The 144179-nt window shown below is 44.9% G+C and overlaps 1 long non-coding RNA gene across 1 annotated transcript; it reads left to right on the forward strand.

Annotated features, from left to right (window-relative positions):
- Nucleotides 1–36643: 36643 nt before the first annotated feature.
- Nucleotides 36644–37288, forward strand: LOC123075992 (uncharacterized). Its single transcript, XR_006436248.1, has 2 exons — nucleotides 36644–37010; nucleotides 37111–37288. It is a non-coding gene; the product is annotated as an uncharacterized lncRNA (long non-coding RNA).
- The last annotated feature ends 106891 nt before the right edge of the window (nucleotides 37289–144179 follow it).

The raw sequence follows: 144179 nt of genomic DNA on the forward strand, positions 1-144179 counted from the left end.
TTGGCTTTTCGCAAAACTGTAACCATAGAGCCTTCTACCAGCCATATATGCATGTAGTATAGCATTATTATGTTCATTACTCTCTATGTGTTACATTGCCAGCATATTCCATGTGCTGACCCGTTTTCGGGCTGCAACGTTTTATGTTGCAGACTTTTTAGACGACGAGTAAGGTGCCTTAGGTCGTGGTCTTATACTCAGTGATGCCGTTGGAGTTGATGGACTCACTGATCTTCCAAGTCTTCCATCGTTATCGTATTAGATGGCCTTAAGCCATATTTATCATACTTATTTCTCTTTTGAGATGCTCGATGTAATAAGTGTGTGATTGCTACTCTGTTATAAATCCTCCATTTGTACTGTGCGTGTCAGCATTACTGATCCAGGGATGGCACTAAAGCACAGAGCACAGACTGTTTGAGGTCTGGTCGCTACAGAGCCGGCGACGAGACAGTGTGGGAGCGGTGGCCAGCCCGCGGATCCAACAGAGGAGGAGAGCAGACGGGGGCAGCCGCGGCCGGACGAGGGCTGGAGGCAGCTGGTGTCATCGCGGAGGAGGGGCAGCGGCCGGGCGACGGATCCAGACGAGGAGGCTGAGGCGGATGGGGCCGAGTGTCGGGCGGGTCTTGGCAGGGCTATCAGTAGCACGAGTAGCCGCGCTACTACTACGGCACTACATCTAACTAGTAGTAATAGTGCGGTCTAAACCAGCGCTACTGCTAGTCACCTTATCAGTAGCGCTCTTTTTGTCACGTGCTACTACTATTAAGATGTAGCGCTTGTCATGTCCCCGCGTTGCTGCTGTATCATTCTACTTTTTTTCTGCTTTCTATACAGTAGAACAGTACTCATTTCAATAAACTGCAATTTCACAAATACTAGGTACTCATATAACAGTATCAGATTTAATACCAGATTTAATATATCCACAATCTCACAAACATTATAGGTACTCATATATAGTCAACATGCATGGATAGATCTAATATGGCGACTAATAGTTGATAAGCAGTCTACTAGGTAGTCATAGTAGCATATGTGGTTCAGCAGTCACACACATATATAGTTCTAGATGATATCGATGACGATCATCATCCTCAAGCCTTGGCGGTGGGTGTTCCTGATAGTAATTAGGATGGCCTGTCCAACATGAAGATTCTTGCCAACGAGGAAGCTCTTCCACCCAACTGAGTTTAAGTGTGTGCGACCGTCCGTGTCCACGTAGTACACACAGGTGGTGACGGAGCCCCTTGTGGTAAGGCGTATTCCAGCAGAGCCTTCTTCATCAGGCTCGATACCAAAACTCACAGATAGTTGCCCCAATGGGGATCCATCGCTAGTTCGCTACCCTCACTGACTACATTGTACCACATGTCATATTTATCTTCTATCTCAAATCACTTCCTCGTCTAATTAGAGATAATTTATATTACAAAGGGAAAGTAAAATGAGGAATTTTAGAGCAACAAGAGAAGAAAGTTTGCATGGTGATGCTCAACCATAGTCTAACCACGTCTAATGTGCGAATACACAAATGATATGCTGTTGGATACTGGATTCCATAATATCACATTTAATGGCGAACAACTTAGAAATCTCCAAAATTAATATTGGCATAACTATGGTAGAATATAATCAATTATATGGATACTGTCTTAAAGATTGAACCATATAGAGAGTGATACGGTCAGATCTTTTTAAAATTAATTGAGGGTTATGCGAGTAAATGCTCTCTACCTACAATCTATATATAAAGATATAATCACGTACGCTTGTGGATGGCAAACAGAGTGGGAATAAGAAGTTTGTGTCTGATCTTATTGCGGGGAAAACTATTCTTCTTTTCCTTATGGTGCTTGTGCATCTAGGAAACTCCACTGATTTTGGTATGTAATCAATCTCCATATCCCTATATATGTTTCCTTTCGCCTGTCAACCAGAGTAGAATCAAAATGTTTTCAGCCGAACTGCATGAATTTCATGGGAATTATCTCAATTTTGACATCTTTTCTTTTAACGATGTTCGTTCTTGCAACTGACCATTGTGAGATGCGAACTATTATTTCAAGCCATAAGTGCACATAATCCACTTGCTAGACGACCTGCCAAAATTTTGGGGACCTGGCGTCAAGAGAGCGGAGTGTAGGGTTATCAACCATCGCAGTTGCACTATACCATCATGTCAACAATGGAAAGTGTTGTGATCCAGTGATCAAATCTTCTTGTGACATGGCTGATAGAATGTATATTGGTCACCAATTTTTGGTGTTATGTTCAAAACTCGAGGATTATGAAAGAGGGTTGTCGCTATGCATATTAACAGGATGGTAAGTAATTCAGATTGGATGAAGAATCCATGTGTTGTGGCTCACCATCAGTCATGTGTCCTGGTGGAACTGTTTGGCAGAAGCTGTCTGTCATATGTACATAAAAGTGAAAAGTCGAACATGCATGTTGAATAAGAAAATGGTGGTTGCATGCACTTAACGTCCGGTATTACACACAGTACACTCATTGCACACACAAATATGGCGTCGCGCCGGGTGCCCGTCATTGTGTGGCAATCACGGGGGCGGAGGTGGAAGGGTGCTTTTCATTATGCACCAAAGCAAATCTCCTGCACTACTAGAAAAAGGGCTATAAATAATATGGACACTAATGGCGCACCACACACTACTATATATTAATAGCGCATCATGTGTTGGTACGTCATTAGTGTCCAAATACTAATGCCGCACCACATCCACGGTGCGCCACTACTAATTTTTTTTTCAAAACTAGTAAATGCGCACCAGGTAACTAGTAATGGCCCACCACACCCTCGGTGCGCCACTACTAACAATTTTTAAATATTTTTTTTCAAAATTAGTAATGGCGCACCATGGGTGTGGTGCACCATGACAAACTAGTAATGGCGCACCACAGGTGCGCCATTACTAACTTTGCCCAAAAATTTCACCGAATGCACCCCCGACCGCCTTTTCAGTTTTTAAAAAAAAATAGAAAATGATGGAAATGTCAAAAGAAAATATGTTTCCCATGTGATATGTGGTCTAGTTGTTGGGAAAAAATTACAAATATGAATTTCGACTTTATTTGCAAAATCTCTCTGGAATTTGTAAAATGGGCATAACTTTTGCATACGAACTCGGATTAAAAAGTTTTATATATGAAAAATCATCTACTCAAAAAGTTACATACGAATTGAACGGGGAACCCCGTTCAACATCTTCAAAATCCCCAAAAACCTAACAGAACGAAAGATACGGGGCTTTTAAGATCTAGAGGGGGGAAAATGAAAAAAAATTCAAACTTACTAGTGGCGCACCATTTGCTAGGTGCGCCACTAGTAACAGAAAAAAATTGGTTTAAAAAACAAATTTTGGAATTTTTTTCAAAATATGATACGTAATATGACCGGGAAGTTTGAAATATTTTTTCAAAATTTCATCACTCATGAACATGAACATGAACAAAGTCCTAGACATCAACAAGGTTTAATAGGATTGATATGATAGATATATCAACAAGTGCCTGTGAAGTGAGCTGGTGCTCGGGTTGGATAGAACTCCGAAGTTAAGCATGCTTGGGCTGGAGTAGTGTGAGGATGGGTGACCTTTTGGGAAGTTTGACCAGGAAGTGTGATTTGACTTGAGATTAAGCATATTGACCCGAGATTAAGCCATAGTGACCTAAGATTAAGAAAAAACCGAAAAAATTTGAAAAAAATATTTCTAATTTTTTTTGAAAAAAGTCAGATAGTAATGGCGCACCGTGTGATGTACTAATGGCGCACTGCCTGGTGCTCCATTAGTATACCAGATACTAATGGCGAAAAGTCAAATAGTAATGGAGCACCGTGTGATGTACTAATGGCGCACTGCCTGGTGCTCCATTAGTAACTGCCTGGTGCTCCATTAGTATACCAGATACTAATGGCGCACCACACAGGTGCGCCATTAGTAAAAAATTCTAATGGTGTGATGCTAGTGGCGCACCTGTAGTGCGCCATTAGTAGGCAAAACAAGTGCGCCACTAGCAGGCCTTTTCCTAGTAGTGTTGGTATGGAAGATAGGTGCCGGATGCAAGTGTTTGGGAGTGAAGAAGTGGAAACAATGAATGTAGGTGACAGCGGTGAGGGCGAAGAGGACGGGTAGGTGAAAACCGCTGGGTTGTGGGCAGGGTACTGGCATGTGTATCATTGACATGCGGAACAGGAGAGGAAAACACGGGAGCCTCGAGCGTGTCCGCCGGGACGCAAATCCAGCCCAATCTTGGATGGAATTAGGTCTGTATATCCTGGTTTTTGTCCGTGCGGACAGAAATGGATGAACTTGTCAGTCAGTTGTAGTTTCCCTAATAAGGCTTCCGTAATTAGTGTTAGATCTAAGGACGGCCACATAATTTTCTCTTTCTTCTATGCATGGGCTCGTGAAGTACTGAAGCGTGCTAGCAATATAATTGTTCTTTCAATAAACAGTTAAAACAGAACCAAATAAGTCGGTTAACCAATTTTTGGTTGGCTATTTTTGATTATCATTGTCGGTTTTTGTTTTCTTTACCAAATTTATTCTTTTCTTTTCTTTTTGAACATCCAGAATAACACATGGTGTTACAGAAGGTACATCCAAGCTTGGTGGTCAATATACATTCTCACATGCATGTTACAAGAAAATTTTATTATTGGGCCACTTCATTATCCATTGTTTGACAACTCTAGTCACATATGATGCAATTACAATTCCAAACGGAGGAAACGTTGACAGACATACAATTAGATTTCTTGGCGTGACTTCCTTAGGAACTTTGGCTGACATAATGGCAAATCAATTCGGTGCATGAAGGGCATGAAAAACCAATATGCAGTTCACTGTTCTCTGTAGACAAGGATGTATATCATTAAAAGAAGTCCAAATTGGGAAAGTTCCATGAAAATTCATGTAGCTCAGCCGAAAATATTATCCTACTCTCGTTGGCATGAGAAAGGAAACATATATAGGGAAAGGGATAACGATTTTATACCAGCACGAGTGGAATTTCCTAGCAGCAGCAGCACCATAAGGCAAACAATAATATTTCCCCCCTCCATAAGATTGGACACAAACTTATTCTTCCAGCTTTTGTTCTGGCTTACAGAAAAATACATAGTGTTATCTTTATATATAGACTTGTAGCTAGAGAACATTTACTCACAGCTCACTCAAATAAAAATGCGTGACTGTATTTACTTTTGGTTCACTCAAATAAGATCAAATAGATCTAGCCTTATGCCAACTCTTTAATTAAGATTTTATTCATCTAATGATATAATATATATGTTCGTATCTACGATGACATAAGGCTAGTCATAGTGGGAGTAACTTAGGTAATAACATAACACACCCAAGACAAATTTGCTGATGTGGCATGAAATTAATGAGGAGAGAGATGCTTGTGGTAACATAATATGTTACTATAACATAACACACCCCGAGGTAAAATCAGTCCATATCTCAACTACTGAAGGCTTGCACGTTACTATCCATATGTTACTACCCATTATGAAGGTACTAACATAGACTAGTAACGTATGCGATCTTATATTTACTGATTGGAAGCACCATACGAGACATCACGTTAATCCTTAGAAGTAAGAAATTTTGGCCATCCGATTAATATATCAGTCATCTATAGTCGTAGGATGAAACAGGAGACCAGCTAATTGTTCAAAAACAAAAAAAGAGGAGACCAGCTCTCCTATCCCACGTACAGGAGTCCTCCTCCACATGGTTTCTCTTTATTTCCCTCAAAAGTCCTCCTCTCCATGTCTCTCTCCGTTTTCCATCAAATAAAAAAAGCTGAGCGTCATCCCTAAAGAAAACATACGCGGGTCCTTCTCCCCATGGTCTCTCTTTGTTTCCCTTGAAGAAAAACTGTGCGTCATCACTAAAGAAAACATACGTGAGAACAAAAAAACAGGAGACCAGCTCTCCTATCCCACGTACAGGAGTTCTCCTCCCCGTGGTCTCTCTTTATTTCCCTCAAAAGTCCTCCTCCCCAGGTCTCTCTCCGTTTTCCATCAAATTAAAAAAACTGAGCGTCATCCCTAAAGAAAACATACGTCAGTCCTTCTCCCCATGGTCTCTCTTTGTTTCCCTTTAGAAAAACTGTGCGTCATCACAAAAGAAAACATACGTGAGCCCTCCTCCCCATGGCCTCTCTTTGTTTCCTTCAAAATAAAAAAGCTGAGCGTTATCCCTTGAAAAAAAAGCATGAGCATCATCTAACTTTTCTCTCTTTTGTTTACTACATTTGTGGGATGCATGCGTGAGCAGTGAATTATATTTTTAGAGTATGTGTTCCGTATCTTCTCTAGAAGCATGCAACTACTGATATTAATGTCCACATATGTACCATTCAGTTATTCTATAGAATGCGCTGTCACCAGGAAAAGGAAAAGGTGTAAAATATTTCTCATAATATTTGGGAGTAGATCTCAATTTCTTTTCCAAAATTGTTCGCGACTTCTAAAGAGTGATGTTGATAGGGGAAACTCCATTTTGACCTAAAATACTTCAAACGTCCGTTTTGATATTCATATAAAATTTTATCTAAGTTATAAAATATACTAAAAATGAAACAATACTACGTGCTTTAATATCCATCCTACGTGCTTTGATTTGACAATAAAATATGACATTGCGAACTTTCTGTTCAGTGTATAGAATATTACTTTGACATTTTATAAAATGTTGTTCGCTACATGGTTGAACATGAAACTAAATGATATCATCGACATAATGCACTTCTGCATGGATGTCGTAAAGACTATCCGAAGATGAAATTTAGACTTCCATTTATTCTTTTTCTAGAACTTCTACAAATTCATGGGATATTTATAAATGAATTGAACAAACATGATTTTTTTTTCATTCACACCTATGCATGTTGACCACGTATGCACAAGCCGAACAAAGTTGCACCCTCATATTAACTACTACCTCTGTTCCTATATGTAAGACGTCTTATATTTACAAATAGAGGGTGTAACATCTATGATTCTGAGGTCAAGTTCGCCATGGCACAATAGGTATATAGAAGGATTATAACTCATTCAACATCCAAATCTGACCATGAAAAACAGTAACATGCATTTCGCTAATAATATTTCAAACGACTGTGTTCTAATTTTGCCCTGACATTTCTAATTTGCACAATTTTAGGCATACAATGTATAACCAAAATGCTAGCCCGTGCAGGTGCACGGGTTGCTGACTAGTTCTACTAGTTTAAGTTACTCCCCACTATGACCAGCCTAAATGTGGGAGATACTCTAGATGCACCATTGAATGTAATCGGAGAAACTAAACATAAAATTAAATAGCTTATCATTCAAGTTCAATTAGTAATAGACGCCCGCCAACTACTAACTAGTGGAGAACCTTTGTTTGCTTTAAAGAAGAGTTTAACACTGAGTTCTATAAGTGTACAAGTAGTGGAGGGAGCGATAGTTTCACCATCGCTTAGTTTGTGGTGTGGTAGCATAGCCTTGGAAGGACTATTTTGTTTGATCATGCTTATCATACATACTCCCTCTGTCCATAAAAGAGTGTACTTCCAACTTTGTTGAAAAGTTAAACTTTTTTAAGTTAGACTATATTTATACAATAATAGACCAACATTTATGCCATCAAATTAGTAGCATTCACTAGTAGAAAAAAGCCCTTTAGTCCCGGTTCGCAACAGACTTTAGTCCCGGCTGTGCAACCGGGACTAAATATGCGCGACTAAAGACCCCCCCCCCCCTTTAGTCGCGCCTCTTACGGACCGCGACTAAAGGCTTTAGTCCCGGTTCTTGTGGCTGACCGGGACTAAAGGCCCGTCCACGCTGGGCGCCCGTGGCCCGTCGGGGCGGAGGACCTTTAGTCCCGGTTCTCGTGGCCAACCGGGACTAAAGGCCTCCTCCGCAGGTTTAGGGTTTTAGCCCCCCTAAACCTGGTTTCTTTTTAGTTTGGAGTGTTTTATTTCTTTTGTATTATATTTTGTGTTTTATTTTAATTTTGATAAAGTTTCAGTACACATATTCTACGCTACTATATACATGCATATGAAATTTCAAATAAGAAGAATTCAAGAGGAATATATAATATATATTCAATTTCGGGTGACCATATACAACTTCGAACAAGTTTCCATACACAATTAGGATGGATGACCATATACAACTTCGTACATGTTTCAATCTCGGGTATGCATATAAATTTCTTCGTCCTCGGTATAGTGTTCTCCTTTAGGATTGATGACTTCCCTCATGAAAAATCCTGCTAATTCTTCTTGAATTGGTCGGAAGCGAGCTTCTGGACTAAGCCTCCTCCGCAAGTTATCCGTCGCGTTCCGCACGCTATCCGATGCCTTCCGCTCAGAGGTGTGTCTCCGGATGTTCTCACAAACATAGTATCCACATAGATTGGTCCCCGGTGGCTGCTTATCCACATTAACTAACCTTCTGAAATCTAGCTCATGTTTGAATTCACCGACAATTTCTTCTGAGAACCGTCTCCAAACCCTATAGGGCAAAGAAAATTAAATGAACAAGGGAGTTATTAGTTACTTGATATTAGGAAATGAACGAAAGAGACCGATCGATATAGAGCTCAAATGATTGAAAATAATTACTTTTGCAGCATTTTTCTCATGTCGGCCCAACACTTTGGATCCGAATCCATAGAGTCCATGATTAGAACTCTGGAGGTGTGAAGTTCAATATTTAGCAGAATCCAGTGGAACCTGCGGACACGTTACATGCACAGTCATGCATAACTCATCGATTAGACATACCATGCATGGAGTAAACAAAAGAGAATGGGCACAAGAGAGAAACACTCACCCAAAATGATAAGGAAATAGAATATGACTTTTGAGTTGATGCTTTCTAAGAAACTTGTACAAGTCTTTCTCCACGTCTTCGGGGTGATGTTGTAACACATGTCCATTAACGATATGTGGGTCAATGAACCCAACATCATGGATGTTTCTTATTTTGCATTCCCAAATCTTCAATCTGCATAATAGCGTACGCAACAATATAGTTAGGACAATATATATATATATATATATAGTGCAGGCAATGAAGAACGAGATGAGGTAGAAATAAATCACTTACAGAACGTAGCAACTCAGCATAGATTTGTCGAGGTCGCGCAGATTGAACAGCTGGAACAATTCACTCATATGAACTTCTACAGAGTACCGTTTGGTGTGATGCTCATCTGTAACATCCGCATAAATATATTATTTGTCGGCCCATGTTATGAATTGCTTGTACCAACGTAGCAGATTTCGCATTTGTGGTGGTAGACTCTTTTCCCGCGCAGGTTCGACGAGAGGCCCATTCCGCACATATTGTAATGCTATCTCACATACTGGCGCATCCTCAAGGCCTAAGAAGGCACGAAGAGTCAAACCCATCTCGGACGCTTGTTTCATGGCACTCGCTACAGTCAATCCAAGTGCTGCTACAGCTGCTATGATCTCGGGGTCCTCTTCCGGACCGGCTTTCACTATGAGCGGGGGGATCGATTGTTTCTTCTGCATCCCGAGCTGGTCAACTTGTTTCCCGCTTTTTTTACTTTCTTCTTTCTCCTCCTTCAATATTTTTGCTTGCCTACGAAGTTCATGTCCATAGTCGTCAGGCATATTCAGCTCGGCTTGGGACGGTGTCGTCAAAAAATCCTTAGCCCACTTCTTTTGCTTCTCAGTGAATACTTGCTTGGGCTCAGGCTCTTTTTTCGCCTTCATATCCGCCTTCCATTTCTCATAATCAGCAGACACGGCCAATTTGGTTTCAGCTTCACTAAGTTCCCCAGGCCTTGGGAGGAGAGGCTTCAGTGATGGCTCCGGTACCCTTGTGGTCTTAGGTACATAAGGGTCCGGGTTAATAGTCCAGGAGCGGGTTTCCTTGCTGTCCGCCTGCTTCTGCTTCTTCGCCGGAGGTGGATTGGGGGGCGTCGTACCCGCCGGAGGAGGATTGGGGGGCGTCGTACCCGCCGGAGGTTGTGGATCGGGGGACGGCGTCGAATGGCGTGAAGGAGGTGTAGGTGAACCACCACGACCACCACCACCGCCACCACCGCCACCACCACCACCACCACCATCGGAGGGGGGTGGACTTGCTAGCCTTGGCGCCTCGCCTGGAAACACTATGTACTTCTTTTTCCATAGAATGAACTGGCGCTTGACATCTCCAAGTCTTCTCTCCCCTTCGGGTGTAGGTTTGTCAATCTCCAGGTCCTCATACGCTTGGACTATGTCTTCCACCGTGACACGAGCATAGCCATATGCAATGGGGTTGTTGTGGTGGAGTGCTCCAGGTGTACAGGGTAAAGCACTGCCGCTAGCTACCTTCGTGGAAACGTTCCCCACGGGATAATGCAGATCACATTCTTTCATCTCCTTTACATCATCCACGGGGTAGTGAGGCTCCGGTGCACGAATCTCGATCATCGGTGCACTAGCACCAGGCGGGGCATCCGTGGAAGCCACGCTGCTTCTCCGCTGCTGGCTTCCGCGATCCGCTTCATGATCTTCATGCGGCCCTGCAGCCGATTTTTCTTTCACTAGTTCATGCACGGTCTGCTTCAACTCATGGAGTTCCGATGCAAACTTCGTCATAAGATCTGCATCCCGGTCCGTCTTTCTCTTACGGCTTCTGTAACAGTACGGGTCATTGTCCTGGGAAAACCCTACTTTCCACGGAACTTTGCCTTTGCTTCGTACACGTCCTCCGTGTTCATCATTCCCGAGGGCTGTTGTTAGTGCGTCTTTCTCTCTGTTGAACTTGATCAAGCCCTCTTGAGCTTGGGTCATTGCGTCAATAAGGGCTTGGGTGGGAGCAAACTGTCTCTGCCGGTGAACACACACCCCTGTCTCCGGGTCTAGCGATCCCCCATGCCCGTACCACCAGCTTTTGGCCCTTGGGTCCCATCCCTCTGTACCTAGAGGGATTCCTCACACCCTCAGGTCCTCCTCCATCTTCTGCCACCTAGGCTCCGAAAGGCGGTATCCTTAGATGAGAATTGGCATCATAATGAACTTCCGCTTCATGCACAACCAAGGAGGAAGGTTGTAGATGCATAGAGTCACGGGCCAGGTGCTATGGCTGGAGCTCTGCTCGCCAAAAGGATTCATGCCATCAGTACTTAGACCAAATCTTATGTTCCTTGCGTCAGCTGCAAAATCTTTGAACACTCTGTCGATCTTTCTCCATTGCGTTCCATCAGCGGGGTTTCTCAACTCCCCGTCGGACTTACGGTCCTCTTTGTGCCATCGCAACGACTTGGCATGCTTTTTGTTCATGAACAGACGTTTCAACCGTGGTATTATAGGAGCATACCACATCACCTTGGCGGGAACCCTCTTCCTGGGTTTCTCGCCCTCAACATCGTCACCAGGGTCATCGCCTCTGATCTTATAACGCAATGAAGTGCATACAGGGCATTCATTCAAATTCTCGTATTCACCGCGGTAGAGGATGCAGTCGTTAATGCATGCATGTATCTTCAGAACCTCTAAACCTAGAGGGCAGACAACCTTCTTTGCTTCGTACGTACTGGCGGGCAACTCGTTATTCTTCGGAAACATATTCTTCAACATTTTCAGCAAATTTTCAAATGATGAGTCACCTACACCTTCCTGTGCCTTCCATTTTAGCAAATCCAGTGTGCAGCCCAGCTTTTTGAGACTATTATCGCATCCTGGATACAACGACTTCTTGTGATCCTCTAACATGCGATCCAAATTCTCCCTCTCCTTGTCAGTTTCGCAGCGTCTCCGTGCATCAGCAATGGTCCGACCAAGATCATCAGCGGGCTCATCATGTGCCTCTTCTTCACCTTCACCTAACCCTTCCCCACCTTCAGCATCATCCTCCATGAAAGTATCACCGAAATGATCATGATAGTTGTCATCGATATCATCCCCTTCTTCATCTTCTTCCATTCTAACCCCTCTTTCTCCATGCTTGGTCCAACAATTATAGCTTGGCATGAAACCGTGCCGAAGCAGGTGTATGTGAACGTCTCTTGAGGAGGAGTAACCCTTCTGATTCTTACAGACAGCACATGGACAGATAATAAAACCTTGCTGCTTGTTCGCATTTGCCACTACGAGGAAATCTTTCAAACCCGTAGTGAACTCGCCGGAGAGTCGGGGACCGTACATCCATTGCCGATTCATCTGCATTATTATTATATAAAGTATATAATTAACCATCATGCATTTGTTAAACTAACTAGCTAGAAATAATACAAATTAAACAATGAACTACACACATGCATATTTTATCAATGACACATGAAAGGTTCAAGTTGCTAACCGCGATCGCAGAGGAAAAATAAATGAGAAAGCTCAAGTGTGGCTCGGACACTTCATATCATGTTTGTTTCAGGCTCTCGGGCATTTCATCGAACACCTTGTGTGCATAGGAGGAACCAAAAGCAAACCCACCACCCCCTTCTGAAAATTGTGAAGTGAGCTGAGTGAAGTGAAGTGAGCTGAGTCCTATATATAGGGATGGGCCTTTAGTCCCGGTTGGCCTGGCCAACCGCAACTAAAGGCCTTCGGGGACCTTTAGTCCCGGTTGGCCAGGCCAACCGGGACTAAAGCCCCTCCCGTCCGCCAGCTGTCGACCGAGCGCGCTGGGCCCAGATAGTTGGTCGCGGGTCTCCTCCCGAACCGCGACTAAAGACCCCTTTTGTCGCGGTTCGATTGTTTTGGGGACTAATGGGGGCGTATGGAAGCCTCTTTTTCTACCAGTGATTAGGTTCATGGTAAAATATATTTTCGTCATATATCTATTTGGTTTCACAAGCATTGATATATTTTTCCACAAACTCGGTCAAATTTTGAGATAATTTGACCCTCCAACAAAGTTGGAAGAACACTCTTGAAAGGACGGAGGGAGTATGTAATCATCCGAGTTGTGTGCAAGGGCTTGGCCTAGCCAGCTGACTTCCACTTCAGAGTCGTCTAGATTCAGCAATGAGGCAGCCACCCAGATTCCCTGAGCACGATTTCGGTTTATCGGCTGAGCAGATCTCGCATGCCGGCCACATTCGCAGTTTGACAGAATCATGGCCGACAATGCAAGAATCTAGGGAAGACAAAGGGGTTTGATTCTCGTTAAATTCCACCCAGAGAGACAGAAAGCAACTTATATGGTCTTTCATTCATATAACCACAACACAAACAAAGCACACTTTTAACAATACACACATATTATTTTTTTTCAAAAAAGAGGTTATCCCTCGGCCTCTGCATCAAAAAGATGCATGCAACCATCTTATTAAAAAGCAAATAGTCCAACAAAGTCATCAGGTCTCGAATTACAAAAAGGCTCACAAAGAGCTAACTGTAAGAAAACGGAATAGCCACAACTGGCGGAATAAAGAAAGACAGGAAACTAAACACCTATCCTATTACATGACCGCCATCCAAACCAGTTGAAGATAGCCCATGCTACCGTCTCCCGACGGATAGACCTAATAACCATATGCTCCCTGGCATCCATCGGAGTGAGTAGAGACCACATACGGAGCAATGTAGTGGCCCGAAAAATAACCTGCAAGAAATGAATATGTGTTGTTCTGTTAAAAAAATTGTTCATGTAATTCCATATAGCCCATAATAAAGCACACACTCCTACGTGAATCAATTTCGCTTTTTCTCATTGTACTCCATCCAGCCACGTCCCGAATAACGTGTGGATGGTATTCGAGGAGTAATGTTGAAAGCTATGTGCACAGACTGCCATAAATTTTTTGCCAAGGCAATCGAGAAAGAGGTGTTTTGACATACTCATCATGATCGCCAAAACTACATCTTCACGATCCTGTCCAGTTACGCTTAGCCAAATTATCCTTAGCTAGAATGACTTGATTGTGAACAAACCACATAAACACTTTAATTTTTAAGGGCACTTTGACTTTCCAGATTTGGAAAGATCGAGGGATAATATCAGAATTAATAATATCCACAGACATTTATTTCACCGAAAATACTCCATTCTGAGTAAGTTTCCAGCGCAACTGGTCTGGCTGTTGAGAGAGGTGAACATCCATCAATCTTCTCACAAGATGGAGCCAAGCTTCCCAACGGTTTTCGCTAAAGTCCTCCTGAATTGAATATTGAGGGGAGTGTACTGTAGTACTGTTGCAACGTAAGCATCTCTATGCTGAGCAATATTATAGAGAGAAGGATATTGGATAGCAAGAGGCGTCTCCCCTAACTATGTATCCTCCCAGAATCTCGTGGAAGTACCATTACCAATAATGAATTTTTCCCTATGGGAGAATGCTGATTTAACTCTCATCAGTCCTTTCCAAAACGGTGAGTCGGTCGGTCTGACCGTCACCTGAGACAAGGTTTTAGAATGAAGGTACTTATTACGCAGAATCTGGGCCCAAGTGGCATCGGTCTCTACAGATAGTTTGTACAGCCATTTGCTGAGAAGACATTTGTTTTTCACCTCTTAATTTTCAATTCCAAGCCCACCCTGGTCTTTTGACCTACAGATAATATCCCATTTAGCAATTCTATACTTCCTTTTTAACTCATCACTCTACCAGTAAAAACGAGATCGATAAAAGCCCAATCTTTTCCAAACCCCAACTGGGACTTCGAAGAAGGACAAAAGAAACATTGGCATACTCGTGGGCACCGAATTAATGAGAATTAGTCGGCCTCCATATGACATTAGTTTGCCCTTCCAGCAACAAAGCTTCTTTTCAAACTGATCCTCAATACACTTCCGTTCGTTGTTGGAAAGCTTGCGATGGTGAATCGGTATGCCAAGATATGTAAACGGCGTCGACCCCAATTCACATCCAAACAGCTGTTAATAAGCTTCTTGTTCGTCTTTAGCTCTCCCAAAGCAGAACAATTCACTCTTATGGAAGTTAATCTTTAGTCCCGATAACTGCTCAAAAAGGCATAGCAGAAGCTTCATGTTTCTTGCTTTCGCCAGATCATGCTCCATGAAGATGATAGTATCATCAGTATATTGTAGGATAGAAACTCCTCAGTCCAGTAAATGCGGAACGAGCCCACCTACTTGGCCATTATCGTTAGCTCTCCCTATTAGAATCGTCAACATGTCCACTACTATGATGAACAAAATAGGTGATATCGGGTCTACCTGTCTCAGACCCTTACGTGTCTGGAAATAATGACCTATATCCACTAGTAGAAAAAGGGTCAAATGTCAAGCACATTAGTGCCGGTTTGCTTTTGAGCCGGCACTAATGTGTGCATTAGTGCCGGTTCCAACGGCTAGCTAGCCGCTTTCATTAGTACCGGTTCGTGGCCGACCTTTAGCACCGGTTCGTGCCACAGACTAGTACTAAAGTGAGTGGTGGCCGGATGTTGTCAGTCCGGGGCCCCTCCAACACCTTTAGTACCAGTTCATGGCATGAACCGGTGCTAAAGGTCATCCTACATAAACCCTTCGTCCACCCGAGCTCGCTCTGTTCTTCCCCTTTCCCCTCTCCTCTCTGTTCTTCCCCTCTTCCTCTCGAGCTCATCACACATTTTGCCCAAAATTTGTCAATATTTGAAGGCCCCCATCCATTCAAATGATCACAAAGGTTAGCAACTTTGTCCTTTCATCTCTCATTGCTAGATTAGCTCTTGCAATGCTTTGTATAGTGATTAATTTATGAGTTTAGTAATTTGGTAGAAAATATATGTGCTAGTATTTGATTTATATGCAATTTGTGGTCAAAACTAACACTTAGTTTGCATATGTAGGTGTGGTTTACTTAGTGCCTTCTAAATCTCCGTCGTAACCACAGTCGATCGCCCGCACCGTTCCGTCACCGGCACCACCTTGTGGTGAGCCTCTTGTTCATGAATGTTTTACATTACCAAATTGATGTTTGTGTGATTTGGATATATAGTTACTCGTATAATTATCTTACCCGTACGTTGTTTGTTATACATAGTGCCATGGTTTTGATATCCGTCCCCGTCGGCCCTCGTCCTTGTTATGATTCGGATGTGGTATATTCTCTTTTAAAACTAGTTGTTGCCCATCAAGTTGACATAGATATTTTTGTCTAGGAGGTTTGTGAACCAGAAATTCCAACCGACCCTATTGTCGAGAGGTTAAATTTAGTTGAAAGAGAAAAAGAGTATTTGAAAGAAAAATTGAAAAGAATTGAGGGGGAGAAGATGGAATTGGAGTTGCATGTTGCCGATGTCGTCGATGATCACAAGATCAAGATGGAGAAAATGCGCTTGAAGATTAGAAAGATTAGAAAATATGCCATTGATAGTGAGGCTTGGTATCATTATGCTGTTGGATCAATTGTTACCTTAGTTGCGATCTTGATCGCATTTGTTGTTGCATTTAAATTCTTTAGTTAGAGAGTTATTTGTTTGTTGCATTTAAGTCTTGTATGAACTTTATGTATGAACTTGTATTAATTTCGTCTATTCGGTGTTGTGTAATGAAGATGAGCCGACAATGGATGTACGATGACCGATGCTCTCCCGGGTTCATTAATGGCGTGCAAACTTTTCTGCTTGCGGCTGAGGCAAACAAGCGGGCGGATGGTTTTATGCCTTGTCCATGTTTAGTCTGTAAGAATGATCACAATTACTCTACGTCAAGAACCATTCACGTCCACCTGTTTATGTCCGGTTTCATGCCCCACTATAATGTTTGGACCAAGCACGGAGAAAGAGGGGTTATGATGGAAGACAATGAAGAAGAAGAGGACGACGACAGCTATCCTGGCCATGGGTTCCCTGAATATGATGATACAACAATGGGGGAAGAAGCTGAGCTGGCAATGCGGGAAGAAGCTGAAGAAGAGGCATCAGATGAGCCCGCTGATGATCTAGGTCGGGCCATTGCCGATGCAAAGAGAAAATGCGCAAGTGATTTGGAGAAGAAGAAGTTGCAGCGCATGTTAGAGGATCACAAGAAATTGTTGTACCCGAATTGCGAAGCTGACAAGAAAAAGTTGGGCACCACACTGGAATTGCTGCAATGGAAGGCAGAGAATGGTGTATCTGACAAGGGATTTGGAAAGTTGTTGGTAATGATAAAGAATATGCTTCCAAAGGACAACGAATTGCCCGAGAGTATGTACGAAGCAAAGAAGGCTGTCTGCCCTCTAGGGTTAGAGGTGCAGAAGATACATGCATGCCCTAATGACTGCATCCTCTACCGCGGTGAGTACGAGGATTTGAACGCTTCCCCGTTATGCGGTGCATTGCGCTATAAGATCAGGCGCGATGACCCTGGTGATGTCGAGGGCGAGCGCCCCAGGAAGAAGATTCCTGCCAAGGTGATGTGCTATGCTCCTATAATACCACGGTTGAAACGTTTGTTCCAAAACAAAGAGCATGCCAAGGCGATGCGATGGCACAGAGAAGACCGTAAGAAAGACGGAAAGTTGAGAGTACCCGCTGACGGGTCGCAGTGGAGAAAAATTGAGAGAAAGTACGGGAAGGAGTTTGCAGATGACACAAGGAACGTATGGTTTGGTCTAAGCGCAGATGACATTAATCCTTTTGGGGAGCAGAGCAGCAACCATAGCACCTGGCCTGTGACTCTATGTTTGTATAACCTTCCTCCTTGGTTGTGCATGAAGCGAAAGTTCATTATGATGCCAGTGCTCATCCAAGGTCCTAAGCAACCCGGCAACGACATTGATGCGTACCTAAGGCCATTAGTTGAAGAACTCTTACAGCTGTGGAATGGAACAGGTGTACGTGCGTGGGATGAGCACATGGGGGAAGAATTTGACCTAAAGGCCTTGCTGTTCGTGACCATCAATGATTGGCCTGCTCTCAGTAACCTTTCAAGACAGACAAACAAGGGATACCGCGCATGCACGCACTGTTTGGATGATACCGACAGTATATATTTGGATAATTGTAGGAAGAATGTGTACCTGGGACATCGTTGATTTCTTCCGAGCAGGCATCCCGTAAGAAAGAAAGGCAAGCATTTCAAAGGTGAGGCGGATCACCGGACGAAGCCTCGCCACCGTACTAGTGCTGATGTACATGATATGGTCAAGGATTTGAAGGTAGTCTTTGGAAAAGGTCCTGGCGGACAACCTGTTCCGAATGACGCTAACGGACGCGCACCCATGTGGAAGAAGAAATCTATAATTTGGGACCTGCCCTATTGGAAAGATCTAGAGGACCGCTCTGCAATCGACGTGATGCACGTGACGAAGAATCTTTGCGTGACCCTGCTTGGCTTCTTGGGCGTGTATGGGAAGACAAAAGATACACCTGAGGCACGGGAGGACCAGCAACGTATGCATGGAAAAGACGACATACATCAGGGTCATGCCAGCTACGCTCTTACCAAAGAAGAGAAGGAAATCTTCTTTGAATGCCTGCTCAGTATTAAGGTACCGTCTGGCTTCTCGTCGAATATAAAGCGAATAATAAACATGGCAGAGAAAAAGTTCCAGAACCTAAAGTCTCATGACTGCCACGTGATTATGACGCAACTGCTTCCGGTTGCATTGAGGGGACTTCTACCGGATAACGTTCGATTAGCCATTGTGAAGCTATGTGCATTCCTCAATGCAATCTCTCAGAAGGTAATCAATCCAGAAATCATACCAAGGTTAGAGAATGATTTGGTGCAATGTCTTGTCAGTTTCGAGTTGGTGTTCCCACCATCCTTCTACAACATCATGACGCACGTCCTAGTTCACCTATGCGAAGAGATTAACGTTTTGGGTCCTGTATTTCTACACAATATGTTCCCCTTTGAGAGGTTCATGGGAGTAGTGAAAGAAATATGTTCGTAACCGTGCTAGGCCAGAAGGAAGCATCTCCAAGGGCCATGAAAATGAGGAGGTCATTGAGTTTTGTATTGACTTTATTCCTGACCTTAAGCCGATTGGTGTTCCTGAATCGCGGCATAAGGGCAGACTGGATGGAAAAGGCACGCTAGGAGGGAATCAAAAAATATGTATGGACGGACATTCTCTCACTGAAGCACACTACACAGTTATACAGAATTCTGCCTTGGTGGCTCCGTATGTGGACGAACACAAGAAGTTTCTACGCTCCAAACACCCGGAGCGGTCTGATGACTGGATTACACGTGAACAAACCAGGAGTTTCGCCGGCTGGTTGCAGACACGTACCATGCATGACGCCTCTATTGAAGATGACCTGTACTCGCTGTCCCAGTTACCATCTTCGAATATAATGGCTTTCAAAGGGTACGAGATAAATGGTAATACATTTTACACGATCGCCCAAGATGAGAAGAGCACCAACCAAAACAGTGGTGTCCGCTTTGATGCAACAACCAAGACGGGAAAGGAAACATATTATCGTTACATAGAGGAGATATGGGAACTTGACTATGGACGTGGTTTGAAGGTCCCTTTGTTTCGGTGCAAATGGGTCAATATGACACGATATGGGGTAACGGAAGACCCGCGGTATGGAATGACAATAGTGGATCTCAACAATCTTGCGTATGCAGACGAACCATTCATCCTAGCTAATGATGTGGCAGAGGTTTTCTATGTGAAGGATATGTCTAACAAGCCGAGAAAAAGAAAAGATAAGGAAGCGAATGCATCATACGATGAGCCAAAGCGCCACATAGTTCTTTCTGGGAAGAGAAACATCGTGGGAGTGGATGAAAAGACAGACATGTCAGAAGATTATGAAAAGTTTGATGAAATTGCTCCATTCACAGTGAATATTAACCCGAGCATCCAGTTAAAAGATGAAGATTTTTCATGGCTACGGCGCAAAGGGACATACGCGAAGAAAAAGTTTCACACCCAAAGATCTGGGATGTGATCGGCTTCACTATCATCACTTTCTTCTGTGTTTCACACCCAGGAGGGAATCTCTGTAATAGTTAGGATAGTTATGTGTTTTGGCATTTGAAACGCGAAGAAATTTTATGTGCAAACAAATTCTTTCATGCATTTACTGATTTTTTCAGCTAAATGACCCTGAAACTAAAAAGCATTTCAAATGAATTTCAGAAAAGGTTGAAAGTTGGCATGGTATCATAATTTCACCCACATAGCATGTGCAAAAAAGTAGAGAGGGTTACCGCAAAAACTGGATGCACTTCGTGTTTAAAATGGACAATCTCTGTCGAAGTACAGGGTTTCGGACAAAAACTCATCCATTACAAAGGCATTTCATTTTTTAAATAACCTAAGCATTACCAAATTGAATATAATGATAAAACACACTAATATTAAACATAAGAAAAAAAAATCACTGAAAATCTATTTTCAAAGTTAAGTTATTCACAAACTAGTGATTCACACAAATTTCAAATAATTCAAAATGTAAACTATTCAAATTTGTAAACTACCGGCACTAATAGAAAGTTTGTAATATTTTGTACCTAAAGCAAAAATATTCACAAAGAAACTCTAAATACAGCAAAAAAACAACTCAAAAATAAATAAAACAAAAATAAATAAAGCAAAAAAAAAGAAAATAAAAAAGCCCGCCTACTGCGCCACAGCGGCCTGCATACGACTAGAAACTCAACCTGGGCAGCATAGAATATTTAGGCCCAGTATGCCTGCTTTGGAGTGGAGCTCGAGAGAGCTACCGCACTGGGGCTTATAAACCAGTGCGGACGCCCCTCGGCTAGCGAGGTGGGACTAAACATTACGCACCGCACCTGCGCCAGCGCACCACCTTTAGTGCCGGGTGGTGGCTCAAACCGGTATTAAAGGGAGGGTCTTTAGTACCGGTTGGAGCCACCACTCGGTACTAAAGGTGGGCGCTTCCCGCCGCTTGGCCTAGCCAAAATTGACCTTTAGTACCGGTTGGTCGCTCCAACCGGTACTAAAGGCCCATCCTATATAAGAAAACACTTCAAAAAATTCAGTTTCTCATCTGCTTCTTCTCCTCTGCCCCGTCGCCCGCCGCCCCCCGTCGCCGCCCCCATCGCCACCCCTCGTCGACGCCCACGTCGCAGACCCGTCCCTGTCGTCGCCGCCCCGGCCGTCCCCGTCGCCGCCCGTCCCCTTCGTCGCCGCGCTCCGCCCCGTCGTCCCCGCCCGGCCCGTCCCCGTCCCCGTCCCCGTCGTCCCCGCCCGGCCCGTCCCCGTCCCCGTCGTCCCCGCCCGGCCCGGCCCCGCCCCGTCGTCCCCGCCCGGCCCGTCCCCATCCCCGTCGTCGCCGCCCGTCGCCGTCCCCGTGGCCACCCCCCGTCGCCTCGCCTCGCCGGTGAGCTCCTGCCCTGGCCGCCATGTCCACACACACACACATTGTTTTTTAGTTTTTTAGTATAGAAATTTTTCTGTTTTTTAGTTATAGAAATATTAGAAATGATATAGAAATGTTAGTTATATAGAAATGTTATAAATTTTTCTGTTTTTAAGTTATAGAAATATTTATAGAAATGTTAGCAATTTTTTTGTTTTTTAGTTATAGAAATATTAGAAATGTTAGTTTATATAGAAATGTTAGAAATTTTAGAATTAGTTTTAGTTAGATGAATTAGATTAATGTCAAATTGTTAGAATTTGCATATAGAATTTTAGTTATCACAATCCAATCATTTAAAAAATGTTACTTTTTGCGGGCATATAGTATTTGTTCTCGACGATGCCCGGCCCGCATCCTCGCCGTTGACCCGTTCGCGACGACGTCCGGCTGACCCATGTCCGGGATTGGGCTCCGCCGGGCTGGCACTGGGAGGTGCTACCTGGAGGGGCGCGCCGCTTGGTGAGGAACCCGGCCTCGGGTCCCGTCGTCGACCCTGATCTCCTTTGGTGGCGTTCGCGTGGGCCACATTCGGTGCAGAGGGAGCCGGCCCCGCCGGAGGTGGTGCGACGTCGTGTCAGGGAAGAGGACGAGCACGTCCATCGCTACATGGCTGCTATGGACGTCAGGTTCTCCAATACCTGGCAGGTTCTTTGGGCAGATGACCGGAGATATGATCATGTGATGGGTCCTTGTCTTTGGGTGTCCACCGCCCGCGCCCCAGGAACCGCGAGTGGCCTAGATTCTTCTATAGTATTCGATCTTTATTAGCTACCTAGCCAGTGATGTATTCCAGATTATATATTATTCGAGACGATGTATTCGAGATTATATATTATTCGAGACGATGCATATTATGTACTATATGATTCAGTTTTTCCTTATTGATTGCATCCATGCATTGTAATTTGAATACTAGATTGTTTTATATTTCTTCTGTATTACTTAAATAAAAGCTATGGCGGACAATACCGGCAGAGAGGGAGAAGAGGCCCTGTTCGAGATCATACGCAGCCCTAGCAGGCCAGATGATCTGAATGAAGCAAATGACGGCTCCCAATATCTAAACAATACCGGGGAGGGTTATGATAAGATATTCGATCTCGACGACCGAGCTGATGAAGTCATGAACTATGCTTATGATTATGATGACGCAGACAATGATTATGATGACGAATACAATGTTGATCTTGAAATAACAAAGACTACCGGCGAGGTATATTTATACAAGCAGGCATCTAGTGATCATCACATGTTTTTTTATTTGAAGATATATTAACGAATCGATCTTTCTTCTTTCAGCCCTCCGGATCGAGAAAATCTGCTTCTACAGACAGTAGGACAAAGCGCGGCCCGGGCAAAAAGTTGAAGGAGGGTGTAAAGTACAACATCGATTCCATCAAAGCTAGTGGCGAACCCCTCACGCCTAAGAACATTGCGAACAAGTTCGTTCGTCAGCGCGGAGTTCTTGTGAAGGACCAACTCCGGATCTCCATCAAGAATGCAAAGAGCCAAAAACTAAACGCCCAGATGTTACTTGGGTCGACGACAGAGCAAAACAAAAGCTTTGGGAATATCTGATGGAACATTTCACCCTACCAGATTATTTCACTGATGCAGATGTGTAGAAAGTCAAGGACGCTGCTCTTAAGAAGATGGCAATTGCATTCAACACCCACAAGAAAACTGTATGGGCCAACTACCTCGCTGCAGAAAGGAAGACTCCAGAATTCAAGGGAACACTGGAGAAGCAAAGAGAACACTGGCCCGCTTTCGCGAAATTCAAGGAATCAGAATTATCTAAGGAACGGTCGAGAAAAAACAAGGCCAATGCCGCAAAAAAGACGCAGTTCCATAGGCTGGGTCCAGGTGGCTATGCGGTGGCAATGCCTAAGTGGGATAAGTCTGCGCAAGAGATGGAGGATGCAGGGGTCACTCCGGTTACTAGGAGCTGGCCCCCTAGGTTCATAACTTGGTTCTATGCGCATGGGGGCGTTGGACCCGAAGACAGGCCTGGTTTCGAAGAAGGCAAGTCTAAAAGGAGCAGAACAAAAGTTACTTGACGCAATAGAAGAACGACGAGAGAACGATGAGCTTACGCGCGCCCTGGGAAATCCTGAACACCCGGGAAGAACACGAGGCAAGGGCGTTATTCCCTGGTATGAGGGCTTTTCGGAATGGAACGACGACTACAGGACCCGTGCAAGAAAGAAGATGAAGGAGGAGAAGAAGAGGAAGCTGGAGGAGGAGCAGAGGAAGCAGGACGCGGAACGCCTTCAAGGCCTAGAAGCAAGGCACGCGGACTTGGCACTCAAATTCCAGCAGCAGCAGCAGCAGATCGACTCACTTAGCCTGGAAAGGGGGTCTCAGATGCACTCGACAAATCTATCGTCAGTTGCTATTGTCTGTAAGTGATTTCTTTCTGTAATTTAAGTCTCAAGCTAGCTCTAGTGCTCATTGATTGATCATTAATTACTTGTAATTATATATCCTCACTATATATTCTTTTCTGCGGTATTATGCAGGATGAAGATGTATGAAATGAAAAAAGCTGGACGCTATGGCATTGGGTTCATTGACCCAAATACCGTTAATGAATACACATGGAAATTGGAATGGTGTAGACAAGATGTAGAGAAAAACATGGTAGAGTTTTTGAAGCGCCTCAATAGCAATGAAGATATACTACTTCCTTACAACTTCGAGTGAGTCACACTGTCTTGTACTACAAATTCTGTTTTTGCTTACTAGCTAGATGTTAATAAGTGTATAGGGTTTAGGGTTATAGTTGATTAGTGTTATGCACATGCCTGCTTAATTTATACATGCAAACGTATGCGCATGCATCTTCCACTGGATCTTGTTAGACATTAAAGTTGACGAAGGAAAAGTTGAAGTACTGGACTCACTACTTAAGAAAGATAGTGACTACAGCATCGTGAAGGGGATAGTCGACAGGTTATTTCAATCATTATTAACTATATCTCGGCCTATTTAGTTCTTCATTTCCTGATATGAACTATTTTTAATAACCCCTTTATTAATTTTCTTTGCCGGCTGGCAGGGCTTGGGCAAAATGCATCAAGGTGACTCCAGGAAAATGGCGACAAAAGCTATGTTGGTATCGACCCTAGGTAAGTAATCAAGTAGTACTAGCTAGCTAGCTACCATCTCTTTAATTCTTGTTTCAATACCATTAATTAATTAACATGCTTGATTAATAATTATCTGATTAAATTCTATTCTCGTAAAGGCCCTGAAGCAGGCGCCGGGGACTGAAGTGTGTGCATACTATGTTTGTGAGAACATTCGCATGATGGCGTCCAAAAGGAGCAGATTTGATAGACAGGACTGGGTATGTTTGCCAAAACACTATTCACAAATCTTACATGATTGTCGATATCTAGTCACACAACTAATACACATGCATATTGATCTCCTTCTTAACAGTTTAAAGAGGTGCGGGACCAGCTCCTACCAACAGAGCGCATGCGAGCACTTCAAGAGGAAATAGCGGGATTTTTGCTCGACCAGGTCATAGATCCCAAAGGAGAATACTATTACCCGCTACCGCCCCCATGAACCACTTGTCATCGTGCTCCGAAGGAACCAAGGCAACATGTAGGAGAAATTGTATATATATACATGTGTATGTGTGAATAATTAATGATGGTTGTGAGACATTCGATTATATATATATATATATATATATATATATATATATATATATATATATATATATATGATCGGTTCTACGAGAAATCTATTTATATATATGCATAACGTGTACAATATGTAGTATCGTAAAATACCAGCAAACAAAAAAGAATTAAATGAAAAACACAAAATTAATGGAAAAATAAAAATTAAAACCAAACCCCCCCCCCCAAACATTTAGTACCGGTTGGTGCTACTAACCGGTACTAATGGTCTACCAGCACCCGGGCCTGGCTCGTGCCACGTGGTGGCACTTTAGCGCCGGTTCGTGCCGAACCGGTAGTAAAGGGGGGGCCTTTAGTCTCCACTCTTTAGTGCCGGTTGCAGAACCGGCACTAAAGGCTCTTACGAACGGCGCTAAAGCCCGGTTCTGCACTACTGACCATCATTTACTTTGATTTCGACACTGCCTTTTTGCGTAAAGGAGTCTACCTGCTTTCTCCAGGACTGATCAAATCCTTTCATCCACAAGAACAATACACACATATGACCGTAGTATATACTCCATCCGGCCTTTTTTACTCTGCATATAAGATTTGTTGTCTGAAGTCATAAGTTTGATCAACTTTATAGTAAAAAATATCAACATTCACAATACAAAACCAATATTATTAGATGCATTATGAATTTTATTGTCATACTGTATAACTTCAGTATTGTAGATTTGCTATTACTTCATTTAAATATTGTCAAATTTACAAGCTTTGACTTTAGACAAATCTTAGTTGCAGACTAAAAAGCTCTGGAGGGAGTATTTACAAGCACACCATTCCTTTGCCATTAATTGACCATCCAATTTATTTAGAAAAATGTTTTGTGTCCTATTTTTGTTTCCGCTAGACACCCAAAAGAACCAAGCCATTAATATGTTTGCCTGCATACAAGTGTTTCCATATATATACATACTGATCCTTCCGTTCATAGATATAAGATGTTTTGTATATTTTAATATGGACAAAATATATATTAAAATGAGTGAACAAACACGATAAATTGCAACTATGTACATCTGAATTAGAAAAAAAAATAGAACATTTTATAGTTGTGAATGGAGGGACCGAGGTAGTACTTCTTAAGAATAGTCCCTGGTTTTCCAGCGCAGGACAACAACGGTGGATTTCTGTGACACACACGAGACTGCTGCCTAGCTAGCTCACACGACACTCTATAAGCAAGTTTCTACATCGCAGTTATGAACTTGAGGCCCGAAACACAGCTATGAACTTCTTTGCACATTCACTGTCCCTGAACCATTGAGGCACATACGAAGCACATACGTATGTGACCTTCGTTGTGCCACATTATGAACTTCCAGCCTAGGTATCACATATGAAGCACCCCGTCGAGGCACCCCACATTGTACAAGGCCTAATTGTTGGACATGCATATAGGAATTAGCATGCATATAGTTAGTTGGGTTAGTGGTTAGAGTGCGTCGTGTGTCGAGCAGTTGGAAGTGGATCGTGCGCCAAACGGGGGCGAAACGTTATGCGTGTGTGCACCCATGTATAAACTCCCCCATGTGTTGCTGGATGTATTACGATCCGATGTGAGTTTGAGCCGGAAAAAAGGTTGTTCGCCGGTCGCCGGAAAACAGTGCGCTCCTCTCCTTCTTCCACCTTCGTCCCAGCTAGAGAAGACTGAGAGCAGTCTAGAGTTAGCCCCAGCAAATACATGTACGTGTTTGTTTAAACGAGTACAAGTGCACATGTTCGTGTCTGTGTAGGACTAGTGTTGGAGACCGAGTAAGGTAACTCGTATTACTAGTCCTGACTGTTTTATTTATTTATTAAGGACAGTAAAACTGAGAGTAAATCAAACTCTCTGGGCGTTCTGGGCGTTCCTAGCTGTCAGATCTACTATGTAAAATCCATTTGTCCTGCATTGGTAAATAATGGCCCAACTGTCCTATGGGCAGCTGCTCCGGATGATCAAACAGAGCTCTCTGGTTAACTGGGCATGTTCTCCCAGCCCAGTAGCTGGCCCACAACCACGCACAAATCCTGGCATCCTTTCTCCTTGATCCCCATAGCCGTTGCACCCCTTGAGCGCCGCAGTCCTCCCTCCTCTTTCGTCATTAGCTGTCGCCGTTGATGCCATCCCATCTCCCTCCTCTCTGTCTGATGCCCATGATGACCACGTCGCTGGGAGGACGCCGCCGTCCGTGGCATCATGCCCCTGCGGGGGTGGTGAGGGGCCGCCGCCACCGCGGGCCAGGAGTGCATAGGAGCGTCAGGCCGAGGCTGGACACCTCCCCATGCTACGGGTTACAAAAGCTGCGAGAGTTCTACACAAAATCGCCTTGAGCCTGTCGCCCCCGTGCTCGCTGGTTCCAGCAGGACATCATCGCGCCATGCAGTCCTTGTGCCGTAGCTGGAGCAGGAAGCGGGACCAAGGGAGAACGGAGGGAGAGATGTTGTGTTGGGGAAGCATCGTGGCTAGGGGAGGTGCGGTGGTGGGCTCTCATTGGATGCACAACTTCTGCCTAGGATTGATAGAGGCAGCGAGACCGAGGAAAATGGAGGGATATATGGCGTGTTGGGCATAAGAACAACGGAGAAATGGGTGGGCCCGGCACTTGACCGGTGCGCATGAGGGAGGCCACCGGCCAAGTGTTTAGACAGTCAGTCGTTCGAGACATTCACTAGTAGAAATCAGGGCATTGGTTCGGCCCTCGTAATACCATTAATCCCGGTTCGCTCACGAACCGGGACCAAAGGAGGCAACTGTCCTGGTTCGTGAGCCCAGGGGGCCGGCCGGGCCACGTGGGCCATCGGTCCCGGTTCGTCTGGACCTTTTGGTCCCGGTTCCACGCACGAACCGAGACCAATGCGCCTCGCCCCTGGCCCATGACCATTAGTCCCGGTTTGTGGCAGGTTTGTGCCACAAACCGGGACTAAAGGGTTGGTCCTCGTTGTGGTCAGAGTTCCGTCCCACCTCGCCAACCGAAGGGCGCTCACCCCGGTTTATAAGCCCGTCCCTCTCTGCCTTGTTGAGCTCCTCTCAAAGTGAAAATCGATGCCCTTATACAGGAAATTTGACCTAAATTCAGAGTAAATTTCTTTGAAATTCATAGAAATTTATTATGATTTTAGGTTGAATTCTCTCTATAGGCGCATCTATGCTCATTTTTTATGTTGGGGTTGGCGATCTTTACAGACTTTTTGTGTGTTGAATATGCACCATTCAAAATCAGTCTCAGTCTCTGTTTTGAATGGTTCATTTTGAACACACAAAAAGTCTGGAGTTCAAATAAGTTCAAGAAAATGAAATCCCTTTGTAACAGATGAGTTTTCGTCCGAAACCCTGATACTTCGAAAGAGATTGTCCATTTTGTTCACGAAGTGCATCCAGCTTTTGCCGTAACCCTCTCAACTTTTTAGCACACATGCTATGTGGGTGAAATGATGATACCATGCCAACTTTCAACCTTTTCATAGCTCATTTGTAGGGATTTTCAATTTCAGAGTCATTTAGCTCAAAACAATCCGTCACTGCATGAAAAATAACAAATGAAGTCAGAAAGGGTTGAAAATTGATGATGTGGCTTTGAATGGTGGCTTCTTCTCTATTCCTTCTTACTGGACTGGACGGATTCCTTTCTGAACACACAAAAAGTCTGGAGTTCAAATAAGTTCAAGAAATTGAAATCCCTTTGTAACAGATGAGTTTTCCTCCGAAACCCTGATACTTCGAAAGAGATTGTCCATTTTGTTCACGAAGTGCATCCAGCTTTTGCCGGGACCCTCTCAACTTTTTAGCACATGCTGTGTGGGTGAAATGATGATACCATGCCAAATTTCAACCTTTTCAGAGTTCATTTGTAGGGTTTTTCAATTTCAGTTTCATTTGAAATGCTTTTCAATTTTAGGGTCTTATAGCTCAAAATAATTAGTAAATGCATGAAAAATAACAAATGAAGTCAGAAAGGATTGAAAAATGATGATGTGGCTTTGAATGGTGCATTTTGAACACACAAAAAGTCAGGAGTTCAAATAAATTTTAAAAAATGAAATCCCTTTGTAACAGACGAGTTTCCGTATGAAATCCTGATACTTTGAAAGAGATTGTCTGTTTTGTACACGAAGTGCATCCCTTTTTTGCCATAACCCTCTCAACTTTCTTTCACATGCTATGTGGATGAAATGATGATACCGTGCCAACTTTCAACCTTTTCAGAGTTCATTTGAAATGCTTTTCAATTTTAGGGTCTTATAGCTCAAAATAATCAGTGAATGCATGAAAGATGGTGCATGAAAAATAACAAATACAATAAATAAGTAATTAAAAACAAAATAATATAAACTTTATTAAAATATATAAGTAGAAACAAAATAAAATAAACTTTAATAAAATTTATGAAACTAAAATTAACAAAGTATTTTCTGTTCAAAACATTATAAGAAACCTCTAGTATTATTAAAACTAAAATTATATAAAATTGATGCAACTAAAATTATCGAAGTATTTTCTGTTCAAAATCATTAAAAGCAAAAAGAATTTTCATAAAGAACTTTTTTTGTTAGAAACTTTAATAGCAAAAAGAATTATCATAAAGTAAAATAAATAAGTAATTAGAAACAAAATAAAATAAAATAAATAAGTTTTTTGTTGTAAGTATAAACAAAACAAAATAAATAAAGCAAAAAAGAAAACAAAAAAAAGGCAAAAAATAAAAATATGCCACCTACTGGGCCACCACGGCCTGAATACGACTAGAAACCCATCGATGGGCCAGGATTCAGGCCCGCAGAAGGCCCAGTAAGCCCATCAGGCATAGCAGTGATAATTAGGCCCGTAAGCCTGCAATGGAGAGGAGCTCGAGAGGGGTGTGGCAGTGGGGCTTATAAACCACTGCGCACCCCTCTCAACTAGCGAGGTGGGACTAAACTTTCGACGCGGGCGCAGCAGCACAAGGCCTTTGGTCCCGGTTGGTGGCACCAACAGAGACTAAAGGTGTGCATTGGTACCGGTTCGTGGCGCTAACCGGTACCAATGCCCCCCCTTTAGTCCCGGTTGGTGACACCAACCGGGACCAAAGGCCGCCGCTTCCCGCCCTTTGGGCTGCTGAAAAGAGGTTGGTCCCGGTTGGTGGCACCAACCGGGAATAAAGGTCGCATTCGTCCCGGTTGCTGTCACGAACCAGGACCAATACTTCGTCTATATAACTAGCACTTGTGAAATTTTTCATTCAGTTCGTCTTCCCCGCCCCGGCGACGCCGCCAGGCTGCCCCTCTGCGCCTCGCCGTCGTCGTCGTCGCCCCTGCCTCCGACGCTGTCCTGTGCCGCCCAGACGCTGTCGCCGCCCCGCGCCCCCTGCCTCCTCGTCGCCCGTCGCCGCGCCCCTCACCTCTGCCCCTGCCTCCTCGTCGCCCGTCGCCGCGCCCCTCACCGTCGCCGTCGCCGCCCCCTATCTCCTCGTCGCCCGTGGCCGCGCCCCTCACCGTTGCCCCCGTGCCCTGCCTCCTCCTCGATCGCCGCCCCTTAGTGAGCTCATATGAATTTCCTAATTTAGATGTGTAGTTAATTTACATGTGTAGTTTAGATGTGTAGTTAATTGAGTTGTTGTAATTTGTTCATATATGAATATGCAAAAGTTAGAATTTTTTCCTGTTCATAGATTTTTTTGTGATATTATTGTTGAATATGCAAATGTTTGTGTGTTCATATATATGCAAAGAATATGTCGATTTTTTCATAGAATTTTTATAATTTTTTTTGTTGTAATTTTGTTCATAGAATTTTTATCTTGTTCATAGAATTTTTATGATTTTTTTCTGTTGTAATTTTGTTCATAGAATAAGAAGAGAAAGTGTTTAATAGAATTAGTTAGAAAAATAATAGAACTAGTTAAACTAGTTTATTTTTAGTAAGTACTACATTATTCTATTTATAGTAAGTGCTTAGTAGTTGAACTAGTTGATTTAATAAAACTAGATTATTTTACTATAGAAGTTGTTTATTTTTAGCAAGAAAATTAATAGAACTAGTTTATTTTTTTAGTTAAAGCAATTATTCCCGCATCGACGTCGAAGATGCCAATCCCGCATCCTCGTCGTCGACTCGGCGGAGGAGGCCGGCTTGATCAGAGGGGCCATGTACGGGACTGGGCTCCGCCGGGCTGGTTTTGGGAGGTGCTACCTTCCGGGGGGCGTAGGTTGGTGAGGAGCCAGCCCGTCATTGACCTGATCCTTGTTTGGTGGCGGTCGCGTGGGCCAGTGATGGTGCCGAGGCTTCCGGACACCACGGAGGTGGTACGTCACCGTGTCAGCGAGGAGGACGAGCACGTCCGTCGCTACATGGTTGCGTTGGAGTGCAGGTTCGACAATACCTGGCAGGTTCTTCAGGGATCTCACTGGAGCTATGATCCTGTGATGGTTCCTTCTCTCTGGGTATCCATCGCCCGCGCCGATACCCATCGGGCGCTACGGTTCTAGCTGTACTAGCGATGCGCTATGTATGATAGTATTCGAGGTGTATTAGTGATAATATTCGACGGTGTACGGCTGCATGGATATGATGTAGTTTTGCTTATAATTGAATGCATCCTAATTTGAATACTACTTTATTTTGTGATATGATTTTGCTTATTGAATGCTCAAATTGGAAAACTACTCCTACTTTGAATGCTAAAATTGGAGAGCACTATGCAAGGCGTATGCATATGATTAGTTGATAGCTTATAGGGTTTTTGTTTTCGCAGAAATCTAGGAGCCCCCTCCATCATCCCCGCCGTCGTCCCCGTCACCGACCCCCTCCGACCTCGAGGTGAGACCAGCCACGAACCGGTTTTAGAAAGATAATTAAACGATATTTCGGGTTGACTTTAAGTCTATTGAGTCTCCACCATATATGAGAGGACAAAGAATCCCGACTGTTGTCGTGGGGGTAGCTTCTCCTTCGTTCCCGTGTGCTAGACAATCTGGTGTAATGCACTCTGGAACGAAAGGAAGGAGCTACCATCACCGACAGTCGCAAATGTCTGAGAGGAATCAATCAGGGAGAGTTCCACCACATATATATGAGAGGACGAAGAATCCCGACTGTTGTCGTGGGGGTCGCTTCTCCTTCGTTCCCGTGTGCTAGACATTTTGGTGTAATGCACTCGGGGATGAAAGGAGGAGCGACCATCACCAACGGTCGAATGTATACACCACGTGAGCTGAGAGTTTTCAAGAAAAGACTCGACAAACCGATAGTCAACCCGTGATGAATAATAATGATCTAACTTAGGTTTTTTAGTACATATATTTAATTATAGACATTTAATATTTGAATTATGAACATAGGAAATGTCGTACTCGGGGGAGTGCGACTGGTGCCACGACGACCGAGGTCTGTGCGACAGGCCTCACCTGGACGAAGATCGGTGCTTCAGTATTAAGCTGGAGGAGACCTTCGATGTTGAAACGGTACGCAACGACGACAAGTGTTATTTTTTCGTAATTTAGCACGACTTCAACTATTTCAACGTGTACTTTTCATCTTTTACAATTCGACTAGCTTATCCCATGCCATGCAAGACGCTACGTCTTGGAGAGGATGGGTTTTGAAGATCATGAAAGTATGGAAACAAAGAAAATTCACCTAAGGACCCATCATGATATAGATTTTGAAGTAAATCTGTATAATTCTGAGAGTGTAACCCATTTTGGTTGCAAAAATTGGGAAGCATTTTGCAAGATGTATGGTTTTGATGAGGGTATGCTTGTCACCATGGATCTTGGTGATCCTGACATCGAGCAAGACAATATGGACATTTGGGTCCTTGTTGATACGCCTCCAATTCTACCGCTATGTGAGTTTCTCAAACATAGTTATTAGCTAATTTATATTATTCATTTCAAAATAGTTGACAGCTTATTTTCATTGACAGCTTATTTTGATTGTTCAAACAATGTGCGGAACATGGTAGACAGAACCTACTACACCGATGGCTCTGAGTTAACTTATAAGGAGAAAACTCATCTGGTCGGATTTTGTACTGATCTTGAGAATTACAATATCTATTGTAAAACTCCTCCACATTATGGTCAATACGTGCCACTAGTGCACGTGTTGAACTACGGTAACTACTATGGAGATACCCTGGTAAGATTTCTTACTATTACGACATCCGTGCATCTTTTGCATACTTCTAAAACTAGTACATCATTGCTAACTATGAAGTTATTACTATGTTTTTCAAGAGATAATCCCAGAGGATTGTGTGCCTCATTTGATGTATCAGAATGGTATCCTTGATGTTTTGAACATACAACCAGGTCATCCTACGAATCTCAACTGTCCATACCGGATTTCTAAAAGAAGTGGAGACATGAAAATCAAAGAATGGAAAAAATGTATGGACAGTCGCAAGGAGGTTCTTGGAAGCAAAAGGAAGCGAAGCGCAAAAATTGGAGACAGGATGATCTCCATTCTCCACAATGGAGAGTCGGGGTCTATATTGTTTTATGCTATTTTACCTGAAAGAGGGTATTTAGGTCCTACCTAATACTGATGATCATGTGCTAAGAACAATTAAGTAGGGTTGGTTCGATGACTATGAGGATGATGATCGTATGACTTGTTATTAATAACGAGTAGAAGTTGTATGATGATGATTAGTAGGACTTGTTATTATGATGATGCATGATGCGGGCATGAAGAGTTATTATATATCAGTGGGTGAAATGAACATGGATTGGAATGAAGTGAAGCCAACAAGCATGTGGTGCATGTCGAAAGTAGTACTAATCCAAACTTGATCAAGTTAGGATTAATATTACTTTCGACATGCACCACATGTTGCCTTCACTTTAATCTAAGCCATGTTTAGGCATAGCAGTAGCGTTGGTAAATCAAGCACGAAAATAAGAGAGGACAGTTCTCTCTGTTAGCTAGCTTACACATCCTAAATTACCGTCTAAACCCTCCCCCTTTCAAAACAAAAACAAAAACCCCAGCCACTGAAATGCTGACGCGTGGATGCCTTTTGGTCCCGGTTGGTGTCACCAACCGGGACCAAATGCCCTCCTGCCTGGGCTGGCCGCAGCGCCCACGTGGAGGCCCATCTGTCCCGGTTCGTGTAAGAACCGGGACTAAAGGCCAGGGCATTAGTAACGACCCTTTAGTCCCGGTTCAACAACCGGGACAAAAGGCCCTTACCAACCGGGACAGATGACCCTTTTTCTACTAGTGATTATATTTGGCGCGTGACCCGCTGGCTAATGAGCCAGTGCACACCAACTTCCTTTGCGCTCAAGATCCCCTCTGTTGTTTTATTTCCTATTTTGCTATTTGCTATTTGGATTTCTTATTTAAAATAATTTGAGATTTCAATAAACTTCCAAATTTCAAAAACTAAAGGTCTAGAATTCATAATATCTTCGTGATTTAAAAAAATGTTCTTCTACTCAAAAAAGTGTTTGTGAACTTGAACAAAACATTTGTGAGTTCAAAAAATGTTCATATTTTTTTCAAAAGTGGCCAAAATAATCCAAAATGATCATGAATTTAACGTAATATACTTGATTCATTTTTTTCGCTGATTCAGAAAATGGTCATGAATTAGAAAAACACTCACGCATTGCAAATATTGTTCGTCAAACAAACACCTTGTGAATGAATTTAAGAAAAAAGTCGCTGATTCAAAAGTGTTCATCAAATCAGAAAAAACTAAGCCGATGCAGAAAATGGTTATAAATGTTAAAAAATTGTTCACAAAAAATTGAATGTGAATTACAAAAACAATTACTGACTGAAAAATGTGCGCTACTTCAAAATATATTCATTAACTTCGAAACAATATTCATGCATTTCAGAAAAAATTTCGTCAAACAAACATGTTCATGAATTTCAAATAATGTTCTCAAATTTCAAAAACAATTTGTCAATTAATAAAATGTCCTTACATTAAAAAATGTGCACAAATTTTTGGAAAACTTACTGCAATTTAAATATTATTTTTTGAATTTAAAAATTATAGACGACTTTCCAAAAGTTGTTTGCACATATGAAATTTTTCACACTTTAACAATAAACGCCAAAATAAATATGTTCATGAATTTAAATAATGTTTGTGAATTCGAAATGTTCATTAATTTTTATAAGCATCTGCAAATTTGGAAAATATTTTGAATTTCATGAGTTTGTAAAAACTTTTCGCAAATTTGCAAAAACTTTTTGCAAATTATATAAATCTTCAGAATCCATAGAAATGTGAAAAAAAAAAGTTCATGATTTTTTGTTTGTGAATTTAAAAACATGTTCATAAAATGGAAACCAAAAAATGAAAAATTAAAGGAAAAAGAAAAGGAAAAGGAAAAACTAACATGAAGAAAAGAAAAGGACAAAAACAAAATGAAAAACAAGGAAAATAATTGAAATGAAAAAAGAAAAGCTCGGAGAAACAATAAGAAAGAAAAAAAAATGATCTATGAAGGTTCTAGGATCTTTCCAAAACCTATGTGGAGCTAGTTTGGGCCGGCCCACATTAAGTAGGTAGTGGGAGTGGGGGGTTACGCGCCATGTCGCTAACCAGCGACCTGCACACGGAGTAAAATTGCCCTGGCTGTTCCTAATCATTAACATTAAAAGTAACACCTGTAAAACCTAAAAACAAAGTTACACGTGTATGCTGGCTACATGGAAGCATCGCTACGTTTGCAACCAGGGAGGCAATGGCTCTAGCGGAAGAGTTGGGAACGGTCAGGATTCACATTGCATCTGATTGTGAAGGTGTTGTGACATCGGTTAAACAACTGACTCTTCACGCAGATCACGAACATGTCAAGACGTACTTTAGAAACAGCCCCCAATTCATTGTGTTGCAAGCACATCATAACGGGTGTCTTTCAGGACCATGTTTACTATCAAGATGAAATCTCATGCACAAGTATAAGGTTGTGAGTGTAAGACCTCATACCCAATCATATTTCCATATCATTGTTTACATCCAGAAGATTATTAAAGGGCCGGTTTAAAATTGGAATATTTAATGAGGATAGTAACTTGTTTGAGTCGTTGTTGTAGTGGACATCTTGTCATGGGTTTGATACACAGGGTCACTTCTCAGGGGAAATTGTAACGGAACATTCTATCCAAACCGGATCTAAAATGGAACCATGCACCGCCTAAATTACTTAGGATAACCGGCACTGGGAATATCATATGCTAGTATCATGCTATATATTTTTGAAACTTAGTATCATACGTATTACGATACATGACAAAATATACTACAATGGTTAATATGATACAGTATCATTATATGATACAGTATCATTATATGATACCATATCTTCCCTTTCTTCATTTAATGAAATGCCACCTCATGATAAATGCATAGTTAGCATGCATGATACTTGACCCGTTGATCTTTCAGCAATAAAAGCAAATGTGCAACACCTATGACTATATTAAATGAGGGAATATCCTAGAAAGATATGCTTAGTCTTTTTAATGCTTTATTAAATGTTCCAATCTTCGTGAACAGGTTTTTTTAAATGGCCATCGAGTATTCGGTTTAATTATGGGATATCTCAAGGCCAGCCATAAGATTTAAGATAGTATCCAATAAACTAATCCACGTGTAGGTTAGTTGGTTGGACAGATGTTGTATTCAAGTGCCCTCACCACCACAACCAATATATAGAACCCATGTGGTGTTTAAGACTTGCACATCTTCCTAGTGTTAACATATTCTGCAGAAACGATGACTAGATCTAAAGGAATGTGGGTGTTCTCCCTCCTAGTTTTACTTGCTTTCTCCTCTTATTCATATCATGCACGAGGAGATGAATTGACCGAGGAAAAAAATCTTGTGATAGAGTATTGCAAGAAGCACATCATAAAATATTTCGGTGACCCATTTCCAAAACTCAGCAGCAAATGCTGCGGAATAGTATGTTTATTAATAGACCTCCATGCCATTTGCGAGAAATTCACTATCAAGGATCTGCTTTGGATTGACCTAGAAAAGTGGGCTACTGTTACACATGTGTGCGGCAACTCATTACTTCCAGGGACTATATGTGCAGGTGTGTTATTATTCTTTTATATATTTTAGCATTTAGACATAATTTCCTTGCTTACGTTCATGAAATTAATTAATGATGAGGAACTCATTCTCCTCTGCAGGTTATGTTGTTCCTCGTTATGGTCACGAGCCACCTCCAACTGAACACTCAGTGTAAGGCAGGCTCAGCGAATAAAGGTGGGGACACTATGATATTGATGCTTTGCCAGGGTATCTATGTTATAATGTATCTTAGTTTTTATGCTATGAATAAAAAAAGGACGACCTGCATGTTCTCTATCTTTTTACCACGATCTTTGGTCAGGGCTGCAATCAAAGTCGTTCATTAATCATAAATAACCCGATGAATTTAAATCCAGTGTCTCGAAAACAATTTTTTATACATTATTCAGTACAATGTACAAACAATAAGATGGAAAGAATACGTCCAATATATGTGACAACATGTCTTCAAGAGCAAACTGAGACATCCAGAATGAAACAACGAAAAGATATTGGAAAACAACAATATGACAACCTTTTATCACTGCCATGAGCCCATGACAAACATACATCCACAAGTAAATGTAATCTCCATCACTCCTTGACCACAATAATTAAGTAAATTACCTTTAAAAACTTTTTATTAGTTTTGCAAAAGAATTTATTTGATTTCAATGACTTTACCTATTTAGAGGGTATAAAAACACATTCGCTAGCCCTAGTGAATCCCACCATTTTATAAAACTAGCATCCCCAATGTTTCAAGTGGAACTTCAATTGTTGTCGTCTCAAAAATAATGGCATATTTAGACACATCACCCAATATTTTTGCAACATTCTCAAATTATTAAATGACATGAAGGGTAGCAAGAAAGCCTCTAATAGAAATAACATGAATGTAAGATGTGGCCTCAATTGGCGAGGAACCTCGTGAAATCTTACAATTTCGCGCTACATAAGAATGTGTTCCAACTTGCAAGATAATCTAATTGAAATGCTACACTACCCTCACTACTTTGGTGCCCACGAAATCGAGATCATGTTTCTTTCACCTAGAAGCTCACACACACACACATAGACCGAGCCAGAGAATATGTAACACACGTCGACAAAGCCGAACCCCGGGAACACATGCAGCGGGGCAACACTACGCGATCCACTAGGAGCGCTAACATGTGTACCACTTGGGACCCCACCATCCTAGCATGCCTCTAGGTTTCACCCAAGGTTGTCAGAATCGCGATTTTGAATCGGATCGGAGCTCTGATGGTAGAATCGTAAATCGTAGAATCTTCACTACCAGGATCGTAGAAACGTAGATTTTATGAACTAAAATTGTAGAACCAGATGGGTATGTTTGGATCGTAAAGTCGTAGAATCGTGTAACAGAATCGCGATTCTAACAACCTTGGTTTCACCTCTCGGCGTGCCTTCTCGCTCTCTGCCGCGTTCGTGTGTACCCTCCTTGCTCGTGTCATGTCCACCACGCCGTGGCTAACCACACCTACAATCGCCTCTCTCTTCCTAACAAGCAACTTGGGTACCATAATTGGTAGTCCTTGTCCTAGCCTCTTGGTGCGCGGCTGCACCGGATCTCTGTCAACCCCCTCCCGATCCTCCACTCCAGCCACTAGTTTTGGCTCTCCTGGACTCCGACCAGACCAATCATATGGTTTGGCACTCAGATCGTCCACACAACCGTTGTTCTGTCGCGCGAGCCTCCTCGACGCACCGCTTCACTCCTCATCCCATCCAATTCTGCATCACACGTCCTTCAATTCACCCTACGGTTCACGGTGGTCTCACCAGGTTGTGGAGTAGTAGAAGGAGGCGATAATGTAGGCCACAAATAGGTTTCTACATGTTCTACCATAATTAATCAGGTGAGCGGTGGCTAGGGTTTCGTCCACCACTATCAATCTAGTAGGGGTATAAATAATAACCTTATTTTGAAGGAAATAAGTTTTATAAATTCATTCTTATGTTGTTTATACAAGATGTTACTACTGAAGTAACATACTGTGAATATGTTAATTTCCCAGTTATTATCGATAACCAACAATGTTATACAAACCTATCAATAATCAATGGGTGGGCCTAAGAACGTGAATAATTGATGAAGAATCTACTTGGACAAACTTGGAAAATCCATAAGCATACAATGTCTAACATGATTTGGATAAATCTTATGCAATCATTTGATACAAAATCTGGATTAATCTGCCATCAATAAATGCATGTATGCAATACACCTGTGTCTATTTTAGAAAGATATGGTTATTACTTTACTTATTATTTCATAAATGCATCAACCTTAGCAAATCAATTTTACTGGTCAATGTTTTTGGCCTGCTAGCATTCTATTTTCTTATCGCATATCACAAGGTCAGCCATAAGATTTAAGATAGTATCCAATACACAAAATATACTGGTAGGTTGGTTTGTTGGATATATGTTGTATTTAAGTGAGCTGATCTCCACAACCTATATGTGGAACCAGTGTGGTGTATAGAGAACGTATCAGGTGCACCAACTCAATTCATGGACCGAATGCTCCATTGCTATATGAGCCATTGGGTGAAAACAAAGGGATACGATCAGGTTGGTAGGTGGATTATTGAAACATTGCAGAACAGTCCTTTTATTTTGTCAAAATCAACCCACATCTCCCCCCCCCCCCCCCCCCCTAAATAACTCTGTGTGTTTAATTTTAAACGAACTGTATGATTTCGGAAACGTTTTGACTGCCTTCTTTGCTTTGACGAGATCTTTGAGTCAATATTAATATTAGTTATATTTTTTAAAATTCATATTTTTTGCCTTTTGAAACTTAACTCGAAACTTGACAGAAAAAAAAGCATTTACATGATTTGTAATTCGTCTATGAGAAACATCCGCCTCTCTCACACGTGGGTCTCGTGTGCAACATGCTTCAGTACATCAAGTTTGAAAAAAGAAAAAAAAATATTTGTTGGAAACAGATTCAATATTGATCTTATTTCGAAGATCTCTTCAAGTAAAAAATGCGCGGTCAAAACGGATCTGAAATCGAATATTTGGTTCAAAATATATGAATCATTTTGTGTTTGGGCCAAAAAAATAAACGATTTCTGATCGGAGTGCGGTCTGCGGAGTGTAGGTTAATTTCTACAAAGTACAAGGTTGTCTCTGCAAAAAAAAGGCATAGTCCAACTTTTGACCAAAATCTAGCCCGTTTCTTTTTCATCTAAGGGCCCAAAATCAACCGGTGCATTGGATGCACAAATGAGCTGGGTGCACAGGATACGTTATCGTGGTGTATAAGTCCTGCATAACAATAGTTTGAAGTACACACCTTTGATTTGGGCCCTCATATAATTCCTAAACCCTCTTTTGTATTTTCTAAAATGAGAAAAATGTAGAGGATTTTCTGGTACAATCTTGTTTTACTTATGGCCCAAGTACCTGGCACATTGCACTACACAGCTGCTATGGCCTTTTGTCCCCTCTCTGACTGGCGTACCAACTACCATCATGGCCAACGGCCAAGCCGTTCTCCTTTCTCCGTCGCAGCTGCCCCGTTGTCGTCATCCTCTCGGAGAGGAGACATGAACACGAGGTGCATGCTCCAGCCAAGAAGAGCACGCACCCTTCTATCATATTGAGCAGGAAAAAAACTGCATCGTCGTTCAAAATTCTTACCCTGAGCAGAATTTGACTACTATTAATATCAACGAAGTTCGATTATTTGGGTGCTAGTAGACATCGATTGGCATCAATTGGCGGCATGTCACTCGAGCAGAAAAACCATACCATGCTTATCCAGCTGCATCTTCTTCCTCGTCAGCGGGGGAGGCGTGAGGTTTCGTAGGGGCGAGTCGGCGCTGGATGCTGCTAGACGACAACGTGAGTTTACCTCGACGTATCCTCTCGCGCACCATTGACGGCGGAGATCTTCGTCCTCGCCGTGAGTGTCGAGGGCCAGGCGTAGCATCACCAGGTCGTCCGGCAGCCGTTGTCTGACTAGTACCCTGTTGCCGCTCCCATTGGAGTCGCCGTCCATCGAGATGGCCGGAGCGTTGGCCTTGGTCTCCAATTCCATCGATCGATAGATATGGGGATGAACAAAGCCCTAGAACCACGAGCGCCTTGAAAGCCAGTTGCTCCTTTTTAGATCAGTCCCTCGATTTGGGCTGGCAGCCCAGCTGTGTAGCCCGGGCTCTAACTGGGCTAGGCCCTCTCTGTCTCTCCTCCATCCGATGAGCATGATATCTTTCGTTAAAGATCTTATGAGTACATGTTCAAATAAAAAAGATCTAACGAGTATGTGTAATTCTCTTCTGACGAAAGTAATTAACAGGTGCCCCTAGACGTATACAAGGTGACAAATACAAGGTGAAACTTCTGAAAATTCTTCCAAACCGAACGTGACGTATTAATTTACAAGCCTGGAACCAACAACCATCGAGGTTGAAAGTAAGCCTATAGGAAGGGCAAATGATTTGGGTTCTCACGGAAAATAATGCAGCTGCTTGAATTGCCTACCCGAAGAAAGAGACGTCGGATATGAGGGAGCAAACAGCACGCGTGAGTCATATCATTTCTCCAAATGGAAGATGGATCAAACGCACTGCTCTTGGCCTTCTCCGCTGGAACATGATGGAGTCCTCGACGTCAATGAAATTAATCTGCTGTTGGTTCCAGCTACCTACAGCGGCATTTTTTCCTCGATAAAGAAAATTATTATTGACTCGAAATATAGTAACAAACAAGTACGAAGCATGATGAGCAATAGTCGGTCTCTCCACAAGTAAGATGCACACATCCAACCATTAACACACTGAAATAAGATTAAAAAAAGCAGACATACCAACAAATGTAGAGCCATACAGGGCTGCCAATATAGCTATGTCGAAGTAGGTGGTGGACCAATCCGGAGATGATGCTATCACCCATGTTGGGTAAAGACCTCTCTGGCCACCCGCGCGAACCGCACACGCACCGCCTTAAACAACGGTTGGTATTCCGTTAGGTGTACCATAGACCACGTATGAAGCGAGTGCATACAACAGAAATAACCTGCAAGGAGAGGTGTTTTTTCCCTATAAAACTCAAATCACTTATAGATAGCCAAAGCGCCCATAATAATGCATATGCTCCCATCCGTATTAGCCTTTTGAACTTATTTAGAATTTGTCCAACCAATGACCAAAAATATTGGCACCACTTGTGGGCAGATACAAAGTCAACTCTATTTGGACGGCTGACCATATAGAACATGCAAAATTCTATTGGAAAAATGAGATGTTTGGTTGTCTCGTCATGAATATGGAAACTACACTTCTTGCTTTCTTGCCAATTCTGACGGGAGATGCTGTTTTTTGGTTAGCACAACCCCTATTCGAAGATACCACATGAACATTTTAACTTCTAGTGGAATCTTCGACGTCCAATTTTTTTTGTTTTATCGACTGAGACATCGGAATGTTGAGCGCATGGTACATAGAGCAAACTATGAAGGACGCAGATGTAGTGAGCTTTCTAGCAAAAAAACGTCCAATCCTTGTGTCAGATTAATCGATTCTAATTGGGATAATAGATTTTCCCATGAGAATTAAGTGAGCACCTGCGCCAAAGTAGATAATAGCACGAGACCCATCCATCATCGCGCTCAAGAACCCGAGGAAGAAACTCCTCGTGGATCCTATGATGGCACACATCCATCATCGTGCTGATAACCCGAGGTACATGCTAGTAGTTCTAAAACTGAAATTGACATTTTGCATGAACGAATCAACGAGATGGCGACGGTGCTCACGGAAAAAGCCAGGCGGCACTGGCCAGAAGATTGAGGATCACTGCGGACCAGGATGAGACCCTTTGTGTGTACAACCTTCACATCGAAGACTTGGAGCTCACCAACAAGCTACTCGTTGACACGCTCACCCACATCTCTTGTCAGGTCCTGAACCTTCCGTCGGCAACCGCGTATGCTCAGTTTTATGGTGTCTGGTCGGGTCCATTTTTCGCCCCCAAACTCTAAAACGACAGTTTAATAAGTTTATATTCCATTTTACGGTATCTACTGGAGTTTGATAAATCCAAATCATTTGGAGAATTTTTACGGTGCATCATACTACCGAATTTAAGGGATAGTATTAAGTTGATCCAACGGCTGATATTGTTCGCCTCAAACATTGGTTTGAGGATAGCTTGGTAATTTTCTAATCTTTGTCTCTGCTTAGACTCTCGCCGGCACGTGATCTGTTTAGGGCCTCCGATCGATCAATCGAGCAGGGAAACAGAATTAATCGGTTGCCGCTGTACGCCCTCTTCTCCGGCCTCCGTGACAGTCCCAAGTTAGGCTGCGGCACGTGACAAGCACAGGCAGGCCCGTTCATCCTGTTGTGCCGCCGCCGAAGGTAGACGAAGCGGACGGCGACACCAGCCGTTGCTCCCCGTCTCCATCAACACCAACAAATTAGATACCTGGAATTCGGGACTGGAGCTTGCCATGTAAAACTGTAGCATTACGAACACTACTCACACAACCACACTGCGTACCAATTTAGCTCGTGATGCCTGGGCGTCAATTCTAAATCCAACCTTAAGCAAGCTAGCACCTTCACAACTGTGAAATAATTATGAGAAATGGAAGCGGCACTAACTAGCACCATGTTCTCCCCCTCTGCAATGGCGACGTGCTCGGCAGCGCGACCGAAGGAGAGCAACGTGTTCTCCTACTCCCTCCCGTCCAGACCCGTGCCCACCGCAGCCCACCCACCGTGTCATCCCCAGCCTGCTGCGGCCCCACACCACCCTGCCAGCGGCACGAATGGCAGCACCAGCAGCCTTCCTCTAGCCGCCCCTCGGGGTGTGGACATCCAGCAGAAGCAGCTGCGGGATCTACAGTAATGAACTGCCAAAAGTGCCCCTGGCATCTGAATATACTACCTGAATTATGGTGTAGTATTGCTATATCTGGACCGTTGAACCACAAAAATAAATGGCTTAAAATATTTTGATGTACCGTATCTAGTCATGTATATACAATGTTGCATGCTGCTCCAATGATGTGTACATCACAATAATCTGGGAAATTGTCCATTGCAATAATCGTAATTTAGAAACGACACTGTTACATTAAACATAATTAATTTTCAAATGAATATTAATTGTCCTTAATCTTGCAAATAATACTACTCTCAAACTGGACGTCCGTTGAACATACGCGGTTATACTAGTTCAAGAAGATGGCCAGACGGTTTTGAAATAGGAATTTGTATTAATGTGCAAAATCTTGACTACAAACCATGAATATTGACCAAAAAACATAAAATCTTCCAATAGAGCAAGCGCAAATCCTATATCTACGTACGCTAACGTCAAGTTATACGTAAACTACCAAACAAACTTCTTTCCCACCCTGATTTTCAGGGGGGTGGGCCCCTTCCTACCCCAAGCTCCAATCACAAATCCCCACGATGTTGATTACGTTAATCCCGTAGCTATTTTTACGTAGATGTAGCATTGCTCATAGAGCAAGCGTGCAAACTTAATTGTGCTTTCTTTCACATGCATAATTTTAGCCAAGCCCGGACATCAACTAAATTGAAACCAAGCTTGGAACATAGGGAATTGCATCAAATGAGAAGGTAGTTCGGCATGGATATTGAACAGGTGTGTCCTTGCCAACATTGTAATACTCCCTCCATTCCACAATGTAGTGCCTATAGATTTTTTTGAAAGTCAAACTTTGTCAACTTTGACCAAGTGTATAGAAAAAACTGTATATATCTACAATACCAAACATGTACATTCTGAAAATATAACTCACGATGTATCCAATGATGTGCATTTGGTATTCTAGATGTACCTACTTTTCTCTAGAAACATGGTCAAAGTTTGTAATGTTTGACTTTTGTAAAAATCTATAGGCACTATATTATGAAACGGAGGGAGTATTTAATAGCATGCAAACAAATTGTTACCATGACAACACCATTTTTGTCGAGGTTGATATGTCCAACGGCACAGATATTTATCAGAAAGTCAACACACAAGTACGCCAGCGCCCAACACAGCCACGGGTTGAAGAGGTCTGGTCCAATCACTCTGGACGTTGTAGCGCTTTTCCCATAGTGGGAGGGTGTTAACATGTATAGTTAAGCGTAATCTCAACTTGTCAACATTGTGACTAAGGGGAGGGTGTTAACATGTATATAGTTCTAGGACTCTAGCCTGCCACATATTGTTTTCCTAGGATTTCTTGTTAGCACCGACATCTCTTTGTAATCCTTTCTTGTGTATCAAGTTTCCTGTAACAATCTTTTGCACGGTCGAACTCCTGGTGCGCTGTCTATGAGAGATGTGCCCCAATATATAACATGAATCCGTCATATGCCTGAAATGGCAAGACGTTTTACCAAATCTTACAGGTCGCAGAACAGTACCGTCCTGGTTACAACCAGCAACATAGAAGCTGCTAGATGCATGAAGAAAAATCTGCCTTCATTGTTGAGACGTAAACGATGATGCAACATCCAAGTAGTGCTCCAAACCAAGATGTTCTACAAGTAAGGTGCATCTTACAAGTCCACAAAGAGAAGAATCTGCATCTTCTAATTATAAGCTGCAACAAAGGGTGCAATCAGGAAACAGATTTCAGGTTGACTTTTAAGATAGCCACTGATCAAGCAATCAAATCTAGTTCAACACGTAGAGATATGAGGCATAAAGATTGCTAAATATTCAGAAGACCACTTAGTAAAAGGAATAGCGCAGAAAACATGAGTCAGATCAGTTGGCAAATATGAGGCCCAGTTTTGAGTTTACTGCAAAAAAAAAAATATTGAGTATGCGCTGTTGTACGGTATCTGGTCTGGTCAATTTCTTGCCCCAAAACACTAAAATGGAAGTTTATTTAAAGTATGCCCCGTTTTCCAGTATCTGCCAGAGTTACTCTTACATACTCCCTCCGCAGGGCCGGCCCTGGGGTATGGTCAGAGGAGCAACGGCCCAGGGCCCAGGCCGGAGGGGGGCCCATGATGTAGTACACATATAAGTATAGCCCAGCACAAAATAGGCAACGGAAAAAATCAAGAGAGGAAAAAAACGAGATGGGCTAGGCCCATCAGATAGCTAGGAACGCAAGTCACGGCCGCGTACTTACGTGTGAAGCAAACCAATCGGAACTCAGAAGATCTGGCATTTGATTCTCGAAAAAAAAGATCTGGCTTTTCCAGTTTGTCGCTAGTCGGTTCGTCTTCGTTGTCCCATCGGCCCGTGGCTCCATCGCTCCTCGCTCGGCGCCTCGGCCGCTCCCGCTCGTTGTCGCCGCTTGCCGCTGCGAGCAGCAGTCTGGCAACCCGGCCTTCTGGCAGTACGTTATACGTATGTCAGTGCAGGACAGTATGTATCCTGTATCCATGTTTCTGATCCATTCATCCATCCGCCCCACTTTTATTCAACTATTCATCTATGATTCTTCCCACGAAGTTTTAAATTTTGATGTACAATTTTCCAATTCAATCTTTGACGCTATGTATTCAATCATCCTAATTTTTGTCATTCTGTGTACATATCTAGGGTTCTGATCATCCGATCTATAAATTTTTAATTCTTTGTATACTCTTTGCTTCATAATTTTTTGACATTAGCCAACAATCATCAGATCTATACTTTTTTTTTGTCATTTTGTGTGCATGTCTAGTTTTATTTTGCTATCTTTATAGTATTTCTACTGTAATATGGCATTGTCCAATAATTATTTATAGTCAGATTTTAAACTAAAGATGTGTGATTGAAAGTTTACTTTTAATATTATGCAAATGAAGTTATATATATACTTGTTTATGTATCACGCATATACATACATATATACGGTCTAACGACTTAGGGGTCCATGTCATCGAGTTCGCCTAGGGCCTTCGGAAACATAGGGCCGGCCCTGTCCCTCCATCCTAAAATAAGTGTCTCAATCTTAGTATAACTTTGTACTAGAGTTAGTGTAAAGTTGAGTTAGTACAAAGTTGAGACACTTATTTTGAGACGGAGGGAGTAGTATTTTTCATACAAGTAGATGGCCAGACGGTTTTGAAACAGGAACTTGTATTGAAAGGTCAAATCGTCAGTGCAAAACCATAAATATTGACCATGCTAGGTAAAACATAAAATACATCCAAGAGAGCAAGCGTGCGCACTTAATATCGCTGTCTTTATCTCACAAAATATTAACCAAGCCCGAACTTGAACTAAATTGAAACCAAGCTTGGAACATAGGGAATTACGTCAAAGAAGAAGGTAGTTCGGCTTGGATATTGAACAGGTGTGTCCTTGCCCACGTTGTAATATCTAATAGCATGCAAACCAATTGTATCCTTGACCACAACATTTTCTCCTGGTTGATAGGTGCAGCGGCACAGATACTTATCAGAGAGTCGACACACAAGTACACCATCACCAAACACAGCCACGGGCCGAAGAGGTCTCGTCCAATCACTGAGGATGTTGTGGCGCTTCACCCATTGTGGTGTGTCCAGGTCGATGCATATCCACATGTCAAGGGATTGGTAGGTTAGTCCTACACTTGTTGTCACGCACAGCTCCTGGCGCAGCTCCGACATGGAGGATGGCTCATGGTGGAGCGATGACCAGCAAGGAGGCGGATGAGCAATGCTGAACAATTCGTCGTCCAACCTTAACCGGAGAAGACCCAAGGGAGCGCCACCGCAGCAATGATCAATAATCCATATAATGGACCCTTTGAAGAAGGTAGCCGTTAGTCGCGTTTTGACATGGCACGGGGGCTGGGCCGCCGCCTCATGCCTGAAGTCTCGGTCCGCACCTGCACACGAGACGTACACGCTCAGGTCGCTTAACACGCCGTCAAAGCAGGAAACGATCGAGCTACCGACATGCACACGCATGGACTTGAAATTTTTTCTTGAGCGCACAAGATCGGAAAGTGGAATCCATACCTAATACTATCTTGGTCCCAAAATAAGTACCTTATCATACCTAATACATGATGTGACGTTGTCGCGGCCATGTCTAAATTATGGAATGAAAACCAAACCGAACCAGCATTCACACATGACCACACGGGGATTACATGAGACCATACCAGGGACGCATAAGTGGCGACGCCAAGCCACACAGTTGCGAGCGCGGAAACCCAGTATAAGAGGCCGAGTAAGAGCTTGCATGACAAATATATAGGTGGTGGGGATGACTGGCAGATGAAGCGTCCACACTCATAAGGTTAGCCGTATGCCGCATGCCAACACAAAAGGGTACACACAAAGCATAGTCTCCAGTGAATTTTATTCCACGCAAGATAACCATCCTCTTCCATGGCCTCGTATTTCCTTCCCTCAGACGCCAGGTTGCGAAGCAGGAAGAAACAAATAAATTGAACTTAATTGGAGCTGCAGGCCACAAGGACACGTGTCACTCATGTATTGGCCCTGCACATTATATTGCAGGTGAGCCGAATCCCGTACTTCCTTTAAACTATCGGAATGGACATTTGTGTGTTGGACGTTTTTAGGAGAAGATAGGACGGCTGATTATTATTTTGAAGAGAGATAACGTTAATTTGTGTTTCTTCTTCTACATGTACAAGGATGGGTAAATTTTTACATTTTTGACCTGCGGGGAAAGAAAGTTCATCTCTTGTACGTTATCTAATTGCACAAAAATAAGAGTTGCATGATTTTATTTGATCTGAGTTGTAATAGCCTAGGCCAAATCAATGGTTCATATTTTTCAATTCAATATTATGGGCCTTTTTGACTTTTTTTTACCGAGAAGTTTATAGATTGATCTAGAACGTAATGTTTATCCATGCGACCAGATAAACGGTTCATTATTTCTGATTAACATGAGAATTTCTTGGGAGTCTATAATTAGTATAAGTAAGTATATAAGTATATAGCTATAGAAATAGAAGTATAGATATTGATATAGATAGATAGATAGATATAGATATAGATAGATGATATGGCCAAATCTTTTTTTTATTATATTTGAGTGGATGGGGAGTAAATGTTCTCTAGCGACAACTCTATAAGATAACATCATGTATGCTTCTGGAACAAACAGAAACGAGAATCAGATATGGACGGGAAAACTATTCTTCTTTGCGTTACGGTGCTTGTGCTGCTAGGAAATTCAGGCCATGCTCGTAAGAAATCAATCTCCATGTCCCTATATAGGTGTTTCCATTATCCCTCCAAGCGGAGTAGATTTTCACAAGTTTCTTAGTTTGGATAACTCTTACTAACGTATTTTCTTGTCAACAGGGAATTGCCATACCTATCGTGCATTCTGGGAACCTTTTATTTGTTTTCCTGTTACTTGCCAGGCAACATGCGAGCAGAAGTGGCGGAATCTCCTTGATCACTCATATTGTCATGCTGATAATATTTTGGTAAACTCTTGTATGTGTGTTGTCTGTGATAAGTGACTATATCGAATTGCACTCACCATCATGTCAAACAATGGAAAATGATGTACAGTAATAAAATATTGTGTTGACATGCATGTGATATTCTATTTGATTTTATTCTCCTGTTCATAATCTTGTACCATGTATGTTCCCAACTGTAACTGTATTTTGATTCGAAAAACTATCATGGGATGCATATCTCCATTAGTTAGGTTTCGTTGATAAAGATGTCTTCTGTATTGCTTATAGGTACACACACTTTTTCTCTGTAGAATTCCAAAGAAACAAACATTCAACAACTTCAATCAAGGGGGCTAGCTAAATAATCATTCAAATCCCACTGATAAAAGGCATCAGATCTAGGTAATTAATCAAGGAGACAAGTAGACTGTCAAAAATTTGCAGGATTTGAACGGAATAATTTGGTGGTGGTGGTGTACTTCTAACCATCATGCATTCGTAGGAGGCAATATCATGTGACGATGTCGATACTGAGGAACTAAGCACGTAGCCAATGATGTTGCCGAGGGAAGCATGCTGTTGATGTTACGGCCGCGGTGGGTTATAACGAAGGAAACTCTCCCTATGTCTTAGAGATCTGATTAAGACCTATTCATTGGCATAGCTAAAGTATGTAAATAGTCGCTTTTGAAATCAGATGAGTAATTCACGGCACAAGAACCTATGAAGCAAGTAAAAGGCTCTCAACTGAACCTTCCATTGCCACGTTTGCAGCAATGACCATGTGTTTCCGCCGACTCATGCAGTGCTTCTGAGCACGGCATGTAGTCGCGTGGCACCGTGAACACGCTGCTCATTATCGGCATCTACGTTGATGACCCGGTCATCGCCGGGGCAGAACCTGAAGAGAACTAACGCTTCAAGGGAGAATTGCATCATACTGCTCCGGTACTACCTCAGGCATCTCCGGTAATACCTCAGGATGGAGGTGAACCAGGCGGGTGGTCGCATCACGATTAAGCAGGTGGCCTACACTGCCAAGATGCTCATGCAAGCAGGCATGAAGGATCGCCATGTCATGCACGCTCCAATGGAGCCATGGCTAATGCTCAGGAAGGATAGTTCCGAGAAGGCGGTGGATGCTACCCTCTACTGCAGCATCATCGGGAGCTTCACATATCTTGTGCACACCTTACCTGAGATCACGTTCGCTGTTAGGTACCTGAGTATGTTCATGGAAGCCCTGGCAAGTGATAAACTCGCTGCCGTCAAGCACCTACTCCTTTACATCGCGGGCACACTCACGCATGGACGTGTGTATCGTTGTGGCGTCAGCGAGAGCTTTGTCAGCTATAGCGACTCCGACCAAGCTGGTGATGTGGACTCCTGGAAGAGCACCTCTGCATACTGTTCTTCCTTAGGAGCAGTCCCATTAGTTGGCAATCGATGAGGTAGAACGTTGTCGCCACTTCTTCGTGCGAGGCAGAGTACAAGGTGGCAGCTACAGCGGCCTGTCAAGGAATATAGCTTGCTCGCCTCCTCGGCGAGATGCTGAATAAAGACACCGCCCCTGCACTCATCTTCGTCGACAACAAGTTTGCAATTTCCCTCTGCAAGAACCAAGTACTTCACGACCGCAACAAGCACATCAATCTCCTCTAACTCTTCATATGTGATTGCGCCGAGAAGGACACGGTGTCCGTGGAGTTCATTGGGATTGGTGAGCAGAAAGCCGACATCCTGACAAAGACTCTAGGCCACGTACACTCGTACAGCTTCAGGAGCTAAACGACAAGGTTGAGATTGTAGGCTTCACCCTTGTCTCCGATGCATGCATGCATGTAGCTGCATGTCCGCAGCAGTGAAAAAAGAAAAATGACAGTAGCTACAATAGGCTTAGTAGCTAAGTAATAGTAGTCAGCAGTGATGTAGCACTGGTGCTTGACGTAAAGTGCTTATATCAGGTAGCCGACAAGGTTGGTTCAGATTGCTATTTAAGGCTGCACCTCGGATTGTAACTCATTCCACTCCATCAGCTTCAGTACAAGGCAGCAAGCCAATACTAGTGCTTGTACGTGAGCTGCTCCTACATATACGTGTGTACGCAGATTGCCTTGAGCTATCCCTGTTAGTGTATGAGCAACGAGAGAGAGAGCTAGCCAGTAGTTTTGGGCTGACAATCGACATGTGCTAGCGAGTGTATCAAATCATGCAATCAGGTACTATACTAATCAACTGTTCTTTCGGCGTTTTCTCTAGTTCAATTTTGTTTAAAATGTGAGGAATTTGGCATTGCTTACTTGTCATGCATGCATAGATACACAGTAATTCTTTTTGTCCTGCCTGGCTGCTGCCGGATACAAGATTATTACATAGAGTGCACATGATTCAATTAGCAGAGAGTCCACCACCTGCATTTTCTTATATCAACTCTGTTTCATTTCATCTTTCTGTTACATTATTTAACTGAACCATTTGTTTGTATGTGCGTACTTTCAAATGGCGTTGAAGGTAGGAGGAGCTAACAACAGATTAATTTCATTGACATCCATGTCTCCATGACCGGATTGTTCTGGATTGTGCCTGAATTCTCTTCTTGCTTCTGTCAGGCAAGGCAACAAGCATTTTTCCCATGATGAACCAAACCATTGCTGCCTAGTTGAGTTCTTCATTGAGATGCTTAATTTTTTCCTAGCAGCTTAGTTTCAGACTCGACGATTGTTTATTCCAGGCTCATAAATTAAGACAATGAGTTCGGTTTGTAAGACTTTTGCTGAAGTTGGATAGAACGAGACCTTCAAATTTGAGTAGAAACAAGTGGAAGTTGCATTTGCTTCCAATTGCATATGAAGTCTGCCAGTAGAACCATTAATTGAGGGTGAACTGATCCAACGATTCAGGAGGTATGAATTGGTTTTCACTTTCAGTGAGATTTCGGTGAAATTCACTGAATTTCAGTAATTTCAGCAGACACTGAAATATTATGTGTCGGCCAAAATATTTCAGCAATTTCAGTATAGCACAACAATTCCAATATTTTTCAAAATATTTTTTATTTAAAAAAAATTAATTGAATTCAAGTGAATATTTCGGTCATTTGGCTCAAATGGAAACTGAAATCATTGAAATTCACTGAAATTCAGTGATTTCGGTTGGTGCTGAAATTTTTCTGAAACTGAAATTGAAAACCATGGATGAATGATGGGTTCGGTTGTGCTTCCATTAATCTACTCTTCGACTATATCTTGATCCGCCGCCGTGGCTCTCGATTCGGGCAGGTGATTGACTGATCATGACTACACGGGTGCTGCGTGATATATTAGACGACCGCTATTGATCCCACCATGGTGCATAGCGTAACATCACACAAGGGCCAAAGCTGTACGTACTCTGTCACAAGTCTACAATGTTTCCACAAGGAATACATCCATACTACCTAAGAAATAACACACAAATGCATGAGAATGTTTTGTTGCCTAGCTTGTCCACTAAGTACTCTGTAACAGAAAAGCGCATTTTGCAAGCCCCTAAAGAGCAGTTATCAGCTTCCAGCCTGAAACCCAATTCTGAACTTCTCTGCATTTTCACAGTCCCTGGCCAAAAAAGAAGAACAGGCCAAGGCCGACCACGTCCCTACCAATGCTATGTACACGGCACCATCAGGACAACGGGGAGGATGTTACTATGTAGCAAAGTAAAATATGAGACGCGGGCAGATTTTAATTACTGCATTAACACGGGAAGGAACCGCAACATCGGAATACCGGTTCTGAACTTCTCTGCACATTCGCTGTCCCTGGCAAACTGAAAAAAAGAAGCGAAGGTGAGCAAAGCACGGGCCGACATGGCACTGACCACGTGGCGGCGCTAGTGGACGGCACACATGCTGATCCACGACCCTTCCTTATTTCTGTTATCCCATTCCAGCGCTGGCTGCATACTTGACAGACGGATTAATATTCAGTCAGTCCACATCATGTACAACCTTACTGATCTGAAAGCAATCTAGCAAACTATCAGCTTCAACAACATATATTACCCACCCATTTCACACTGTGACCATTTGAGGCGGCAGCATAGAGTCGCCCAGGAGCCTTTTACAGAAACAAAAACATAATACTATTATTATACTGAAAGGAGCCCATTCCCTTTCTTTGATGTGTACGAGCTTTGTTTCACTTTCCTCTGATTCAAACCACCTCCTTTGTCGAGGGCAGCCCCATATTTGTAGTTCCAGGAGGTTGGTGAGTTTTTTTATGCTCTCCGGCAAAGAGTTGATGCCCTCACTATATTTAATCACAAGAGTATGAAGACATGTTAATCTTGCCAACTAATGTAGCTTTGTCAGTTTCCTCATGCTCTCATCCAATTCCTTTATCCCTATGTATCCAAATATCTCCAGCTTCTCAAGGAATGTTAGTGCGCCCAACCATTTCGGTGGTTCTTGATGTTCATTGCCCATGAAGCCTTGAACTTGGAGGAAAGAGCGACGTCGGATGACCTCCGGTGCGACAGTCAGATCACCACACATTTGGATCATCAATTCGTTGAGGATAGGGAGGTCGTCAAGCAGTCTCCAATGATGCAGATGTAGCTTTCTAGAGCCAGTTCAGTATTTATCGAAGAAGAAGAGCCGGTGTGTGAAAAGCTCACTCTTCCATTGAATAAGAAAATACATTATAAGTGCAAGCTATCCACAACTGTTTAGCTCTTGTAAGAGGCGATGATTTCATCGTCATGATGTGGAAACTTACCAATTGCATGTTTTTCAAGTTTGGCAAGCTGGGGTATGTTTTCAGGTCTATTGGGATGTTGTGGGCTCTATACTTGTAATGGTGTCTCCGATGATGCCCGAATATGTCAGAACATGGGCCAAAAATGTAGAGCGGGTCATGGGACACTAAGAGCATCTCCAGCCGTTGGCACCCCAGGGGGCGCCTAAAATCACCGCCTGGGGGTGACCCGGCGAAAAAATGGGCCTGGGGGCGAGTTGGCCCCCAGCCGCCGCCCCCAGGGCCGGCCCCAGGCGCGGGGAAAAAAAATTGTGTAGCAAATTTACGCAAAGTTCGGCTAAAACACGTCAAATTTCGGCAAACTTGGGCTTATATTCGCGGATTTAAGTCGAGTAGTCCCCATTACATATAAAAACTAATAAAAAAAACTTGCTGAAGGCCGAGAAGTCGCCGTCGTCGCCGCCATCGTCGGCCTTCTCCTCCTTGACTCGGGCGCCCCTGCTGGACCCCTCCCTGGCTGGTGGCGGCGGCGGCGCGTCGTCATCGTCGTCGCTGTCGTCGATGATGACGACTCCTCCTTCGTCGCGGCCTCGGCGGCGCTGCTCGAAGCGCCGCAGGGCGGCACGCTGGCGCTCCATCGCCATCTTGATGGAGTCCTGGCGTGCCCATTCAAGGGCCGCATCGTCGTCGAGCTCGACCTTGCCGTGCTCCGTCTTCACCGGCGCCAGCCCCGGCTCCGTCTTCACCGGCGCGAGCCCCGGCTCCGTCTTTGGCTTGACGAAGCGCGAAGGAGGAGCCGACGAGGAGGCGCGCCGGCTGCCCTCGTTGATGACGATGCCGGGCTCGGCCTTGACGCCGAGCAGCGTCGGAGTGCCGGAGGAGTGGGAGGGGGAGAGGGAGGAGGAAGAGGAGGAGGACGCGCCGAACCTCCTTGGCGCCCATTGCCCGTCGCGTCGGTGGTGCGCCGGGGCGGCCGCCCTCGCCAGGGGGTACGCCAACGGCGGGTTGTTGCCGCCCTCGAGGTGCGTCAGCACGCCCTCAAGTGTGGGGCCGGGGGCGCCCCACCACAGGTGGCGCCCCTCGCTGTTCTTCACGCCGCCGCCCACCGGCGCCCCGTTTGTGGACGCCAGCCGCTGCTGCTGGCGGCGCTCGAAGTACGCCGCCCAAGCCGCGTGGTTGTCGGCGTCGTACTGGGGGAGGGAGAGCTCGGCGTCGGTGAGGGAGGCGCGCACGATCTCAACCTCGTCGGCGAAGTAGGATGGTTTGGCCACTGCGTCGGGCAACGGAGGAATGGGCACTCCCCCATTGCTGAGCCTCCAGCCCGTCGGCCCGGCGCGGATGTCCGGCGGCGCCGGGATGTTCGCCTGGAACAGGAGCCAGGACTCCTGTTCGCGGAGCGAACGGCGGCCGAAGCCGTTGGCCGCCACCTCGTCTCCGGGGAAACGCTCGGCCATCGGGGAGATGGAATGGCTGGGGAGAAGAGATCGGCGGCGGCGCTCGGGAGTTGGAGTGGCTGGGGGAGAAGAGATCGGCGGCGGCGCTCGGGAGAGGGAGGGCTGGGGGAGAAGAGCTCGGCGGCGGCACTCGGGAGAGGTGGAGAGGTGGCACTCATCACAGGCGAGCGAGGCCATATATAGCCGCGCCGCGTCCGTGTGTACGCGTCCGAGGGAGGGGAGGCGTCGGTGCGCCGCCCGTGAGGAATCAATGGCAAAGCTGGCCGGGAAGGAGGGGTTGTTAGGCTACTGGCCATTGGACGTTTCTAGTGACTTTAGTCTCACCTCGGTTATTGGAGCTGGCTAGGACGTCCTTATATGGGAGAGTGCCAAACTCCCTCCTTATTGTTGGCTCTCAGCTTGTAGCGGTGAGTCCAATGCACAATGAAAACATGCAAACGTAGGCTAAAGGTTGGGATTTGGACCAGTAATGCTAGCAATCAACTGATGTGTCTCTGCTCTGCTCTGTCACGAAAGTGTCCGGTCAGAGAACCATTACCACTATTTCTTCTTATTTCACATTTTTCCTTCCACTAATTTATCTTATTTCACATTATTTTCCTTCCCCCATTTTTACATTACCACCAATCTCACTCTGAGATACTACCACTGTTACCAAAAATGAAGACCTTTTCGCAGTTCTTTCTAATTTTTTTGAAAGGGTTAATCTTTTCTTTTCCCTATTTCAGTGACAAATTACCCCAGTTTTATCAATTGATTTTTTGGCATGCCTGAGTAAATGCAGTCCAGCTTATCTTGCCGGAACATTTTTGAAGTTTTCAAAACCTTGCAGACCCTTCTGAAAAATTCTGTCACCTTCCAAAACATCTCGGGACCTTTGGGACACTACTGGATCCCGGGACCTCGAGAACACTTTCAGATCATGAGGAACACTTTCAAAACTATTCTCTCTCGTTTGCTATTATCTCACGGTACTTCTACATGTTACTAGTCATTATGCGTGTGACCCTATACGTTCGAGAATGTGCAGACACGTCCAAAATACCTCCCAGTCAATAATTATTAGCGGGATCTGAACACCCATAATAATCCTCACATAGAATGAAAGATCATTATCGCGTGAACCTTTTTTAATCAAATACAATTTGCTTTGCTTTGTGATACATTACAAAACCCGAGGAAAGACTTTCAAGGTATCCCTATGATCCATTTCTTGATGACTAAAACTAGTTATCCTTGTTAGCGATTTTGTACTCTATTCTCGTTTCCATATTCTGTTATCTCCATGAGCAACTGATACCTGGCGACGGGATGTGGGACAACGTAACACAGAGTGGCCTGAGTATATTTCTCCATCACCGAAGCAGCCAATCTCAATTTACATACTGAGCACCATGACGTAGTTTTTTGGCATCCCTGGAAGACACCTTTATTAATATCCAGTTACGGAGTAATATTTCATAAGCCCGAAGTAATCATTCCGTATCGGGGTCTATGATATTATCATGTTCTATGGACGCAAGTAAATGTTAAAACTATATACAAAAATAAAGAAGATATATTCACGACGTGATGTCACGTTATTTCATAAGTTGGGTCCATGTGGAGGAGAGATATGGGGCAAGGGAGGCATGTAAGATGGAGACAAACATGGAGTGCCTCGGCACAAGGTTCTCGATGTCGGTGAAATTACATAGAGGGACGCTATAACTGGCATGATGGAAGATGTCCGAAGAGAGGGATTGATGAACAAGCGTCGAGGGTGTCCAGTCCAATGCCTATACAGTAAGGCTCATACTGCAGTGTTACCCTTTTTGCATCACTTCTAAATCAAAAGAGGAAATTACATAACACAATCTCTTTGGGACGACCAATCACCGACATTTTTAGTTTATTTCTCTAAAAATTGCCCTATTTTAATCGCGATGTAACGAATCAAATGATTGACTTGCACAGAGATTCTGTGGGAAAATATGTCCAGAGATTAACACAAATATACCATCGAAAGGACTCTTTCAGGACCGCACACACGTCAACGTGTGATTCGCTTTGTGCAACTACAATCAGCTTCCATAACCGACATATCTCTTTCCCATTCTTTTTTTGGAGTTATGGTATTACTTTCCAATTCAACCGCAGTTGTTTCCATCTATTCGAATGGTGTCCCATCTAGTCCTTCAACAATGCAAGTTTCCCATCGTGCATGCACTTCATAATCTACAACCCCTGAATTTCCGGTGGGCCCATCTACCTTCCCATCCATCAATTAATGCCCCCCCTGAATTTCACGGGATGGGACCAATTTTCTTAATCAATACTAATGCACCCTTGATGCACTTTCCTAATATGGAACATCACCTCGGAAGTCGACCGCTCCAAAGACCGCGCGCATTAGCCTTCCCCATATACCATTCCTCTCATGGACAGACCTACAAAGACCTACAAAGGTTTAATTAACCTACCAAACAAATTATCGCTCTTCCCCTGATTTTAAGTGGGGTGGGCCCCTCATCCCCATATTACCAATCATAATCCTCTACATCAGTTTCTACTTAAAATATTTAAGTAAACCTTTGCGGATGTAGCATTACTCGGGATGAGGTGGATGTAGACCCCCACCCCTGAATTCTCATCTTATTCCGATCTTCTCTCTCCGCCCCCCCCCCCCCCCCCACTGACGGTGTCCTGGACTAGGGGGTACTCACCACGTCGTCTCCCGACCACCTGGATCGGGCCGAGGACCCCCATGGCGGTTCACTATTGGGCCAGTTCGGACAGCCCATGCCGCATACAAGGAGGATTCTACAAGACTTGCGCCCAAGACAAGGACTCATCTAAACCCTAGGCCTACGGTGCATATATAAACCGAGGCCAGGCTAGTCAATAGACAATCTCATATTCATTATTACAATCTCGTGGTAGATACATATACTCTGTACTACACCCATATGAATCCAATCAAAAGCAGCATGTAGGGTATTATCTCATCAAGAGAGCCCGAAGCTGGGTAAAACCCCGTGTCCATATTACCATCGCTCCCAGAAGCCTAGCTTAGGACCCCTACTACGAGATACGCCGGATATTGAACCGACATTGGTGCTTTCATTGAGAGCCTGCTGGCGGTCGCCACGGGGCGATGGGAATTCGGATCGTCTCCGGCGCGATCTACGCATCGGAGCCGAGCTTTATGGTCGATGTCGGCATCTTTTGTCGCCGGCTCGACTGGCCACCTTGGCTTAACCAAGGACTGTGCCCTACCTCCGATCATCATGTTCGGACGAGGGCCTTCGTCAACATCAACTCCGATCTCTATCATGATCATGGAAGAATCATCCATGGAGCTCGGGGGCTCAACGTCAACATTGCCCTCGGGCGACCGTGCTGTTTTTTCCGAACAGCAAACTTGTATCCGCTGCCACCACCTCCTCGAGCATCGCTTTGACGATTCCTTCGGTGGAATTGTGCGGAATTAAGTGTACAACAACCATGCCAAATTTCGTCGAGTTCCGATGGAGGAATCTCTGGCAATCTACGATATACCGGAGCCCTGTCAAATCTGGATGGGAATCTGGACGAGTTTAGGGCGTGGTCTCCAGAGCCCAGCTCGGAGGTCCTTTGGAAGATCCAACCGTTCATCTGCTGCGGAATTCCCATATCTACCACCCCTCCAAATTTCAGCTCGATCCGACGGTTCAAACTCCGGGAACCTTCCGATGAGTGGACCAATTTTCGGATCTGTTTTCTGGGCGAATAGGAATCCGGCCCGAGTTCATGTTTCTTCATGAACGGAATATTGGACAACCCTTTGGAAGGAATTTTTTTCTAGGGTATTGTGCGTTGTTTTTAAACACGTAGCCATAAAATTTTAAGCCTCCTCCGAGGTAATCTTCATCATCACACTGGTGTCAAACCAGTCCGGCAATATTGCTCCACGGCTGCCAACCTGCCCTAGACACGTCGCCGCTTTGTTGAGCCGAGCTCAACTTCTTCGATCATCATCTCGGCAAGCCGAACAAGAGTTCGGCATCGCGAAGGATCAATCATCACCAACATTGCTGCCCCACGGATTACACGGAGCGGGCACACCGGCATCGCCGCATGGTCACTTCATCAAGCCGGCATTGACCGCGTCACGAGTCACGACCTGCGTCAGCATGGTCGCACTGTTGCTTCTTCAAGCCGATGTCCATCACGCCGACCTGCTTCAACACCTCGGCTGACATGGCAGCTGCAACGTCTCCTCACCGACCTGCTCCGTCACCTCTGCTGGACCGGGGACTTGGCTATTTCTTCATCAACATACTCCGGTGACTTCGGCGTCACCAGCCGACCAGCTTCGTCACGTTAGCTGGACCGAGGGCTTTGTCTCGGCAAGCCAACCTTTGCCAGCATCGCCATGCCGTCGCTTTATCGCCCATCAGGCAATTGGTGTGTGGATACCTTTCTTCGAATTGCTACAATAAATAAACCATGTGCCATTTATCATAGTAATTTTTGCTTGTTTGGGTTTATTTTTCCCAAGGAATTATTACTCTGGTTTGCTCCATCATCTGTACGCGGGTCTATCAAATGGTGGCCACATTAACGACGGTCACATGGTGGTTCGGTAATGGACTTCGACTACGTCACGTGGTCTCTTCGGCAAACCGACGCCGTCATCCCAGTCGGCGTAAATCGGCTCGCGTGATCACCTTGTTGGTCGTGTTGCCATACCGACGTGTTCGGTTGTCCCGGGGACTTCGGCATCGTTGAGAAAGCTCTACCTCATCGAGTGTTCGGCACACATGCCATATGTCTTTTATTACTCACTTTGCATAAATTATTAATTATGCAACATTTTTTTAAAATTTATTATCATTCCTATTATCTCAGGCTTGCACTATTTTCTGTGCACAGATAAAGGATTCGGATCGGGCAGCGCTGTCACCTCTGCGTATCGACGTACCACGTCACCTCGGCTGGACCGAGGGCTTCGTCATCACTTCATTAACCCACGCCGGGGACTTCGGCGTCACACTGCGGGCCAGCATTGGCCGTGCTATGTCGCCACTTCGGAGTGCCGAGCTCTTCGCTCCGCCACCTCGGGACCGGCTTGGGGGCTGGGACCTTGTCCCACCGTATGCTCGGGCCATGCATCGACACCGAGCACATTAACCAGCTAAGTCGCTTTTATGCTCAGAATTTTCAATTTTAAATTTTGTTCGGTTCGACCAAGCATTATACTTTTTTTGGCAAAAAGTTGTTTGTGAAAACTTCCTTGTCAAAACTTTGTTTGTGACACACAAATTCAAATACCCCGTTTGCTTGGGGGCTTCCTTTATGAAGCCTTTCCTCTTGCATATGATTATACTTGTATGGCTTCGTTCCTTGTTCGTGTATTACGCCACAATATGCACCATGTTGACTTAAGTGTTCCGCAAGCTGGGTTGCCTTGCTCCTGTGTTTACCCCTACGTTCCCGATTGTTCGGCTAGGGAGTAAAGGGAGCACCTCTGCGATTGTCACGATCGGGTCATCCGAGCTCGGACCTCAGACTGGGTGAAGCCGAAAGCTAGCGCTCTTATTGTTTTCAATTATGGTCGGCACACAACGGAACTCATGAGTACAAAAAATCTATTGCACAAGTCTCATAGTAACAATGAGCAACCGAAGAAAGGTATCGGTGGAGGTACTATTTTCTTCGAAGATGCTTCTTACACTTCGTCAGTAATATAGCATAAGTTCCCTGAGCGCGCTTTGTCTGTTACAGCCTTATGGCCTGATTGCCTGGTTATCGGAATCACCATCGATATTCTCGACATGTGGAGTACATAACACTTTTCGGTCCTTGACCGAAGAGGGAGGAGCCGGCGGTCGGTTAAGACGCGTTTAAAGTTCGGGTGAACACAGATATGATATAAGTACTTCCGTACATACAATCATTATACATAAAATTCTTTTGCCCAAGTCACTTGGGGGCTCTTAAATTAGTATGAGCCGTTTTATAATAAATGTTTTCTTCTTGGTCATTGCAAAATCTTTTTCTATGACTGCTTTTTTCGACGCGAGTGTGTGGTCAATAACCGGGGAGCCTAGTCTCTCTCTCAAAGCCGTTCGAGTTTAGTTCGCTAAAATGGCCTAACGAGCAGTACTCCGCCTTCGGGATAGGAGTTTATAGCCGTGGGCTGACCCGCTTGAGGTCTTGAGATCGGATGTGTCATATTAATGCACGACAGAAGCACCTTTTTTTTTCGAAGACCAATTTTCGGATTGGCACCGAACACTTGATCTAAATCGGACGTCAAGTTTTTACAAAAATGTTGGATTTTCCAAGCCTATGGCACTTTTAAACTATTTGTGTGTTTCCCGCATAAGTCTCGCAGTGCAACGCCGGACACCTTTAGAGATTCGGCGAAAACATTCTCGAATATTGCTATATATGCATCGGTTTCGAAATGTGTCTTGGGTTAATAGTTGGGTTGCCCGGCTCCTGTGCTAGCCTCCTACGTTCCGCTTTGTTCGGCTAGGTGTGCAAAGGGAGAACCACTGCGATTGTGCTTCCAGCTCGCATGGTTAAGCACCTTAGTGGAGAAAGCCGAAAACTGACTGTCACAATAAGCGTAAACTGGTCAGCGATCCGATGATTATGTTAAATGACGGGCCATTCATAAGATTGGCCGAATTGTTTACGGCTTGACCTTGTAGCTAGCTTCCCCAGTTTAAAGCTCCTATGACTAAGTAAAAGTTATAAAGCCCGCATATCTGATTGCCTCATTTCTGCTAACACAACCGCTTTTGGGCACCGAGACGTCGGCTAAGGGTTGTTTTGTTATTGCAAAAACACCCTGCGTAGCATCTACAATGGGGAGGAAGCCGACGATGGGCCACTTTCAACTAATAAACGGTCGCAACGGAGTCAAAATAAACATATCATCGGCGTTTGTATTTAATATACAAAGGCTGCCTTCCGTAATCATCGTTATAAAGCCATACATATGCATCAATTTGACTTAAGATTTTGGCCAAGCTGGGTTGCCTGGCTCCTGTGCTTACCCCTACGTTCCCGATTGTTCGGCTAGGCGGTAAAGGGAGCACCTCTGTGATTGTTACTACCGGGTCATCCGAGTTAGTACCTCAGACTGGGTGAAGCCGAAAGCTAGCAATCTTAAAGGATCACATTGGTCGGCAACGACGGAAGTAAAAATTTTGGTTCATTAATACCATAGAGTTCGGGAACTTTCGCCGAACTAAATCCTCAATATTTTTCTCCCACATTGATCGGAGGTGAGTTTTCATGATCATGATAAGCATGACGACCCAAAGAAAGGAACCGATAGCGGGACTATTTTCTTTGGAAGATGTTTCTTACGTTAAAACGTAATATAACATATCTCTCCGTGTACCTTTGTTTATAAAACCGTATGACCGGATTGCCTTGTTTGCCGTAAAACTTTGCCCTTATAACGGCTTTATAAAGTAGGACAAACACTCCCCAGCTATTGGCCGAGGAGGTTGAAGCCGATGGTCGGTCAACAAAATTTTCTACAATGCGGATTTGAGCATTAATGATGAAAAGTATTTGGATACATAGAATCATTACACATAAAAATTGCGAGTAAAATCCATTTACTGCAATCCATCTTTTAAACCCCTTGGGGCCTACCTTGGCGAGCTCGGATTTCGACCAGCTCTAAACTCTTTTAAGAGATCTTTATTCTCTTTCCGAGAAGTTTGTGTTAAACACAACAAAATTTTCTGTCAAACGGATATCGATCCTTAATTCGGCCACCCGTGCCCACATTAAGGCTCAGGGGCTACTGGGCTTTGCGCTCATTATTTACAAATAGTAAAGGGGCACATCAATCCCCTGATCTGGTGTTGACACCCGACCAGTGTCTCGGGGGCTACTGCATTGCCTATTCAATGCAGAAAATTCAAAGTGCTTAGTGTTCGGCATAACCGAACTATGGACAAGCGCGTCTTCGGACGACAATAAGTACCATATGGGACTTATCCGGCATCAAGCTGATATATCACGGCGACTTCTTACGACCCTCTCTCAGGGGCCCGTCCGCCGATCACTATTACCTCTAATATATTACACTACGTTTCCATTCCTATGTATGCTGCCGAGCCAGGAGTTGATCCTCAGGCTGATTTCACGACCTGGGTCTTAGGGGCTACCAGGATCAGCAGTTTTATGTTTACCTTCAGGTGCATCTCGGATTTTAGGTTGATAGACACCTTGAGGGCTACTGGCAATACATCTCGTCAACAAATAAATTTATACGTATCAGATATAAAATCCGCAAACAATCAGCCCATGACCGAGGTGCTGAGCCACCTCGGAAGCAGTTCGGCATATAGCTCGAATGCAAATGGCTGGCTCCTTAGAGGGCATTTCCGACATTAAGCTCGGCTAACACTTTTTTGAACCAAGGTGATCTATGACACCTAGGACATAGTCCGGCGTTGGAGCTTGGACATAGTCCGGCGTTGGAGCTCGGATACAGTCCGGCGCTGGAGCTCGGATGCAGTTTGGCATTGAAACTCGACTATAACAATACTCTTCGGATACAGTCCGGCGTTGGAGCTCGGATACATTCTGGCGTTGGAGCTCGGAAGCGGTCCGGCGTTGGTGCTCGGCTGCAAAAGGTACCTCGAATGCAGTCCGGCGTTGGAGCTCGGATGCAAGAGGACACTGCCGCCCGGGAACAACAACAAACCCGTGGTGTGGCGTAAAAATAACAGGGCATTGATAAAGGCCGGAAACTTAAAGGGACTCCTCGGATACCTGACGTGTAAACTCTTCGGATGCACTTTGGCGATCCTCAAGATCGAAGATGAGAAGATTTGTTGAACCAGTTTTCAAGACCGACGACCGAAGATGAAGAACAGTTCGGAAGAATCGAGGAGCGTCCCCAACTTGAAGACCGGTTCAGGGGTCTACTGACGGTGTCCTGAACTAGGGGGTACTCACCACGTCGTCTCCCGACCAGCTGGATTGGGCCGAGGACCCCCATGGCGGTTCACTATTGGGCCAGTTCGGACAGCCCATGCCGCATACAAGGAGGATTTAACAAGACTTGGCGCCCAAAACAAGGACTCCTCTAAACCCTAGGCCTACTGTGCATATATAAACCGAGGCCAGGCTAGTCAATAGACAATCTCATATTCATTACTACAATCTCGTGGTAGATACATATATTCTGTACTACACCCATATGAATCCAATCAAAAGCAGCATGTAGGGTATGATCTCATCAAGAGAGCCCGAAGCTGGGTAAAACCCCGTGTCCATGTTACCATCGCTCCCAGTCGCCTAGCTTAGGACCCCTACTACGAGATACGCCGGATATTGAACCGACACCCACCCCACCCCACCCCACCCCCATAGATCGAGAATATGAATTTTATATTAATGAAAAATGGGCATGGCTTAGTTATTTGTCAGAATACTCTTCACGTGTTTCCATGTTTGTTCCTCATCCTCCCACATCGGCAAAATCTTTGTACACACAATAGGTATTTGCAAGTAATCACACCACGGAAAAGTGTGGTGAGCTATGTCCATATAGCAAGGTTTTAAATCATTTTCCATCATCAAAATAAGTTGAACACTCTACGTTCATAGCTCATCTTCCTATTGTCAAATTAATGTGTTCCGATTCAGAGTTAAGTGAGAAATTTATAAAAAGATTATTTAATATATGAAACATGGAAGGAACAAAACACATAATTTGTAAATGACGAATCTTTAGGATAAATACACAAAACTTGGAGTAGCCCTAATAAGAAAGTAAAATGATAAACAACCATGCATACAAGTTGACCCCGACAAGAGTAAACTGTAAGGAAAACTTCATATCAACAAATCCTAATGTGTATAGGATTCGTCCATACATCCAAGCCTCACCTAGAACTGCAAAAGAGAGTGAGAAGACCTCAAGTGCCTGCAACACCAAGCCGAAAAGCAAAGAAGGCCGGCCAGTCCATTTCCACGAGTACGGTATTTTGGCGGCAGAGGCCGATATTGTATGGCCATTGGGTCACCTCCTGCATCACCCCTGTCTTGACATCAGCAAGATAGACAACCCGCTGCTTATCCATGAAGAGCACAATGCCGCTTTTCTCTCCCAAGCATTTACAGACACGTTGTTTTAACTTGAGTATTGAAGATTGGAAGAACATCTTGTTGTCGCGCGACGTCCAGATCTGCACTTGGTGACCATCCTGCTGCAAGCAGAGCAACATGAGCTTCGCCTCGGTGTCAACGGTAAGGTATGGTTTGTCACGCAGACCTAAGACGCAAAGAACACCTAAGACCCAAAGATTATCTATGCCCTTCAATTCTGTAATGGAGACGTGTCCAGTTTCATTGCTCAAATCAAGAGTGTAGATTGCAGCAGGCAGTCCGAAGAAGAGCCAGTGCGCGGCGCTGCCGCACACAACAGCTTCACGCTGCATAAATGCCACGCGGATGTTGTGATTCCCGGCCTTCAAGAGGTCGCCGGAGCACCTGCTCCATCCTGTCTCGTTGGCCGATGAGAATGTCTGGAGACTGTACTCCGTATAATAGCCGTGATTCTTGAGGATCGTAACAATCACCACCTTGAAGAAGAATGGCCGCTGATGCTGGTCATCGTCCAAACTCCCACGGTCCTTATTGGTAAGTAGGGTGTATCCCATCATCTCTTCATCCAAATTATAGCCTAGAAGAGAAGGGAGTACGCGTAAGGTGCCAGCGAGCAGATCGCAGACGGCCAGGATGCCACCGCGCAGATTGGTGTTGATGCGCAGCAGTAGAAGGCCATGGTGCGATACGAGCGGTACTGCGTAGTCAAAGAAGCCGGCGACTCGGATGTCTGGGACGAGGGAGCTGAGACGGCGGCGACGACGTCCCAGCGCCACCGGGACCGGGCGGGGCGACGGGATAAACCACGGCGTGGTATGCTGCCCGCGTGCCTGCAGCTGCGTGAAGAAGCCAGCGAAGACACCCACGCGCTCCATGCGGGCAACGAGGCGGCGCCATCCTTTGCACACCGCGGCGCAGCGCAAGAGCGAGGGCACGTCCTTGATGCGCGAGAGGATATCCATGACTACGTCGTCTGGCAACGAGTCCGCCATGTTTCTTTGGTGCGATCAACCTGCCCGCTGTTGCGGGATAATCGATCTGGATCTCCTCACGGCCCTCAATATATATCATAGAGGTTGGGTGTACTTTAAACGCCACCACCGGCCATAGATAAGAGGAGGTGGGGTCGAGGGAGATGTCTTTCCTTTTCAGTTTTGATAAAGCACATCTAGATGTGCCATAAGTATTGCACATCTAAGTCCTGTATCATTGATCTTACACGAAGATTCGTGTGGGTATTTTCTTCCCTTCTTTTCTTTTTCTTTTTATGCTTGATTAAGTTACTTAGATGTGCAATAACTACGGCACATATAGATGTGCCCTAGACACACCCTTTCCTTTTTATCGGTGAGATATCTTTCCTCTGTTTTTTTTCGTAATTCTTTTTCCTTTTTCACAGAAGATTTTATTGACAAATCTGTTTTTTTTTCTTTTCATCACGGGGTTTTATATGGAAGAAGTCTATGTTTTTTTGGTACCATTGAAGGAGGCTATCTTTTTTATAAAGGAACCGATGGATGCTTTGTTTGTTTGTTACATCGGACTACTGATCCCTATCAATCTATCAGACTACTTCATCACCGTTAAATTGAACCTACCTGAGCTAGCGTTTGATTAGATGGTTGGACGTTGTCAGGAAAGCAATTTCCTTGCGTGATTAGAGGAAACTAGTAACTGTGCACAGCCTTGTGTGATTGGAGGAAACTAATAACCGTTCACAGATCACGTGATTTGAGGGAAGTAATCCATGATTTTAGGGAGCAAAAGAAATCTTACAAACTGATTTTAACGGAAAACAATCAATCCGGCGAAATAAGCTTGTGCACCGTGCAGTTTGTTTCCTTATAAAGCAACCTTTGTATCCAATGTTACCAAATTTGCTTGCCACGCAAATAAAAAGTTGTTTTTACCAAAAAAAAGTTTATATTTGTTTCCACTGCACCAAAACTATGCTTCTATTGCTAATTGTTTTTCGGAAAAACTAACGCCCACACGTGTGGGCGTTTGCACATCACCCACACGCCTTCACCATCATTCATTTTGCCACGTATGAACAGATGACATCAGCAGAAATCTTTTTGGTTTTCGGCTTAAAATGTTTTATCTCCTAATTAATAAGCGAATTAAAAATCCGTTTTCACCATTAAATCCGTCTCGACGAGATCTTCAAAACTAGACCCCATGTTGATATGTTTCGATGGAAAAAAAATTGCCCAAAAGTTGCCATGATGTTTACACTGTAGTTGCCATGGTGCTTAAACTAAAGTTGCCATGTGGCAATTTTAGTTTGTAGATCATGGCAATTTTAGTTTCTGATGATGGCAATTCCAGTACTTTAACCATGAAAATATTTTTTTTATGAACCATGACAATTTTAAGTGCATGTATCATGGCAATTTTAGTTTATGGTGCATGGGAAGTCTAGTTTCATAATTCCCCGTTTTATAATATGTCAAAAATTACTTTTAAATAGAGAAGAAAATAGCTGAAACATATCATGGCAACTTTAGTGTAAACATCATGGCAATTCATGTGCAATAGACATGACAAGTTTTAAACAAAAAAATTCATCGAAATATATTGATATGAGATCTAATTTCGAAGATCTTGTCGCGAGGGATTTAATGATGAAAACGGATCTTCAATCGGATTTTTCACTTAAAAGATAAAACATTTTAAAAACTGAAAATCCAAAAAAAATCACATGCATGCATGCGGTGACATAGCGTAGTCTGTATGTTATAGGGCGTGTGAGCGGGTTTAGCTCGCACCACACGTGTGGGCGTTAGCGTTGTCCCTGTTTTTTTGCTTCCACATCGACTGAAAACTAACATGCTTCATCGGTTCGTATAACATGTTTCCAACCACATAAACAATTGCTTCCTTCTGGTCGCCAAAATCACAGTGCTTCATCATCTCTACTCTTAATGAAGGAGTCCGTACGTCGTTTGGTTGGTTCGCACATAGTCATTAATGCGAAAATAGTTTGAAAACCAACTGCCAAATCGATTTGTAAATCAAGCCATTAATCCAATTGACACGGAACGATGAATGAATGTCCGTCTATGTTTGCATTCCCTACCAACTATGTTCTATTAAAAAGAAATCAGCACGTAATCTTGTAAATCAAGCCACTATTTTTGCATTCCCTACGAACTATGTTATGTTCAAAAGAAATTAGCACGCAATCTTTCCCGTTAACTCTCTCCTGGATAATATCCGGACACAATCCCCTCCTTCCGATTAGCTCTCCTCGTACGCATGGCCTTCCTTGTTTGACTACCGCCTGTCCGCCTTCCTCGTCTCTACTCCTAATGGAGGAGTCTGTACGTCGTTCAGTTGGTTCACACGTAGTCATTAATGCAAAAATAATTTGGAAGCCGACTGCCAAATCAATTTGTAGATCAAGCCATTAATGCAATTGACACGGAACGATGAATGAATATCCGTCTATGTTTGCATTCCCTACCAACTATCTTCTATTCAAAAGAAATTGGCATGTAATCTTCTAAATAACGCCACTATTTTTGCGTTCCCTACCAACTATGTTATGTTCAAAAGAAATTAGCACACAATTACCCCGTTAACTCTCTCCTGGAAAATATCGGGACACAATCCCCTCCTTCCGCTTAACTCTCCTCATACACATATGGCCTTCCTTGTTTGACTACCGCCTGTCCGCCTCCCTCGTCTCTACTCCTAATGGAGGAGGCTGTATGTCGTTTGGTTGGTTCGCACGAAGTCATTAATGCGAAAATAGTTTGGTTGGTTCGCACGTAGTCATTAATGACCATGTGTTGTTTTGCCAACGCTCGTTTAAATAATCAAAAATAAATCAATAGTGAATTGGTGATATATAGAGAAGCAAATCTTGTGGCAATTAGAAAAAAATGAGTAGGAAGAAAACATGCTTCTATATGTTCATTTCTGCATGGAGATAAGTGCTTCCAGAAGAAAATACGTGTTTGCATCTCAAAAAGAAATAAAAAAGGACCGTTTGATACAACTTAAGTTATAAGAACATATATACTATTCCTTCCATTACAAAAGTATTTAAAGCCGTAGGTATATCATATATTAGTTAAACATCTTCAAAATTGATAAAGTCTATAGAAAGACTATATCAAGATGTAAAATATCAACTATATGTGTGTATATATTAGAAAAACATGTTAAGACGAATATTTGATGTTATAAGTGTATGTCCATTTTGATTAAAAGTTTTGGTCAAACTTAAAGTTGTTTTACTCAAGACAAACCTGGAACTTGAAATAATTTGTGTTGAATAATTAGGCATTTTCCCGTTTAGTTTAATCCAGAAAAATAATGGATAAAACATGAATAGCAATATATTGATGAAACTAGAAACTAGCAACAATTCGTTGAGACTAGTCATACAATCAAAATCATAAGCAAAATGCATCAATCCATGTCAATTGCTATTAGCAATAAACCAAATGCTAGCCCTAACAGTGAGGATAAGATGGCATACGGCGCAGTAGCAGAAGGTGCAGATGTCCCGATCGTCATGTCACTGAAGAGGTCCTTGACGTCGGGGAAGAAGTCGTCATTGGGGAACTCGTCGTCAGTGATGTCGCCGTTTGCAGCCACGATGAACAAGACTCCAGCAGTCGCGTAAGGACGCTCACCAAAAACCTGATCGCCCCTCTCCCGTACCGGATCACAAGAGGAGGGGTTTCGGAGGCCTGCCGTCTCACTCTCCGGTGCACGCCAGGAAGCGAGATGGGAAAGAGGTAGACGGTGCAATGCTCTGGAACAATGCGAAGAGTTATGTCTCGTTGGAAAGAGGAGCGACCTCTTATAGGAGCAACGAGATGAAACTGAAATGGACGCACTAATTCTCATTAAGGAGAGGAGAAACAGACGCACTAAAAATCCTATTAAGTGGTCAGTTTCGTCTCCCATTAGTAGGCAAATCGTTTCAAGTTCTTGCATGACAAAATATGCTAGTACGCACGGTATGAAGAAACCAATGTACTAATGAAGAAATGAAACCAAAACCAAATATTGATGCCATCAATGAGGAGATGAATGTCATCATTCACCACCATTCGGTTTCATTTTCCACTAGCGCAAATATTTTAACTTCTTTCTTGTCATGCATGAACGTGCCACATGGGCCTATGGGATTTTCCTAGAAATTATTGGATATAACAGATGGTTTAAATCCCAATAATTCTAACAATCCCCCACCAGATCCCAGAGGCACATCAAGTTTGCCTATGGTTCCAAAACATTGTTTATATACCGGTGTTTCGGTGGAGACTGTTAAGTTGAACTTTCACCTAGAACTCCATGCTACACTCGTTCACAACTTGAACAGTGGACTACGCCTTGAACTGCAAGTTTTGTGCAAACAAGTTTCACGTAAAAGCCTTGACCGATACTAGACCGCTGAAAACTTTCCCGCGGGTAGGAGCATATGCGTCATACTCCGGGGCCTCTTCATGAGTTTATTAGAGAACACCCAACTCTCACAGACCGCGACGTTTAACAGTCTAACTCATATAGGTGTGTTCTTTCTAGATGTTCTGTAGGACAACATCTTTGCCTACCCAAGCCATTCAAAACACATTAAGATAAATATCAGCCTACCATACAGATTAGGAGAGAATTGCATCATAACGGAGTGGATTTTTGTCAAATAAATATTCTCCTCTCAGTTATCCAATAGTTTGTCTCGCCAATTCTAATTCACGGGATCTCCGATCACAAAGAATGGGTTACCACCATGAACAACTTATGTAGTGGGTCTCAATCCCATCTCCTTCGATGCATTGTCTATCACATTTCGTGATAAACCCTTTGTGAAGGGATCTGCCAGATTCTTCGATGTGTTTATATAGTCCAACGCTATAACTCCGGAGTTTCTCATGAACCTGACAGATTTCAGTCTCCTTCTCACGTGTCTTGATGACTTCTTATTATCCTTAGAACTGTTTACCTTGACGATCACTGTTTGATTATCACAGTTCATTAGAATAGCTGGTATTGGTTTTTCAACCACCGGCAAGTCCATCAAAAGTTCTCGAAGCCATTCTGCTTCAACTGTTGCCGTGTCTAATGCTGTGAGTTCTGCTTCCATTGTTGACCTTGTTAAGATGGTCTGCTTGCAAGACTTCCAGGAAACAACAGCACCACCAAGTGTAAACACATAACCACTTGTCGCTTTAAGCTCATCAGCATCAGATATCCAATTTGCATCACTATAACCTTCAAGTACTCTTGGATACCCGGTATAGTGAAGCCCATAACTCGCAGTACCTTTCAGATAGCGCATTATTCTCTCAAGTGCATGCCAATGGACATCTGCCGGGTTTGAAACAAACCGGCTTAGTTTACTCACAGAAAACGAGATGTCAGGCCTCATAGCACTAGCTAAATACATAAGCGAGCCAATGATTTGAGAATATCTCAATTGATCCTTTGTTTCTCCCTCGTTCTTCCGAATTAAAACACTCGGATCATAAGGTGTCGGAGAAGGTTTGCAATCTGAATATCCAAAGCGATCCAGAATCTTCTCCACATAGTGAGACTGCAAGAGAGTGATCCCACCATCACAACCTCTTAAAAGCTTGATGTTCAAGATAACATCAGCTACTCCAAGGTCTTTCATCTCAAAGTTTTGATTCAGAAAATCTTTCACTTCCTGAATGACCTTGAGATTTGTTCCAAATATAAGTATGTCATCAACATACAAACATAATATAACTCCTTCGCCCCCACCATGGCGATAGTACACACACTTGTCGGCTTCGTTTGCAACAAAGCCCGTAGATGTCAAAGTTCTTTCGAACTTCTCGTGCCACTGCTTAGGTGCTTGTCTCAAACCATACAAAGATTTCAACAATTTACACACTTTTCCTTCCTGACCATCTACTACAAAACCATCGGGTTGTTCCATGTAAATTTCCTCCTCCAACTCTCCATTTAGGAAAGTTGTCTTAACGTCCATTTGATGAACGAGAAGATTGTGTGAGGCGGCCAATGAGAGTAGTACTCGAATGGTGGTCAATCTGGCCACAGGCGCATAAGTATCAAAGAAATCTTCACCTTCTTTTTGGGTATAGCCCTTGGCAACAAGTCGTGCCTTGTACTTTTCAATTGTACCATCGGGCCTAAGCTTTTTCTTAAACACCCACTTACACCCTACAGGTTTACACCCATAAGGACGATCAGTGATCTCCCATGTCCCATTAGCCATGATAGAATCCATCTCACTACGCACAGCTTCTTTCCAGTAATCAGCATCATAAGATGCATAAGCTTCTGAAATAGAAGTGGGAGTATCATTCACGAGGTACACAATGAAATCTTCACCAAATGACTTTGTGGTCCTTTGTCTCTTGCTCCTTCTAGGAGCTTCATTGTCATCCTCCTCAGGAATATCTGTGTGTTTCTTCTCGGAATGTTCCAATGGAACAGTAGGTCCAGGAGTTGTCTGTGACCTCTGACTAGATGAGCTAGGCATATCCTTCATAGGAAAAATATCCTCAAAGAAAGTCGCATCATTCGACTCCATGATGGTACCAACATTCATGTCAAGTACCTCAGATTTCACCACTAGAAATCTATAGCCAATGCTATGGAAAGCATAACCCAGGAAAACGCAATCAACTGTTTTTGGCCCAAGCTTACGCTTCTTGGTAATTGGTACATTGACTTTCGCCAAACAACCCCAAGTTCGTAAGTAGGAAAGTTTAAGCCTTTTCCTTTCCCATTCTTCAAACGGGGTAATCTCTTTATTCTTCGTAGGAACTCTATTTAGGACATGACTTGCAGTCATCAAAGCTTCCCCCCACCATTCCCTGAAAAGTCCCGCTGTATCTAACATGGCGTTAACCAAATCAGTTAGAGTTCAGTTCTTTCGTTCGGCAACCCCGTTTGATTGGGGAGAGTAGGGAGGCGTCCTCTCATGTATTATACCATGTTCCTCACAAAATAAATTGAACTCATTGGAAAAATACTCTCCACCGCGATCCGATCTAAGCCTTTTGATCTTTCGATCGAGTTGACTCTCTGCTTCGGCTTTGTAGATTTTAAAGTAGTGCAAAGCCTCATCTTTTGTTTTCAACAAATATATCATGCAATATCTAGTAGAGTCATCGATTAGAGTCATGAAATATCTTTTTCCACCTTTTGTCAACACACCATTCATCTCACAAAGATCTGAATGTATGAGTTCAAGTGGTGCCAAATTCCTCGCCTCAATAGTCGCATGAGACTTGCGAGGTTTCTTTGCTTGCACACAAATTTGGCACTTAGAACCTTTGACAATTGTAAATTTTGGGATTAAACTCAAATTTGCTAGCCGCGTTATGACACCAAAGTTAATATGACAAAGTTGTGAATGCCAAACATTTGATTCGATTTCACTGCAAACATGATTAATAACATTAGTGCAAAAGTCTGATAAAGATAAGCGGAACAAGCCTCCGCTCTCATAGCCCTTCCCAACAAATTTTCCACACTTAGATACTACAACCTTATTGGACTCAAATACCAATTTATAACCATCTCGACACAAACAAGAACCGCTGACAAGATTTTTATTTATAGCAGGGACATGCTGCACGTTCTTCAGTCGCACGATCTTTCCCGAAGTAAACTTCAGATTGACCGTACCAACACCATGAACAGAAGCATGTGTCCCGTTTCCCATCAGCACGGGTGTAGTTCTTGCGACCTGATAAGAAGAAAACATGTTTATGTGAGAACACAGATGTACATTGGCACCGGTGTCAATCCACCAATCTGGAGAATGACATACTGAAAGGATGGTAGGAAATTTACCATACCCGACATCTTTCATGTCAACATCGCCAATAACAACATTAGCGGTCTTGCTATTGTTCTCATTCTGACGCATGTCTCAGCGGTCCTTGCAGGATGAAGCCCAATGTTCTTCACTGCCACATACATGTCACTTTCCTTTCTTCTTATAAGTATCCTTCTTCTTCTTGAAGTTGACAGGTTGTGGGGCTTTGTACTTGCCATCAAATTTTCCTTTGCCCGCATAGTTTTTGTTCTTGGGTTTGTGGGTTTGGAAATTTCTCTTTTGTACCAAATTGGCACTGGAATTCCCCTCATGGAAACGAGCACGTGTGTCTTTTGCCCTCGCCTTCTCTTCTACATCAAGAGTGCCAATTAGATTGACAACAGTAAACTCTTGCCTCTTATGCTTCAGAGAGGTAGCAAAATTCCTCCATGAAGGAGGAAGCTTGGCAATGATGCCTCCGGCAATGAATTTGCCCGGTAACACACAATTGAGATGCTCAAGTTCTTTAGTGAGCGACTGAATCTCATGAGCCTGCTCAACAAAGGAGCGGTCATCAGTCATCTTGTAGTCATGGTACTGTTCCATGATATACAACTCACTTCCTGCGTTCGCGACTCCAAACTTGGCTTCGAGTGCATCCCACATATCTTTACCGACCATGATGGTCATGAATGGATCGACAATCTTGTCGCCAAGAACACTCAAGATGGCGCTACTAAAGAGGGTGTCTGTAGCCTGGAAAGCTTGCTCCTGCTCAGTAGTCAGCTCTCCCTCTGGCTTGCCTTTAGAGGCGTGAAAACAGTTCATGGTGGTAAGCCAAAGAACTGCCCTCGCACGCCACCTCTTATAGTTCACGCCCTCAAATGGTGCGGGCTTGAGAGTTGCAGCAAAAGCAATAGGAGAAAATTGCTACAGATATCAGGTTTTTGGATTGTTGAATAATTAGGCATTTTCCCGTTTAGTTTAATCCAGAAAAATAATGGATAAAACATGAATATCAATATATTGATGAAACTAGAAACTAGCAACAATTCGTTGAGACTAGTCATACAATCAAAATCATAAGCAAAATGCATCATATCCATGTCAATTGCTATTAGCAATAAACCAAATGTTAGCCCTAACAGTGAGGATAAGATGGCATACGGCGCAGTAGCAGAAGGTGCAGATGTCCCGATCGTCATGTCGCTGAAGAGGTCCTTGATGTCGGGGAAGAAGTCGTCGTTGGGGAACTCGTCGCCAGTGATGTCGCCGTTTGCAGCCACGATGAACAAGACTCCAGCAGTCGCGTAAGGACGCTCCCCAAAAACCTGATCGCCCCTCTCCCGTACCGGATCACAAGAGGCGGGGTTTCGGAGGCCTGCTGTCATACTCTCCGGTGCACGCCAGGAAGCGAGATGGGAAAGAGGTAGACGGTGCAATGCTCTGGAACAATGCGAAGAGTTATGTCTCGTTGGAAAGAGGAGCGACCTCTTATAGGAGCAACAAGATGAAACTGAAATGGAGGCACTAATTCTCATTAAGGAGAGGAGAAACAGACACACTAAAAATCCTATTAAGTGGTCAGTTTCGTCTTCCATTAGTAGGCAAATCGTTTCAAGTTCTTGCATGACAAAATATGCTAGTACGCACGGTATGAAGAAACAATGTACTAATGAAGAAATGAAACCAAAACACAAATATTGATGCCATCAATGAGGATATGAATGTCATCATTCACCACCATTCGGTTTCATTTTCCACTAGCGCAAATATTTTAACTTATTTCTTGTCATGCATGAACGTGCCACATGGGCCTATGGGATTTTCCTAGAAATTATTGGATATAACAGATGGTTTAAATCCCAATAATTCTAACATTTTGAAATGGAGGGACCAACTAGTTTGTTCATTTACAGATAAAAATAATATTTATACAGTAACCTCCAGTGTGCATGCATGATATACGTGTATAAATGGAACAGAGTAAGCAAACATTCGGAGTATTCTTGTTTCAACATGGACCGACATACTCGGGCCTACTGATATTGATGTTATTAATTGCCAAAAAACACGTACGGACATATGCATGTGTGTTGAGAAAAAAATTGAAAATTTTCATGTTTTGGAATTTTTAAATTTTAAAAACGAGCTCCCTGTTGCTCGATCTCTGTTGGTATTACCCGCTTGGGCTATCTGCTTGTTTTGGTCAGTCTTGTTGGAAACTAAAGGTACATTAATTTTTTTTTTTTGCGATCAAATACAGGTCACGTTGGTATGTGAAACCGAACGTGAGTCAGCTTGGCCTGTGAAGAAGGAATGGAGCTATGACTTCATTAGGTTTAATATCGACGGCTTGACATGTGTAGATGGAACGCACTTCTGACATAGGACGTTCAGTAATTAGAACAAGAAAAAATGACTCGCAATTATGAACGTATTGTGCATTCTATCGGCAAAACCACAGAAAGAAGCGGAAAAACCAAAGGTCGGAGTATGTTCTGGTTGTTAAGGAGGCTCACCTTATAAGGAAAAGGGAGGAGGAGGAAGAAGAAGAAGAGAGGAAGAAGAAGAAGAAGGGAAAGGGGCCTTACTCTACACAATAGAGCAATGCTGTGAACTGTGCCATGCTTTGGGCTTTCGTGTGCATTTCATCTTGAATCTTCTTGTTGCCTAGACTCTTTATGTGGTGAGCTATGTGTACTCCTTTATGTGGTGAACTAAGTTGCTTTGGACTCCTCTATGTGTACTCCTTTATGTGGTGAACTATGTGATGAACTAAGTTGCTTTGGACTCCTCTATGTGTACTCCTTTATGTGGTGAACTATTTGATGTCACAATTGCTTTGGACTCCTCTATGTATACTACTTTATGTGGTGAACTATGTGTACCACTAAATTGCTTTGGAGTTTGTTGTTGACATCCGGTTCTGACAACAACGCCAAACCAGGGGGCGTTGTACTGCACTCTGGCAACGCCAATGACCGTGGCGTTTCGGCCCTACAACGAAACGTTCAGTTCAGCTTGGCGTTCCTTTAAGACAAGGCTGCCTGGGACTTCTCCACGAAACGTTGTGGCGTACGCTGACAACGCCAACGGCCCTGGCGTTTCTGCCCTACAACGAAACACTCGACCTTGCTTGGCGTTTCTTTAAGACAGAGGCTGCCTGGGACACGTACCTGAAACGTTGCCGCTCACACCTGAAACGCGAGCCATACTCGGCGTTTCCAGGCCACATGAAAACGCCAAAGCCTTTGGCGTTTCTGCCCTGTTATGCAGAACACAGCAAACCCTGCTGCCCATTCCATCACAGGTAGCAAAGGTACATCAACAGTTAATGATCCAACAGTTTTCACAATATAAATGCCAAGTACAGCAACAGTATAGCAATGAGACATATTTTCGGCAACGAACTTAACATGATCCAGCTTACATAATAATTAACAAGTCTTGGTGACATAGAACTAACAAGTCCATCAGACATAAAACATAACAAGTTCATCAGATATAGAACTAACAAGTTCGCTCCATCTGAAACGCTACCTACACTTCTAGTTCACCAGATATAGGTCTAACAAGTTCGCATCAGTCATCACTTCACTTCTTGCCTCTTTTCGCAGCCATCTTCCCCCTGTTGACGTAGCCCTCTGGAGTGTTCTGCCATCCAGGACGTCGGACGGTTCTTGAGCTAACTCGGCGTGCTTCTTCACATGGCTGAGAAGGTTGAGTTGGCTGTGGAGCATCTTCCATCTGCGAAGCCCCAAGCTCCACATAGTCCGGATCCGCATCATAGTCTGTCTCCTCCTCTTCATCTTCCTGTTCATCAATCCGTGCTCGGCTCGAAGAAGCACCTGCTCGGCTGGAAGATGGACGAGCGGAAGAAGCACGTGCTTGGCTCGAAGATGGACGAGCGGAACAAAGCACATCCATTCTATACTTAGCACGTGCACGCACATCCGTGGATGAACCGCCATAGCAAGAGAGTAAAGCGGCTAGTGTTCGGCAACGATTCACAACCTTCTGCAGAGGCAAAGACATTGACAAGTAAATATGCAAAAATAGCTCACATGATATAAAACACATGTTCATATTAAGAAGGCCTCTAACCTGTAGAGTACTCCTAACGAGAACGTCCGTTTTTCTACCAGGTGCGCGGCCAAGCACCACATTACTATCATTAATACATCTCCATAGCTCCGTGCCCTTAATAAAACTTAAGTGACACACCACTCATGAAGAAATGACACATGTTCAAAAAAGAGACAAAAAGACATACCACTCGGTCATGTAGAGGGCCATAATCTAGGTGCGCTCCAATGGTCTCCCTAATAGAGTTGTTGAATGCACCATCAGCAGCCTCACTTGGCATTACTTCCAAGCAATCGGCACGAGTCCAAGCACCCTTAAGGATAACTCGGTACTCTTTGCGAAGTCACTCCAAATGCCTTAAATATGCCCCCTCGTCGTTGCAGGTGTATGATCATCTTCAACTCGGGCATTCCTCTAAGCATTCCACATGTCCACCCACATAAGATGGTGATCCTCCCAATTAATGACATTCTTGTTGTGTTGCCGGCTCGTCCTACAAAGCATGAGAAGTATCGGTATCAATTTCATTTTTCTGTGGTTACACATTGATCAACATATGGTACAAGAAACTCTCACCTATGTAGCACCACACTTGTCTCAACATACTCCGGCGGGGTGCGTTGTTGTACTCCAAATTGCTTCGAAACACGATGTGGAAGATGCCACTCCACCGCAAAAAAGCATATCATGGGGCAACACACACGCCAAAGATGTTGGTCACGAAGGCACATATTGCTCAAAGGGAACTGCCTAAGTACCATGTACGGCCTCCAATTAACCTACATCACAACATGTCACTAGCTCATGCACAACAATTTTTTTTTGTAATGATGGCAAGGCATTTGATAATGACCTGGTTGTAAGTAAGCATGTCAAGCTCGCTTATGTATGCCTTGTACCGCCCCATGGCGGCGATACTCGACACTTGGACAGTAGCCCACGTGTATGCGATAGTGGGATACCGCTCCTCATCCCCGTCAAAAGGCTACTCCCAAGGTTCTTCCGGAGCAATGGTCAAGTTACGACCCACAGGGATACGCTCCCACATCCAAATCTATAGGGCCCAAACAAAACCACCAAGACAAGATTTCGGCTTACTCCTCATACATGCTCTGTCCAACTGCACATTTGTACACACATTAAACAATCACATGCAAAAATCTCTTTCATATAATGAGAATGCATCAAATTAGCATTACCTACAGTACAAGAAGGCTAGTGCCGCCGACCCCCAACTCCACTTAACATCCCAGTTACGAAGAGGGTCCAAGAACATCCACGAGGTTGTGTCTCCCGTGCCGTCAGGAAACACCACTTGGGTCAAAAGATCCCATAAGTAAGCCCTGGCGTACCTCTCCACAACAGCCGGACTGGCACTCTCTGGGCACTCGTAAAAATGTTCTTGTAGCCACGAGAACAAAACACCAGATGGCCTAGGATCCTTCTTTGTTTCATGAATCCACGGGGGAGGTTCAACACCAACCAAACCTGCAACCCTTTGTCGCCACCCCTCAGACCTCACCTTCCCGGTAAGAGCCCTGCCCTCGATCGGAAGACCGGAGATCATCGCAATATCCTCCAAAGTGATGGTCATCTCACCAAGAGCAAGGTGAAAAGAGTGCGTCTCTGGCCTCCAACGGTCCGTAAGGGCGGTAATGGCCGTCGAGTTCAGCCATGGAGGTGTGCCTTTAAAGTTGAGCACAAACTGGAGAAGATCCATTCTTCTAAAATAAGGCTCGTAGCGACGGTCATACTTCAGGGACTCACGTGGGTTGTGGCCTCTCAAACGAAGTACTGGAGGAACCTACAAAAAACACACGCACAATTTATATACTTCTCTAAACTACTCACAATATGAGAATCAACAATGTAGATACATAATTACAATGCAGATGATCCCGTCCTACAAAAAAAGCATCCTGTGTTCAGATGATATACCTATACTAATTTCCGACTCCCTAGAAATTACCACGTTAATTAGTAAATTAGAGCCGTTCATCCTATGAGACCAAGTTATTACGGTGTAGATTTAATCATCAGAGGCTATTCTCGAAAAAAAGGTGTAGATCTAATCATCAGAGGATATTCTCAAAAAAAAAAAGATCAAAGGCTCGCTACAATTTCCACGTTGAGCAAGATACGCTCTCCACATCACGTACGTCTTCAAAGCATGAGTCCCTCTATTGGCCGTGACCATATATCCTTGGATATTTAGGAAAATAAAAAGGAAAAAAGGTGTACGTGTACCTCTTTCTAATGGCCATCAATTCTATGATCCAATATATCAGGCCTTGCCCAGCGGCATGATCATAATTGATGGATCCCCCTACAAAAAAATCATTGACGGATAGTAGCGCACGACGCCCACGCCTCGTCTTTTGCGTCATACACACCCGCCGCCAACGCCCAATTCCAGTCCCCAACACGGCAAGATCATGTCATCCGATGCGGCAGCAGCGGCGATGAAGGAGCATGCCTATAGAACATGGTCGGACTCTGGTAAGTAACAACGCGGTCTTTTGTGATCGAATGCTTTGGGGTTGCATGTATTTTGAGATTTCTACAATTCCTTGCCTCGGCCCAAGAAATTTTAGCCACCATAATCAGGACGATTCTTCACTTAGCATTACAAAATCAGCAGTATTATAGTTCGACTCTGAATTATTAATTCTGGGCACTTTTGACTCTAGTAGCAAGTCGAGTACATAACCTAGTCAATATACAATGTGTTTACGCAAGCCAATATTTATTGTTCTAATTCGTCTATGATTGACACTTATGATGTAGTGTACAAATTGTAGTTGTACAAAATAGGCCAAGCACACATGTTAGATTCTGAGTAATAGACCATATGTACACTTTGTAAATCATAAACAAAAAAAATGGTAAATGAAGAAAATGTGGTAGGATATAACACCTACCAAATCTAAAGAAAGGCAGATAGTTTACATAGTTATGTTCCTTGATTATGAGATGATGTGTACTGAAACATGATTAATGACTAAGTTGCGTCAAATTCTTTATGAACTAGTCAGTCTAACTCAATGATCAATTTTATGGTATTATCGTGATGTTGCAAAAGCATTATCTTAAAGGCATTGAGATGTTTCCTTCACTGTAGATGATTTCAACCTAGACCATAGTTTTAAATAGCCGGCCATAGCTCCGCTATAGCCCGCTATAGCCTTTTTAGCAAGGTACCGCTAAATGGTCGCCTTCAAAAATAGCACGCTATAGCTTCGCTATAGTTGAGTTGGAGGCCCACCGCTATTTTCCATAGCCCGCTATTTAAAACATTGACCTAGACCAGTACCAAGGTGAATGAAAAATATGTATATTAAGTATTATATATCTTGATCTTTGTATTAAGGGGCCTCAAATTTTAGTTTCGCCCCGGGCCCGCAAAATCTCAGGACCGGCCCTGTCGGCGGTGGTGGGAGGGTCGAGAGGGGAGCCGGAGTATGGGCTCGCGCCGCCACCTGGGTCATTCGGGGGGGGGGGGGGGGGGGACGGGGGGGCAAGGGGTTTTTTTTTCCCTCTGGTTGTCGCACCGTGACTCAACTCGGTGTAAATCACCAAATGGTTTTTCAGATAATAATGTGTCTACCGAAGGATGTGTTTGTCGGGTTCAAGGTCGGATGGTTTGGTGACGACCGTTGAACGTTATGCATGCGTGTTCACAAAAAAATTGCAAATTTTCACATTATGGAATTATAAATTTTAAAAATGAGCTCCCTGTAGCTCGAGCTCTGTTGGAATTCAACACTTGGGCTATCTGCTTGTGTTTGGTCAGTCTTGTTGAAAACAACAGGTCCTTTATTTTTACGATCAACTACAAGTCACGTTGGTATGTGCAACCGAAGGTGAGTCAGCTTGGCCTGTGAAGAAGGAATGTAGCTATGGCTTAATTAGGTTCAACATCGACCGCTTGACATGTGTAGATGGAACGCACATCTGGCTTAGGACGTTCAGTAATTAGAAGAAGAAAAAATTACTCGCCATTATGAACGTATTTTGCATTCAATCGGGAAAACCACAGAAATAAGCGGAAAAACTAGAGGTCGGAGTAAGTTATGGGCGTGCTTTGTCCGCCCTCGTCACTCTCTCTCCCGCACGAGAAAAAACGCTGTCGTTCGACCTCCCGCAGACCCGCACGATGAAAAAGCCCACCCGCCCCACGCTTCCCCTCGTCTCGACCTATCCTTACATCCAGATCGCGACCCCTTTCCCATCCTTCCCTCACCTCACGGCGGCCGATAGACTGCCGCCGCCGGCCTCCCACTCGCACGCAGCCGCCGCCACCCTCCTGCTCGCTCGCCGCCGCCGTCGCCACCAGTCCCGGCCATGGCGCCACCGCTGCCGTCTTGGCCCCGAAGACCTATTCATCTTGCCTGAAGGTGATCCTGTGGTTAGATCCTTCACGATACCTCATACTACAACACGTCAGCGGCGGTGTATGAGGCGTCCATGGCCCTGGTGGCGGCTTCAAGGGAGGACGCATAATCCTCATCGGCATCGCACAGGGACAGGTCATCAGATTCATCCACTTGGTAGCAGCTCCGAAGGAAGATAATCAGCCCGCGGGGGCAGCTTGTTCATCCAGGTTTGACGATTCATCTTTTCATTATCTAGTGTCTCAGGGATGTCAAACGTACGCCTCAACAACTAACGTCAGCATTTATTTTGTTATCTAGTGAACCCCCTCGATGAATGCATGCGTGTGGCCGTGGCTAGAGAAAATTCTATCTATCCACATCCTGTTAACCAACAAGATAAGTGGCAGCTTCGATATGGAGGTATTTTCCTTCAGTGCGTGCTTTTTCTTTGTGCCCTTTACTGAACTGTAGTAGCATTTGCTAAATTGCATCGAGAGAATAGGACGGTACAACAAGCTAGGGCTACAACGGAACCAAGCAAATTGCTGTAATAGCACGATCCGCAATGCCTAGAACGGATCTGCACATGACGTCGGTGGCTTCTTCTCCGCCTGCTATTTGCCGTTGTGACACTGTTGACGGATCTGAGTTCCACCTGCTAGGCTCGAATGGTAGATGTTACGGGCAACTGTATGTGATTCCCACTCCAAGGGATCGTCCTTCTCTATTTTCGATATGGCGGTTATGGAGCTGATGGCTCGCGTTTTTTGCTAGTCGTCCTACTGCAACCGCACAAGCACCACCGAGGGCTAGGCTTTTTTTAGTTCGGTCTATGGTTGAAGTCAATCTTTGACGCAATCTTGTTATTTTACTAAAGTATTTACGCCCCGTTGCAATGCACAATCAATTTCCTAGTACATGAAAATAATTTTTTTATGTGCAGCAGAAAATCTTGAGATTTCTTTTACCACGAAGCAATTCGTTTTCCCTCTCATTTGTTGACTCGGTTCAAGTCAAGACGGGCAAAAGCAAAATATAGCTGCAAGGTAGGCAAAGTTGCTCAGATAGAATAAACGCATGGCTTTCGGATTATCAACACATTGTCATTTACCACAACAACATGAAACGACAGGAGAATCTCGTCCCTTGAAAGGATTCACACTTGTACTCAGACTGCCATTTTTCATCTCACGTAATGCTTGCCACTAAGGCTTTCTAATTCGATAGAATGTAGACTAAGAGCAACTCTACCCCATCCAAATAATTTATTAACTCCCCAGAACTAAAATGATAAGGAGCTAGACACATCATGCACTAAAGCCCTCTATTTTATATATTCTGGTTCCTATATCTGATTTTATTGTTGTCTTGGAAGACACCTGGCGCTCAGGTTGGACCGAGCGAACGGGCTTTTCGGCCTGCTCGTGGCCCGTTCTAGAAAGGACCGATTGGTCCTGGCCCGATGAAGAAATTGGCCAGTCCGGTTACTAAATTTCAGCCCGAAATTTACTCGGTCCGGTCCGGTCTTTAATAGGCCCGACCGAGCGGACTGAAGCTGCAGATTATTCTTCGATGTCGCAGCCGCCGGCGACGCCCTGGCCATGCCCGCCCAGTCGCTTGTTCACCGCAATCAAGTGTAACTCACTCAATTGACACAGAGACAGGGGGAAGAGTTAGAAGAAGACTCAGGTCACACGGAAAGAACGAGAGAAACGGAATTAGATACGATAATCACGGCACCATCCCATGATTAAGTCCACGCTGCCGTTTCGAAACGGAATTAGATCCGATTATCACGTGCCATCCCACGCTGCAGTTTCCCTTTATTCAATCAAACAGAAAATAGAAGGAAACATCTGTTCCTATGTAAGAGGCTTTACCAAATCTGTAATTGCAAGTTTTGTTTGGATTGTGACAGCCCCAAAATTCAAGGAACTGCAATCCCATTCAACTACATACGTAAAGTTGAGGTAAAAAAAGTACTGTACATACATAAAGTTTACATCAAGATTGTTCGTAGGAACATATGTATAGCACTGCTTAAAACAGAAAGAACGAACGAAACATGGTTCGGTGCAAAAAAAAAAGAAAAACTAGTAGAAAACGGGACTTTAGTCCTGTTCATAAGTGCCTTTATTCCCGATTGGTAACACTAGTAGAAAACGGGACTAAAGAGGCTCCACGTGGCTGCTGTGGACCGCGCAATCAGGAGGACCTTTAGTCCCGATTTGTAACACCAACCGTGACTAAAGGCCACCACACGTTAGGCGCTGGCAACAGCTGAGGGGTTTAGGGTTTTGGAGGGTATAGAGGTTTCATTTCGTGTTTTCCTTTTCTTTTTGTGTTTACCATTCAATTCTTTTTCATTTAGGGTTTTCATTTTCATTTATTGTTTTCCATTCAACTCGACGCTACTATATATAGCAATGAAAGAACTATTACACAACATCATCAGGAATATAGAGAAGTGACCTCTTTCTCCATGCTTGGCCGAACAACAAGTTTTCCTATATATATTTGACTCTACTACATATAGTACACGTTCATGCATATATACAATATAATATCTCTTATGATCCCTAATATCTAATTACCAAAATTCCCTACCAATTCCTGATGGTATACTTTGGTTTTAGATACGACTTCTTCAAATAAGAATCCCGCCAATTCCTCTTGAATTTCTCGTACGCGATCCTTTGGTTGGAGATCGTCCCGTATCTATTCGATCTAATTTAAAGAAGGGTGTCATTATGTATGAATGAAACTCAACACAATTGATGGTAATAAAATAAAATTGTGAATATTGTTTACATACTCGAAGTTGTTCTAAAATTTTGCCCTTCTCTTTGGTCGTCCGGCGAATGAACACGCAAAGGTAGTATCCACGTAAATTATTCCCGTCTCCAAACGAGCGAACCTAAAGCTCGCTGGGGCGCCCGTGGCTTCGGCGAACTGTCCCTTCGTCCATGAATGCAACCACTATGGTGTCATGTGCGCCTCTCAGAACGCCAGAGTTAGAAGTCCCACTCTCTCCAGATTCTCTCTCGCTCACACCTCAGTCTCTGTTTGCTCCATCAGACCGATATCTTCGTTGTCACACGCTCTAAATGCTTCGCGGGAATGCTAGAGTTAGTACTACTATAGCTCGAATTAGGCTCGGTCCAACGACGGTTGCTTAACATTCTAACTTTTAAATTCTTTTCTGCACTTACCAACATAAACCCTTCATTAGCTTTTCTTGAATCAAATCTTTTATGGTGGTTACCAATGCAGATGCATCGCATCCAAAAATAGTTGACACCATTATCGTCGACATTTGCTTTTATAAATTCATCCAGATTCGTTGAAACTAAACCTGCCAATGTAACCTCAACTCAGAAGTACCGGTTGATGCTGAAGGAAATATGCCCTAGAGGCAATAATAAAGTTATTATTTATTTCCTTATATCATGATAAATGTTTATTATTCATGCTAGAATTATATTAACCGGAAACATAATACATGTGTGAATACATAGACAAACAGAGTGTCACTAGCATGCCTCTACTTGACTAGCTCGTTAATCAAAGATGGTTCTGTTTCCTAGCCATAGACATAAGTTGTCATTTGATTAACGAGATCACCTCATTAGGAGAATGACGTGATTGACTTGACCCATTCCGTTAGCTTAGCACCCGATCGTTTAGTATGTTGCTATTGCTTTCTTCATGACTTATACATGTTCCTCTGGCTATGAGATTATGCAACTCCCGTTTACCGGAGGAACACTTTGTGTGCTACCAAACGTCACAACGTAAATGGGTGATTATAAAGGTGCTCTACAGGTGTCTCCAAAGGTACTTGTTGGGTTGGCGTATTTCGAGATTAGGATTTGTCACTCCGATTGTCGGAGAGGTATCTCTGGGCCCACTCGGTAATGCACATCACTATAAGCCTTGCAAGCATTGTGACTAATAAGTTAGTTGCGGGATGATGTGTTACGGAACGAGTAAAGAGACTTGCCGGTAACGAGATTGAACTAGGTATCGAGATACCGACGATCGAATCTCGGGCAAGTAACATACTGATGACAAAGGGAACAACGTATGTTGTTATGCGGTCTGACCGATAAAGATCTTCGTAGAATATGTGGGAGCCAATATGGGCATCCAGGTCCCGCTATTGGTTATTGACCGGAGACGTGTCTCGGTCATGTCTACATAGTTCTCGAACCCGTAGGGTCCGCACGCTTAAAGTTACGATGACAGTTTTATTATGAGTTTATGTATGTTGATGTACCGAAGGAGTTCGGAGTCCCGGATGAGATCGGGGACATGACGAGGAGTCTCGAAATGGTCGAGACGTAAAGATCGATATATTGGACGACTATATTCGGACTTCGGAAAGGTTCCGAGTGATTCGGGTATTTTTCGGAGTACCGAAGAGTTACGGGAATACGTATTGGGCCTTATTGGGCCATACGGGAAAGATGAAAAAGGGCCTCAAGGGTGGCTGCACCACTCCCCTTGGTCTGGTCCGAATTGGACTAGGGAAGGGGGGCGCCCCCTTCCTTCCTTCTCTTTTTCCCTTCCTCTTTTCCTATTCCATATGGGAGGTGGAATCCTACTAGGACTAGGGAGTCCTTGTAGGACTCCACACTTGGTGCGCCCCCTCCTAGGGCCGGCCTCCTCCTCCCTTGCTCCTTTATATATGGGGGCAGGGGGGCACCCCAGAGACACAACAATTGATCCTTGAGATCTTTTAGCCGTGTGCGGTGCCCCCCTCCACCAAATTACACCACCATAATATCATTGCGGAGCTTAGGCGAAGCCCTGCGTCGGTAGAACATCATCACCGTCACCACGCCGTCGTGCTGACGAAACTCTCCCTCAACACTTGGCTGGATCAGAGTTCGAGGGACGTCATCGAGCTGAACGTGTGTAGAACTCGGAGGTGCCGTGCGTTCGGTACTTCATCGGTCGGATCTTGAAGACGTACGACTAAATCAACCGCGTTGTGATAACGCTTCCGCTGTCGGTCTACGAGGGTACGTGGACAACACTCTCCCCTCTCGTTGCTATGCATCACCATGATCTTGCGTGTGCGTAGGAATTTTTTTGAAATTACTACGTTCCCCAACAGTGGCATCCGAGCCTGGTTTTATGCGTTGATACTATGCACGAGTAGAACACAAGTGAGTTGTGGGCGATATTAGTCATATTGCTTACCAGCATGTCATACTTTGGTTCAGCGGTATTGTGAGATGAAGCGACCCGGACCGACATTACGCGTACGCTTACGCGAGACTGGTTTCACCGTTCGGAGCACTCGTTGCTTAAAGGTGACTGGCGGGTGTCTGTCTCTCTCACTTTAGTTGAACCGAGTGTGGCTACGCCCGGTCCTTGCGAAGGTTAAAACATCACCAACTTGACAAACTATCGTTGTGGTTTTGATGCGTAGGTAAGAACGGTTCTTGCTAAGCCCGTAGCAGCCACGTAAAACTTGCAACAACAAAGTAGAGGACGTCTAACTTGTTTTTGCAGGGCATGTTGTGATGTGATATGGTCAAGACATGATGTGATATAATGTGTTGTATGAGATGATCATGTTTTGTAACCGAGTTATCGGCAACTGGCAGGAGCCATATGGTTGTCGCTTTATTGTATGAGTTGCAATCGCCATGTAATAGTTTTACTTTATCACTAAGCGGTAGCGATAGTCGTAAAAGCAATAAGTTGGCGAGACGACAACGATGCTACGATGGAGATCAAGGTGTCTCGTCGGTGACGATGGTGATCATGACGGTGCTTCGGAGATGAAGATCACAAGCACGGTGCTTCGGAGATGGAGATCACAAGCACAAGATGATGATGGCCATATCATATCACTTATATTGATTGCATGTGATGTTAATCCTTTATGCATCTTATCTTGCTTTGATTGACGGTAGCATTATAAGATGATCTCTCACTAAAATTTCAAGATAAAAGTGTTCTCCCTGAGTATGCACCGTTGCAAAAGTTCTTCGTGCTGAGACACCATGTGTTAATCGGGTGTGATAGGCTCTACGTTCAAATACAACGGGTGCAAAACAGTTGCACACGCGGAATACTCAGGTTAAACTTGACGAGCCTAGCATATACAGATATGGCCTCGGAACACAGAGACCGAAAGGTCGAGCGTGAATCATATAGTAGATATGATCAACATAGTGATGTTCACCATTGAAACTACTCCATCTCACGTGTTAATCGGACATGGTTTAGTTGCTTTGGATCACGTAATCACTTAGATGATTAGAGAGATGTCTATCTAAGTGGGAGTTCTTAAGTAATATGATTAATTGAACTTAAATTTATCATGAACTTAGTCCTGATAGTATTTTGCAAATTATGTTGTAGATCAATAGCTCGCGTTGTTGCTTCCCTGTGTTTATTTTTTGTTCCTAGAGAAAAATTATGTTGAAAGATGTTAGTAGCAAAGATGCGGATTGGATCCGTGATCTGAGGATTATCCTCATTGCTGCACAGAAAAATTATGTCCTTGATGCACCGCTAGGTGACAGACCTATTGCAGGAGCAGATGCAGACGTTATGAACGTTTGGCTAGCTCAATATGATGACTACTTGATAGTTTAGTGCACCATGCTTAACGGCTTAGAATCGGGACTTCAAAGACGTTTTGAACGTCATGGACCATATGAGATGTTCCAGGAGTTGAAGTTAATATTTCAAGCAAATACCCGAGTTGAGAGATATGAAATCTCCAACAAGTTCTATAGCAAAAAGATGGAGGAGAATCGCTCAACTAGTGAGCATGTGCTCAGATTGTCTGGGTACTACAATCGCTTGAATCAAGTGGGAGTTTATCTTCCAGATAAAATAGTGATTGACAGAATTCTCTAGTCACCATCACCAAGTTAGTAGAACTTCGTGATGAACTATGGTATGCAAGGGATGACGAAAGTAATTCCCGAGCTCTTCGTGATGCTGAAATCGACGAAGGTAGAAATCAAGAAAAACATCAAGTGTTGATGGTTGACGAGACCACTTCAAGTGTTGATGGTTGACGAGACCGCTAGTTTCAAGAAAAGGGCAAAGGGAAAAAGGGGAACTTCAAAAAGAACGGCAAGCAAGTTGCTGCTCAAGTGAAGAAGCCTAAGTCTGGTCCTAAGCCTGAGACTAAGTGCTTCTACTGCAAAGGGACTGGTCACTGGAAGCGGAACTACCCCAACTATTTGGTGGATAAGAAGGATGGCAAAGTGAACAAAGGTATATTTGATATACAGATTATTGATGTGTACTTTACTAGTGTTTATAGCAATCCCTCGGTAATTGATACTGGTTCAGTTGCTAAGAGTAGTAACTCGAAACGGGAGTTGCAGAATAAACAGAGACTAGTAAAAGTGAACAAAGGTATATTTGATATACAAATTATTGATGTGTACTTTACTAGTGTTTATTGCAACCCCTCGGTAATTGATACTGGTTCAGTTGCTAAAGAGTAGTAACTCGAAAACGGGAGTTGCAGAATAAACAGAGACTAGTAAAAGGCGAGGTGATGATGTGTGTTGGAAGTAGTTCCAAGATTGATATGATCATCATCGCACACTTCCTGTACTTTCGGGATTAGTGTTGAAACTAAATAAGTGTTATTTGGTGTTTGCGTTGAGCATGAATATGATCTGATCATGTTTATTGCAATACGGTTATTCATTTAAGTTAGAGAACAATTGTTGTTCTGTTTACATAAATAAAACCTTTATGGTCATACACACCAACGAAAATGGTTTGTTGGATCTCGATCGTAGTGATACACATATTCATAATATTGAAGTCAAAAGATGCAAAGTTAATAATGACAGTGCAACTTATTTGTGGTACTGCTGTTTAGGTCATATTGGTGTAAAGCGCATGAAGAAACTCCATACTGATGGGATTTTGGAATCACTTGATTATGAATCACTTGATGCTTGCGAACCGTGCCTCATGGGCAATATGACTAAAACGCCGTTCTCCGGAACTATGGAGAGAGCAACAGATTTGTTGGAAATCATACATACAGATGTATGTGGTCCGATGAATATTGAGGCTCGTAGCAGGTATCATTATTTTCTGACCTTCACAGATGATTTGAGCAGATATGGGTATATCTACTTGATGAAACACAAAGTCTGAAACATTTGAAAAGTTCAAAGAATTTCAGAGTGAAGTGGAGAATCATCGTAACAAGAAAATAAAAGTTTCTACGATATGATCGCAGAGGTTAAATATTTGAGTTACGAGTTTGGCCTTCAGTTAAAACAATGTGAAATAGTTTCACTACTCACGCCACCTGGAACACCACAGTGTAATGGTGTGTCCAAACGTCATAACCGTACTTTATTGGATATAGTGCAATCTATGATGTCTCTTACCAATTTACCACTATCGTTTTGGGTTATGCATTAGAGACAGCTACATTCACGTTAAATAGGGCACCATCCAAATCCGTTGAGACGACGCCTTATGAACTGTGGTTTGGCAAGAAACCAAAGTTGTCGTTTCTTAAAATTTTGGGGTTGCGATGCTTATGTGAAAAAATTTCCTCCTGATAAGCTCAAACCCAAATCGGAGAAATGTGTCTTCATAGGATACCCAAAGGAGACAGTTGGGTACATCTTCTATCACAGATCCGAAGGCAAGACATTCGTTGCTAAGTATGTATCCTTTCTAGAGAAGGAGTTTCTCTCGAAAGATGTGAGTGGGAGGAAAGTAGAACTTGATGAGGTAACTGTACCTGCTCCCTTATTGGATCACAGAAATCTGTTCCTGTGACTTCTACACCAATTAGTGAGGAAGTTAATGATGATGATCATGTAACTTCAGATCAAGTTACTACCAAACCTCGTAGGTAAACCAGAGTAAGATCCGCACCAGAGTGGTACGGTAATCCTGTTCTGGAGGTTATGTTACTAGACCATGAAGAACCTACAAACTATGAAGAAGCGATGGTGAGCCCAGATTCCCCAAAATGGCTTGAGGCCATGAAATCTGAGATGAGATCCATGTATGAGAACAAAGTGTGGACTTTGGTTGACTTGCCCGATGATCGGCAAGCAATTGAGAATAAATGGATTGTCAAGAGGAAGACGGACGCTGATAGTAGTATCACTATCTACAAAGCTAGAATTGTTGCAAAAAGGTTTTCGACAAGTTCAAGATGTTGACTACGATGAGAGTTTCTCACTCGTATCTATGCTTAAGTTTGTCCGAATCATGTTAGCAATTGCCGCATTTTATGAAATCTGGCAAAGGGATAAACAAAACTGCATTCCTTGATGGATTTATTAAAGAAGAGTTTTATATGATACAACCAGAAGGTTTTGTCAATCCTAAAGGTGCTAACAAAATATGCAAGCTCCAGCGATCCATCAATGGACTGGTGCAAGCATCTCGGAGTTGGAATATACGCTTTGATAAGTTGATCAAAGCATATAGTTGTATACAGACTTGCGGTGAAGCCTGTATTTACAAGAAAGTGAGTGGGAGCACTACACCATTTCTGATAAGTATATGTGAATGACATATTGTTGATTGGAAATAATGTAGAATTATTCTGCAAAGCATAAAGGAGTGTTTGAAAGGAGTTTTTCAAAGATAGACCTCGGTGAAGCTGCTTACATATTGAGCATCAAGATCTATAGAGATAGATGAAGACGCTTGATAAGTTTTTCAATGAGTACATACCTTAACAAGATTTTGAAGTAGTTCAAAATAAAACAGTCAAAGAAAAGAGTTCTTGCCTGTGTTACAAGGTGTGAAATTGAGTATGCCATGCCTCATCCATAGGTTCTATAAAGTATGCCATGCTGTATACCAGACCTATTGTATACTCTACCCTGAGTTTGGCAAGGGAGTACAATTTTGATCTAGGAGTAGATCACTGGACAGCGGTCAAATTATCCTTACTGGAATAAGGATATATTTCTCGATTATGGAAGTGACAAAAGGCTCGTCGTAAAAGGTTACGTCGATGCAAGTTTTGACACTAATCTAGATGACTCTAAGTCTCGGTCTAGATACATATTGAAAGTGGGAGCAATTAGCTAGAGTAGCTCCATGCAGAGCATTGTAGACATAGAAATTTGCAAAATACTTACGGATCTTAATGTGACAGACCCGTTGACTAAAATTATCTCACAAGCAAAACATGATCACACCTTAGTACTCTTTGGGTGTTAATCACATAGCGATGTGAACTAGATTACTGACTCTAGTAAACCCTTTGGGTGATGGTCACATGACGATGTGAACCATGGGTGTTAATCACATGGTGATGTGAACTATTCATGTTAAATCACATTGCGATGTGAACTAGATTATTGACTCTAGTGCAAGTGGGAGACGGAAGGAAATATGCCCTAGAGGCAATAATAAAGTTATTATTTATTTCCTTATATCATGAGAAATGTTTATTATTCATGCTAGAATTGTATTAACCGGAAACATAATACATGTGTGAATACATAGACAAACAGAGTGTCACTAGTATGCCTCTACTTGACTAGCTCGTTAATCAAAGATGGTTATGTTTCCTAGACATAGACATAAGTTGTCATTTGATTAACGAGATCACCTCATTAGGAGAATGACGTGATTGACTTGACCCATTCCGTTAGCTTAGCACCCGATCGTTTAGTATGTTGCTATTGCTTTCTTCATGACTTATACATGTTCCTCTGACTATGAGATTATGCAACTCCCGTTTACTGGAGGAACACTTTGTGTGCTACCAAACGTAACAACGTAAATGGGTGATTATAAAGGTGCTCTACAGGTGTCTCCAAAGGTACCTGTTGGGTTGGCGTATTTCGAGATTAGAATTTGTCACTCCGATTGTCGGAGAGGTATCTCTGGGCCCACTCGGTAATGCACATCACTATAAGCCTTGCAAGCATTGTGACTAATAAGTTAGTTGCGGGATGATGTGTTACGGAACGAGTAAAGAGACTTGTCGGTAACGAGATTGAACTAGGTATCGAGATACCGACGATCGAATCTCGGGCAAGTAACATACTGATGACAAAGGGAACAACGTATGTTGTTATGCGGTCTGACCGATAAAGATCTTCGTAGAATATGTGGGAGCCAATATGGGCATCCATATGTGGGAGCCAATATGGGCATCAATATGTGGGAGCCAATATGGGCATCAATATGTTACGGAACGAGTAAAGAGACTTGCCGGTAACGAGATTGAGCTAGTGGTTATTGACCGGAGACGTGTCTCGGTCATGTCTACATAGTTCTCGAACCCGTAGGGTCCGCACGCTTAAAGTTACGATAACAGTTTTATTATGAGTTTATGTATGTTGATGTACCGAAGGAGTTCGGAGTCCCGGATGAGATCGGGGACATGACGAGGAGTCTCGAAATGGTCGAGACGTAAATATCGATATATTGGACGACTATATTCGGACTTCGGAAAGGTTCCGAGTGATTCGGGTATTTTTCGGAGTACCGGAGAGTTACGGGAATACGTATTGGGCCTTATTGGGCCATACGGGAAAGAAGAAAAAGGGCCTCAAGGGTGGCCGCACCCCTCCCCTTGGTCTGGTCCGAATTGGACTAGGGAAGGGGGGCGCCCCCTTCCTTCCTTCTCTTTTTCCCTTCCTCTTTTCCTATTCCATATGGGAGGTGGAATCCTATTAGGACTAGGGAGTCCTTGTAGGACTCCACACTTGGTGCGCCCCCTCCTAGGGCCGGCCTCCTCCTCCCTTGCTCCTTTATATACGGGGGCAGGGGGCACCCGAGAGACACAACAATTGATCCTTGAGATCTTTTAGCCGTGTGCGGTGCCCCCCTCCATTCATTGCGGAGCTTAGGCGAAGCCCTGCGTCGGTAGAACATCATCACCGTCACCACGCCGTCGTGCTGACGAAACTCTCCCTCAACACTCGGCTGGATCGGAGTTTGAGGGACGTCATCGAGCTGAACGTGTGTAGAACTCGGAGGTGCCGTGCGTTTGGTACTTGATCGGTCGGATCGTGAAGATGTACGACTACATCAACCGCGTTGTGATAACGATTCCGTTGTCGGTCTACGAGGGTACGTGAACAACACTCTCCCCTCTCGTTGCTATGCATCAACATGATCTTGCGTGTGCGTAGGAATTTTTTTGAAATTACTACGTTCCCCAACAGGTGCATAGTCAAATTACCACAAGTAAAACCACTCTCAAGACATATCGGTAGACTGGCCACCCAGCGCAGTTGCTGGCTGACAGGCAGTGTCATTGTTCAATCTTGGCACAGACCATGCCTTCTTGTGGAGTACCTATGACTGTCAATCTGGATGTTAGGTTGTTGCAAGACCATGTTGGCGAAAAATTGGGTTTCAGCTATTCAACACTATGAAGTAATGTGGTATGGGTTAAAAAACATATATTCACTGGATCAACTTCTTCCTTTTTTTTTACCAAGGCTATTAATCTTCCGACTGATCAGTTGATCAACAAGATTGCTAGATATATAAGAGATCCTTACTACATTTGCTCTTGTAAATTCATCCAGATTCTTTGAAACTAAATATAGCACGGAAGTGGTACCCTCTCGCACGCGCACACAGCCAGAATAACTGGCGGAAGATGGCCAGAGGTGGCGGTGCCGCGCTGTTCTTGAGGCAGAGCACGGCAAATCCAGTCATGATGCGCCACGCGTTGGGCGTGAACTGGCTGGGACGCGAGGCCAAAGTACCCGAGCACCTCGAGTAAGAAGCGGTGAAGTGAGAAGTGTCGACACGACCTACTTTGAAGTGTTGACCCGGCCTGATAATTAGACACATGTTTGCGTACATAGCTTGTTTTTAGAGGGCCAAGGAAGTCCGAAACAGTAATGAAAGAGGTAGGCAGAGATGCGTACCGCCAATATATGCAGGCAACCACCAACAAAAGTTCCCTTATTAGATAGTTTCTTGCAGCACATATATTTGCTCTTGTACTCACGGATAGAAATCATTAGTTGTTCGTAGACGTAGTGGCACCAACCTGCTATCTGTATGGACTCAATCTTTGAAGTCAGGGGGAAGATACTTTCCTTAATTTTAGTTTTTGAGTTGGGGCACAGTAGGTGACTCAAGATAAACAAAAGAAATACGAGCTTGAAAACAGAAGGATCATTTATCTCTTTGAGTCGATCTCCAAACTCTCCCTGACTTAGACCTGCACCTATGATTTGCTTTACCGATCCAGTATCAAGATCGTCATCCACTGAGGGTAATTCATCCTTCTCAGATTGAAGACTGAGGATGACCGGTATCCAACACTTAATTCCTACATCTCGATTTCCAATGTTGACTGTCCCACGTTCACAATCGACCCAGTGCAGAAGCGGCTTAACCAAACAGTGTGGCAGTTCCACACCTAGGACTCTCAAAAAATTCCAAGCCCCATTTCTATGATCCAGTTCCTCTGTGTCTCTGGTAGTTTATTGCTTAATCAGTGAACGCCTTTTAGACTGCACCTCAAGTGGAGTTAAAACATTTTCTTCTTTTCAAGATAGTAGTCTTCATATTCAGAAGACATGTTGAAGGAGTGTTCAGTTCATTCTAACATGCCTGCGAAATCATGAGAAAAAGACATGGCAAGTGCGTAAGTAGCCCCATCGATGGCAATTTGTCAAATAAAGCACAGAATGTAGAGCACATGTGCAGAGATGAAAAGGAAAAGAGAGAAACAAACTAACCAAAAATGAAATCAAATACTCCAATTTCAACGAGTCCTGATATATTAAAAACCTACTTATATGTTACAGTAGTTCCATTGTGCAAAAAGAAACATTCTGAACAAAGTATGAAATACGGCGGCCATTCTAGATCTTTTCAATGACCCTTTCTAGTGTGGATAGCATGAAAAACAATAGTACTGTGCTTTCTAATTGCTGAAATAGTACTTTGCTTTCTACAAATAATTTGGGACGGAAGTCGGAGGGAGTATGAAACAAGGTTGTGTAGTACATATGATCTTTGCTTTCTAATTGTATTTTGAGTACACAAAATGTATTTTCAAAAGCAAGAGTTTGTTCTCCGCTTTCTTCGGGTGGGCTAACTCTGTTGAAGACATGATCAGAGTAGGTACGCGGACCTCCCAATCATAAGTAGTATCCAACCACCCTATATTTAAAGCCAAAACGCAAAGCAGTGGGAGAGAAAGCTTGGCTTTCTAAAAAAAATTATCGGTGGGAAGGGAAAGCTTTGGCTCTAATAGGGAAGATTGGTATTGTTATACTACTTCAAATCGTGTTCTACCGAATCGAAAGGATTGATTGTATAAGTACTAACTCCAGTCATGCTAAATAAATATCATAATTATGCCTAGTGAGTTCAAAGAATTTTAAAAAGACTAAAGGCAGATTGTTGTACTTGAAATCGTGTTGGATGGAATCGAAAGGAGGATTGTACTACACTACTTTAAAACAAGGATCTGGCTGAAAATGAATGAAAACAATGTTGTGGACCGCTTCAAACCACACCGAAATGGCCATCAATCAAGAAACATAATCCGAACAAGGAAACGGTAATCAAAGAGCGGCACAGTCATCACCTTCGGGGTCGTGCCTCTAGCCCGGGAAGATCATGAGGGGTCGGTGAAGGAGACGGGACATACCAGGCAGGGTGATGGGAGGAGCCGACGGACGGAGCAGGAGGGTGCAGGGGTGGGGGCGGCAAAGGAGATGCGAATAGACAAAACGTGCAGAGGAGGGGGCGCCACCCAATGCCGGAGGAAGCCGTGGAGAGGGCTGACAATGTTATCAATATATGCTGCTGAGCCCAAGATCCTCCCCAACGGAAACTTTGTTTTTTCTTTTCCCTTTTCTCCAATCCAATAATAAAGATCGAAACAGATACATTACCTTTTTTTTGTTTGCGCACCCTCAACGTGATGTATTTGTTTATAAAAAACGTAATGTCGTTTCTCAAAAAAGGTAAGGTATCTGTTTCTTTCTAAAAAAACAATGTATGCGTTGTGATATTTATTATTGGATTGGAAACAAGAAAAGGAAAAACAAAGTTTCTGTTGGGGAGGATCTTGGGCTCAGCAGCATATATTAATAACATTGTCAGCCCTCTCCTCGGCTTCCTCCAGCATTGGGCGGCGCCTCGTCCTTTGCACGGCTCGTCTCTTCGCATCTCTTTCGCCGCTCCCTCCCCAGCACCCGGCTGGTCCGTCAATCGGACCCTCACCAACACCCCAGCTGGTCTGTCCCATCTTCTTCACTGCCTCTCCTAATTTGACCCGGCTGGAGGCGCGCCCCCGAAGGTGATGACTGTGCCGCTCTTTGCTTATCGTTCCCCTGTTCGGCTTTTGTTTCTTGATTGATGGCCTTTTCGGTGCGGTTTTAAAGCGGTAGAGTCATAATCTTCCTAACTTTGTTTCTATTTTATATATTTGAGAGGGACGAGTCAAGTTTTTGTGATATGAAAAAAGTGTTTTTGATGAGCAACAAGTGTTTTAGATTTTTCATTCATCTTCAGCTAGATGTGCAACAATGTTTTTGATTCATCTTCAGACATATCAGCAACAATATTTTACATTCATCTTAAGCCATATACTTGTTTTAAAGTAGTATAGTACAATCCTCCTTCCGATTCCATCCAGCACGATTTCAAGTACAACAATCTGACTTTAGTCTTTAGAATTCTATGAACTCACTAGGCATAATTATGATATTTATTTAGCATGAATGGAGTTAGGACTTATACAATCAATTTTTTCGATTCGGCCGAACACGATTTCAAGTGGTATAACAATACCAATATTCCCTATTAGAGCCAAAGCTTTCCTCTTCCCATCGATAATTTTTTAAAGCCAATCTTTGCCCTCCCACCACTTTCCGTTCCAGCTTTAAACTTAGTGCGGTTGGATGCTACTGAAGATTGGGAGTTCTATGTTCCACTCCGCGTACCTACTCGGATCATGTGTTCAACAGAGGTATCCGACCTGAAGAAAGGAGAGAACAAACCCTTGTTTTTGAATTACATTTTGTGTGTACTCAAAATACAATTAGAAAGCAGAGATCATACGTACTACACAACCTTGTTTCGTACTTGCTCCGGCCTTCGTCCCAAGTTACTTGTAGAAAGAACTGTTGACGACATAAACCTTAGAGTCACCCGCCCGGTGGGGCCGGGTTACTCATAAGGGTCATCACCTGAAGCCCGGCGCCAAGCTTGAAGACGGTGGACCAAAGATGGGCTTAAGACCCGGAGATGGCTTAAGGCCCGTAGTTACAACCGTTATTATGGTAGAACTTGTAGTGTAAGGCAAGAATAGTTGAGAGTCCGAGCTGGACAATCTTATGAGCCGGCCGGGACTCTCAGAAGCTGCTGGGCGTCAACCTCTCTATATAAAGGGACGACCCGGCAGCGGTTTAGGGGAAGAAAGATCTCATCGAGAGCCAGGCATAGCAGTTAAGCTCCCTGGTCATCGAAACCCTAATCAATACCACCTCAACTGGATGTAGGCTTTTACCTTCACCGTAAGGGGCCGAACCAGTATAAACCCTCGTGTTCCTTGTCCCGTTTAACCCCTTCAAGCTTCCTAGCGGCAATGGCTCCACGACTAAGTCCTAGCTTGAGGACATCTGCCGTGACAATTCCACGACAGTTGGCGCCCACCGTGGGGCCAGCGCACGGTGGATTTGAGTTCTTGAAGGGCAGCTTCGAAGGGCTCAAGGGATACGCTGTGGGCCGGATGACCAAGAGTCGTCGCGGCAAGCTCTACATTGACGATGCAAACTGGGGCCCCGACGCCGGCTCAATTGAGTACGGATACCGGGTCCCCTTCGGCGGAATTCATGTTTTCATTGGCAAGATTGGTGAGCCGGGCCCTGAGCCGGATTTCTGCGCCGATCTCATCGAGACGGCTCAGCGCGCACGACCCGCCCGGGCCCTGCCTGCCTTGAAGCATGCTTTTGTGGGATGTATCCATGGAGGGCTCTCTGATAGATCTGGATCTGGTGATGAGACGGCCACCGGCTCTGACGGCGAGTCGTCCACAGATGAGTCAAACTCGTTGTATCAACTTCAAGATGGCAGGCTCATGGGTTGTTCCGATGGTGACAGTATTCCGGACCTGTTTGAGCCGCCGAGCCGGGTTGGAATCTTCATGGCCGGTGCGCAGCCTATTCAAAACCGTGCTACTTGGGCGGGAAACCCGGTGCCCTCGCCGGCTCAGGTGCTGATGGATCTCACGGACAAGATGACGGCCCTGTTGACCGCCGCGGTTTACCCGGCGGATCAAGCTCAGCATGATGCGGAGGTGGCACAGTTAAAGTTAGATCTAGTGAAAGGCAAGGAGGATCTGGCAGCGGAAGGGATCAGGATGGCTGCGGAGACGGCGGCTCTCGACGCCCAAACTCAGTTGATTCAGGCGCAGTCCTTCCGGCTCATGATGGATCAGAACGCGTCCAATGAGGTCATGAGAAGGAGGCATCAAAAGGCCCAATCTCGACTCCCTCCGGTCTATGATCCTCGAAACCTCTTCAACACGCCAGGTGCAGGGTCTAGTAACCCGCCAGGGATCATAGTGCCCGGGTCTGGGACCCCTATTCAGGCACAGGTGATGGGGCCTCCCCGGGTGAGCCCTGCCCCGCCTCAATATGTGCCAATACCACCGGGTCATTATGCTAACCCGCTAGAGAACATGGTCGCCGCTGCAGCACGGCTGGCGGCCCTCCCAATTGACGGCGACTCTCCAATGGCTATTGAAACCCGCCGGGTCAGGGAACTCCTTCAGACAGCGCTGGCACAGCAAGAGGCGTACTCTTACAGCCGGGACAGGATCCACTCGACCCCTCGTCCAGGCCGGAGCCCGAGTTATAGCAGACACATGGTCTCAGCGACCGGCTCAAGTAATGTCCGACGCCATGACCCGCCCCCTGGCCATGGCCCGGCTCATAACGGAGTTTTTCACGCAGCAGACCAAGACAGAGCGCGGCAAGAGGCGGAGCAGGTGCCGCAGTTGACGGCTTACCAGACCCCCCCACCTATCCGACGACTTTCGTCGACGTGGGTATCCCTACGAGGACCGGAGGTGTCCCTTGTTTAGTGCCAGCTCTCCGCAATGAACGTCTACCCAAGGACTTCAAAGGCCCTAGGAAGGTGCCTAATTACATGGCTGGCTTACAACCCGCAGCCTGGATCGAAAGTTACGAGATGGCCATGGAAATGCTGGAGGTCAGTGAGGCGGCGATGGCCAAGTACTTCACCATGATGCTAGATGGGACCGCCCACACTTGGTTGAAAGGGCTACCGCCAAATTCCATTGGATCTTGGGCTGAGCTGAAGGCCCGGTTCATACAAAACTTCAAAGACACCTGTAGGCAGTGTATGTCAATAGTGGATTTGACTAACTGTAAACAGCAGGAGGGTGAATCTACGACACATTGGGTTCGCCGGGTCAAAGAGATCATACATTCATCGGATAAGATGGATGCCGGCTCTGCAGTCTTAATGTTGGAGCAAAATTGTCGTTTTCTGCCCCTGAAGATGAAACTCGGGCGTCTTAAGCGCGACTGCAATGATGTGGGTACGCTGATGGCGGCTCTCGTCAAGTATGCCGATTCTGATAGTACCAAGGACCCCGCTTCAGATGATGAAAGGACAGGGAAGGGAAAGAAGAACGGCAATGGCAAGGGTCCTCAGCATTACCCGGGGAACCAAGGAGGTGGCAAGCGTAAGGCCGACGGCAGCCTAGAGTTCGTGGCCAACGGGTAATAGCCAGAGACGCAAGGGGAGGCCCCCTCCCCGAGCCGGCGGGTCAGGCCCGACGCTGGAGCAGCTGTTGAATGAGCCCTGTCCAAGGCATGGCTCTATAGAGAAGCCAGCTACTCATCTATGGAAGGATTGTGCAATCATGAAGGCCTTTAAGAATTCCAACGCCTTTAATGGCAACAATGGCCCGGGCGGTGGCTTAGGCGCCGGCGGCTTTCATGGCCCGGGCGGCGGCTCAAATTCTAATCCTCAGAACGGTCAAGGGGGCTTTAATCAGCAGTCTGGCCAGGGTCATCAACAGCAGCAGGGGGGTTATCAGACCAATCCAAAGCAGCTTAGCGGTGGACAGTATCATGTATTTACCACCAGTCTGTGTAAGCGAGATCAGAAGGTTCATAAGAGGGCTGTGAATGCTGTTGAGCCGGCGGTTCCACGCTATTTAAGGTGGTCTGAGCAACCTATCGTGTGGAGTAGGGAGGATCACCCTCCCCGGGTGGATAATCCGGGTCACTTGGCCTTGGTGGTGGCCCCTCAGGTGGGAGCATATAAGTTCACTAAGGTGCTCATGGATGGAGGCAGCAGCATCAACATCCTCTATTATGAGACTTTCCGTCGTATGGGGTTGATTGATAAGAACCTCAGCAGGTCAAACACTATTTTCCATGGTGTGGTACCTGGTAAGTCGGCTTATCCAGTCGGCAAGATCGAGTTGGAAGTGGCCTTTGGAGACGAGCACAACTACAGGGTGGAAAAATTGACCTTTGAGGTGGTCAAGATAAGAAGCCCGTATCATGCCATATTTGGGCGGCCGGCTTACGCCAAGTTCATGGCACGGCCGTGTTACGTGTATTTACAGCTCAAGATGCCGGGTCACAATGGGACCATTACGGTTCATGGCAGCAGGAAGGTGGCCTTGGAGTGTGAGGAAGGCGATGCAGTTTATGCAGAATCTGTTTGTGCAACAGAGGAGTTAAAATTTTACAAGGACAATGTTGACCCAACAGATATGACCTCTCTGAAAAAGCCGACTAAGGAGCATGAGCTGGCAATGAAATTTAAGTCGGCTGATGAGACTAAGCTTGTTGATTTCGTTCCAGGTGATTCATCTCAGCAGTTTAGTATCAGTGCCAATCTGGATCCAAAATAGGAAAGCGCGGTCATCGAGTTCATCCGTGAGAATAGGGACATTTTTGCATGGAAACCTTCTGACATGCCAGGTGTACCTAGAGAACTCGCTGAGCACACTCCCAATGTTGATCCGAAGTTTTTGCCGGTCAGGCAATTCCTTCAGCGGTTTAATGAAGAGAGGCGGAAAGCTATTGGTGAAGAGGTGGCCCGGCTCTTGGCGGCCGAGTTTATTGTTGAAGTCTTTCACCCAGAGTGGTTAGCTAACCCGGTGCTCGTACTCAAGAAGAACGGCACCTGGCGGATGTGTGTGGACTACACGGACCTAAACAAGGCGTGTCCGGCTGATCCTTTTGCCCTTCCCCGTATTGATCAAATCATTGATGCTACGGCGGGTTGTGAGCGCTTAAGTTTCTTGGATGCTTATTCTGGATATCATCAGATTAAAATGGCAGTTAAGGACCAGGAGAAGACGGCGTTCATCACTCCCTTTGGAGCCTTCTGCTATGTGTCTATGCCCTTTGGACTCAAGAGTGCACAGGCGACTTATCAGCGTTGCGTGCAGAACTGTCTTCATAACCAGATTGGGCGCAATGTTCATGCTTATGTGGATGATATTGTGGTTAAATCCAGGAAGGAGGAAACCTTGATAGATGATCTGAGGGAAACCTTTGATAATCTCCGGGTCTACAAGATGATGCTTAACCCGGCCAAGTGTGTTTTTGGTGTTCCTGCAGGCAAGCTCTTGGGTTTCTTGGTTTCTAACAGAGGCATTGAAGCTAACCCGGAGAAGATCAAGGCCATCACCTCCCTGGCTAAGCCGGCGTGTATAAACGACGTCCAGCGCTTGGCGGGTCGCATCGCTGCTTTAAGCCGGTTTATAAGCCATTTGGGTGAGAAGGCCATGCCATTATATCAGTTGATGAAGAAAACTGATGACTTTGTCTGGAATGATGCAGCTAATACTGCTTTTGAGGATTTGAAGAGGCAGCTGGCAGAGCCCCCAGTCCTTGCTGCTCCGGTTGACAAGGAGCCTTTATTGCTGTATGTGGCTGCTAACACACGAGCTGTCAGTGTGGCTGTGGTGGTGGAGCGCAAGGAAGAGGGTAAAGAGCATCCGGTTCAGCGGCCGGTTTATTATGTCAGCGAAGTGCTCATCGAGTCCAAACAGCGGTATCCACATTGGCAGAAGCTTATTTATGGGGTGTTCATGGCAAGCCAGAAGCTTAAGCATTATTTTTAGGGTCACCCCATCACCGTGGTCAGTTCTGCCCCCCTTGGAGATATCATTCAAAACAGAGAGGCCACAGGGAGAGTGGCTAAGTGGGCTATAGAGCTCGGACCTCATGGTCTGAAATACGTACCACGCACTGCTGTTAAATCTCAAGCCTTGGTGGATTTCATCAACGATTGGACAGAGCTACAAGTGCCAGAACAAAAGCCGGATAACACATATTGGACTATTCACTTCGATGGATCCAGGCAATTGGAGGGCTCGGGGGCTGGAGTCGTGTTGCCTTCCCCTAAGGGTGACAAGTTCCATTATGTGCTACAGTTGATGTTTCCTTGCACTAACAATGCGGCTGAGTACGAGGCCTTGCTCCATGGTCTTCGCATGGCTAAGGAGATGAGCTTGAGCCGGGTAAGGTGCTTCGGCGACTCAGACTTGGTGGCTCAACAAGTATCAGGAAAGTGGGACTCCAAGGACCCTCTCATGGCGGCTTATCGCCGTGAAGTTGATGCCATTGCTGGGCACTTTCAGGGTTACCAAGTAGAGCACATTGATCGCAGGAAGAACGAGGCGGCTGATGCTTTAAGCCGGCTGGGCTCTCAGCGAAAACCGGTGCCGCCTAATATTTTCCTGGACGTCCTGCATAACCCTTCTGTTAAGTTGCCTACAGAGGAAGACTTGGTTGTCCCTGACCCGGAGGCACGACTGGTGGCGGCTCTCCACATCATCCCGGACTGGACAGTGCCCTATCTGGCTTACATGACCCGGGGAGATTTGCCTGAGGATGAAACTTTGGCCAGACAAATAACCCGGCGGTCTAAGTCAATGGTTGTTATCAATGGTGAGCTGCATCGCCGCAGTGTTACGGGAGCGTTCCAGCGTTGTGTCTCCCCTGAGGAAGGTCAAGAGATCTTGCGTGAGATTCATGAAGGGGATTGTGGCCATCATGCTGGCTCAAAATCCCTTGTGGCCAAGGCTTTTCGTCATGGTTTTTATTGGCTGACGGCTCATGCTGATGCGGAGGACTTGGTCAGTAAATGTGATGGTTGCCAAAGGTTCTCGCGACGGGCTCATGTGCCGGCTCAGGAGCTGAGGATGATCCCAATTACTTGGCCCTTTGCGGTCTGGGGGCTTGATATGGTTGGGCCTTTTAAAAGGTCCAAGGATAAGAAGACCCACCTCTTGGTGGCAGTTGACAAATTTACAAAGTGGGTTGAAGCAGAGCCAGTTAGCAAGTGTGACGCAGCCACGATGGTTCAGTTTATGAAAAAGGTGATCTTTCGCTTTGGCTTTCCGCACAGCATTATAACTGACAATGGTACCAATCTATCCAAAGGCGCCATGGAGGAGTTTTGTCAACGAGAGCATATTCGACTTGATGTTTCATCAGTGGCTCACCCTCAATCCAATGGTCAAGCTGAGAGGGCTAATCAGGAGATTCTGAAAGGCATCAAGCCCCGGCTTTTGGTCCCTTTGCAACGGACGCCGGGTTGTTGGGTAGAGGAGTTACCCTCCGTGTTGTGGAGCATCAACACTACTCCTAACAGGTCTACAGGTTTCACGCCTTTCTTCATGGTTTATGGAGCGGAAGCAGTCCTCCCCAGTGACATCCGTCATGATTTGCCTCGAGTGGCGGCTTATGTTGAGGCGGAGAATGAACAGGCGCGCCAAGATGCTCTTGACTTGTTGGACGAACAGCGTGATGTGGCAGCAGCTCGCTCAGCGATTTACCAACAAGACCTGCGCCGTTATCACAGTCGCCGGGTTAAATCCCGGGTCTTCCAGGAAGGTGATCTGGTGCTCCGGCTCATCCAAGATCAAACAGATGCGCACAAGCTATCCCCGCCTTGGGAAGGGCCCTTTGTGGTCAGCAAGAATTTAAACAACGGGTCATATTACCTCATTGACATCCGGGAGCACAAAGATTCACGTAAGTCGGAGGAAGAGACCCGTCGGCCGTGGAACATAGCTCAGCTTCGACCTTATTACACTTAAGCCACCGGCTCTCATAATGTACATATTTCTCTAAGCCATGTATATAGTATGATAAGCAATAAAGCATGACCTCTGTCCTTTTTTCTCCTCCAAAGGTGAACGTGTTGTTTTCGTTACAAGATCACATGACAACTTTAAGGCGGATCCGGCTTATGATCGTATTCGAATCTGGCCGTACGCAATATAATCACTTGGGGGCTTCCTGTTCAAACATAGGTCGTATTCGAACCAAAAAGAACATAGCTGTCGATACCCATTTTGATTGGCAAAATGCCGAGCTCATTGGGGAGTTTTCTTTGTTCATATTTGAATCATAGTTCAACCCCCTTTGGGAACCGACGTGGATCGTATTCGAATCAGCGTCGTTAAACAACTCTTAAAGTCATTTGGGGGCTTCCTGTTCAAACATGGGTCGGATTCGAACCAAAGAGAACATAGCTGTTGGTACCCTCTTGATTGGCATCGCCACACCCACTGGGGGCTATTTGATCGCATTCGAATATTAGCATAACCCCTTTGGGACGGGTCTCTGGTCGTATTCGAACCGGAAGCCCCTAAGCGTTTCTGATTTATAAAGCATTCTTCTACTTATTTCAATAGTGTGCATGGAGCGTCTCACTTTGCCGGCTTAACTTTGGTTCGCAGTGCTAGTCGAACACAGTCGGCGCTATCAAGACTGGTAAACCGGAATTGAGGTACCAACCTTGCTATTCCGGGTTATATAAACCGGAAGTGTACTTGAAGACCGGTAAGCGTGGTATTACGGTTATATCAAGGATATGATTGAGGATCAGTCTTTCATGACTTAGCTCTTTATTCCGGGTTATACGTACGAGACTACGATTCTCAGTGCGGCAAGCCGCCTAGAGACTTGTGATTTGTTTTTCTATGCAGGGTAGTTAAAAGCAACTATTTGAGCTTAAGGAAAATGAATGATCAAATTATGACCCGGAGAAATATAAGGAAGCAACTTCAATGGAATTCAGCATTCAACACGTGCACGATGGCACGGCAAAGTTAAAGTGTTGGTCCTATTCTATTACAAGACTCATCGAGTCCAAAAGAGTGAAGCATTGTTTCAAATAAGCCGCCTACAGAGTTAAGACGCTTGCTGGGTTGAAGCTTCCGGCTCATCCCTCTCCGCTCCTCCGGCTGTTCCCAAGACCTGAAAAGTTGATGATTTCCAGTCAATACCGCTCAGAGCTTCAAATTGAGCTTCCTCGTCAATTAACCCGGCCGGGTCAATTTCCAGGGCAAAGGTGTTCTTACGAGTCGGCGGGACTAAGCTGATGGCTTCGTAACGCGGAGTGGGGATCCTCTGATTCTCGGCATCATAACCCGGCTGGTACTTGGTTAGATCCGTGTCATTTCCAATCAGGGTGGCCACCGGGCGCACGATCTTCACGCAGGCTGCAAAGTCCCTTTGGTCGAAGGGGGTGCCGTCTTCCTTCAAGCTGGGATAGCCAAGGGTAATGTCCGTCGGGTCTAATTCTGGAAGGAACGCCTTGGCCCGGCTCAGAGCAGCTATGGCTCCGGCTCTTGCGGAGGCCCGTCGCAGCTCTTGGACACGCTGAGGAAGAACAGCAAGCCGGCGAAGAACTTCCGCCAGGTGAGTCGGCACCTCATTGGATAGGGCCACCACGGCCAAGGCGCGTTGTGACCCGGTGTAGAGTTGCTCCACCAGAGTGTACACGGCCTTCAACTTGGTCAGCACACTTTGGTTGAGGTTGACACTTCTGGGACCTGTTTAACAAAGTAGGATAAGCCGTTCTCAGTAATGGGAGTTATGAGATATAAAGGTTATGAACTTATTGAGAGCCGGTGGAATAACTTACCGAAGATGGCGGCGACCATATGTGACACATGGCGTTTCAAGCCGGAGAGTTCGGCGGTTCTCTCCGACAGAGCCTTCTCCGCCTGTTCGGCCCGGCTTACAAGCGCAGCCTTCTCTTCGGCCCAAGTCTTCCTTTCCGTTTCAAAGTCCTTCTTCAGCTTTTCTTGAGCAGCAATGTTGGACACAAATTTGGCGTTGGCTTTCCGGGTTTCAGTTTCCTGCGTTCTCAGGCGGGTCTTCAGATCAGAGATGTCCGCCTCAAGCTTCTTGCAAGCAGCCTGCATAATTTCCGGGTTATAGTATGAACAGTTACTATGCAAATTTAAAGTCCCAAGCGCTTTCCAAGCAAAGACACTTGGCACTTGGGGCTAATACATGTTGAAAGTCCTATCTACAGATTACCGGTTCATGGAAGTAAGCCAGAAGTTAAGTCTACAACATATTCTGGCATAAGTAGTAGACTTGGGGGCTAGAGTATGGTAAAGAGGATTATGCAGTAAGCAGTAGAGTGGTACCTCAGACTTCTGCTGTATCTGTTTCACCATATCGATCTCCAAGTCCCGGCTGCTGTGCACTTGATTGACATAGCCGGAGATGATCTCTCCAATGCTCAGGTTGGTGTAGTCGGTGACGTCCAGCTTGGCCCGGTGGCTCGCTAGCAACTCCTCCTTCGTAGAGCACTTAGCCAGTGCAGTGGGTCTCCCCGGCTCGACAAACTCCGTCCGGGTGATTACCACGTCCGGGTCATCGGCCGGTTGAGCCGGGCTGGAGATATCCGGTTTGGTGGAAGTCTCCATGGCCGGCTCATCAGCTGGAATGGTGGCGTCAGGAGAAGAAGCAGCTGGCGGCTCTTGAACTGAAACCTCCGGCTCAGGCAAGACCGTCTCTTCGACCGGCTTATTCTTCTTTGCTCTTTTACTGAGCTTTGCTTGAGCACTGAAGGGACAAGAGATTAGTACAAAAGTATGAGTAAAGATAAAGCACAGCAAGAGATGGTCATCATTACCCGGGTACGGTCTTGAAAGCCGGCAGATTTGACTGCATCGAGTCACCAGAGGAAGGAGACGTTTCCTGATAATTTGAATCAGAAGAATTGAGAGGTTCACGTATAACACCCGCCAGAGGATGAAAAGGATATAAGTTGGAAATAACCTCGGTCCGGCGCTTCCTTGATGCTTCAGGTAAGCCGGAGGAGAGGTCAGCATCTTTGTTGGTCCGGGTGTGCCGCCGGCTCTCATGAATCTGTTGCTTCAAAATAAATTGAGGATCTTGATAAGCTAAAGGATGTGAAAATCTTACTTTCTGGGTTACCCTTCAGACTTTCAGCCTTGGCAAGGGCTCCGAGTCGGAGGAAAGTGTCATTACCTCTTCAACCACCGGGTTACTTGCTCCGGTGTCATCCTGTTGATGAACAGTATTGATAAGGTGGACAGAAATGAACAATAAATGCAACAAGAGTTTACAGGTTCAGGGGTTACCTCTGACTCGGAGCTGTCACTCAGTTGAAGCAGCTCTGAGGCAGTGGGCCTGCTTCCCTTCTTGCGGGGAGAGGCTCTCTTGGCGGCTTTCTTAGCCTTCCTGGCCTTCTTGGCCGCCTCATGGTCATATTTGACCTTCCAGAATTTGTCATCAGCCTGAAAAATACAATGACGATTTCTTAAGGTTCAGATGAAAGCTATTTACAGAAGAAAATAAGATGTTTAGATCAGCGGCTTACCGCTGGGGCCGGGTTGGTCTTGCAGAAGGGGCTTAAGCCGGTCCTCCCGCAGTCTGCCAAGCTCTCGTTCAAGAGAGCCTTGGTCATGTCTTCAGCAACATCCTCAGGTAAATCGTTGCGGCTGTGTCTCAGGGGGTCATCTTTCCGGCCCGTGTACTCACGCATTAAGCCGGGGTGGCGGCTTAAGGGATCACCCGCCACGAGATCCAGACTCGGACCAGATCAATGCCATTAAGGCCATTTCCCAGGAGAGCCTTGATTTTGTTGATGGTGGGGATCAGAGGTTGGCGCTCCGCCTGAGTTAACTTGTCGGACAGAGGGTGAGTTGGTTCCAGACGCGAAGGACGAAAACCGGGCAGCGGGCTCTCGTCAGCCGGCGACGTGTCTTGGCAGTAGAACTACGTCTGGTTCCAATCCTTTGGGTGGCTTGGCGGCTCGGCGTAAGGAAAAAGGCAGTCTCTCCGTCGCTGAATGGAGATTCCACCAAGTTCTAAGCTCGGCCCGTTGGCGCACTCGTTCTGACGGGTCAAATAGAACAGCTCTCTAAAGAGCAGAAGACTGGGCTCCTCTCCAAGGTAGACCTCGCAGAACACTTGGAAATTGCGTATGTTCGACACCGAATTGGGTCCTATATCTTGTGGCCGCAGGTCAAAGAAATTCAGTACATCTTTGAAGAACTTTGAGCCGGGCGGTGCGAAGCCCCGGCTCATGTGATCCGCAAATATTACCACCTCCCCGTCCTTTGGCTATGGTCTCTCCTCTGACGAGTCAGGGGCGCGGTAAGACATGACGTCCTTTTTGGGCAGGTAACCCGTCTTCACAAAATCTGCTAAGGTTTCATCGGTGACGTTGGACCTCATCCAGTTGCAAGTGATGGGTGCTTTGGGAGCTTTGGGAGGCATGGTGAAAGTCGGAAGCCTATGATAAAAGGAAATGTCCGGTTTAATTATAAGCCGGAGGGAATTTACAGTTTAATGTTTAAAGTGGCGGCTTATGGAGGGGCCTAATGACATATATCTAAGTGCATCGGGTTATCTAAGCCGCCGGAGGTATTGAGAATAATTCACATTGTCTACAACGTTATCATAAATGAGCCGGCAAAATTTCACGGCGCGTGGCTTCTTTGAGCCGGAAATGTAAGCCGCCATAGCTCAGCAGATGCAGTTTTTTACTAAGTGTGGTGAAAACAAGTTTCACAGATCGTGGTGAAAATTTCGGATCAAAATGGTTGAATAAAAGGAAAGATTTCTAGACCTAAAACAGACGCCAAGGAAGTTCATAAGCCTGAACAGAGCCTGTACGCAGTAAGAAGGGATCTGTGAACATTGGAATGGGCGTAAAACAACTACCGCAGCAGTCCTATGCAGTTGGAGATCGGGAAAGGCGGTAAAAATAAAATCTACCGGGACTTGCGAGGAACGGCGAAGAACACGGGAAGAACAGCAGGAGCCTAATGTGGATCTACTCTACGGAGTGGCGAAGACTGACGGGTGCTGGTGAGTCGCGGGGATCGCCGCCGTTTTCTCTGGACGCAACAGGTTGATGCAGCGGCCGGAGTCGGTGAGGACGAGAAGACCCGCGGTGGCAACGACGACGGAGCTCGAGCGGAAGAACAGTGGCGCGAGGAGGAAGACGGGCTGCAGGAGGCTCAACGGGCCGGGCTACTTATAAGGGCAAGCTCATAGGTGAGCGCGAGAAACGAGGAGGCCACGGCGCGGTTATCTCACCATAAAAACGCCTCGATTTTCGGGATGGCAGTAAATATAAGATCCGTTGCGGATATGGTGGAGTAAAAAATGGACTTAATGGAAGATGACGTCACGGCGGATTACCCGGAATCCAGAGGATGACGTCACGCCGGGTTATGGCCTTCACACAATGGTAAGCCGGAGATTTTTTCTGTCGAAAGGATTGAAGATTGACATGAGCCGGCTCAAATCAATCTGGGGCCTAATGTTGAGGACATAAACCTTAGAGTCACCCGCCCGGTGGGGCCGGGTTACTCATAAGGGTCATCGCCTGAAGCCCGGCGCCCAAGCTTGAAGACGGTGGGCCAAAGATGGGCTTAAGACCCGGAGATGGCTTAAGGCCCGTAGTTACAACCGTCATTATGGTAGAACTTGTAGTGTCAGGCAAGAATAGTTGAGAGTCCGAGCCGGACACTCTTATGAGCCGGCCGGGACTCTCAGAAGCTGCTGGGCGTCAACCTCTCTATATAAAGGGACGACCCGGCAGCGGTTTAGGGGAAGAAAGATCTCGTCGAGAGCCAGGCATAGCAGTTAAGCTCCCTGGTCATCGAAACCCTAATCAATACCACCTCAACTAGAAGTAGGCTTTTACCTTCACCGTAAGGGGCCGAACCAGTATAAACCCTCGTGTTCCTTGTCTCGTTTAACCCCTTCAAGCTTCCTAGCGGCGATGGCTCCACGACTAAGTCCTAGCTTGAGGACATCTGCCGTGACAATTCCACGACAAGCACAGTACTATTTATGAAATTAGAAAGCACAGTACTATTGTTTCTCGTGCTATCCACGGTAGAAAGAGTCTTTGACAATATCTAGAATGGCCTTCATATTTCATAATTTGTCCAGAATGTTTCTTTTTGCAAAATGGAATTGGTGTAACATATAAGTATTTTTCACAGGATTCATTGATATTGGAGTATTTGATTTTATTGTTTGTTAGTTTGTCTCTCTTTTACTTTTCATCTCTGGACATGTGCTCTACATTCTGTGCTTTACTTGACAAATTGCCATCGATGGGCTACATACACTCTTGGTACATCCTTTACTTCTGATCTCGCAGGCATCGCAGAATCACCTGAACACTTCTTCAACATGACTTCTAAAGATGAACACTTCCATCTTGAAGAGAAGAAAGTGTTTCATCCACACTTTAGGTGCAGTTCAAAAGAAGTTCACATATTAATCAAGAATTCACAGATTAATCAAGAAACTATGAGAGACACAAAGGACCTGGATCATAGAAATGGGCTTGGAATTTTCTTGGGACTCCCAGATGTGGAACTGCCACACTATTTGGTTACACCACTTCTGCACTGGGTCGACTATGAACGTGGGACAATCAAGATTGGAGATCAGGATGTAGGAATTAAGCGTTTGATACCAGTCATCTTGGGTCTTCCATCTGAGATGGATGAATTACCCTCAGTGGATGACGATCGTGATACTGGATCGCTAAAGCAAATCATATATAGGTGCAAGTCTAGGTCAGGGAGAGTTTGGAGATCGACTCGAAAGGATACATGATCCTGTTGTTTTCAAGCTCGCATACTTTCCTTTATCTTGAATTACCTAACGTGCCCTCACTCGAAAGCTCAAACTAAGGAAAGTATCTTCTCCTTGACTTCAAAAATTGTGTCCATACGGAAAGCATGTTGGCGTCCCTACGGCTGTGACCAACTAATGATTGCTATCCGTGTGTACAAAAGCAATTATATATGATGGAAGAAAGGATCTAAAAAGGGAACTTTTGTTGGTAGTTGCCTGCATATATTGGCGGTACGCATTTCCGCCTACCTCTTTCATTACTGTTTTAGTACTTCCTTAGCTCTCTAAAAATATACTATGTACATAAACATGTTAGTTGCAAGCATCCCAAGAGCATGTATACTAATTTCCAGTACTTAGTATGTTAGACCAGAGAAAACATGTGCGAACTGTCAAGGGGTTCCCATAACACCCAACCGCGTAAGGAACGCAAAATCAAGGAACATAACACCGGTATGACGGAAACTAGGGCGGCAAGAGTGGAACAAAACACCAGGCATAAGTCCGAGCCTTCCACCCTTTACCAAGTATATAGATGCATTAATTAAAATAAGATATATTGTGATATCCCAACATAAACATGTTCCAACATGGAGCAATCTTCAACTTCACCTGCAACTAGCAACGCTAAAAGAGGGGCTAAGCAAAAGCGGTAACTTAGCCAAACAACGGTTTGCTAGAAAGGGTGAAAAAAAGGTTAGAGGCTTGACATGGCAATTTACGAGGCTTGATAACAAGTGATAGGTAGCGCAGCATAGCGATAGAACGAAGCAACTAGCATAGCAATGATAGTAGTGAGATCCAGGGTAACGGTCATCTTGCCTGAAATCCCGCTAGAAAGAAGAACAAGTCCATGAAGAAGATGAATGGCTGAAGACGAACCAAGCGTAGTCGAACGTCTCCTCACGATCGCAACGAAACATGAACTATCGAGAAGAAGCACAACCTGAAAGAAGCAAACAACATGGTAAACACACAACACATAAACATGACATGATGCACAACCAAGCACAATGCATGACAAGGCTATATGATGCTACTCATGGCAAGAGATGATGCATACAAGAACAACATATCAAAGCAAGTTTAAATGAGGCCGGGAACAACATATAACAAAAGCGGTAAGTCCTCATATGCAAAATTCAAAATTGGTCCAGAACTGAATAAGCCTTATGTTCAAGTTGTTAAAAATTAATTCAATATGCATCAAGATGATCTACACGAGATTCTAGTCAAGTTACATATAAAGTTCATTTAGTTCGGAGCTACGGCCTAGAAAATATGAGCAAAACAAGTTAAACATGGCATTGGTGCAAAATGCATCCAAACATCAAGCAAACACCTCAAAACAAGGATGCAACATGATAATATGAAACTACATGCAATTCTAAGCAAGTTTCATATAGAGCATGCTCAAAACAGAGCAACGGTGCAACAGATACACTCCAAACAAGATATAACAACAATCTGTCCAAAACAGCAACTAGGCATCTTGCAAGCATCATTAAAATATGTTGCGGCACCCCAACATGAAAACAGGAGGCATGGGCGTGATGTACCAATGAAGCTTAACAAAACATGAACACTGAGCTATCTGCAGAAACCACTAAAACATGCTCAAAAGGACACGGCAATATTGCAAATAATAACAGTTTCACAGACTTAGCAGAAATTCACTGGACATGACAGAAATAACAAAAGGTTGCAATGTTTAGAGCTAGCAAACTACAAGTTACAACAAGCTATCGTGGCAAAATTAAGCATGGCATGCTAGTACTGAAAGCACTTAATAACACTTCCTTACTGAATGCATTCCAAAGATCAACAGAAAACATGGTAGCATCCATGCTATCATGGCTAGTAATATGACAGATTCAGACTTAGTGAAAATAACACTTCATGGAAGAAACAACGATAAGTAGGCATGTTGGTGAGCTTGTGCAACTCACCACAGAGCAATACATGGCATGGCAAGGTGACCAAAAGTAATAAGACACATTTATGGAGCTAAACATGGCAATAGCATTGTCATAGGGTGCATAGATCACTAGCAAAACACATGGCAATACTGAACTTCATGTTAACAGGCCAACATTAACATTGTTGAGCAAATTTGGAGCATGATAACAACAATCTACAGCTAGACATAATTTCAACAAAGGGCATGGATGGATAGAGTATAACATGTAGAAAAAAACATTCTTACTGAACATCTCCAGATCATGCATGGAACTCATGGTAGCAGCATGGCAACATAGCAACAAAATGTAACAGGAAAAGGACTTAGCAAAAACACTAAGTGTCTGAAAACAACAACATCATGGAGCCTACTTTTCATGCTTGTGCTAGTCATCACATAGCTCCTAAAAATACAATACTTGCACCACTGTAAATATGGCATGATGAACCTCAAAACTCATGTAGACATCAAGCTCATAGGATGCACACACAAAAGGCAATGAAAAAGACAAATCACCAAGTTCTGTTAAACTTCAGCAGACAACATCATATAGCACTCTTGCAACGATGACTAAGGCATCAAGATGAACTCAAACCAGCATGTCCCAGTGGAATGATTTGTAGAGCATCTCACAGTGCACATTTTGATATGTTATGCAAGCAAAACGAAGCAATAGTCATGGAGATATGACGCAATGAACATGGCATGGAAATGTTGCAGATCTGGGGACTTAGCCATTTTAGAAAAAAAACAGAGTGAGCGCGTGATTGCAAAACAACGCCCAAGGCGGGGATAGGGGCGCTCACCCATTGGGCTTTGGCCCAGGACGGAGGAGGAGGCAGGCTGAGGCTGAGGTGGGCCTGGGCCGTGGTCAACGCGGCGGCGACGGGATCGGGGGCTCCCACCGATCCATCTGGAGGGCGGCGGCGGCATGCAGGCGGCGGGGCGGCGGTGCTGCTGGGGTTGCCCCACCAGAGGTCGCCGGCAGGTGCGAAACGGGGCGGATCCGGCCCGGAGGTGGACGCGGGCGGGGTCAGCGGAGCTTCACGGACGAGGTCGTGGCGCCGGCGTACTCTAGGGCGGCGACGACCGATCCGGCGAGGTTCGGGGCACGGGACGATGACGGCGCGCGGGAAGGCGGCGGGGAGTTGCGGGGCGAGCGGCAGCGGTGGAGAAGGCCGGCAGGGTTGGACGGCAGCGAGTGGCGGAGGCGCGCCGGCGGAGGCGGCGAGCAGGCGGCGGCGCGGGAGCCGAGGCACGCGGGCCAGCGCCGGCGGCGGCGGGAGGAGGCAGAGAGGCCACGTGGCTCGATGCCACTGGCTTCGGGCGGCGGCGGGCTGATGTGGCGGGCTGGGATTGGACGAGGAGACGTGGTCGGCGGGTGTGTCCGGCGCGGGCGGATGCGTCTTGCGGCGCGGGGAAGAGGAGGCTAGGGTTTTGGACCCGGATTTGGACAGGAGGAGGTGTCTATATAGGTAGAGGGAGCTAGGAGAGTCCAAATGAGGTGCAGTTTTCGCCCACACGATCGTGATCGAACGGCGGAGAGCATGGAGGGGGGTTAGATGGGCTCATGGGCTGTGTGAAGGGGTGCTAGGCTGCAAAAAAGGGGGTTTCGGGCTACGCAGTTAACCGTTGGGGCATCAAACGACCTTCAAATGGAACGAAATTTGACGGGCGGTCTGCCGGTGATATATCAAGGCCACTCGGCAAATATCGGTCCATTCCGAGAACGTTTTTCTCCCGCTCACGAAACAAGGTCTGAGAGGTGCAACGGGTGCATGCGAGTGTGGTTGGGCTCAGAACGGACAACAGAGAGAACCGGGGGAACCCGAACGGATGCAAGTTTTGAAAAACATGCAGATGATGACATGGCAAAGAGCAACACACAAGCAAACGACATGGCAACGACGGCGAATAACGGGAAGACACCTGGCGGATCAGTCTCGGGGTGTTACAGGGAGCTACCGCGGCACTACCAGATACAGGCAACATGCGGCCAAGCGACGATGATGGCGGGTGTGAGAGGAGAGAGAGGCGCGGGCATCGGTGTCGGGCGGAAGAGAGAGGGAAATAAGTTATTCTTGACCTGAGGGTAAGAGGAAGAATAAATGGGCCCCGCAGTAAAACCGTCTGGGCCGAATCTCAATTGAGATTCAAAGTACGGCACTGCCGCATGCCTAGCCCCCGGAACTGCTGCACAACAGGCGCGGCACTGCCGCACTCCCCAAAATAGTGGGTGTTAGCAATAATCTATATGACTCCTCTGTATAAGATATGGACACATATCAGCTATATACCATGACTAGAAACAAATAATCAATACCGACCATGATCATGATACATAAGTTGCATTTTATAAATCATTTTCATGCACAATATGAAAATTTTCAACTCTTTTGCCTAGATATTAGTTTATCAGACAGAGGCATGCTAAAATTCAAACCACATTACAAGAATCAAGTATATTTAGCTCACTACGCAAAGCACAGAACCTCGACTCATCAAGAGGCTTTGCGAAGATATCGGCTCGTTGCTTTTCGATGCTCACATGGCGAATCTCGATATCTCCTTTGGTTTCATGGTCTCTCAAGAAATGATGTCGGATATCTATGTGCTTGGTTCTAGAGTGGCTTACGGGGTTGTTTGTAAGCTTAATGGCACTCTCATTGTCACATAATAATGGGATTTTGGTAAAATGACATCTGAAATCATGAAGAGTTTGCCTCATCCAATGTAGTTGGGCACAATATGCACCGGCCACAACATACTCGGCCTCGGCAGTGGAAAGGGCTACATAATTTTGCTTTTTAGAACTCAAGACACTAAGGGTCTTCCAAGGAATTGACATGTCCCCGAAGTGCTTTTTCGATCTACTTTGCAACCGGCGTAACCGGAATCCGAATACCCAAGTAGATCAAACTTAGAGCCCTTAGGATACCATAAACTAAGGATAGGAGTGTGTACTAAATATCTCAAGATTCTGTTAACAGCCACCAAGTGGCACTCTTTTGGGTTAGCTTAAAATCTAGCACACATGTACACACTAAGCATAATATCAGGCCTAGATGTGCACAAATAAAGTAGAGAGCCGATCATGGAACGATATACCTTGTTATACACGACTTTCCCTTCAATGTTGAGATCAAGATGTCCATTGGTAGGCATGGGAGTTTTGATAGGCTTGGCATTCACCATGTCAAACTTCTTGAGGATATCATGGGTGTACTTCGTTTTACTAATAAAAGTTCCATCCTTCACTTGCTTAATTTGAAATCTAAGGAAGAACTTCAACTCACCCATCATGGACATCTCAAATCTCTTCGTCATGATCCTACTAAATTCCTCACAAAAAGTATGATTAGTACTACCAAATATTATGTCATCGACATATATTTGGCACACAAATATATCTTTACCAACTTCGTGAGTGAAAAGGTTAGGGTCGGCTTTGCCTATTTCGAAGCCTTGCTTAAGAAAGAATTCCTTAAGGAATTCATACCATGCTCTTGGTGCTTGCTTAAGCCCATAGAGTGCCTCTAGGAGTTCGTAGACGTGGTTGGGGAACTTCGGATCTTCAAAACCCGGTGGTTTCTCAACATAGACAAGTTCTTGAATGGGGCCTTTGGGGAATGCACTCTTCACGTCCATTTGATATAGCTTGAAATTATGATGTGCGGCATAGGCTAGAAGCATTTGGATTGCTTCACGTCTTACCATCGGTGCATATGTTTTCTCAAAGTCCAGGCCCTCTACTTGAGTGAAAAGCTTGAGCAACCAATCTTTCCTTGTTTCTTGTCACCACGCCATTCTCATCTTGCTTGTTACGGAAGACCCACTTTGTGCCAAGGTCCACACTTGATTTCTTTCGAAATTGTTGAGCTCATCTTGCATAGCCATCACCCAATCCGGATCACCAAGTGCTTGCTCAACCTTAAGATCTTCCAAAGAGGAAACAAACGAGTAATATTGGCAAAAGTTTGCTAAATGTGAATGATTTATTACCCCCTTTCGAAGACTCCCAAGGATGTTATCAATGGGATCATCCCGTTGTATTATTTGCCTTAGCCTTAGATGATCAATGGCCTCTTGTCCATCTTCTGGATCTTCATTATCTTCTTGCTCGAAAACTTAGTCCCTGTTCTCTCACGATTCTTAACTTTCCCTTTGATGAGATAGCTATCTTGGTATTGCTTTTCAGTAGGTAAAAGTGTGTTTTCATATAATTAGCTGGTTCATACAGGGCCTTTTAAGATCAAACGCCCATTATCTTTTCATGCTTTTATGTGAGACATGGCTAAATCATTGTGGCTGAACGTTTGGAATAATAGTTGCGTTGTGAAGGTGTTAAATTTGTGACTTATCACTGAACTCAAGCTAATTGCTATCTTGTCTTCTTTTTGGAAATTCACTTGATGTCTTTTAAACACTTATTAACATGATAATTATCATCCCTTTGTGGTTCATTGCCATTTTTCATGCAGGCTTTTAGAAGGTATGCGAGTGATGGGTGATGAAATATGCTACCCTGCCAAAGATTGTAGGTCTACTATATTAATAGTCATCTATTTCAATTTGACCCATTGCCATTGTTTTCATTTTCCGCGAATATCTAATACCTGATTTGGTATACTCCACTTGGAATTACAGATCTGAGCACCCATAAATTGTTCACAACACGTGGTGATCTGCATCGGACTGTCCATACCCATGCCAAAGTAAAGGTACATGTTCTTTATACTCTTGCTTTTCCAACTCAGTACTGTATTATTTACATTACAAAGTGTATCATGGTACATCAAGAGAAAACCCATAATTCCATATGACTGTCACATTACATTGAGACATCCCGTCAACAGTGTTAACTGTTATCATAATATATAGGGTATTGTAGATGACCATCATAGTAGAGTATTTAGATAAAGCTCTCGAAGTTCTCATGTTTAGGTAAAAAAATAGTTATGCTGTCGTGATCTCACTTTTGGATGTCCTTAAGTTGCTACACCAATTTATACTGCTAAATGTTTATCTCTACTACCTAAAAGAAACATAAGGTTCCCTCTCCCCTCTTACGTTTCGTCCAACCTCTTCTGGTCGTACGTCGTCAGCAATTTTGCAGAAAAGCCCTTGAAGTTTTAAGTAATCAACCCGCAATCCTCAACATAAGTCAGCCCGAATCGGTTTGGAGAGAGAAAGGAAAAAAATAGCCCAACCACCGCATGGCCTGCCTCCTCGATCCCATCTCGACCTCCAGCCGCACCCCGCCTTGTCCTCCGCTGCCGCTCGCCGCCCACCCCCGCAGCCGCCACCTCCTGCCCCGCCCCGCCTCACGGCGTGCCGCCCGCCGCCGTCGCGCGTTGCCCGCCCCCGCCGCCGCAGCGTGCCGCCGGTCGCGCTCGCAGCCGCCCCGCTCGGCGCACCCACCTCGCTCGAGGTTGGGCGAGCGCGGAAGTAGAGTTCGGGACGGCGGATCGGAATCCATCGACCGATTCTCTCTTTCGCTCCTCTCCCTTGGATTCCTGTAGGCGGTGGATCAATCTTGCCTTCGTGGTGGCGGCAGAACGAGCGCCGTGAGATCAGGTGGACCTGCTTCTGGTAATCTCAGTTTTGTTAGTAGCAAGTGGTCAATTTAGTATTCATTGGCAACAAAAAGAAGTGAATGATATCATGCCATAATTTAGTGTTGCTTCCCGGTCCTGGATAGATGATGTATTGTATTTCTTCATAAGCTAGGAAATCTACAAATTGATTATCTGTAAACTATTTGTCCATACTTCTCCAAGATCTGAACATATACCATCTTTGCTGATCGATTTTATTACTAAGTAGCAGATTCCTCCTGGTGCTTGGGACGTTTTCGGCTAGATTGATTTACTAGCTACGTCCAAGCAGGCCACTGGATTGATTTCATGAGGCTTACTAGCTACGTCCCAATCAAGATAGCTAGACTTACTAGCTACGTCCCAAGCAGGCCAATCCAATATGTTGATCAATTTGATTGTTCTGGCTGGAGGTCAGGAGGTCAGAAGGTGCGTCCTTCACACTAAATCGTATCCGAAGTTCTACAATTAGGTATGATTACAACTAGGAAGCTACCCTTCCTGGATAACTATTTTAGTACCTGTTTTTATTTACTGATGAGAACTAAATAAATTGGCTACTGTCATGTTTCTCCCTTAAAAAAAAGATTCTGGTAGATGTGCTTGACAATAATAATGGTAATACCTAAAGGAGTTCTCTTGCTCCAAGTTAGCGCCTATATATTCTTAGCTACCATGTCCTTCATCTTAAATTAAAAAATATGAACCATTGCATTGTGCTAAAGTTTATCATTATTATTTAATTTATTTATAGGCAATATTTCTTCTAGAAAAAAAAATGTAAATTTCATGTAACAAGCTAAAGTAGAATCTTCTCTGTTGCAATTGGGAACATGCCACATGACTACTGAGCTGGCATTATTTGCAAATTCTATTAGTTGACAATGTTGATGTGTATTTGACACCATTCATTTGAACCACCAAATAATAGAAGTTGTTTGATTGGTAAAATAATTTTCAGGTTTGTAACCACACGCTTATTTTGTATTCGCTGTAACGCATGGTCTTTTGTGCTATAACATAATGTCAAACCACTAAAATTTATATGCCCCGTTGCAACGCACGGGCCTTGTGCTAGTGCACCAGAAAAACTGCACTCCTGTATATTGCCTTGTTGTTTTTTACGTCCTTTAAGTTGCATCACCAATTAAACTGATAGCTATTATGCCCTCAAAAAGATGTTGCCAGTGTTACGAATAAGCAACTTGTATTCCAGAGGGGCTAAAGGCCATAATATATAGTACATGTACATGTGAGAAATATGCAGGAAACCCCCTAGCTAATAGGGATGCTGCAATCTACTCTAACACCCCCCTCACACGCATGCTGGATGAAGAACACTGAGTTTGGAGAGGAACAAGTGATACTGTGATCGAGTCTGGGCCGTCGTAAACAAATCAGCCAACTGTAACTCTGAAGGCACTACTGGAGCACAATAATCTGATCCTGCACACTCGCACGAACAAAAGAAGCATCAACACCAATATGCTTGGTAAGCTCATGCTTCACCGGGTCACATGCAATACTGATAGCACCTGTACTGTCAGAAAATAGAGTAGTGGGTGTCGTCACGGAGACACCAAAATCTGCAAGTAACCACCATAATCAAGTCACCTCAGCAGTCAAAAGAGCCATGGCTTGTGCTACCTCTTGAGCTTGCGTTGGTTTTCCCTTGAAGAGGAAAGGGTGATGCAGCAAATTAGTGTAAGTATCTCCCTCAGTTTTGAGACCCAAGGTATCAATCCAGTAGGAGACAATGCACAAGTCACCGAATACCTGCACAAACAATAAAAAACTTGCACCCAACGTGATAAAGGGGTTGTCAATCCCTTCACGGTCACTTGCAAAGTGAGATCTGATAGAGAGAGATAAACGGTATAGTAATATTTTTGGTATTTTTGGTTTATAGATCGGAAAGTAAAAGATTGCAAAATAGTAGATCGGAAACTAGCAAGATGTAAATGAGATTAAATAATATGGAAAAGAGACCGGGGGCCATAGGTTTCACTAGTGGTGTCTCTCAAGATAGCAAATATTACGATGGGTGAACGAATTACTGCCAAGCAATTGATAGAAAAGCGCATAGTTATGACGATATCTAAGGCAATGATCATGAACACATGCATCATGTCCGTGTCAAGTAGACCGACTCCTGCCTGCATCTACTACTATTACTCCACACATCGACCGCTATCCAGCATCCATCTAGAGTATTAAGTTCATAAAGAACGGAGTAACGCATTAAGAAAGATGACATGATGTAGAGAAATTAACTCAAGCAATATGATGAAAACCCCATCTTGTTATCCTCGATGGAAACAATACAATACGTGCCTTGCTGCCCCTACTATCACTGGGAAAGGACACTGCAAGATTGAACCCAAAGCTAAGCACTTCTCCCATTGCAAGAAAGATCAATCTAGTAGGCCAAACTAAACCGATAATTCGAAGGGACTTGCAAAGATATCACATCATGCATATAAGAATTCAGAGAAGAACCAAATAATATTCATAGATAATCTGATCATAAATCCACAATTCATCAGATCTCGGCAAACACACCGCAAAAGAATATTACATCGAATAGATCTCCAAGAACATCGAGGAGAACATGGTATTGAGAATCAAAGAGAGAGAAGAAGCCATCTAGCTAATAGCTATGGACCCGAAGGTCTGTGGTAAACTACTCACGCTTCATTGGAGAGGTAATGGTGTTGATGTAGAAGCCTTCCGTGATCGAATCCCCCTCCGGCAGGACGCCGGAAAAGGTCCCTAGATGGGATCTCACAGGTACAGAAGGTTGCGGCGGTGGAAAAGTGGTTTCGTGGCTCTCCTGGATGTTTTCAGGGTATAAGAGTATATATAGGCGAAAGAACTAGGTCAGGGGAGCTACGAGGGGCGGCCCATGAGGGTTTGTCCCGCTCCGGCCAATGGCGACGGTGCTAAATCCGACATGTCTGGTGGTAGGGGTCCTAAGCTAGGCGTCTTGGTGCGATGGTAACAACATGAACTTCCCACGTGACGCCACCGGTGCACTCCGACCTCGCTTCCTACTTAGTAACTCTTAAGCTACTATTTGTATGCACTTTAATTTTTGTGAATCATTGGCCACCTTGCTCTATTGTAATAACAAATATAATTATCAACCAGCAATAAGAGGCTACCTTTTCTACCTGGAAAAAGGGATGCACATCACCATTAGAGGCTCTACCTACAAACATGATACTACAATTTATAAAAAGAAGCTCTATGTCTAATTTCACTGATGATTGCTCCATAAACACCACTGTTGCTTTTCTATATGTCCCTTATAACTTGCTTGGAGTCCAATGCTATTACCATGATTTGGATCATCCAATCTTCCGCCAAACATAGTCCTTCCCGACACACAATTGGTTTGAGTGTAGCCACATCTGTTATGTCGTTTACAACCTAAGTTGAACATCCCATGTAGTTTCTAAAAGTGTCCCGACAGACAGCAGGGGCAACCCCTCTCTCGAGCGATCGAGATACTGGCGCATCCACATGAAGCTTAGTGAATCATTGTGAGGGCGCTTTTGGTTTTGCTGAACTTGTCCTAGGTGCTGCCATGGCCCCCTGTTACTCCATACAGGAAGAAACTCCAGACCAGCAATGAAACGATTGATGAAAGCATAAGCTTATTGCGGGCTTTGATAGACTTCCTCGTGTATGGCCTTTCTTCCAGCCCACCAAATTCCCAAAATGTCACTGCTAGTCTGGTAAACGTCACATGTGATAAATAATCAATCGTGGTGAAATTCCACTGTTTTGCATCTGGCTATGTTATCTCACACAAATGTTCCACTAGATCACCATCAACCAGGGCCCAAATTCATCTCACTATTGAAAATTTGAGCAAAGAGTGATGCCATGAATTTTCTGCACCGCATAGTCCACATGAACTTGAGGTGGCCATCTTCCTATGTGTCCTGACATCATTTGTTGGCAAAGATTGTTTTGCTAGCCGCCATAAAAACATTTGAGTTTTACGGAGTTCCATTGTCTTCCATAGAAGATTCCAAGATTTTCCATTCCGGTCAAAGCTCGATGGCCCCGCTGTCCCTTCTAGCCAGGCATCTCTCCTTCTTTTTGTGTCTACCAACATGTTATATGCAGACCGTACGGAGAAGCTCCCATTCATTTCAAAAAACCAAGCCCAAGTATGAGCAATATCCACTGTGCACAATGGAATGCATAATATTTCTCGGATATAAATTGGCAGACAAAACTCCTGTAGCCGGACAACATCCGACGTGGCTGAGGCGTGATCAATCAAATCAGACACAAAAACAGTCGGGTCATTTCTGTGGTTGCCGTACGGCCGCACCATCGCTTCTCTAGGTAAGCAATTATCAGCCCATATTTTTGTGTCCTCACCGTTTCCAGTCCGGCGTATTAATCCTCTTCTCGGGTTGGATGCGTGATCTCTTATGATCATCTCATCTCTTTCTCAAGTGGGCTGATTCGTTAGCCCAACGTGCACTCTTCGGCTGCCTCAGAAGCTTATTTTTTTCTTAAGTTGGGTATACTAGTTTTTTCGCATGATAGTACGTGTCTCATTTATATCACAAAGATCATAGTACAAGTCCTTGTAGGATGCAGACCTCCATGCGGGTGTCATTGAAGCTCCCGACACGTCTCTGACCGAGATGCAGTTGCGAAGTGAACCATTGGAGTGGAGGTCTTCCACCATGCGGCATGATTGCATGTCCGACACGTTGTTGTTCTCATGGTAGGCAGCCGCGGTGATCTTGTCCGACAGGAGTGCGCCCGCCATGATCTTGGCCTTACCGGCTTCCACATCCTCGAGCTGAGATACTTGTCAAAGCACTCCTCATGGTGCTTCTTGAAGAGAAACTTGTAGCGCCACATGGCCAGATTCACAGGCCTCGGCATTGGACTATTAATATTGTATCATCATCATTCCCTCAAAAAATTATTGGTTTAGTCATACATACATGCTAAACCTCTTTATTTTACTGATTGCATGTTGTTAAGGTTACACGTTTCTTGCGGATCAACCTATGGTTGAATAGTTAGGTGGACATTTGCATCGTAAGCCCACCACGGTTCAAGTCCTTATGCTCGCATTTATCTTGTATTTATTTCAGGACTTCCGGCGATACGTGTTCAGTGGGAGAAGACGTTCTCGTCGACTGCGAGGCGCCTACGGTGACTTCATAAAATATCAAAATGATATGCTGGCTCAGTCTCTCCAAGGTGCTCATAGGGGTAGGTTGTGCGTGTGTCCGTTCATAGGGGTAAGTGTATGGGCATATATATGAGTGTTTGCGTATGTACTGTGTTAAATAAAGTTTACAAGTTTCTTGTTTTATTTAGCCAGGTAGGGAGTTACAAAATATTACTCCCTCCGTTCCAAAATAGATGACTCGACTTTGTACTAGGATCCCGGTCCACAGAGATGGACTCGTATGATTCCGAATCTCCGGGATAAGAATAAAAGCAGCTGGGTCCTGAGGCAAGCTAGCCTAGGGCTTGGTTCGTGTGTTAGCCGGGATCACCACCACCGCCGATAAGAAGGGGGGTCGCTCCAGCGGCAGCGGTGGTGGCAGGCGCCGACTTCCCGACGACCTCGTGAGGCAACTCCTTGTCCTCGAGCAAAATTTTGGCAGCGAGGATTATCAGCACTTTCATGCCCGCCTCCATCACCAATGGTGCGCCATGGGCTACGTCGAGCTGGTCGACAAGTGCTCCGCCAGTAACGACCATGGCGACGGCCAGGATGAATAGGCGGCTGGGTACCATGGTCCATGGAGTTCTTTCTTCTGCTCAAGAGAGATATTCCTCAACCAATTTATGGCTGTTCTTCCAGGGTGTCAGGTGTACATTGCCTGGTATGAACTCTTGTATGCAGGGGACAGCAGTGCTTCGCCGCATTTTGTTTCTTCGTGTTCATCTATTACTTAGACGTGTTAATTAATTTGCCATGTGATGTGTTCGTCACATTTAGTTTGCCTAGCTGTATCTAGTAGTATAGTTTAATTTGGTCCGTCAAGTCTCAAATCATTGTTCGTATCAACGTCACCTCCATCCGAGATTGACTAAACTACATCACGGCCACTCCACAACTTTTTCGTTTCCTCTTTGTCCCCTGCAGACTGTATGCAAATAAACCGGATGTGCGATGGTCGGAAGGGACCACGATGGCCAGCAGTACAGGGCGGAGACAGGTAGGGGCCAATCGCTCGCCCCCCTCAACAAATTTTAGCAGGCCATATACCATATCTACATGCTAATGGCCGGCTGGCCGCAGCTAATTACTCATTAGCCCATATGTTAAGGATGATGGTAAATCCCAAAACCTAGCAGGCAATAGCCCATTTATGGTCGCGGGTGGCTTATTGCGACCAATGAATCGATCAGTACGTGACCTCCGTATGTGCATGTCTGCACTTCCGTTAGGATTTTGCCGCTGCCGCCGGCCGAATATAGTAGAAACTTCCATTCAGATTTGATTGTTGCCGTCATCCTAGGGCACAGCAGCTGGTGCTGCAAGAGGCCTAGCGCTTGAGCACTTGGTAGAGTGTCGCAGCATCGGTCTTCACAACCGTACGTTTGCCGTGCGCTGTCATCCACAACGCATTGGTCCAGTGTTTGAACCTGGCGGCGTAGCTCAGGCGAGTCATCTCTAGACTTAAGGTATATCATTACCAACTTTTAAAGATTGTTGGTTAGTTTTCTTGTTAGACCAATTTTGGATCCGGCGAGGTCACTCTGATTGTCGGAGAGGTATCTCTAGGCCCACTTGGTAATGCACATCACTATAAGCCTTGCAAGCATTGTGACTAATGAGTTAGTTGCGGGATGATGTATTACGGAACAAGTAAAGAGACTTGCCGGTAACGAGATTGAACTAGGTATCGAGATACCGACGATCGAATCTCGGGCAAGTAACATACCGATGACAAAGGGAACAACGTATGTTGTTATGCGGTCTGACCGATAAAGATCTTCGTAGAATATGTGGGAGCCAATATGGGCATCCAGGTCCCGCTATTGGTTATTGACCGGAGAGGTGTCTCGGTCATTTCTACATAGTTCTCGAACCCGAAGGGTCCGCACGCTTAACGTTACGATGACAGTTTTATTGAGTTTTGATGTACCGAAGGAGTTCGGAGTCCCGGATGAGATCGGAGACATGACGAGGAGTCTCGAAATGGCCGAGACGTAAAGATTGATATATTGGACGACTATATTCGGACTTCGGAAAGGTTCCGAGTGATTCGGGTATTTTTCGGAGTACCGGAGAGTTACGGGAATTCGTATTGGGCCTTAATGGGCCAAACGGGAAAGGAGAAAAAGACCCCAAAGGGTGGCCGCACCCCTCCCCATGGGCTAGTCCGAATTGGACTAGGGAGGGGGGGCGCCCCCTTCCTTCTTTCTCCTTCCCCCTTCCCTTCTCCTACTCACACAAGGAAAGGAGGAGTCCTACTGCCGGTGGGAGTAGGACTCCCCCCTTTGGCGCGCCTCTCCCCTTGGCCGGCTGCCTCCCCCTTGCTCCTTTATATACGGGGGCAGGGGGGCACCCCAGAGACAGAACAATTGATCTATTCATCTCTTAGCCGTGTGCGGTGCCCCCCTCCACCAAATTACACCTTGATAATACCGTTGCGGAGCTTAGGCGAAGCCCTGCGTCGGTGGAACATCATCATCGTCACCACGCCGTCGCGCTGACGAAACTCTCCCTCAACATTCGGCTGGATCGAAGTTCGAGGGACGTCATCGAGCTGAACGTGTGCAGAACTCGGAGGTGCCGTGCGTTCGGTACTTGATCGGTCGGATCGTGAAGACGTACGACTACATCAACTGCGTTGTGATAACGCTTCCGCTGTCGGTCTACGAGGGTACGTGGACAACACTCTCCCCTCTCGTTGCTATGCATCACCATGATCTTGCGTGTGCGTAGGAAATTTTTGAAATTACTACGTTCCCCCAACAGTGGCATCCGAGCCTGGTTTTATGCGTTGATGCTATGCACGAGTAGAACACAAGTGAGTTGTGGGCGATATAAGTCATACTGCTTACCAGCATGTCATACTTTGGTTCGGAGGTATTGTGAGATGAAGCGGCCCGGACCGACATTACGCGTACGCTTACGCGAGACTGGTTTCACCGTTCGGAGCACTCGTTGCTTAAAGGTGACTGGTGGGTGTCTGTCTCTCTCACTTTAGTTGAACCGAGTGTGGCTACGCCCGGTCCTTGCGAAGGTTAAAACATCACCAACTTGACAAACTATCGTTGTGGTTTTCATGCGTAGGTAAGAACGGTTCTTGCTAAGCCCGTAGCAGCCACGTAAAACTTGCAACAATAAAGTAGAGGACGTCTAACTTGTTTTTGCAGGGCATGTTGTGATGTGATATGGTCAAGACATGATGTGATATAATTTGTTGTATGAGATGATCATGTTTTGTAACCGAGTTATCGGCAACTGACAGGAGCCATATGGTTGTCGCTTTATTGTATGAAATGCAATCGCCATGTAATTATTTTACTTTATCACTAAGCGGTAGCGATAGTCGTAAAAGTAATGGTTGGCGAGACGACAACGATGCTACGATGGAGATCAAGGTGTCGCGCCGGTGACGATGGTGATCATGACGGTGCGTCGGAGATGGAGATCACGAGCACGATGCTTCGGAGATGGAGATCACAAGCACAAGATGATGATGGCCATATCATATCACTTATATTGATTGCATGTGATGTTAATCCTTTATGCATCTTATCTTGCTTTGTTTGACGGTAGCATTACAAGATGATCTCTCACTAAAATTTCAAGATAAAAGTGTTCTCCCTGAGTATGCACCGTTGCGAAAGTTCTTCGTGCTGAGACACCACGTGATGATCGGGTGTGATAGGCTCTACGTTCAAATACAACGGGTGCAAAGCAGTTGCACACGCGGAATACTCAGGTTAAACTTGACGAGCCTAGCATATGCAGATATGGATTCGGAACACGGAGACCGAAAGGTCGAGCGTGAATCATATAGTAGATATGATCAACATGGTGATGTTCACCATTGAAACTACTCCATCTCACGCGATGATCGGACATGGTTTAGTTGATATGGATCACGTGATCACTTAGAGGATTAGACGGATGTCTATCTAAGTGGGAGTTCTTAAGTAATATGATTAATTGAACTTAAATTTATCATGAACTTAGTCCTGATAATATTTTGCAAATTATATTATAGATCAATAGGTCGCGTTGTTGCTTCCCTGTGTTTATTTTTGATATGTTCCTAGAGAAAAATTATGTTGAAAGATGTTAGTAGCAAAGATGCGGATTGGATCCGTGATCTGAGGATTATCCTCATTGCTGCACAGAAAAATTATGTTCTTGATGCACCGCTAGGTGACAGACCTATTGCAGGAGCAGATGCAGACGTTATGAACGTTTGGCTAGCTCAATATGATGACTACTTGATAGTTTAGTGCACCATGCTTAACGGCTTAGAATCGGGACTTCAAAGACGTTTTGAACGTCATGGACCATATAAGATGTTCCAGGAGTTGAAGTTAATATTTCAAGCAAATACCCGAGTTGAGAGATATGAAGTCTCCAACAAGTTCTATAGCTAAAAGATGGAGGAGAATCGCTCAACTAGTGAGCATGTGCTCAGATTGTCTGGGTACTACAATTGCTTGAATCAAGTGGGAGTTAATCTTTCAGATAAAATAGTGATTGACAGAATTCTCTAGTCACCATCACCAAGTTAGTAGAACTTCGTGATGAACTATAGTATGCAAGGGATGACGAAAGTAATTCCTGAGCTCTTCGTGATGCTGAAATCGACGAAGGTAGAAATCAAGAAAAAATATCAAGTGTTGATGGTTGACGAGACCACTAGTTTCAAGAAAAGGGCAAAGGGAAGAAGGGGAACTTCAAGAAGAACGGCAAGGAAGTTGCTGCTCAAGTGAAGAAGCCTAAGTCTGGTCCTAAGCTTGATACTAAGTGCTTCTACTGCAAAGGGACTGGTCACTGCAAGCGGAACTACCCCAACTATTTGGTGGTAAGAAGGATGGCAAAGTGAACAAAGGTATATTGGATATACATGTTATTGATGTGTACTTTACTATTGTTTATAGCAACCCCTCGGTATTTGATACTGGTTCATTTGCTAAGAGTAGTAACTCAAAACGGGAGTTGCAGAATAAACAGAGACTAGTAAAAGGCGAGGTGACGATGTGTGTTGGAAATAGTTCCAAGATTGATATGATCATCATCGCACACTCCCTGTACTTTTGGGATTAGTGTTGAAACTAAATAAGTGTTATTTGGTGTTTGCGTTGAGCATGAAAATGATTTGATCATGTTTTTTGCAATACGGTTATTCATTTAAGTTAGAGAACAATTGTTGTTCTGTTTACATCATGGTTTTAAATAGCCCGCTAAAGCTCCGCTATAGCACGCTATAGCATTTATAAGAGGTCCCGCGCTAAGAGTCTTTTGTTCAAACACTTGAGCAAACATTTTAAATAGCTCGCTATAGCTCCGCTATAGCATGCTATAGCATTTAGAAGAGGCCCGCCGCTAAGAGGCTTAGCGCGCTATTTAAAACTTTGGTTTACATGAATAAAAACCTTCTATGGTCATACACACCAACGAAAATGGTTTGTTGGATCTCGATCGTAGTGATACACATAATCATAATATTGAAGCCAAAAGATGCAAAGTTAATAATGATAGTGCAACTTATTTGTGGCACTGCCGTTTAGGTCATATTGGTGTAAAGCGCATGAAGAAACTCCATACTGATGGGATTTTGGAATCACTTGATTATGAATCACTTGATGCTTGCGATCCGTGCCTCATGGGTAAGATGACTAAAACGCCGTTCTCCGGAACTATGGAGAGAGCAACAGATTTGTTGGAAATCATACATACAGATGTATGAGGCCCGATGAATATTGAGGCTCGTAGCAGGTATCATTATTTTCTGACCTTCACAGATGATTTGAGTAGATATGGGTATATCTACTTAATGAAACAGAAGTCTGAAACATTTGAAAAGTTCATATAATTTCAGAGTGAAGTGGAGAATCATCGTAACAAGAAAATAAAAGTTTCTATGATCTGATCGCGGAGACAAATATTTGAGTTACGAGTTTGGTCTTCAATTAAAACAATGTGAAATAGTTTCACAAATTCATGCCATCTGGAACACCACAGCATAATGGTGTGTCCGAACGTCATAACCGTACTTTATTGGATATAGTGCAATCTATGATGTCTCTTACCAATTTACCACTATCGTTTTGGGGTTATGCATTAGAGACAGCTAAATTCACGTTAAATAGGGCACCATCAAAATCCGTTGAGATGACGCCTTATGAACTGTGGTTTGGCAAGAAACCAAAGTTGTCGGTTCTTAAAGTTTGGGGTTGCGATGCTTATGTGAAAAAATTTCATCCTGATAAGCTCAAACCCAAATCGGAGAAATGTGTCTTCATAGGATACCCAAAGGAGACAGTTGGGTACACCTTCTATCACAGATCCGAAGGCAAGACATTCGTTGCTTAGTATGGATCCTTTCTAGAGAAGGAGTTTCTCTCGAAAGAAGTGAGTGGGAGGAAAGTAGAACTTGATGAGGTAATTGTACCTGCTCCCTTATTGGAAAGTAGTTCATCGCAGAAACCAGTTTCTGTGACGCCTATACCAATTAGTGAGGAAGTTAATGATGATGATCATGAAACTTCAGATCAAGTTATTACTGAACCTCGTAGGACAACCAGAGTAAGATCCGCACCAGAGTGGTACGGTAATCCTGTTCTGGAGGTTATGTTACTAGACCATGACAAACCTACGAACTATGATGAAGCGATGGTGAGCCCAGATTCCGCAAAATGGCTTGAGGCCATGAAATCTGAGATGAGATCCATGTTTGAGAACAAAGTATGGACTTTGATTGACTTGCCCAATGATCGGCAAGCCATTGAGATTAAATGGATCTTCAAGAGGAAGACGGACACTGATAGTAGTGTTACTATCTACAAAGCTAGACTTGTCGGAAAAGGGTTTTTGACAAAGTTCAAGGTGTTGACTACGATGAGATTTTCTCACTCGCAGCGATGCTTAAGTCTGTCCGAATCATGTTAGCAATTGCCGCATTTTATGAAATCTGGCAAATGGATAAACAAAACTGCATTCCTTAATGGATTTATTAAAGAAGAGTTGTATATGATGCAACCAGAAGGTTTTGTCAATCCTAAAGGTGCTAACAAAATATGCAAGCTCCAGCGATCCATCTATGGACTGGTGCAAGCATCTCGGAGTTGGAATATACACTTTGATAAGTTGATCAAAGGATGTAGAGTTATACAGACTTGCGGTGAAGCCTGTATTTACAAGAAAGTGAGTGGGAGCACTACAACATTTCTGATAAGTATATGTGAATGACATATTATTGAACGGAAATAATGTAGAATTATTCTGCAAAGCATAAAGAAGTGTTTGAAAGGAGTTTTTTCAAAGAAAGACCTCGGTGAAGCTGCTTACATATTGAGCATGAACATCTATAGAGATAGATCAAAACGCTTGATAAGTTTTTTCAATGAGTACATACCTTAACAAGATTTTGAAGTAGTTCAAAATAGAACAGTCAAAGAAAGAGTTCTTGCCTGTGTTACAAGGTGTGAAATTGAGTAAGACTCAAAGCCCGACCACGGCAGAAGATAGAAAGAGAATGAAATTCATTCCCTATGCCTTGGCCATAGGTTCTATAAAGTATGCCATGCTGTGTACCAGATCTATTGTATACCCTACACTGATCTTGGCAAGGGAGTACAATAGTGATCTAGGAGTAGATCACTGGACAGCGGTCAAAATTATCCTTACTGGAATAAGGATATCTTTCTCGATTATGGAAGTGACAAAAGGCTCGTCGTAAAAGGTTACGTCGATGCAAGTTTTGACACTAATCTAGATGACTCTATGTCTCAGTCTAGATACATATTGAAAGTGGGAGCAATTAGCTAGAGTAGCTCCATGCAGAGCATTGTAGACATAGAAATTTGGAAAATACTTACGGATCTGAATGTGACAGACCCGTTGACTAAAATTATCTCACAAGCAAAACATGATCACACCTTAGTACTCTTTGGGTGTTAATCACATAGCAATGTGAACTAGATTACTGACTCTAGTAAACCCTTTGGGTGATGGTCACATGACGATGTGAACCATGGGTGTTAATCACATGGTGATGTGAACTATTCATGTTAAATCACATGGCGATGTGAACTAGATTATTGACTCTAGTGCAAGTGGCAGACGGAAGGAAATATGCCCTAAAGGCAATAATAAAGTTATTATTTATTTCCTTATATCATGAGAAATGTTTATTATTCATGCTAGAATTGTATTAACCGGAAACATAATACATGTGTGAATACATAGACAAACAGAGTGTCACTAGTATGCCTTTACTTGACTAGCTCGTTAATCAAAGATGGTTATGTTTCCTAGCCATAGACATAAGTTGTCATTTGATTAACGAGATCACCTCATTAGGAGAATGACGTGATTGACTTGACCCATTCCGTTAGGTTAGCACCCGATAGTTTAGTATGTTGCTATTGCTTTCTTCATGACTTATACATGTTCCTCTGACTATGAGATTATGCAACTCCCGTTTACCGGAGGAACACTTTGTGTGCTACCAAACGTCACAACGTAAATGGGTGATTATAAAGGTGCTCTACAGGTGTCTCCAAAGGTACTTGTTGGGTTGGCGTATTTCGAGATTAGGATTTGTCACTCCGATTGTCGGAGAGGTATCTCTGGGCCCACTCGGTAATGCACATCACTATAAGCCTTGCAAGCATTGTGACTAATGAGTTAGTTGCGGGATGATGTATTACGGAACGAGTAAAGAGACTTGCCGGTAACGAGATTGAACTAGGTATCGAGATACCGACGATCGAATCTCGGGCAAGTAACATACCGATGACAAAGGGAACAACGTATGTTGTTATGCGGTCTGACCGATACAGATCTTCGTAGAATATGTGGGAGCTAATATGGGCATCCAAGTCCCGCTATTGGTTATTGACCGGAGAGGTGTCTCGGTCATGTCTACATAGTTCTCGAACCCGAAGGGTCCGCACGCTTAACGTTACGATGACAGTTTTATTGAGTTTTGATGTACCGAAGGAGTTCGGAGTCCCGGATGAGATCAGGGACATGACGAGGAGTCTCGAAATGGCCGAGACGTAAAGATCGATATATTGGACGACTATATTCGGACTTCGGAAAGGTTCCGAGTGATTCGGGTATTTTTGGAGTACCGGAGAGTTATGGGAAATCGTATTGGGCCTTAATGGGCCATACGGGAAAGGAGAAAAAGACCCCAAAGGGTGGCCGCACCCCTCCCCATGGGCTAGTCCGAATTCGACTAGGGAGGGGGGGCGCCCCCTTCCTTCTTTCTCCTTCCCCCTTCCCTTCTCCTACTCCCACAAGGAAAGGAGGAGTCCTACTCCGAGTAGGACTCCCCCCTTTGGCGCGCCCCTCCCCATGGCCGGCTGCCTCCCCCTTGCTCCTTTATATACGGGGGCAGGAGGCACCCCAGAGACACAACAATTGATCTATTGATCTCTTAGCCGTGTGCGGTGCCCCCTCCACCAAATTACACCTCGATAATACCGTTGCGGAGCTTAGGCGAAGCCCTGCGTCGGTGGAACATCATCATCGTCACCACGCCGTTGTGCTGACGAAACTCTCCCTCAACACTCGGCTGGATCGGAGTTCGAGGGACGTCATCGAGCTGAACGTGTGCAGAACTCGGAGGTGCCGTGCGTTCGGTACTTGATCGGTCGGATCGTGAAGACGTACGACTACATCAACCGCGTTGTGATAACGCTTCCGCTGTCGGTCTATGAGGGTACGTGGACAACACTCTCCCCTCTCGTTGCTATGCATCACCATGATCTTGCGTGTGCGTAGGAAATTTTTGAAATTACTACGTTCCCCCAACAGATCTACCCCCTCTCGCCCGACCAAACCCTAGAAGCAAGGCCACGCCCAACCCTAGAATCGTCGAGGACACCCAAATTTACCGCGTTAAAAGAGCGTTGTCGTCGAGGCCACGCCAAACCCTAGAAGCCTTGTCAAGGCCACCCCAAACCGTAGAAGCGTCGAGGCCACTAATTAATATTGGGGGATATAATCTTCACCGGAGGTGATGTCTTGTCGTTTCCCAACGACACCGATGGTCTGGAAGGAGAGGATGAATCAGGCTACGGTGATCGAACAATGGAGGAGGAAAGTCATGATCATGATGGCTCCGGCGACCGAATGTCAGTGGAAGAAGGAGGCCGTGATGACGGCTCCGGTGACCGAACGGAGTCGGGATCAACTATTGCAAAGTCCGCCGAGGTATATATTTCAATTGTTTTGGTATGTACATATATTAAGTCTTCTATCTTCTTTTATAGCCCTTCGGATCGAGCCAATCTTCGGTAACGAGGCGAGGACCGAAGAAAAGGTTGCGCGCGGATGAAAGGTGTGGCGATAGAGTTCGAGCTCAGGGAGAAAAATATGTTGTTCGTGCGGCGGGCGTTTGTGCGCCGGAAACAACCATGTCCACTGATCTTTGTTCTTCTTCATCCTTCATCCATTTGACTAGAGAGTGAGCGCGGCTAGCTGAGCTGGGAGCTATGGCTAGACCCTAACAAATCCTTGCACGCTTCTTGGGCTTGTTTCCGTGACTAGGATTGTGTTGCTTTTTCGGCTGCCCGCCTGTCGGCTGGTCTAGCTGGTTCCAGCTGCTTTCTCATGCTCACTTGGGTGGTCGTAGTTGTCATCCTCACTAGGGTGTCCGTGCCCATCAGTCAGGGTGGACGACACGAGCGGTCTTTCGGACCGGCTCGTGGGCCGCTCGGTCCTGGCCAGCTCGGGCCTAGCCCGCTCAAAAAATTGGCCCACCCGAGCTCAGCATTCCGGCCCGACAAATCTTCGGTCCGGTCCGGGCCTTAACCGAGCCGACCAAGCGGACCGATGAACGTGACGGGGTCGTGGCCGGAGCATGGCGGGGGCATGGCGGGAGCGTGGTGGAGCGTGGTGGGGGCGTGCCGGGGGCGAGGCCAGGGCGTGCCAGAGGCGTGGCGGGGGCGTGGCGAGGGCGTGGCGGCCCAGGCACGACGGGGGCTGAAGAAACCGTCGCCGTTTATGTCCGCTGCCGCGGGGGCCGTCGTCTGCGCGGGCACGGGACTCGCTGGCCCTGGAAACTATGTCCATTAGACGCGCCCGACTCGGATCAATCGTATGCACCAACGAACACGACGTGGGAGGTCCTACATCGCGGCATTGGGCATCGTCTTTTTCATCTCCGTCCACCGACTGTCGTGCCAAGTTCGTCGCCGAGAGCTCGCTCTGGTGATTTTCTTGGCTCCTCTAGCTCCCTCTGGATCTTCCAAAGCTGCCTGACATCTCCGTGACAAGCCGCACTGCCTCTAGCGCCCTCCCCGCGTCGCCATGCTCTGGCACGTGCTCAGCGGTGAACTCCGGCCGGTCCAAACGAGCCGCTCAGTCCGGCTCGGGCTTCATCCCTGCCGGTGCAGTCCCTGGAAACAGGACCGCGACGCTGCTCGGACCGGTCCGGTCTGGACCGCCGACGGCCGGTCCAAAGGACGGCTCGGTCAGGGACCGGACCGGCCCAGACCGTGTCCACCCTGACCCATCAGACTCATGTTCATGCTCACTCGGATGGTCCCCGTACTCATTCTCTCTCGGGTGATCCTGCCCATCCGTCCAATAATCACCAAGGGTTTGTCGAGGCCCATAGGATGGGATGACGGTTCAAAGGCATGATAGCCTGAATGTTCGTGAGGCAGACCGGTTAATGCCGGTGGGGTTGCTCCTGATACGGCGACATAATCATACTCCCCGTTGTACGGGATTTCTAGTTAGGTGAGTCTCGGAGTCGTGAGCGTGAGGGGGCCGGCCGCGCCACCGAGGGGATCAATGACGGCCAGGCTCTTGAGTGTGGGCGAGTCGACAGTGTGCATGTCCAAGCTGCACCTTTCGACATGGAGCTCCTTGAGCACTGGGCAATAGGTGCAGAGACCCTCCAAGAAGCCGAGCAATCTGTTGACTATGACGAGGCGCAGCGTCGTCAGGCGGCGTGTGTAGCCGGCAATGCAGCAACCCTTGGTGGCCAAATCCGGCTCAGTGTAACGGCGCAAGGTCGACACATGTGGTTCCCAATAATTTTGGTGCCGTTGTAGGCGGCGTGGATCTCCACGGCAGCCAGGGTGTGGCGGACGCCCCGGTGGATCCACGGCGGTCGGCGTCGACTTCGGCGAGTCCATCCCGAAGGTATCACGTCAGCGCATCAGGTAGAGCGGCTGGCATTGTATGGTTGAGCCGGATAGGTCGGCGTGACGTAGAGCAACCGGACGCCTGGACTATAGAGTCCAGATACTACACCTTCTTTCTGTGTTAAACAAAAATAGGCTACAACTTCCTTTTTTTGCATGGCTCATGAGAAATCCGTCCAATAGCAAGCACGTCGTTTTTTTTTTTTTTTGTAGCAGAGGAGACCGATCGGGTAGGTACATATATACCCTCACCGATTATCTATATCTAACCGATCGGGCAGAGGAGCCAACCAATTATTTATATCTAACCGATTCGATTCTGGCCGATCCGCATCAAACGGTCGGGGGTCCATCTCGACCTAGAACCTGCGGTCGCCAACATGCGCAAAACGCGGTGGCCGGACCTCCCGGCGGATCTGCTCCGCGAGATCTCGTCCCGCCTGCGTGCTACGGCCGACTTCGTCTACTTCCACGCCGTCTGCAAGCTATGGCGCCACTCACACGAGGCAACGATGACGGCAGCGACGATCACGACTGATCACTTTCACTTATTGCCCTGGCCCCTCTCGCCCTACAAGGACGATGACTCCCTCGAGTATAGACGTCTCTTCTCCGAGGCAGGTTACCGCACACCGCCACCAATATCCGGCACGGGGATGAACTGGCTGGCCAGCAATGACGACACCACCGTCCGCTACTTCACCGTTTCCCCCTCCATCCGCCCAAGGACCCTCTATGACCCTCTGTTCGAAGGCGCCCTCTCCCACCTGCCACTTTTCCCTCAAGGGTTCCAGTTGGGGGAGAACCCGAGTGGCATCGTCTATAGCGACGGTACCATCCTTTTGTATAGCAAGCACAACATGATTGACGAATACGTGTCTGAGTTCAGGGTGGCGCTCTTGTGTCCTGGTGATGACCAGTGGACGGTCATCCAGAGGAATCTAGAGGAAACATTCCAGGGCGAGTTCTGCATCGCGTATTTTTCTGGAAATATCCTTGTGGCTGTGAATGATATCCTCTGGTATGCGCTGATGAAGTCCACCACAGCAACAAGCAAAGAAGACGTACTGGTCCACAGGCCGTGGTCGTTGCCGGATGACTTATATGACTATGACTACAATTATGTGCTGCAGTCCCGCGGCGAGCTTCTTTGGGTGACGGTGCACATCACGACGAATTACCGTGGGAAGCAGCTTTGCCGCGGCCTAGTCCATGGTGTCTTGATGTTTATTCACTCCCTAGAGCAGGTCGATGAGGAGCGAGAGAGCTTGAGGTGGGTGAGGAAGGAGGGCAAGAGCCTAGCCGATCGCGTCCTATTCCTGGGGTGGCCCAACAGTTTTGCTGTGGAGGCATCGCTGCTTGGTGTCAACGGCGGGTTAGCGTACTTTGTTTTCTCGGACGACAAGGACAGTTACCCGTCGCCTGAACGGCATGGTTTGTTTAGATACAACCTAAAAAACATGACTGCCCAAGGATGGGACAATGAGATGTGCACATGGCTTAACCCCCAGCTTGCAATTACTCCAATCCCCCATGGTCCAGCTACTACGAGGAGCAATAGCATGATCCACATCCAGAGATATTATGGTCCTTGTTTTAGGGTGTTGGTGCGCAACCTACCCATCAGCGCCAAGAGTTCTCAGCTCCTACACTAGTTTAGCAAGCACGGGAGGGTGTCTAGTGCCGAGGTGATCTACTACAAGAAAACCAAGACCTCACAGGGCATCGGCCTTGTAACAATGGCGACGATGCATGCATGTCGGGCCGATGCCGTTGCCACACTCGACGGGCTTTTGTTAGATGGATGTTGTCTCGAGGTTATCTTGGTAAACAACAGGCAACAACGACGACGAAGTAGGCGTACACAGTCTTCCGTTGGAGCAATGTAGATATCTTCTAGTTTCTTGATTATTAATTTATTACGTTATCTAATATCTTGGCTTAATTAGTTGGATATTTAGTGAGACACTTTAGCTCACAGCAGTGTAATTATCTGGCCCCGCGACCCCCTTCTGACAACCGGAAGCACCTTCCTAAAGTCCCCGCCAAAAACAACAGCCTTTCCTCCAAAGGGTCAGTCGCGTATTCCCATGATGTCGCGCATGCTATTGTCCAATACTTCGACCGCTTGTCGCTTAGTCATGCTGGCCTCGCACCATAGTATCAATGACGCCGTCCTTAGCAGCTTGGTGGTCCCACTCTGCTTGGTAAAACTGCACGAGGCTCCATCATCGCAGCTCAATGGGATCTTGAACCTCGAGTGGGCAGTCCTGCTGCCAGGCATGATAGAAGCGGCGACGCCCGACATTGCGGTAGCGATAGCAATCTTGCCCTCGCTCCTCACCTTGGCAAGCATCGCCCTGTAGAGGAAGGTCTTCCCTATACCTCCAGGGCCATCAACAAAGAATACACCCCCATCACCGTAATCAACAGCCGCTAGTATCTCGTCGTATGCGGCCCTCTGCTCCATGTTCAGGGAAGATGCCAATTTAGTGTCATCTACGTCAAACTCAACGGTTGATTCCTCGATGACCTCTCTGGCCTCGCCCTCAGTTGGGTCAAACGCATCATCGATGCTTGGAAGATCGAAATCAACAATGTTCTTTACCCATGGACTGGAACATACCCCTAATGTCAAGCAAGACAATTTTCTCCACGTCATTCGGGGACGTGCGTGTTCGACGGTAGTCATCAGACATAGGCTCGTGGTGCCTATCCCATAAACCGCGCACGTCGCCTGGCTCGCAGTGCACCAAGATGGTTGCGAAGAGCCTCCTAAGAGAACATGGCATCCCCCACTGTTCCGCCTCCGTAAGACAGTCGTCGAGCGTGTTGTCTGCCTCGATGTGTCCCAACCTTTCAGTAGCCTCTCTAAAGCTCCCACATATCATGCCGTCCACGGTGGCCAAGTCCTCGAATGATGTTTTGCCCATAACATGGTTTAGCAACACACGCAGGTAGTATCGCTCCCCCTCGGCAGGATTGGCAGACACGATACAACCTATTTGAAAACGCTCCACCCGCGGCTTCCAAAACTTCTTTCTCTTCTCCCACGTCAAGCTTCCGGGAAAATCCTTGTACAATATATGCCTAGCCCAAGGGTGTTTTTGGTTAGCCTTGAAATACTCCGTTAACATGGATTTTGAAGCATTTTCGGAGGCGACAACATTCTTGAAGTCAGCCTGCGCATTGAATGCAACCCTGTGCATATTCGGGAGATGAAGAGCCAACTACAAGACAGGCGGGTAATTGGCGCACAGTGGGAAGCCAAATATCTTCCACATAGCCTCCGGAGGGGTGGCCCACCTTGCGTCAACATATCTCTTGATCTCATCAATGTTACCATCGGCATCGGGCTGGTCGATGCTGAAAGAAGTCTTATCATGGCCCTTGTAAATGTACTTGTAAAGGTATTTGACGGCCTTTATGCTAGAGCACACCTCAACGTTCATGTGGAAATTGCACATCCGCAGTAGGGAAGGGTTATAAGGCACAACCCACCGATTGTCCAACATTTTCCCTCGGACCTTAGCACGTCTTCCATCGTCTCTACGCCGATAAACTAGGTATGAGTCCTTGCCTTGGGCTGTGTTCTCATTGAATGGTCGCGGGTATCTGCACTTGCATTCATTATCTTGCATGCAAACATTCTTCGGGTTGAGAGCACCGCATGGTCCGTGCATCATATGTTTTACCATCAATGCATACAATTCCGGATACTTCTGCTTGTCTGGGAGCTCTGCGGAAATGAGTCGGTCATACTGCTCTGGGACGACAAGCTTATATGTTGAATCCATGATCAACAAAAAATGTGCGTGGGGTGGCCCCTCTTTTGGAACTCGACTACATATACATAAGCAACAACAACACCCAGGATCTGCTTCTTGAACAACATGTCTTTCATAGCCTCTAGGTTGTCGTAGAACACGCGAGCCACAATATCAGGTCTGACCAGGAAGCAACTCATTCGTTATCTCTTCCCATTTAGGGTTGCAAGTCATGGTCAAGAAGATGTCAGGCTTTTCGTATGTATGGACAATTGCCATGGCATCCATATGCCTCTTCTTCATGTTGCGGTCCCCACCAGGGTATGTTCTAGGGAGCACTATTCTTACACCAACAACGTTTGCTCACGTCTTCCCCGATGTGATCGCATCAACAACTCCTTTATACAAATCGGCACGAATCTGCATCTTGTTCCTCCTGTACCACCTCAATCGACAACTCTCAATCTTGATGTACATGTCGACCCCCCATTGCTGGAGCAGGCATGCTCCACATAGTATGGGATTGAAGATCGCAGGCCGTATTTGCAGCATGTAACAGTAATAGTCTCTCACGGAGACGCATAACCTGCTACTCCCCTCTGCACATGGTTGAGTACCACGAATATGAGGATACTTTTGAAAAATAAAAAATGATTTGTAACAAAATGGGACGCAAATGGCATACCTGCATCATCCTCATCGTCATGGCCCAGTCGACGATGTTGTACAACCTCCCATGGAACATTACGTTTAGGTAGCCTCGAATGCCAACCTAGCTCCCCCCTTGAATAGAATAGGGGATAAGACAACGGGTCATATGCTCCAGAGGTTACACGTATACTGTGCCTTTCGTTCTTGTTGCCACAAAGTGTTATCCTCCGGTCAAACCTTTTTGCTAGGTCATTGCCCTCAACCCAAATAGCAGCGACCTCAGATGACAACGGTCTATTATATCTTCTTTGGTCAAGCCTCTGATCACTGTTTAGGTCTATCTTATAATCATCAAGGTTGTCCTTGTGTGCACCCAAACTCCTAAATTGCTGCGAGTACGGGTTCTCTTTGAGTATTCCCGGCATGACTTCATTATAAAGCAGCAAAGCATGGTGGGAGTTATCAGCACTCAAGCTCTGGGTTATCACCCTTACTACAATAAAGTTGGTAAATCAACGATGTGATGCAATGTCACGGGTATGATGTATTTCATATTTAATTATTCTTGAAAATACAGCCTTGGTTACAAACCCTGGCTTTATATTGGGTGTTATGACCCGTACGGCGGTAAACAGCCAGGACAATTTAAGTTTGTTATGTGCAGAAAAAGGATTGCATAAAAGCTGCTAAGGATCATAAGAAGACATAGCATAATCATGACGGATTAAAAGTATTGTGCAAAGTGAATATGCACGATGGCATAGCAGACCAAGTGTTTAAGCTAGCCTATTACAAGGCGTTTTGATGCCCCAAAAGGATAATTGTTTATCACACAGATTGCAGTGTGCGGAAGCTAAACCGGCCGCCGGATCATGATTCTTCACCAGGCTGACTTGAAGGCTGTGGATCATCCTGCGCCGGTTCACCCTCCTCCTCTCCACCCAGTGGCTGGAAGTCAATGGTTGCCCAGTCAATCCCAGTTAAGGCGCGGAAGACAGCTTCATCGCTTATAAGGGTCGACGGTTCAACATCAGGGGATTAAGTATGCTTATGGATTGGCGGGATAAGATTTTGCACATCATAAGTCGGTGCGTTAACCCGTTTGTTGTTGGCATCATAAATCGTGTGGTAAAATGACAAGTCAGTGTCTTCTGCCAGTTTGCTGGCCAGTGGACCCATTTCCCTCGTTATGGCCCTGAGGTCGCCATTATCAAAATCTGACGTGTCCTCTTTTTGGCCTGGATAGCCATTTCCAATATCTTCCAGATCAAGGTCGGATATCCAGGCCTTGGCCCAAGTCAATGCAGTCAGAGCACCGGCCCTAGCAGCTAATTTCTTCAATTCCTCAAGCTGGGCAGGCATCATGCATAATTTTTCCAATGTTTCCTTGATTAAAGTTGGGGGCGGTTTATTATGTGAAGCTGTGCAGATGACCCGTTGAACGCCGGTATATAATTGCTCTATTAATGTATAGGCAGCCTTCAGTTTTTTGTGCATGCCTAAGCCAAGATGAGTAACGCGGCTACCTGCAATAGTCAAAACAATGGTAAACCGGCAGTTTCATGGATGTTGCTTATTTACGGCTTATGAAGAGGGTATTTACCGAAAACAGCAGAGGTCATAGCATTGATTTTCCATTTCAAGCCAGTCAATTCTTCTGGTGCCGGATTAAGGGTTGCTTCAGCGTCCTCCACCCGCTTTAGTAGAGTTGTTTTTTAGCCTCCCATTCTGCCCGTTTGCCTTTAAAGCCGTCCTTCAGTTGTTCCATGGCTGTTTAAGCGCCGGTCAGCTCTTCTTTAGCCTTGGAAGTTTCTGCCTGCTGGGACTTGATATTTTCTTGAAAGCCGGCGATTTGAGATTCCTTTTTGTTCAGATCAGCCTGCAAGAGACATTTACTGAGCTGATAGTACATATTTGAAGTCCCAAGCACATAACAAGTTATACACTTGGCACTTGGGGGCTAATGCATATTGCTTTTTATCAACTGTCA

The sequence above is a fragment of the Triticum aestivum genome, chromosome 3D, assembly GCF_018294505.1.
Source record: "Triticum aestivum cultivar Chinese Spring chromosome 3D, IWGSC CS RefSeq v2.1, whole genome shotgun sequence".
NCBI lineage: Eukaryota > Viridiplantae > Streptophyta > Magnoliopsida > Poales > Poaceae > Triticum > Triticum aestivum.